This window comes from Verticillium nonalfalfae (genome assembly GCF_003724135.2).
Source record: "Verticillium nonalfalfae strain VnAa140/NRRL 66861 chromosome Unknown scaffold_74, whole genome shotgun sequence".
Classification (NCBI taxonomy): domain Eukaryota; kingdom Fungi; phylum Ascomycota; class Sordariomycetes; order Glomerellales; family Plectosphaerellaceae; genus Verticillium; species Verticillium nonalfalfae.
This window is the reverse complement of record NW_021167299.1, coordinates 8,523-143,897: the sequence shown is the minus strand read 5'-3', so window position 1 is coordinate 143,897 and position 135,375 is coordinate 8,523. Positions and strand designations below refer to the sequence as shown.

The window sequence follows — 135,375 nt, the reverse complement described above, 5'->3', positions numbered from 1 at the left end:
TGGCTGGCTGGCTGGCTGGCTCCGCGAAGATACTCCGCGCTAGAGAGATGCAGTCCGCGAGTGGTGGGGAGGTACTACGGTTTCGGGAGGAAGAGACGCGATCCCTTCCTCCTCCTCCTCGAGGCACGCCCCCTCCCTATCACTCTTTTCTGTCTCCTGACGAACGAACAGTGCCGGGAGCACAGCCAACGAAGCCGATTCGGGTTGGCTCAAAGGAGACAGTCGGCAGAGGAGGGCTTTTGCTTTGGTCTTGGTGGGTGGGTGGGCATCTCTTCTGGCCTATCCTATGCCGCCGCATACGGTGTCGAGAGAAGTGAAGGGGGGGTGTCGAGGTAGCGCGCGGAAGAACGACAGAGGGAGGGGGGCGCATGAGTCGCGATAAAGGGCCTTGCTTGGTAGATTCTCGCCTGTCTTCTTCCTCTGCCTTGATGCGGTTCGCCTGGGACGGTTAAAATCACGCGATAAAACGGCCAGAACTTTGTGGTGTTGGGGTTGGGGACCGGCTAGGCGAGGCACGAGGGATGGGCCGGAAGGATCACGACCCCTGCTACAAGAAGGCCAGGCAGCTCTTGTGAGAGTGCTGCATGGTGTTGAAAAGGGCCCTTGAGGGGGTGTCCGTGGTAGATTCATGGTACAACTGCGATTATTCCGGCGAGGCCATTTTAACAGACACGTTGACCATGTGGAGAAGATCGGTCTGCTCGATAATTGTACTCAGCACATGGTCGACCGTGTTACAGCTCAACAGGCCATTGCTATACCTCCTCGATGTCCCAGAATCATCCGAATATGCAAAACCTTCTGAGCTGGTGATAACTCGTTCGCTGAATGCCGATGGTAGGCAGGGTTTGACACGCCATTCCGCATATCTTTGAAAGACTTAAGCCCCATGCAGTGGTGGATGGATTATTTTTCTCGACGAAGGAGCATCTTGCATGCCCCCAATTTCCTAGAGGCCCCTGGACACAGATACAGACCCTTTGCAGAAACTTTGATGATCAAAAACTGTTCATGGGAGGTCATTGCTCCTTGTTACCTGCGAGCTTCGTCTGTTGCGAATCCTTTTTACCAGAAATAGCAAGCGAGCAAGGTGACCACAAGCTCGTCGGCGACGGCGATGGTCAGGAGAGATTGATAACTCAATCTGGAAAGATCGATATTGCCACCCACCCTACATGCAAGCTGATGCTGGATACAGAGAGGTAGCTAGCTACTGGGTCTGGCCGATAGATGATGGCCTTGCCTGACCGAGAGATGAGATGCCAGTCTTCCCACAGAGCGTTTCCACCACCCAGGGTCTCCCTGGTACCGAGCATGACATGGAGTATCTACAGTCTTCATTCAGTGTAGTATCATAATGGTGCATGGTTTTGCGCCATTCCTTCAGGTCTACCAGACCTCAATGAGGCGACGCGGCGGTGGCATCCGTTGAGTCTCCACTGTGGTCGGATGGAGGCCGATTCAGGGGCCCATCAGGCCGTCGCCCACGAGGCCGGCGCCGTGCGCATGCGCTCCTTGGGTCCTTGTTAAGGCTGCTAGGTTCTGGCTCCTGTTTCTATTCAAAGAAACAACGAGAGCTGAGGAGTAGTGCCAACGCAAGGGCGGCCAAAGCTTACCGGCCCTTCGCTGTGGGCTGAAACATCTGGCAGGCGAGGTGCAGAAGGGAAATTGCGATCAAATCCAGGGGCTGGCGGGTCAACGATTTGCAGGTGATCGGCCGATTTTGACATGGAGCTTTAGCCACGCCGTCGTGCTTTGATCTTCTTCCAGTCACACCAAGAACGTGATTGAAGAGGCAGGATTCGGGGGCCGAGCGACCACCTCGTGCGCACAGGAGAACGCGATAGCAGTCGCCTCACAGGCTGACGTGAGAGTGTAAGGCTGAAGCCGGCATGCAAGTTGATAATCGGGGGCCATTCTTGTCCACTGTTACGCGGGTGGGGTGGTTGGTTTGATGATCTCACTGCGTGCGCACCGAGTGCAAATATCGCCGAGTCGCAAAGCAGGTGCTGTTCTTGCAACCTTCTCTCGCCTTGGGCAGCTCGCTTCCTCTTCCCAGCTCAATGGATGGCGTGTCAATGTGGTTCGCCAGGTCAGGGTGATCAACCTTGAATGCCAGGATCCCAAAGAGCACATCATTTCCGAATTGCATTGTCCTCTGCGCCGCCTGAGTCGAGATGCGGATGAACACTGGACGAACGCTTGGGGGGCCGGGGCCCAGGATCGACGACGAAGAATAAATAGCAACTTTGCGGGGATAAGGTTGCTGTTTGACGGGGTCTAAACCCTCATCCGTCCTACCATCACACCATCCCCTGTTCTCTTGCCCTGACCACTGGTCTTCGCCGGGACGACGGGTTGAAAGAGGATAAACCAAACAGAAGCATTGGCCCAAGGTTTGGGGGCCCGCATCCGCATCTTTGCCACTTCTTGCCCAGTCTGTCGAGATATACCGCAAATCTGCTGGTGCAAATTGGAAGCCGCAGTGACATTTCCACGGCACAGAAGTGAGAGGGGGGGATCGACCAGGCTTCTATTCTAGGCTCGACGTCAGGGACATCCTCCAAGGCCTTGACCGATGCCGCTGAGGTCGCCGCTGGACTAGAACGAAGCGACGTGGGAAGCGGAAATTGCCAACTGACGACTTGGCAAGTTTGTACTGCAGGCTTTGTAAGAAAGACCCTGCATATTTCCATGTCCTACGGTTCGAACGTGCATCGACCGGGTCAACCGTAGAGGAAGAGCCGTCGCCTAGAAATTGCCTTTTTGGGAGAGCCAACCTCTTTGATGGGGCAGCAGTGCTCAGTGGAAATCCAGCATGACTTTCGAAGCGGTGGATGCTTCTCCTGGCTTTTTGTCGCCCTCGTCGCCACCTACCATCTGCAGTACGATGGGCGGTATCACCCTGGCTTGGGCCAGGCAAGCCCAGGCCTGAGTTTTGCAGGGCGGATGGGGCGAAGATCCTCTCTAGTCCATGACGAATCGGGAATCTATTTGAACCTGACAAAAAAGTGATGTAGGCGTATGTCCATCAGAGACGTGGGTAGGTATACCCAGTCAGGAAGGCGAAGAGGGCATTCGTGGTAGTGGCATGCAGCTCGATCCCGTTGGGAACAAGAGCTTCGGGTTTCGTTCAAACGTGTGAAATGACGTTGCGGATGCTATTCGAGGCGACCACGTTGTTGCCGATCGCGTTGCCTGGTGGGCACCGGGTACCGCACTGAGCATCTCGGCGGATGGGTGTGGGACCTCTGTGACCACCACCGACAATCTCGGGTAATTCAGCAGGGAGGCAGACCTGTCGTGGGGCGCTAATGACGTCTTGTGGCCCTGTCGCGTTGTGGCCCCGGTGCCTTGTCACAACGCACCCAAACAATCAGTGGACCAGGGGACGGATTGTCATGTTACCCTGTATCTACATGTAGCTGAGAGTCTCGGTGAAAGACCCAAGAATGGCAGCCAAGCCCGCCTTGCCATCCATATGTAGACTACCGTGATGGAAGTAATGCATGCAAATGTCTGTTGATAGTCAGGCAGCAGATTGACGTACAGATGGCTCATTGAACTACCAGTATGTGCCTCCCTTCGTCTGGTTCTGTGACACATGATTCAACAGCGGGTGGAAATGGTAGCCGGAGCCATGAACAGCCGAGGTGGTGGTAGATTCGCGGCAGAGCATTCGGTCTGCTACCGTAAGCCTTTTCTTCTTCTTTTGGGCTGGAAGCGACCACGATGGGGCTTGCTTGCCTACTGGCCCGGAGAGTTTCCAGGATGCCGAGTCATGAACCATGGGGATGACATGACCAGATAGATTAGCAGATCGATCGCAGCAGTCGGTCAGTGCAACAGTCATGTACTCTGCTGGCCTTCGGTGAGCAGTCGGTGGCACGGAGGCTTCGCAGCTGGGCTTTTGATCCGCGAAGGAGAGACGGCCAGTGACGCAGTATGAGTAAAGAGTCGGTGACCTTGACACGTCTCACGTGTTCGGGGGCCAACTTACGCCTATTATCGTCTCAAGCTGAAAGATCGCGGTCTGCATGTGCCATGAGTCTGCCATCAGAGCCGTACCTCTTGTGCCCGACCTGTCTGTGATGGGAATTGAAGACGCCGAGGGTGCTCAGAGATTTCCTGCACACCCAGACGCATCACAGATTTGCTTTTCGCCTAGCAACCCGGGCAGGGCGACGTAGGGCCCCGAAATCAGGTTAAACCCAACGAGAAGCAGACCCTGATCCCAGAGGCCTCATCCCAAATCGCGAGAGAGTTGCGCTGGTAAATGATCATAGTTCTGATTCAGGGCAGGGTACCCTCGTAGCTTGTGTAGCTGCTTTGGGTGCCGGGGTGGTGTTTACTGGGGTCAGTCTGCGGGATTTGAGCAGACCTCGTGGCCAAACTTCATCTCGCCAAAGCTGGAGGGCGAATTACTCCGTTTGAAATCCGCTCGCTTCGCCTTGTCTAGCGTGAACGATGACCTATTTTGAGAGGAGGAGGTCCTTGAGAAGGGACCGGGCAAGGAAGCTAGGCTTTGGGGAAAACAACATGGTGAGAGCAGATCGAAGGGGGGGCATGTTGAAGAGGTGCGGACAGCATGAGGGCCATGATGGGGTCGGTAGGATGAGGGGCAAAGCCGATTAGCCTCCTCGCATTTGGCGCAGCAAAGAAGCATCATGCGTAACGTACATGTACAACAGGCACCGAGCCCCCTTCTGTCCAGAGACTTCAGCCACGGGGCGAGACGCGCGCTTGTCGCGTTTAATGTACAGCAACCGCCACCACTGCTGCTAGCAAGATGCGTCTGTGCGTCTGTGTCCACCCAAGTCGACTGTGCTGTGCCACTGTGGGATGCGCTGGCCGGGGTGTCGATAATGCCGCACTGCGCCGTTCGGCTACAGACAAGCAGGGGGTCTGACGTGGGAATGGTGCCATTCTCGACCGTTGCGAGAAGCACGCTTGAGCGGCAAAAGCTCTGAATACGTCATGCTTTCTGGCGCGACGGACACCAAAACGTCGACAGAAGCGCCAGGGATCACGGCACTGTGGACAGTCGAGCGGAACGCTTTGCAGGCGTGGTAACGTAACGCAGGACGGTTGCCTGTTCTGGTCCTCATCGCGCCAGAGCTATGGTCGGGTATCGGGCACTGACCGTTGCATGTGCTGATAGCCAAGATAGCAATTGATACCCCCCGTACCTTGCCGAGCTAAGGTGCCTAGTCTGGGTAAGAAGTACGGTGCCACAAACGAGCATTCCGACTCTACCGGCTTTTTTTTGACGGTTGTCCGAATGCAAAGATGCAGCAGGAAAGCTTAAATGAGTTGATCGAGTGAGAACGAAGTCCGGGAGAACAGCTGTCGGAAACACGTCTCGCTGATGCCTGTGCAACGACGGAAGATGAGGACGTGGGTCCCGCGTGGGAGGTCAAAGCCGCAGCGCCGAAGGCACTTGGACATCGTGCGTGACAACCATGCTACCAGCAAAACCATAGCCGATGCTAGACGCAAGGCCGGGTTGGAAGAGTTCAGGTAAATGACGATGAGAAGGAGCGCCGTTCATCTTACGACGGGCGTTGAGACCCAGGGTCAAGGATTACGAAAACAGAGCGCCCGAAGAAAACCAGGTGGACCGGGGGGGGGGGGGGCGGGAGTTTGCATGTGCGACCACGAAATAGTCCTTATCCTAGCTCGATCAAGCTGGAAAGAAGACAGTCCATCAGATGCAAGAACGGCCGAGGCCAAGGCCATGTTCATGGTTCAAGGCAGACGAGAGGAGAGGGAAGGCAATGGACGGAGAAAACAAAACACAGGTGACAGACAGGCAGGGGCGACCAGGTTGGCGCGAAAAGAGTGCCTGATACTCGAGTGTGGTTGTGAGCATGTGCGCAGGAGCATGAGCCACCAGCCAAATGCCAAAGCCTAGCCTCGGGCCCGAAGCAAGTGTAGCCCGCCTGCCTGGCCCCACCGGCCCTTGTCCTGGAAAGTAATAAGGCCAAAAATATCCTAGGTGTCTAGGGTAGGTTCCCCGAGATCTTTTGGTGCCACCAGTTTGTACTGACATGCTGCCCGGGTAACGTATTCAGGCAGCATGGCACCGAGGGTGATGCTCCAACTTTCGATACCATATGTTTCGATAATGGCAGTGAAGTGAGGAGCGGCAGTGAAGTCAGCAGAGTGGACAAACTGGGACGGCGAGTGTGGTGGTCCTTGCCCTGGCTGACACGCAAGACACGGTACCGTTTCTACTGCTGATGCGCGTCGGTGTTGCTTCGCGCATCCAAAGCCCGGCCCCCATTTTTCGTGCGCTCCGCTGCTCTTGCCCAAGGCATGTGTGTCCCTGGTCGGTCGGTGAGCTGGTGTCAATCCTGCCGCAGGCTGCTCCACCGCCCACGACGGCTGACGGTGGCCAGGCTAACGGGCTAAGTCGTCTAACCTTCTGCATCCGGTTAGCCGCCCACTCGGGCTTTTTGCCGCGACCCGGCCCCCTTCGTTGGCAGCAACGCGGGTGGCGGCGACTGGCGGTAAAAGCACGGGACCCGAAAGACGCCAGATGAGGCTTGGCGAATGGGGACGTGCCAAGTCCAGAGTGGCTCCTCCCTGGCTGCTGCTGCCCTGCAGCCCCACCGCGCCTGCCTCCACTTTGAGTTGAGTCAAGGTACCGAGCAGGCAGACAGGCAGAGCAAAAGGACCCAAAGGGACACAAAGGTACTTTGCAGCTTACCACCAGATCAAGTCCCCATCAAAAAATCCCATCGCCCGTCGCCCATCACCAATCCAGCTCAAGCATCATGAACAGGGATCTCGATCCTACTCAATCTCTCCCACTCACTCTTGCTCACTGTCATTCCAAACCATTCAGTCTCCCGCTTCCAACTCCTCCTGGCTCCTGGCACCTACACAGTATCTCCTGCCTGGTGACTTGACCACTCAATTTTGTCCAGTCTAACCCCTCTTTCTTCTTTCTCCCTCTTCCGGGTGCCCCTCGCCCCCCTGCCATATTTCATCGCCCCGCCTACCGGCCTTCACCCCTCCCCTCTGAGATACATGGTACACCCCGCTGAGGTCTGAGGAACACACTCCCTCATCCTTTCGTCTTTTTGCACCGGATGGAGATGTAGGGAGCAACAGAAGGACGGCCATGACGGAAATTCTGTGCTCAATGTCCTCGAGACGGCAGCCAGAGTTGACTTGCTGTCTTTCCTCAGCCATCAGCGACTCTTCGCCATACCACGACCCTCCCGAGACACGCCTCTCCCGCGCACCTTGTTGTTCCTTCTCAGCCCTCTTTGCGATGCTGACAGATGCTATTCCCGGCGCTCTGTCTCGGATCAGCAGCTCTAACGTGCTAGCTCATAGGCCGGCCCCCCAGACCGTTCCATCAGAGAGCAGAGAGTGGAACTCTTCGCGTCTTTTGGCTGCTTGGTAGATCCTGGCACCAGCAGAAGACGTCTCATTGACCACTTTCCGACAGGAGCAGCGATCATAAACTAAACCATGAACCTTGACCATCTCCTCCCGACCCCGCCGGGTCCGCCGCCGGACGCTCGAGCCGGCCTCGTCTGCTGGAACCTCTCCCCCCCCCTCAAGTCCATCATCCGTCCCGCAGCCCTGTCGCTGTGCTCAGACATGGCATGGCACGATGTGAGCCGTGTCCAGTACTACCATTGCCCTACAGCGGACAAGGTCAGATCTGAACAGCCCCAGTACACAATCTACTGTGTTGGTGCTACCTCAAGATTTTGCGAGTTCTGGCTCCTGACCTGAACCTTGCCAAGTGTGCGTGCTGTCGTCCTGGTTCTGTCACAATCCTGGAGTCTTTGCGTGTTACAGACAAGGTGGGCTATGGACGAAGAGACACAGCGCGATGCTCAGCACGATGCTCAGCACGCCGTGTCAGCCTGGCTGCTCAGTCAGGCCGTCAGGCAGGCAGGCAGGCAGTCAGCCTGGTGTACGGTGAACTGCATCCTTTGTTGTGTACATACGGCCTCTCTCCCTCTGTCTAAAAGAGATACACAAGCATACGATACCCCTTCGTTGCACACTGCCCACAGAGGTCAATATGACAACGCGCCATCCAGACGCTGCCATGTCAGAAAGCAGATGACCAGACATGGAAACCTGACCTGGCTGCCATGGTCGTCCCAAGTGGGCTGTCATCCTTAACGGTCCCGCATGCGAACCCTCCCCCTCCCCCTCTTCGAGAAGTTGAACGACCATGGCCGGGACCGGGACCGGGAGGGGCGTGAAGAGCACATCGTTGATCCATGTTCGTCTGCCCTTCTCGTCCTGCTTTGGCCTCCCGGCCTCCCCAAACCCACTCCCCTCACCACACCCCCCCTTGCGGCCGGTACCTTGTCTTTCCCATCCGTTCCTGAGCCCCCTGCCCTCCACCACCAGTACCCTCCCCCCCTACCCTACATACCCTACATTACCCCCCTCCACCACCACCACCTTACCCTACCTTACCGTACCGTACCATACCCTGCCTCGCCTTGCCTTGCCTTGCCTTGCAATCCCGCCCGCCGCTCGCCGTCCTCGACAGGCCTGCCTGCGTCCGTCGGCCCTGTGTGGCTCTTCCTCTCTCCCTCCCTCCCTCCTTGTGCCTACCGAAGCATGTACATGGCTCCTGGTCATCCTCTCTCCCCATGACGCCGCGTCGAGAAGCCCAGTCCTGAGTCTCCACCATCTAATCACTGCCCACTCCCCATTTATAAGCCTGGCCGCTCCTTGACCCTGTTCACTCTTGTGAGGCTGAGATCTTAAACCTCCCATCGATACCAATATAGCATCGTCTTCTACCCACGAAGACTCCGCCCAAGTGATCCTTCAACGTCAAATACCGACGCTACCTTGGTGCCTTGCTTCCAATACCGGCTCTTCTTCTTCTTCTTCTTCTTCTTCACTTATAACCCCAAACGCCAACACCGATATCATCCATCACCTGACGAACACTACTCCGTCACCACAACATCACATTCCCTCCCTCCCCCCACCTGGCTCGGAAACATACATACACGGCACTCTCGTCGCCAGCTATACACTTCGAACCTCCTACTTCATCCAGCCCGTATGTGTCATCCAGCGCTCCTTGACTCCTCCTACTCTTCTTCTATTCCCATGGATTATCCTCCTCACGTCGACCAAGCCTGCGAGAACCCTCACTCACTTGCTCCCAGATCTAGAGCCACGAGCCAAGCATCTGCAACCGCTGCTCACTTCGCCAACGTTCACCTGAGTGACTCGCCTCGTAGCTTTTACGAGCAAAATCCTTTGAGAGCACCCCAGCCACTACACCCAGCTCGGCGCACCAGCTCCGACGTCCCAGACCCGTCGTGTCTCCCGCGACCACATTCGCAGACCTACTCGCCATTTCCTGACCTATCGCCCGCGATACTGAACGGGCAGTGGCCTGAACCGTCCGAGACGAGACCGCTAGTCAGGGTAGAGCCCGCGCCGTACTATTCGCCTCTCACACGACCATCTACCGTTCCAGCTCAAGCAGAAGCCAGGATGACAAGGTACGTTTTCGACTCCCTCTGGTGTGCCAACACACATGTCCGTCTACTAAACCTATGCCAGCGCCGTGGCTGCCATGCACTTCGATCCTTCCTTCAACATGGCAAACCGGTCAACGTTTGCTTGGCCAGGTAAACTCGATGCTGCCTGAACCCGCTGGCCTGACCTTGCTGACCCTGCTTAGTACTCGAGAATAGCGAGCCGAGCCCTTCATTCCTCGGTCACAACCTCGCTCTGGGGCCGATTTCCGACCCCAGCCTTAGCCCACCCATGACATCGAGATCGGTCACCTCCAGCCCGCCACGAGGATCCATGACGCCTGAGCAGCGCGAGCTGAAGAGACAACGGGACCTCGCTCGCCGCGATTCCAAGACGTCCGCGCGCGCACGACGGGCCGGTAGCAGCTCCTACATGAGCTCGCCACCTCTGTCCATGCCCGACGTTTCCACAGCCATGGGTATGCCCATCTACACCACAGCCCCCGCACCGATCTCTCTTCTAGCCGAGCCGACGACAACAATGCCAAACTCTTCCTACCTCTCCGCCTACAGCCCACCTTTGACCGACCAGACCTATTCCTCCAGCTACCAGTCCATATCCTCCAACTACGGTCTAGGTGTTGACTACACAGCTTCCTTCCAGCCTGCGCCACAATATGCGTGAGTAAACGACTGTATGCAAGTACCACGAAACACGCACTAACACGCTTTCGTTTCAGCACCCGCCCGCCGCCCATGTCGTTAGGCACTTCGCCAGACCCGTCGTTGATGTACGGATTGCCATCCACAATGGCCGCTGGAGGCGCAGCAAGCGACCACAGCCATGTCCGTGTGGTACAGAGCAGGCCCAAGCCTCAATGTTGGGAGCACGGCTGCAACGGCCGCCAGTTCTCGACCTTTAGCAACCTCCTTCGCCACCAACGAGAGAAGTCCGGCCAGGCCAGCAAGGCGTCATGCCCCAACTGCGGTGCCGAGTTCACCAGGACGACAGCACGAAACGGACACCTGCTGCACGACAAGTGCAAGCAGCGCCGCAACACGTAGACGACAAGGAAAGCATCCCGCCCCGAGGAAAGGAATACCACAGCCACGGTGTCTATTCCACATGTACATCACAATCTAGACAGGCGTTTTGCCGAAACCCCACGAGGACCACAACTCGAGATGACGACGAGTATGAGCACGGAACGCAATGATTTACACAGCGGCTCCGTTATGCCCCAGAGTGGGGAAAGCGGCGTGTGCGCGGACTGTCGGGGACAGGCAGGGAGAAACGAGAGACAGGCAGAGAACGACGGGTCACAAGGCAAGGGTGACACGGCTGGCGGCCTAGCCAGAGTGTGCGTGACACACAGGAAAGAGGTCCACCAGCTTGTCCACGGAACATGATCAGCAGAGAAAGAAAAAGCAAAGCGGCAACACACGAAGCGCATGCAGGCAAGCAAAGTTCAGGATGAGGGCTGCAAAAATGGGCGGCCCTGGAGTTGTAAAGAGTACCATCGGTTCATTCGCTTCCGGACATACTTTTTTTTTTGCTGGAATTTCGCGTTTTTGCATCTTCGGTTCGGGGTTCGGTTTCGATTCTACATTCGCTTCTACAACATTCGCTTCTTACAGGCTGAAAGACAGGGGGCAGAGACGGACGGGACAAGAGGAAAGAAGGAGTTCAGACAAGATGCAGACGCACAAACAGGGGCTGAGCAGCGCTGGACCTGGATTGGGACATTGGCGCGTGGGTGGACAGGTACTCACGCGCGCAGGGGGGGGGGGGGGGCGGTGTGCGGCCCTCGTCTTACCTTGCCTCGCCTCGCTGGCGGTGGGACCTGGTTGAATTGGAGAGAACTTTCGATATACCCTTTCGTTTATTTGCGCTGCTGCATTATACACGGCGTGCCCAGCAAATTCACTGCGTTTGTTTCTTTTTTTGCTTTGAGATAACGTTTCCTGAACGCATTCGCAACGTGGCTTGTACTCTGGTCAACGAGAAATGAGTCCCCGAACCAACAGACGGCCCATCTGTCCGTCGCGTGCTCCGCCCGTCGCATTCGCAGCGACCAACAGTCAGGTACCAAGGTAAGTAGTGAGGGAGGGACCAATGTGTCGGTAGGCTCCCTGAGCCATCCTTTCCCAGTTTCCAAGCGGCCGGGCGGGCACAGAGCGCAGTTGGTGCCAACAGCTCGTCCTGTCCGTTGGTGGAGGCGGAGAGAGGGTCACGAAACACGATAGACGCGTGGCGTAGCATGGCAGTTGCTTGATGGGAAAGAGGGGGAGGGAAGAGGTTGGGGGGTCTTTGGAAGGGGGGGCAGCAGGGGGGGGGAGGGGATGATGGACCGACAAGAGAGAACCCGAGTGCGATGTGTGATCGCGACCCAAGCAGACGAGCACGGTGGCTGCAGAAAAAAAGGCCACGACGGACGGCCGGGAAACGAGCTAGTCTGTGATGAGGTAGAGGACAAGACTTTCCATGAGAATGGGCAGAGATGAGCATGCCGAAGGGATAGGGTTGACCCTTGCTGCTCCCTCTGGTTCTGGGATCATGTTGTACTTGATGCTTGCTCGAAAGGCTACTACTGCAAAGAGCATTTGCAGTTTTAGGGAAAAGAGCAGCGTGGTCGTGGGATTGACGGCCGAGCCATGTGGCCTACCTAGGAAAAATTCCCAAATGCAACGACGAATCCGACAGACGACCAAGGCAAGGACCCGCCCGCATCTTTCGTGGAGGTCGCGCCGCTTGTTGAACGGGGGAGGACCAACCCCCTGTTGCATAAGCGCCAGCGCCAAGTGGGAGCTTGTGGTCCACTGACCCCAGGGGGGGTGGCTAGCATCGCCAGCGAAGCCCCCCCGGCCAGAGGGTCTCGAAGAGGGTCGGAAGGGAAAGAACACATTGGCCCCCTTCTTAGCGGGATCGGCCGCATGATGTGATGAGGTTTCATTCCCCCCTCTGCACGTTGTTCATCGGGCACGCAGGTAGTCAGGTAGATAGGGCAGAGCGGTACAGGATCGAAGGATTCCCTTCCCGTGTGCCGCATGCCAAACGACAAGATGAACACGGTTGTTGACAAGGTCGAGGCCTCTGCGGCTCTGTGTCTCCTGCTGTACGATTGATGCATGAGGTCTCATGTTGACACTGCTTCTCTTCGTCACTAGAGCAGCCATTGCGCTCTAGTGGACCAGGGTCAGGGCAGGCCAGACAGCAGAAGGAACTTCGGGCGAGCCAACCCGGACTGTGGGTGGAACGAGCACCCGTAGGGCTGCGTCGGGTCTGTACTCTGTAACGTGGGATCGAGCTTGGACGACGCCTGTCTCTTGGTGGCGGCCAAGCTAGCGACGTGACAGGCCTGAAGGTGGACAGAGCTGCGGGCTAGATGGGGCTCTGGGGCTCCCGGGGGGGGAAAGGGAGGGGGCCACTTTGAGTTGACTAGGCTAGCTTGGCTAGTCACTAAAAATGCCGCCAACGGTAGCTCGTCTCTGTCGGAAGATGGGCGAGTTGGTGCGGACTCCGCTCTCCAAGGACAAGCGCCAAAGGCGGGCGGACCAGCGCCGACGCGCTAGGCAAGCTTTCAGCTAGGTCAGGCCAGAGGCAGCAAGGAGGAAACCGTTGCCGACTCTTTGCAATAACCTCCGAGGGCATCGGTTGTGTGACAAGTAGGCCCGTGTGAACAGCAAGTTCTCGTCGTTGGCTGCCTTTTGGCTGTGCATCGCCTTGCCTCAGGTCTCTGTTCCGTCTCTTCGATGCCTGCCCCCCCTCACGCATGAAATCAATTAATTCAAGAGCCCAAGATTGGAGAGAGTGCGATGGGATCGGCAACCACCTGAGAGTTTGATGGTGCAGGTTGCCAGCCTGGGGAGGTGGTAAAGGGGGGGGGGAAGGGGGTGAGTTGACAACCGACTCCTCTCCGACCCCTCCCCCCTCCCCAAAGACTGCAGTGCTTACACAGCCGCGACGGAAATAGGGACCGCTTACCTACTTGCTGTGGCCCAGGGATGCCTGCTTCGATGAGCTCAGAATCATAACCAGATGTCCCGTAAGAATTGCCAATGTAACGAAGAGTCTTGTCAATGTCAGCACTCAACGTCTCAGTTGGTCACCCTACTTGGGCATACCTACTCTCCTCTTCTGCTTCTTCTTCTTCTTCAGTCTTCATACCGAGCGAATGCAGTGTCAGACGGCGCTATCCAATCATCGCGCCTCGCCGCTTTCAAGATCGCGCTGCGTGAAGTGGACAGGGTCAAGTCAATTCTCAGATGTCATGCAGTTCCAGCTGAAGATCATCGTGGAAACAAAGCCCCTCGATTGCAGTGGTGACCTTCGTGATGAACCGTATCGTTGTGCAGTTCGGCAGGCTGCTGCCGGTTGCCAGACTTGACTACGTAGCGCCGTCATGTGTTGCGACCCGTCCGCCCCGCACAGATTTGCCTCTGTGACCTGAGATCGTCGATACCAGGCTTATCCCGACCTTCAGGTGGAGAGGGTGTACCGCCGGAATAACATGTACACGCCCAGAACGTAACGTCTGTCCCCTTCGGAGACCTTTACAGGAAAGAGGGGGACAAAACGCATGACCGCTGCTGTTTGTGCTGTTGCCTGCTCTGATGTGAGATTGAGATTCCACAACATGGAGCACATGTGCAAATTGTTGTTGGTCGGCCACCTGAGAGTCATTTCATGGGTAGTGTGCGATGCGACCTGGAGCTATTCAAAGGTACCTTGGTCAGCGGGTTTGTCAGAATCACCCAAATGCGTCCCAGCAGGACCACTTCACCGCAGGCCTAGCCCGGCCACCCCTGGTGACCCATCACGGTGGGAACCCCTTTCGACAGGCTCGGGCTACCCGACCTATGGGTGTCGATCTTTTGTCCAGTTGCAGAGCTACCCATCCCACCAGATTCAAGCTTCCCGTTGCGGGAGTCGGTGGACAACCGGCTGGTGGAGACGTGGGTTAATTAGGTAGCTTCGACACCCTTTCATCTTTCTTGTTTGTCCGCCTAACCCCGCCGTCCCATCATCAGATGCAAACGCGGGGATCCAAGCCCGAGTTTGTGCCTCGATGTGGAGTCAAGACTGTATCGCTCCATCGCGGAAATCGACCAATTGAATGCTGGTCACTCTCCCCAACGTGCCTTTTGCCTGTTTCTCGTCATCCCATCTCAAGGCATACAGGGGAGCTTCAAGCCAGTCTCATAGTTTCAAGGTTTGCTAGGTCTGCCATTTTCGTGGTGATCTTCCCACCGTGTTTCAAACGCTCGGGACCGTACAAGTAGTTGTATGTCCGGGTCCTCAGGTATTGGGAGCGATCAACAAGTGGCGAATGCTGCGTCTGTACATGTAGGCGTGGGGGCAAATTGTCACTGCACTTGGAGACGTAGCTCATCATCGCCTTGCACGTCTCCGTGGTATCTCGTAGCAGATAGCATTGAGAAGACGAAATGAGGTGGCCGACCAGCAGTTACCGGGTCTCGCTGTAAAGGCTCGACTGCCATCGCGGGCCAGACCACCGTTTAAGACAGGCGAGCCATCACCCATAGGTACTATTGGGGCGGCAACCCAGTGCATCCAGTGTCCCCAGCACATAGGCTCATCGTGGCGAAATCCCGCGCTTCCCGTCAGGAACCGCTGCGGGGACCTGCGGATGTTCGAGCCCGAAGCATCAGTGTCCATATTGTCCGAGACCCGACGAGAGAAGCAAGAGTAGGCGGGCGAAATGACGAGTAGAGGCAAGGTATGGACGAGATTATCCTTCGCATTTCAAAACTGGACCGGATGACCCCCATGGCTGATCGAGCTTGGCACTTCATGTAAGTAGACATGCAGGACCGATGTCCGGATGCTGTTCCATTCGGTCAAGGATGCAACTCACTCTTGGCTGGTGCTTTGATGCGACAGCTCGAGGTCCGGTTTTTGTGCCCACCCCCCCCCCCCCTTTGTGCGGCCGCAGCACTGGAGGACCCTGACATGGTGCCTATTGGCCGCTTCGCTTCCGGAGAGCGAGCAGGGTGGTATCGACTGGGGGGAACCCTTCGAACAGCCACATGGAAGCTCTGAAGAAGGCCTGTCGCCATTATTGCAAGGCTGCAAGGTTGCGTGGGATGCATCACCTCGCTGGTTGACGGTTGTGATTCGTGAGGCATGGCCCCCCGTGTCTCTCGAAGCGTATGAACGCGGGTGAGAAGTGAACGTTGCGACTTGTCGAACAACCTAGCTGAACTAGCTTGTCCAAGCCTAGTGGGTGTGCAGACAGCCGGCCCAACAGCGGTCGAATTACCCATAGGCGAAAACCCCGGTGCTCTCGCCTTGGCTAATGGACTGCCTGTTGATCGTTGACGTCTGAAGTCTGCGAGATACGACGGTTGTAAGTCGCGACAAGACGTCGGGCGCGACCAGAGTCTCCTCAACCCCAGGTATCCATTTGCAGCTCACCAGTTCCCCCATGCGTGCCCCCTCTGTCGGGGATCTGTGCCCTTGTCTCGATTCTCCCGCCTCCCCGTTCATCTTCGATACACCGGGTCATGATGGCTACATGTTCTCACCTCCATGGTCTCGGTCAGAAGAGCGCGCGTATTCGACGAAACGGCGTCCGCGCGATGAAGTCGGTACCCGAGTCGACGTGGCGTCGGCAGATGGTACGCCAACGCACCCATCAGGGTGGTGGAGGGTGGTCGGGCGCTGCGAGCTGTCTTCTTGGGGTCTCACGAAGCGATGGTGCAGACGCTCTCCGACCCCAGCTACTGAGGGCAGCCCTGGGCTCATAGTGCAGGCAGGTCTCATCAACTTGGCCTGGTCAAGCGCGGCGCTGCATGCCAAGAGATTGTCTTCGTCAGACGATGACATGCCGGTCTTGCCAAGGGGAGACTGCCCGTTGCGTGAAGCCAATGGACGATTCTGGCAGGCGTCTGGGAAACCAAGAGTAGTATCTGTAGGCGAGTGTGGCCGTGGATGGCATCGTAGCAAGGCAGGCTGACATGAGGACGCGTGCCTGCCTGAACGATAGTGATCATGATCATGATGATACCTAATTGCAGAGCTGCACGAATGGAGCTATTGCAAGGATCAGGCACCCCCGGGTCTTCCTGCCTGGGCCTCAAGGGGACTGACGGACGGCTTTCGGGAGAAGGAGATGCCGGGAAAGAGTCGGGGAAAGACAGTGTTGATTGGAAGATACCGGACTGTCGAGCTGAGCCAACCGACGCCACCAATACGCGGCTCACAGGCGCCTGGCGGCAAGCGCGACTATGTGATAGGCTCGACCCCACCTTCTCGCTTCGTAGGCGCCCGCGCTTAGGCACGTCGGTTCCAGGCACAAACAAAGTAAACATGCCTCAACGACGACACACCTTCGCCGTCTGAGATCTGAGATCAGGCACTGAACGACAGCCCCGCGACCGGCAAGACGCACGAAGAGCCATCCGGGCTGCAGTCTCTTGGGTTGGATGGGTGTCCACTGAAGATACGCCTTGGATCTGCCGATGAGCCTCTGACGACCGAGGTCCACGATGGCCATGACCGCGTCAAGATGGGCTGCCCAGAGGCAGAAGCTCTTCATGTCCGTCTTTGATACGGAAATCTCACAGCCCACACCCTACTCGACGCCATCATTACGATCAACCGACTCGGGGCAGCCGTTCGGTGGTCCGCCTGCTGCAGCAGCCCAACCGCATATCAACCTCCAATCCCTGGATTCCACAGACACGCCAGCAGCAGCAGCAGCAGCAGCAGCATCCTCCTCCCCCCTTTCCTCCTCCGCCACCCAAATCACCGATCAAGCCCGCTGGGATCGGGCCTGGCACGCAGTGACATCGCGCGTGCAGCTTCCCCCCTCGGTCGCCGCCGAGGACTCCTTCGGCTCCCTCGCCTCGGAGTCCCAGGACCTCACCAACCCCGACTTCTACGCGAGCCTGCAGGTCGTCCTCCAGCCCTCTCAGCGCGCCCCGCACGCCGCCCACACGGAGGACCTCTTCTCGTGGCACACCCACCAGGTCCGCCACCATTTCGTGCAGCACGTCCTGCCCCTGCTCTCCGCCTGCGCCGGCCACGGCGACGCGACGCAGGTGCTGCTGGGCAGCATCCGCACGCTCGAGGCCGCGCACCGCCAGCACGTCTATGGCGTCTCCCTCATGGCGCGCGGCCTAGACGAGTCCGCCGCCGAGCGCGCCGTCGAAGCGTTCCGCCGCGACCTGCACGCCCTCATCAGCAACTCCATGGCCCCGGCGCTTGTGGACGCGCTACGCCGCGTGCTGAGCCGCCTCATGCGCGTGCTGCTGCGCATGCAGCCCGAGTCGGCGACCTCCTCTGCCAATCCAGCGGCGTCGCCGCATGCAGGTCGCGGCGGCGGCGGCAGGAGCGCCAGCGCCAGCAACCAGACGGATGGCGCCAGACGCGAGCTCCGTCAGCTGGTCGAGGCCTTGCATAAGGTCGGCCTGGCCGGAGAGAAGTTCCAGGTCCTCTTTGCCGAGATGATGGACGCCCTCATGGTCGAGCACATCAAGACGTCCTTTGCCGGGGTGTGGACGCAGCAAACGCAGACGGCGGCGGCGTCAGCGGCACCACTACCGCCACCCAGACCGCCACGATCATCCCTGCGCCGCGCGGGCTCGCTGTCGCCGTGCATCGCCTCCCTGCACGACTGGGTCGAGAACCACTACGCGCGTCTGGCGGTTGAGGTATTTGACCGCCTTGGCGCCGAGGTGGTCGCCTGGAAGCATGTCGAGGAGTGGAAGGAGATTGCGGTTGGGCGCTTGGCGGCTACGCGCATCCACGAGCTCTTTGACATTGTGCTTCACTGGCCCGAGAGCAGAGACGCCCTTGACGATCTGCGCGTGGCCGTGACGACGCCGCAGAGGCGACTGCAGCTCACCGACACCTTCTCGGCCGCGCTGCAGAAACGGCTGCTCCACCCCGGGCGGTCCACGCTAGACATCCTGCAGGTGTACATCTCCATGATCCGCACCTTTCACGCCCTCGATCACTCCAAGGTCCTGTTGGAACGCGTTGTCCACTCCCTTCAGCTGTACCTCTGCCAGAGAGATGACGCCATCCGCATTGTCGTCACGGGCCTCCTGTCCGGGCCCGATGAGGCGGCGGCGGCGGGCGGCGGCGGCATGGGCAGGCTGCTAGAGCTGGCCGCGCTGCTGAACGATCCCGCGCAGCAGCGCCGGCAGACGGCCGATGACGAGGAGCTCGACTGGAACGACATGGACTGGATCCCCGATCCTGTCGACGCCGGCGTCAACTACAAGCGGCCCAAGTCGGAGGACGTTATCGGTACGCTGATCAACGCGCTGGGCTCGCAGGACATATTCATCAAAGAGTTCCAGTCTATCATCGCTGAACGGCTCCTGTCCAAGCAGACTGAGTTTCCTCAGGAGGTCAAGGTGCTCAACCTTCTCAAAAAGAAGTTTGGCGAGAATGCACTGCAAAATTGCGATGTCATGCTCAAGGACATTCAAGACTCGACGAGGGTCGACACGGTCATCACGAGACAGATGCAGATGGCCGAGTGGGAGCAGAAAATGCTGCTCTCATATCACACCAAGATTTTGTCACGTCTGTTCTGGCCCACACTCGACCGCGAGCATTTCCTGCTTCCGCAGCCCGTCATTGAGATGCAAAGCCGCTACGACGCTCGTTACGAAAGCCTCAAGAGCTCGCGCAAGCTCACCTGGCTCAACAACCTCGGCACGGCCACCGTGCACCTGGATTTGGAAGACAGGTCCGTTGATAAAGAATGCAAGACGTATGAGGCGGCCGTCATCTACGCCTTCCAAGATGACGGTTCCTCTACGTCTCCCGGGCAGCGTACAGTCAACCAGCTCGAAGATACACTCCAGATGGATGATGACACGATTCGCCTGGCTCTCGTCTTCTGGGCGTCGCAGCGCGTCCTGCGCGAAGTCGCCCCTGACACGTATGTCGTCCTCGAACGCCTCGAAGAAGACACGGCTCCGGCACCCCGTGACTCGTCCCCAGCGCTCGACGACGACGACATCGCGCCGCCGCACAACACGGTGTCGCCCTCCAAGACCGGCAGGGGCGCCATGGATGCGCAGGAAAAGGAGCGACGTCTAGTCTACTGGCAATTCATCTTTGGCATGCTGACCAACTCGGCGCCCACGATGCCGTTGGGTCAGATGGCTATGATGATGAAGATGCTTATCCCAGACGGGTTCCCCTGGAGCAACGAGGAGTTGCAGGAATTCCTGGCTGAGAAAATGGCCGAGGGTGAGCTCGAGCTTGTAGGCGGAAAGTATCGCTTGCCGAAGAAGTGAAGGATGGATGCATGCTTCTTGACCGGTAGCGCCTCCGAGCATTTGGGATCGTGCGCAGAATTAATTTTCACGAGATCACTTCAAGAGATTCAGGCCTACCCACTACCAGTGAAACTTGGGGTGGCTTGCGGACAAGAGAGAGAGACACGGTCGTGATTGATTACTTCAAGGAGCTATCCACGCATGGGGCGATCAAGTCTTGGCTTCTTGCCGAGCACGGAAACCCTCGCAGACAGGGCGGGCTTTTTTGTATTTTATTTCAAGTCCACACAGGATTACGAGTCACGATGGAATGGGCATGGAAGGGATCGGCTACAGCGGCACGCTTACACCTTGCGAGCTAACATCAGTATCGCTGGCGAATGCCGGAGAATAGTCGAGTCATTGGAGACGAGTGGCAGGCGTGGAACGAAAGACCGCTTGATCTCGATGCGAAGCCACTCATCGCTATTGTCCCGGTGTGGCCGCGTAGAATTTTGAGATTCGTGCTGTTGTGTCGCCACGTTATCCCCTCTGCAACTTGTGACCTGTGGTTACCCCCGCTTGGAGGAAGCTGGAAGCCCAATACTGTGGGCGAGACGCGAAGCCATGAGCCTCTGGGCTTACTCTGCCATCGGTTCACGACCTCACCGTGAGTGGGATGGCCAAACTATATGAGTTCTGGTCATCGATGAGCGAATCGACGGATGTCAGAATTGAAGCGGGCGAAACGGCAGTGCCTTGTCACCAAAGTGGTGCGGCAGCGACCCCGCCCACAGCTGTCCGCCCGGCTGAGGTGGGTGTACGCTTGGGTTGGTTGGAAGCCCAATGTCCGAGCTTGGGGGGGTGTCAGTGTCCCGGTTGTGCGGAAAAAAAGGGCTTGTTGTTGTTATCGTGTCCCTGCTCTTGCCCGAACGACCGTCCTGTTTCGTGCCCTTGCAGAGCGACCAGAGATTGACCGCTGTTTGGATGGCGAGGGTGAGTGGATTCTGCCGGGGGGTTGCGAGTCGCGTGGGCGGTGCTGTAGGAGAAGAGGCGGAGGCGTTGGGCAGTCTTCCTTGACGTATGCTGCCGAGAAGAAGCGTCCACCTTGTGCATCTGATCTGGCTGGTGCTGGCTGCCTGGGTGGTGACGAGATGTGTTTCAGTGGCACGGCAGCGTGGGCGACGTGAAAAGTGAGGATGGGAGAGACAGGCTGAGAGTGAAAAGGCAGTCAGAGAGAGACAGCAGAGCAGCAACAGGGCAGGCATGCCAATATGACAGCATGGCACAGCCCTGCAGCCAACCTCGTTCGGGAGAAAGGCGAATGGTGGTAGATTGAAAGCACAGCGAGCGTGAAACGAGACGTGTCGGGTTGGGAGACGGGGTCAGGCGAGCTGGCGAGCTGGCTTGGGGTGTTTTGAAGGTGGAGGGGCAGAAGCGTCGAGGGGGCACAAATCCGGACACGGCGCGCGGAGCGGGAACAGAGGGGGCTTGGGCGGGGTCAGCTTTCTTAAGTGCTTGCAGTTGGAGGTGGAGACGCACCCTGGGGGTGTTGGCACAAAGAGGGGTATCTTCCAGGCGTCTCACCGGCAGGGGTCAGAAGTCGCGTGGGCGAGAACATGGTCGAGAGAGGTCATCTGGTCTGAGCAGCAAAGAAGAAGTGTCATGGAGTTGCGTCGCTTGGGACCATGTGTTGCTGTCGTGCTCCGCTTCCTGGCTGGCAAGGCAGAAAGGCAGAACAAGATTCGACAAGCTGGACCGGGAACCGAGGATCGATGGAGGCAGAAAGTCATGTTTCTCTTTGTGTTCTGCCGTTGTAAAACCTAGTCTACCATAGCGAGGATCCTGGAATGTGGTTGGAGGCGCATTGTTGAGGGTACGCCCCGTAGACGGTGCCGTCTTGGGCAGAGCGGGCGAAGCATTGTTATCCCAAGACGCATCGGCCCAGTTGCCGTGTGGTGTCGGTCGGTGGCGAGAACAAGATTCGTAGTCGGTGAGGCCAGTGAGTGGCGTGCACGTGTTGGCACCGAGATGTGTCTTGTTGGGATAGACCACGGCTGATATGTCGACGTGTATTATGTGCGTGCTGGAGATCCGTCGTCGAGGTCAGTTGGTCGTGCTGTTTTTGTTTCGCCCAACATGTTTGGCTGCCTGCATGTCCATCCAGCGCCCCCATGCTGACCTACAGAACGAGTATATAGGCACGGCCGGCTAACTCCGCGGTTGGCCTCGCACAGGTGACGAACGGCCAAGGTTTTGCGGATCGCCGAAGAGTGGTCGCAAGACAGATTGTTTTGGTTCCTGGTCTCATGATGAGACCGTCTCGTCGTGTCAGCTGGCTGCGTTCGCGGGCGAGTCAGTCGATTGAAGCATGACGACAAGGCAGGGGTCGCAAGTGGTGAGATGATCGGCCCCAGGGATCGAGAAGGTCGAGGCCAAGAAGCCAATGGTAATCCGAGTCAAGACCCGTATCGAATTGCCGTCCAATCAAGGCGAGGGTCGAGAGGCACCATCATGAGCAGGGGGCGTGGGGTGGCCGCGGGAGTGATTGTAGTAGAGCATGGAAGAGATCGTTCTCGAGTGCGTGCCCATCCATTCCTGCATTCCATGGACGTAGCGGACACGCCCTACTTAGCTTGCGGGCGTGGTGGCGAGGCGTGGTCATGAATGAGAAAGTTGGAAGGCTAGCCAGATGGATGGGAAAGCGCAAAACGCCATCATTCTTAAGTCATCCGCTTGTCCAACTTGGTTGGGTCGGTTGCCGATGCGCTGAAAGGCCGGTGCGAATGGATAAGGTCGGAAAGGAGGGGTATGAATGACCATGCTCCGTCGTCGTGCGCCTGTCGCCGTGATGAACCTTGAACACCGTACTCGACTGGGGTGCTCCTGTCCGCCAGGGTGCCCAGGCAGTCCGTGACTCGTCGTTTCTGCAGTATGAGGGCATTGTGATGATGATGCGTGCTGATTTCCTTGCTCGAGGGAGCAGGAAATAGTCGACGCGCACCTTAAATGATGCCGAGAACGTACGGTCGGGACATGAACGAGGAGATCGCAGGTTGGGTCTCGGATCCGGCGGCAGGCAGAGCCTGTTCCTCTGCTTGGTCTCTAGTGCGGCATGTCGTCTCCGTTGGTCTTTTGCAAACGAATCTTGTCTCCCAAATGACGAGGTCAGTCAGACCTAGTAGGATCGAGCACTGTGAAGTACCTGCAATGTCTCGCTTCCTCGCGCAAAGCGAGCCACCTGAAAAGAGGGGTTGTCGCCGGCTGAGTTTTAGTGGGTTGGACGGCCTCTTGGGGAAGCCTGCACGCCTGCCACCCCCCTCTGTGAACGATAGTCGGGTACGTTCGGTAGGTATCTAGGCACCTAGCTAGGTATTTAGCAGCAAGTGTACCATGATGGCCAGGGGACTGACCACGAACAGGCAGGCAGCACGTCTTTTTGTGTTTTCGGCGGCGAGGCAAGAAATCCCCGTCTGTCCCACGCATGGGCCCTGTCCATGTCCTGTTTGCCGTTATGAGCAAGGAAAGCCCGACGGTGAGTGATTATCCTCCCTGCAGCCAACGGCAAGGAAGGTATGAATGTGAACTCGCCTTCCCCTCGCACCTCAGATAAGGTGAGTGCCGAGTGAGTGATGGGGGAGCAAGTGCCTGCATGCTTGCAGTGAGGTGGCCGATCGGCGGAAACGAGACACTGCTATCGCTGGCAGCGTCGGGTCAGGCTGCTGCTAGCTGCCAGTAGTCCGAGAGATGGACGGAACCATGTCCTTGCTCCGTCTCGACGCCTCTTTCTCAAACTGGACCTCTCGACGTGGGCCTTGGGCCAGTCCATGACTGGACAGTACCTACATGTTTGGCACCATGTCGAACCAGACCATAGTAAACCATGCCATGACCGTCTGGGACAACCACCTCGCCATCGGTGTGTCCAGTGTCCGTCCGTATCCATGTTTCTCTGTCCTTGCCGACGGCCCCCCTCCCCAGCCAATACAAACTTGCTGCGGCCTGCACCTCGACCTGTGACCTCTGGTGACTGACTGACTGACTGTCCGTCCACATGTGGCTATCGACCGCCGGCCGCTTTTTTGCCTCCCTCGTCCCTTCCTTTCAGCAGCGTACAGCGTGCATCGTACAGCGTTCAGAGCCAGGTCCGTCTGTACCTCTGCCTCGGTCTCCTGCCAACGCACGGCTAATACACGCTGGGTGTTGCTGACTGTCACCATTCACCAATACGATATCCACCCGTCCACCCCGTCCCGTCAAACCCTCCTCCCATCCAACCACTCGGTCGTCCCCTGACCAAGCGGGAGGCCTGATTAAGCCCGAGGTGAGGTGATCCATCCTACCTCAGACGGGGTTCTTGTGTCGCGTCCACTGCGGCGGCCGTCCTGCGACGGGATACAAATGCAGAAGGGACCGCTCTCCTGCACTTTCCCACCTGCCAATCGCCCGTTCCTTCTCCCTTGTGCCCATCCGTGCTTGCCTCGCCTCACTCTTGTACTTCCTCCTCCTGTTCCATCCAGGAGGTGCTGCTGCCGCCTTTTACTCCTCATCCCAGTTTCTGTCACGCTGGTTGATCTCACTGCTCCTCGTCAGTGATTTTACCTCACCGTCGGTGCTTGGTGCTTCCGTCAGCTTCTGCTCATTCTCCGCTCATCTATCTAATCGCCCCTGCCTGTCTGCCGACTACTACTCAACCCGATATCCACGGGCTCAACACCCACGCCTACCTACCTTATTCAAGGCTGCTCAAGCAAGACGCAAAGCCATCGTCTCAGCGAGCGGCACCCTTCGAAACCAGCGCTTCTGTTACGATTGAACGACGAATCGGCTGACAGCTGCTCACCTGTATCGTTTCGACTTCGGGTCTCCAGGCCGTGTAGCTCAACTTCATCCCTTCAGGCGACGACGTCCCAGTCGGAACTGACCCCAGTCGGAACTGGCCGATCCTGCCTGGGTGCACGCTCAGCTGACAAAATCATCGAAAGAGGGGAAAGTGGGCAAGGGAGCTGGACTTGAGGTGGACAAACGAAAGGAAAATACTAAAGGGTCCGAAACAAAGAGGGTCAAGCAGGCACAGCCTGGACGGCAGACCGACCGACCGACCGACCGACCGACGAGCCATACGCGAGACACTGACCCCCCCCCCCCCCCTTCCTTCCCCCCCTTCTAAAGCTCAGAGGCCCCCAACCCCAGCAAGCAACGAGAGACAGGATTCAGGGAAAAGAACCCTCTCCGGTCCGGCATTTTGGGTCCCGATTCTGCATGCACCCATTCCCAGCGTCAATGACCCAAATATCTCCAGTCGAAGAGCTCTGAAGCTGAAGCTGCAGTGTTCCAGCCGGTCCAGCCCAAGCAAGCCAAGTAAAAGGCTGCCTTACTTGTATTGGTCCTTCGTCGCATTTCAGGCTCGCCTGGATCCCTCTTACCTCACATCACACGTCACACGTCACCTGCACCTTCACTTCCGCCTTCGCCTGCGAAACAGATTAAAAGAACAACAGCGCGCCAGAAGTCAAAATTACAACTACCAACGCTACCCCCCTCATTTCCAGGGACAACGTCACACTCGGGCGCTTACAACTCTTTTTTTGCCCAAGCCACTCCATGATTACCACGCTCGCTGTCTGCGCCCGTCCTCACACCACGACAATCTTCCCATCCTCCTAGACAGAAAACGCCTCCGATAATGGACCATTTGATGGATTGGGAACACGGCTCACCGCGCCGCCCACCACCACAATGTCCAGCCATGAGGGGTTATGGTGGTCGGCCTCCTTCGCAATACTATGATCCCGTCCATCACGCATCGGCGGGTTGGTATCCCCATCAGAGGTCGACCTCTGCCTCGGACCCGTCGTCATGGGCCCCACAAGCTTCCATGAACAACCCCTTCGCCTACCAGCTCGGCCCCGGACCGGCCCCCGGATATCCTATGAGCATGAACATGAATATGAGTGCTCCCTATTCGCCGTTCGGCCCACCTCCGATGGATAACATGCATCGGCATGCACAGATGCAGCAGTCGCAACCACCTCCGCATCATTTGCCGAACCCCGCCAACACGGCTGCGCCGCCAACAATGTACTCAGAAAGATCATTTTCGGTCATGCCAGCCAGCCCACGAGGCATGAACTATCACTACCAAGCATCTGCTGATTCGCCTGCAGAGGGTTCAAACCATGGACCGCAGGAACTGCAAACGCGTGCGCCGAGCTCCAGCCACACAATACAGTTCGGCACCGCACCCGCCTTTTCCTCGCAGCGTCCGCCAGCAACCTTTGTGCCTCTTCGATCCCGGGTTCCCCAAGGTAAGCAAGGACAATACGTAATGCCCTAACTTCTGCCGCCAACCTATATGGAGTGGTCGCTCCCCATCTTTGGCTCTTACTGCGGCAGCTAACACATTCAAAGCCTCCCCGTCTGACATAAGGTCGTCCATCGATTCTGGACCATCCGCGGCGCAATCCGAACGCCAACCCGAAACACGACGTCGTGCAGCCAGTGGCAGACGGGCACGTGGATTCATGTCGTCACGACTTTACCCGCCAGCGTCAGATGGTATTGGTCCAGGGGATGGGCTTTTGGGACACTACCTAGGGCGAGATGATGACGAGGACCTACGGGTGACCCAGCTATTGCGCGGATCGATTCGTACCAAACAGGTCGTTTCTTCTGCCGCAATTCGGTCTCTTCAGAGCGTGCCTCTCTCCGAACTAGATCCCCATGAGATGAGTGAGTTGATTCATACATCGTCAAGTGACACGGATAGACGTGGCCCACGAAACTAACGCGATATCAGCCTGCGTCATCTGCTACAACGACTACGGTGTCGAGACGCCCGAAGGGCTCAAAGAAGCACCGCTCCGGCTGCCCAAGTGCAAGCACGTTTTTGGAGACCACTGCATCAAAAAGTGGTTCGAGGATTCGGACAGCTGCCCGTATTGCCGAGATAAACTGCAATCTGAGCCGCGCGTGACTGCAGGACCACACCAAGAGTACATCCGCGATATGTTGCGTGCCCAAGGACGGATCCCTAGAGGGGTACATACCATGACGGCATCTTCTGTGGCAAGGGCTCTGGTCGCTCAACAGCCAGGCGTTGCCGAGAGGAACCCAGCACATTCGCAGGCACACGGCTCAGGGCCAGAGCGACGATCGCCACCCACGGATGACGAGGAGAGCCACCGACGACAGCGCCCGCGGCACACGTCCTGGGGCTCTGGACTCACAATGCAGCAGCAGCAACAGCAGCAGAGCGCAACAGGGCGGCCTGGAAGCATGACTGATATACCACAAGAAGCAGGCACTGCAGAGGGTCATTGGCTGGCGGGATCACACACACACCGCGCGGTGACGCCGCCGGCGATGCCGAGCCTGGCAGGCGGGCGAGGGTGGGTACAGCAGCCACCGGAACCGAACCAGACAGGCGGCTGGACAGGTGCGCCATTCGAGACAAGCAGACCGTTTTACGGGTCGCTCAACAGCCGGTGAAGAGGACGACAATGGAAGGGGCGAGATTGGATGACGAAATTGTGTTTTCTTTGGGATGGGTTTTGTCTACAGCGGACAGAATGCGGGCGTTAGGGCGTTTGTGACTTCGGGACGAGCCAGACACAGAGCGACAGCAGAAAGAAGGCAGCTCGGAATGGAATCCCTTCTCACAGCAGCGTATTGAGGTGGTCATGAAGGGGCATAGCGACACGAATACGATTTTCGTACATCAACCAAGCGAGCATGGTGCTACGTTTGGATACTGAGTGCTGGGTGCTAGCCTGCAAGGTGCTGACCAGGCTGCGCTCGTCTTGTGCTGTGTGTGTGTGGCAGAATCCTCGACGAATGATGTACGGATGACCTTACTGTAAATGGCAAACCATTCGAAGGTCCAATGCTGTGCCGTGCATTGCCAACAACTGGTGGGGGCTTGGGCTTGACTATGTTCGGCCATGTTTGCTTGTCCCTTCTTGGTCAGGCTCCATCCCCCGTGTCGAGAGTCGGGCGAAAGGTGCTCCGACACCTTGGCCTCCGCGTGTCTTCCTAAAACTACCTAGGTGCTGGAGACATGGTCCATTTCCGCCGGCCCCCCTGGATCCCATCATCAACAAGCGACAGTGGCCAAGTGTCAGACAACAGCAGGGTGGCGTTACAGGGTGCTGCTGTTTCCTCGCGACAAAAGCTGACGACAGCCTTGAGCGATAGGTTGCTTGATCACATTTCTTCCACTTCGCGTCCATATCCTTAGCGGCCGTGTTCTGCCTGGCCGGCGTCCGGAGTGCACTGTTCTCCCGAGTGTCACTTGTCCAGCGGAGAAGGAGCGTTCTCAGTCAGCGCATCATTGAGCAATCGTGCCGTAGGTCGGCAACCACCACCTATCCAAGGCACCTACCCTACCCTGTGCCTTACGGTATTTGGGTGCCTGCGTCTGCACCTACGTTTATATACTTTACGCCTGTGTGCCTGCCTCTTCGTGGCCATAAAGAAAGCACACACTCGGCAGGTCCCCGCCAACGCACCTGCCTGCCTCTATCACTGTCGCCGTCCCTCTCAATTTCTTCCTTCACGACAAGGCCAACCAGAAACACCAGGCCCAACGGCTGGCTGCCTGCGCCATGGGACTCCCCTGGCGCCCCATCTCCTGGGCCTCGCTCGTTATCGCCGTCTCTGTTACTTACCGGCAGCCCGTTTTCTCACGCCAGTTCTTCCTAGGGGCCTTTGCCAGCTCATGGCTGCTGTCGTTCCTAGGGTGGGCCGTCTGGGCCATCTTCCTCTGGCCCAAACTGTTCTCTTCACTGCGAAGCCTGCCTGGACCCAATGATAACCACTGGCTCATGGGTCAATTTCCAAAGATCGGCGCCGAGGCCACAGGCTTGCCCATGATGGAGTGGTGAGTGCCCCCTTGCGAAGCTGTGAGAGCAAGACTGGGGAAGAGCTTACTGACAATAGGCCAGGGTGAACACCATCCCCCATGACGGTATCATTCGGTACCTGGGCTTCCTTAATCAGGAGCGTCTGCTCATTTCATCACCCAAAGCGCTTTCTGAGGTTCTAGTCACACGCAACTACGACTTTGAGAAGCCGAATTCCATCCGTTGGTCTCTTGGTCGTATCCTCGGTGTTGGCGTCCTCCTGGCCGAGGGCGATGAGCATCGCTTCCAGCGCAAGAATCTCATGCCCGCCTTCGCCTTCCGCCACGTCAAGGACCTCTACCCAGTCTTCTGGGACAAGGCCCGCGAGGGAGTGGCCGCCCTCTCCGAGCACGTCTCCAAGGCTGCCGCCGCTCCGGATTCTACAGGCTCCACTGTCGTCGAGATCAGTGGCTGGGCCTCCCGCGTCACACTCGACATCATTGGCGTCGCCGGTCTGGGTCGCGACTTTGGTGCCGTGCGAGACCCCAATAATCCTCTCACTAAGACGTATGAGTACGTGTTCAAACCCAACAAGCAGGCCCAGGTCCTCGCCGTCCTGGGCCTCCTCCTGCCGGGACCGATCGTGAATGCTCTGCCTCTCAAACGCAACGGCGATATTGCTGAGGCCTCGGCCGTCATTCGCGCCACCTGCCGTGAACTCATCGAAGAAAAGAAAGCCAACAAGACTCGCAGCACCGACATACTGTCTGTGGCTCTCGAGAGCGGCGCCTTCACCGACGACAACCTTGTCGACCAGATGATGACCTTCCTCGCCGCCGGCCACGAGACGACCGCGTCGGCCATGACCTGGGCCATCTACCTGCTCTGCCTGCACCCTGACGTTCAGTCTCGCCTCCGCGACGAGGTCCGCCGCAATCTCCCCTCCCCCAACGACACTGGAACTTCCGTCTCGGCCCCCGACATTGACCACCTCCCCTACCTTTCCGCCGTCTGTGCCGAGGTCCTGCGCTACTACGCACCCGTCCCCATGACCCTGCGTGAGGCCGTCCGCGATACCACTGTCGACGGCGTGCCCGTCCCGCGGGGCACACGCATCATGCTCTGCCCGTGGTCCGTCAACAAAGACGCCTCACTCTGGGGCCCCGACGCTTCCTCTTTCCGACCCGAGAGGTGGCTGGGCGCCGGCTCCGGTAGCGGTGGCGCCAGCAGTAACTTTGCGTACATGACGTTCCTGCACGGGCCGCGGAGCTGCATCGGGCAGGGCTTTGCTAAGGCCGAGTTCGCCTGCATACTAGCTGGCTGGATCGGGCGGTTTGAGTTTGGACTCGCGAACCGGGACGAGTACGACGAGAAGAAATTGGAGATTAAGGGTGGTGTCACGGCGCGGCCGGCGAAAGGTTTGCGGGTGCACACGCGTGTCGTTTCGGGATGGTGAGCCATTTTGAGATATAAAGCTCTTCGGATATAGATCAAACATGTGCGAAGGAACGACTTGTACATAGTGTGGCCACGCACAATACATACACACTCTCCAACAAGTCAGATGCCCCCTTGACATGACTCAATGGCACGAAACGAACCGGCCTTTTATTTAACGGCATTTATTGTAGAAATCTATCGTCGGCATGCTCTGCACATGTGACTATCATTAATCGTGACCGTGGCACGTTTGGCCTCCCATAGCCGTGCTGTCCGTCGTCCTCTTCCCAGGGACTACACCCTGAGAATTTTCTTTTCTCTATAACCTATCACATTCTCACACTCATCCGCTGCGCTTCCCGTCCGCTCCCTGTCTTCCCGCTCGATGTTCTTTCCGTTGGGGAGGATGCAATGCCTCCATAGCCGGCGCAGGTTACGCAGCCTGGCACAACACCCGAGCAAAATCAGCAGAGAATGTCTTGTTCTCCCATCTTTCCCATTCCGCGCCAGTTTCGTCCGGAGGGGTGGGGGAGGAGGCAAGTAAGCCTCCGTCCGCGTGGCACTCGTTCGAGAAGAAAATGAAAAAAAAAAAGAATTTGAACCTGGCTCGATCTGGGAGGGAGCACAACCTCCTGCACGCGGCGTGCAATGCTGCTCTGTCGTTCTCTTCCCGGCCCCCCTCGGTACAGTGCGCAACGCTTTTTGAAAGGCAAACGCAGACGAGGAAAAAGAGGTGCAGACGATGAAACCTGAGGGGGACAGAGAGCAGAAAGCGAGAGAGCCGCGCCGGTCGTTCGGCTGAACCGGGGGCGGCAGCGCTCTAGCACATCTTGTAGGCGGCGGCGCCCTGGGCGGTGCGGGTGGCGTCCGAGGTCTGGAGCTTGTAGTCGATGGTGATGTCGAGGTCGCGGCGGTTCTTCTCGTTGGGCTTGACGTCAATGGTCATGTCAATCTCCTCGCCGTGCTGGACGGTGAGCATCTCCTTGAGGTAGAAGACGGTCTGCTTCCAGTGGGTGTACTTTGTGTGGGGTCCCGTGGAGAAGCGGATGGGCTTGTGGGCGGCGGTGAAGTCAATGTCGAACCAGGCGACGACGGCGTGCACAAAGTCGTCGCGGCGCACGGGCAGCTTGAAGGTCGTGTTGAAGGCGAGGTCGGAGACCTGGCACTTGTAGAGATCCAGTGTCAGGATGGGCACGGGCTCCGTCACGACGGCCTTGACCTCGACCGTGTCGACCAGGGGCTCGGACAGCGCCGTGGCCTTGAGGGGGGAGTAGTTGAAGCCGTACACGTTGTCCCAGACTGCGGAGAGAATTCCAAAATCAGCAATGCTCGCACAGGATGAACTTGTAAGCGGAGCGCTACTACTCACAGCCAATCTTCTCGTCCTTGTACTCGCCGTCCTCGATGCCGGCGGCGAAAATGGTGGCCTTGTCGGGGAAGATGAGGCCGTCCTTGTTCAGGTAGGTGTCACGAGCGTAGAGGACCGTGTCGAGCATGCTCTCGTACAGCAGGAAGTAACCCATCCACTCGGAGATGATTATGTCGACCTTGGGGAAGGGGAGCTGGACCTCCTCCATCTTGCCCTGGATGAGGGTAATCTTGTCAGAGAGGCCGTTGACCTCAACGATCTCGCGAGCCTTGTGGATAATGGTCGACATGTCAACACCAATGACGTGCTTGGCGCCGGCCTTGGCGGCGAACCTGGTGGTGAGATTTCTCGTCAGAGCTTTGTCGCAAAAATGTTGCGTGGTGATGGTTTTAATGGGGTGTGGTCAGGGAGCGCGGGGTCGATCGAGTAGGCACAAACTTACATGGACAGAATGGCAGTGCCGCAGCCAACGTCAAGGACGACCTTGTCCTTGAAAAGGTGCTTGTTCTGAACGATAGCGTTCATGTAAGAGCGGGTGCGAACCTCGTCTTTCTGTACAGAGGGTCATCGTCAGTGACATGGCGAAAAGGAGGGGTAAGTCGCATGGGTGCATACCAGCATCTCCTCGTGAATGCCTTTTAGGTAGTAGCCATATTAGTCCATCTGCAACGGTGTGGTCGTGAAGCCTCGATTGACATACCATGGTGGTCGTAACTGGAAAAGGTGTCAGCAGAGTTTCTCTGGCGGCGATGCGGTCGAGAAAAACATACCTCTTGAAGTAGTGCTGCTCAGAGTGCTCCATGCTCTTGAGCTTGGTCTCGGGATCGACCTCCATTCTCTCGGCAGCCATGATGATATGTGTGTTGAGTGCGTGTGCGACAAGAGGGGGACAAAATTTGAACGGACTCGAGAAGGGCGGGCGGGTTGAAAGAAGGGAGGAACAGAGAGTCGCAACGGAAGCGATTTGCAGGTGCAGATAGAGAAGGAAAAGCAGGATCGCGCGAGTCGGTCAAAAGCCCAGGCTGTTTTCCGCTTCTGTCTCGTTTCGTTAGGCAGAAAAAAAATACTGCCAAAGGCCGCGCCCACACCGCCTGGACCCTTTTCCAGCTTGCCACCCCGCTTTCGTACGAGGGAGGAGGGGAGGGGAGGAGTACCAGGTACGTACCTTACTGTCGTTCGTCAGGAACCTCACCCTGATCGCCTTATCGATAAGCCGTATGTCCATCTGGACTCACATGTCCTTCTGTGCTGAGGCAAGGCAATGCCAACACCCCGAGCGGAGTCACAATACAAGCAGCATTCCACACGCTCGAGTTGTGAGGATTGGTGTCTCTTCGTGGTCATTGAGACTGGGATATCGCGATATAAAGTAGGGTCCTCAGCTTAGGAGGCGTCCCAAAGGACAGGTGAGCAATGAGAAACATCCTCAGCACATTGCACTATTGTGAGACCGTGTGGTACTTGGACTACATTAAAAAAACCCAGGTCTTGGAAGCTCGTGACATCCTTCGGATGCCTAAGAAGTGCTTCTTTCTTTTACTGCGACACCAAGAAATATGCGACAGCATCTTCAACTTCTTGAGTGCGATCGTACGTTGAGAATACGACGCCGCTCACGAGCTGTCAGATCCGCAGACGCTGTAGATACTGAGATTCCGCATCTCGAGGATACAACTATTCAAGCCAAATAGGCTAAGAGGAAGCAGCGCGAAGGCGAACTTGCAACTTGCCCAGATGAACGGAGGCACTACTTAACGAAATTGATGATCCATCCTGAGCAGCGTTATTAGAAACCTCTGCAGGTCACCTTCCGCCTGTCGAATGATCCATGAGATGCCATCTTGTGGCTTCGCAACCGTCTGTGCCCCTTCTTGAAGACATCTGACTGGTTGCCGTCGGACCTCTTCACACTCGCAGGCTTCATGCGGGCGAACGGCATCGATGACCGATGAATCAGTCGCGAATGACGAAAAGAAGTAAGCACGTTCATGAATTGCGTTAGAAGACAAAGCGAGGGGCATCCCGAATGCGAGAAACGCCGAATGCGAAAGCTGCCTTGGCAACTCGTCTTCCGCCAAATCGCTTTCATGGCACCTGACTGACTGAGCACAATAGGCTGAATGGCAAACGGCCCAGACTCCGGTGCCGACTGAAAGGGCAGGCCACGAGCCTGACGAAATCCAGCCAGTAGTGCTATGCTACGAAGACAGGCCTTCGTGCTCAGGAACAGGCCCACTGGAACTTTTGTTCGAGCTGGGGGAAGCCCTGCACTCCAGTTCCTACGCTTCACCCGACCGAGCCAGAAGTGCGGGATTCGGCAACCGCTGTGCCTCCGCCATGTGGCGCTGTGCCTCACGATGCTCGCCAGCGCTACGGTAACGGGATCCGAAGGCCTCAAGCTAAGTTCGGCGTTCGCAGGCTGATCGTCAGCTGCCTGGGTCCGAAAATTGACATGCGCGCCGTATATATGTAGCTTGCCACATGCCACATGCCCGAGCTCTGTCTGGAGCAGCAGCAGCATGTTTTCCTGCATCGCATTCCTTCTGCCTTATTGACTCTTGGGAAGCTCGACACGAAAATGGTCAAGCTCAACGCATTTGTGTTCGGTCTCGCCTTGAGACATGCTGTGGCCGCGGAGCCGCCGTCGAAGGCAGGGTCCGCGCGAGGTAGACTCACCATTCTCGCACACAACGACCTGGAGAGTAAGTCTATGCAACGCGGTCCTAGAGATTGAAATCGACGATGCAGGCCTGACATGTCACAGATGAGCCCTCGCCAGGGTCGGGTGCCGTCCTGATCGACCGTGTTCAGGACCAAGCATCTGCTTTGAAGGCATGCGGTCAACTCAGCGAGGCTCTCTGGTCTGGCGAGGGCGAAGAGTTGTCCTTCGCCAGCCTCAAGACATCCCTGGCATATGAAGTCTATCAGAAGAACTACCCTTCGAACGCCAAGTTCTGGATCGCAAGCGGAGACGGCTGCAAATGTCGTGCAATTGGCACCGACGGCTCACTGCACCGTCAAAAGTGCTCTGATCGTCTGCCTGTGCTTTGTAGCCAGAACGCGCCGGTATCGAGTGCCACGGCTGACGATACATCATCGAGCTTCCAAGTCACCCAAAAGGTCGGGGAAGCGCAGTTTACCGGATATCGAGACTTCTACACATGGAAGTTTCGCGGTGTCAGATACGCGCCGATGCCGCAGAGGTTCGATTACTCGACCACGCTTCGCCCGAAGGGTTCCGTCTCGGCCCTGACAGCAGGAGCCGACTGCCTCCAGCATAATGCCCCCGGGTCGAGCGACGACTGCCTTTTCCTGAATATCTGGACTCCATCTCTGCCTGCGTCGACTGGCGGGAGAACCCAGGCCAAGCCGGCGTTGAAGCCCGTGTTGGTCTACATCCATGGAGGAGGTTACGTCGAAGGCTCGGGCAAGAATGGAAACCTCGATCTCACCAACATTGCATCGCGAGGCGATATCGTTGCCGTGTCGATCAACTACAGACTCGGCAACACTGGCATGATTGCGTTCAACGACGGCATTCACAAGGGAAACGTTGCCCTGGGCGACCAGATCAGTGCTCTGAAATGGGTCGCTGAGAACATCGCCGCCTTTGGTGGCGATCCCGATCGGGTGACCATCTCGGGCGAGTCGGCGGGCGCCATGTCCGTCCGCAACCTTCTCACGTCCCCCGAAGCCCGCGGCCTATATGCCGGCGCTCTCTTGCAGTCAGATGGCCAAGGTGGAATTTTCCAGGTTACTGCAAAGTTTGCCACCGTGGACGAATCCTACAAGACCTTCACACAGCCTATCTTGGAAGCCGTCAGCTGCAACGGCACCAAGGACGAGGTGGCCTGCCTCCGCAACGTGCCGGCCCAGCAGCTGGCGAACCTTCCTGTGACGGCGAACGCCCCCGTCATTGACGGCAAGATCCTCCGCGCGCCGTTCCTCGCCCTCGACGGATCCGGCCCCCGCTACGCGAGGGATGTTCCCGTCCTAACCGGCGTCACGCGCGACGAGGCTGCCATCTTCATTCCGCTGCTACAAATTGACTGGTCGACGCTCGACTTCCCAACCTGGACGGGCCTTCTGTACGCCGCCCGCAGCGTCCTTGGCATCGATCCAGACGCCATCCTCGCCAACCTGCCGCTGTGGGGCGTGGACCCCTCCTCGACGGGCGAGCAACTGTTCAACGCCACGACGGAGATCCTGACGCTCAACTGGTTCACGTGCCTCGACCGCGCCACGGCCTACGCGGGCACCAAGAACGGCGCCTTCGCCAAGACGTACGCCTTTAACTTTTACCGCACCTACAGCCCGACGACGTACACAACAAACGAGTGCAGCGCCGCCGTCACGCCGGGGCACCCGCTCGGCGACCCGAGCCAGGAGTACTTCCGCTGCCACGGCGGCTCGCAGCTGACCATGTTTGGCAACTACAGGCGCGTGGGCCTCGGCGACCGCGATGGCCGCGACCAGGACTTCAGCCGCCTTGTGCTGGACTACTGGGCGTCCTTCGTCAGGAGCGGGGACCCGAACCCGGCCGAGTCGTTCCTTGCTGCTAGGGGGTACAACTCGACGCTGGCCGGGGTGAAGAAGAGCGGCGAGTGGAGCGAGGTCGATCCGGACGCGCCCGAGTGGATGATCCTCGAGGCAGACAGCTACATGGCTCCCTTTGGAGAGGCCGACAAGTGCACTGTGCTGGGGCAGCCTTTGGACTACTGGGAGAACACGACGCGTCGGGCCTAGACGCCGCTGCAATTCGTGGAATTGTTCTATCATAAGACGAAATCTTTAATCATAATGTTTGCAATTCTCCTCACAAGAGCGCTTCCTCCCGATACCCGTGATGTCTAGACTCTGCACCTGGGCCAGATCATGCAGTCTCGCACATGAACTTGAGAGCCCCATATATATCGGTTTCACATGAACATGTCGTTTTGATGTACCGCTCTGTTGGTTTCAATACAACGGCCAAGGGTACATGACATAAGATATTGGTGTCACATTTACCCCTCCGTTCAAGTTGCATACATCATTACGCACAAGCAACTGCAATGAACTTGTCTTGGAATTCTTCACGACTCTTTTCTACCTACCCATCGTCATCCACCCACATACGGCCAAGCCCCAGAGCAATTGATCACCGACTGTCGCCCACCCCCCTGGCAGGCTATATAAAGGGCGCTTACATAACGAACAAAAGGTTCGTGTCTGGCGCATAGGGTTAGTATGAAGGAAACGGCAAATGACACTTCGAAATAACGTACCCATAGGGTGACTGCTCGAAAGCTGCGGCAGCTGACTGTACGAGCCCTCTAGGATCTCTCTGATGCTGTTGAGCAGCTCAACGTAGCTTTGCTGCGGGTTGGCTTTGAGGGCGGAAATGAAGGCGTGTGACATGGCGCCAGTGGCCTTGTTGGCGATCGTCGCGTCGGCGCTGTGCTGGTTGTCAGTACAAACCCGGCCCTGAGAAGAGTCTCCTTGGAAGGAGAAGTACACTCACGAAGTCTGATCATCCTTGCTGCCGGACCACATGATGACATCGGCAGGCGATGTGCGAGTCTGCTTTGTTTGCTCGTACGCATCGTCACCATTCATGGCCTTCTTACCAAAGTCCATCAACGAGCTGAACACTCCACTCATGTTGCCGCTAGCATACGCCGTCACAGCGCTCAGCAGGCCCTGTCCTGCTTCCTTGGCCAGATTAGGCTCCTTCAGGACTCCCTTGGTAGAGTACACATAGGGCAGGTCGAGAGCAGTACCGGAGTGGCATGAGTCGAAGATGGCGGTCAGACGCACACCGGGCAAGAGCGGCTTCACCATGATCCGATGCATCTCGTCGTCAACAATGTGGCCGGCCTCCTTATGGTCGACAGGGTAGATAACCTCGTCAACGCCATCATCCTCATCACCGTCCAAATCTTCGGTGTAGCCGCCATGACCTATGCCGCGTTAGCCAGTGTCGGCGGGTTCGTAATCTCCGTGGCGAAGCCCTACCTGAGTAGTGGAAGAACAGGGAATCGTTGGGCTGCGCGCCCTGGACGAGCCAGTGCATAGCCCGCAGTATGTTGTCCTTGGTAGGCTGGCCAACAGGGTTAGTCTGGTCATCTGTGAGGATCACCATATCCTCCTTCTTGTAGCCGTAGCGCTCAGTGAGGAATGCCGAGATGTTCTTCACATCATTGATGCAGCCTCGCAGCTCACCGTCCTGGTTGAAGTAGTTGATGCCGATGAGCAGAGCCTTCCTTTTACCCGTGCAGGTAGAGTACTGGAAGCCATAGCCCTCTGGTGCACCGTGGCCGAACTGCTGGATACCAGACGGCGGAGGTGGCGGGGCTGACCGGTTGCCATGTAGGTATGAGTTGGAGTTGACGGTAGGCATGTCTGGACAAAGTCAGTAGGGACATGATGGGTTGCTGGGAGAACTCGACCTACGAGGCCTGTTGCTGTCGGGCCTGTTCACAGGATAGCCGTAGACATCGAGACCCGAGGGAGGAGGGTAGTTGGGCGGGCTGTACTGGCGAGTGTAGGCGCGGTCTGGGTAGGCATCAGGGGGCGCCTGGCCATATCCGTAATTTCGCCCGCCGGGAGGACCAGAGGGAGGACGGTAGTCCCCGCTCGAGGGTGGCGGCCCGGGAGGAGCAGCATAGTTCGCTTCAGGAGGAGGTGGGCCGGGGGGCGGACGGTGGTAATCGCGTCCGCCATAACTCTGAGGTGGCGGGGGTCCTGGCGGAGCACCATAGTCGTCCCGGCCATAGCTGGGACGGGAAGGCGGTGGCCCCGAAGGAGCGTCGTACTCATCTTGGTGGTAGCGGCGGGGAGGCGGCGGGCCGGGAGGTGCATCATAGCCTCCGCCGCCACCGTAACCGCCGTGGTTGGCGCCGTAGCCTCCCTGGCCAGGATACCCGTAGGACATGATGTAGGTGTGTGAACGAGTGCTGTTGGTGGGACGCCGTTATGTGAGTTCCGAAGGGCTTCACTGCTGTCTCGCGAGATGAGCACTGTAGGTTGAGGGGCCTGCTTTGATGGACGCCGATCTTTGGGATAGGCGTGTCCAGGATCAATCTGGCCAGGTGCTGGATGGGTGGTCGGAACTCACGTGTTGTGATACCAGAGGTGATGTGTCCAGTGTGAGGTGGAGCGGCGGAGACGAGGCGCGCGGCACGAGAAGGAGGGGAGCTAGGTGGCCGAGAGCTAGGTGGCTGAGAGCTTGCTGGCTGGGATGCACAAGTGTCTGCCAAGTCCTAGTCAAACAAGCTTCCTAGACACAAGCAAGGCGGCGTGAGTGAGGGGCAAAGCAGCAGGAAAGGGGGATGTCAAGGTTTGTTCGAGGAGATTGTCCTGGTGATGATAGGAGGGGTCGTAGACGGGAGAGTCGGAGGCCTGGGAGGGGTGGAATGGTGATGAGGCAGGGGGGCTCCCGTCGTCTGACAAGCAACAGCGCAACAGAGCTGTCGTACCCCTCCGTCGAGGATGCGGGGGCCTGGACCTGGAACTGGAACTGGCGCGCGCTGAGCTGGCGTGGGAAAGAGCTGCGACCGGCGTGGGCAAGGGCAACGGAACGTCGGGCAGGGATTCGGGGGCCAGGACCCTTGGAGGGGTCGTCCGCCTGGCTGGCCGTAGGTGCCTAGGTACCTTAGCAAGCTTAGGTAGCTACCAACAAGGCAAAGTACCTTAGAATGGGCGTGGGATGGAAGGAGCGGGCGACTGTGCTGGCAAGGCGCACTTCGGGTCAGTTACACCTGACAAGCCAAACCTAGACGAGGCGTTCCCCCTCCCCCTGGGTTCAAATTTCAGCCCGAACGGAGGTTGGCCGAGGGGGGGTGCTTTCAAGCAAAGTTACTTGCCCCATCTGGTGAGATCAGAGGCAGCCTACCGCTCTCATCAGATTGCGATTCTGTGGCGGGCCGGGAATCATCACGAGGAGGACCGTCTCGAAACTGTCTGGACCTTTGTGGTGGTGAGGCCGCGTATGCCTGCATGCAAGCGCGATCCCACAATTGTCCAGAATGTCTCCATTTGCCAGCCTTTCCTCGGCACGAACACATAGTTTTGAGGATACATGCACCACCACTCCGGTCTGAGAATCGCCGCCGCATCGGACTTATCTGCCCCCATGCCGCCATCCTTCGGCCAGCGGGTTGCACATAGGGCTGGGCTGAGTGGTGAAGGAAGAGTTGGGATTGGGCACCGCCGCCAGCCTGCCTATCACAAGCCTGCAACGACGGGCAAAGCTCGCGCATCGCATTGGAGTGAGGGGCTACGAGAGAAGGGAGCGGCGGGAGGGGCGAGCGGGATGGGACCTCCCCCCAGCATCTCGACGCTAAGCCTACGGAGAAATCGCGCGGCTCAGCTGTCCTCCAACAACAACCAAACCAGGCCACACCCACACCATACCATACCCAATTGATCCTGCACGATTTATCCCTCCCAGGTCGGATCCCGCCAACTCCAGACAATACACTGCACTCTGGAAGCCCGTCTCCATCCTTGTCCCAAGCGCCGCTCGTTGTCATCCACGGGAAATCATGGTTCGTGTCTGCCGCCCGACTGCCGCCTCCGCGCGCGCGCGCGTGCGCCCCTTGCCCCCTCCTTGCCCCGCGCCCAGCTGTCCCAAGCGCCGAAGCTCACCACGTTGCTAACCCCGCTTGTTCATAGCCTTCCACCGCCGTCACTAACCTCACCCAAGAGCAATACACCGACCTCAAAGAGGTCTTCAAGATCTTCGTATGTAGTAGTGCAGATTTCTTGAGTTAGCTTTCCCTCCAAGCTGACATGAGCCCACCCACCTAGGATCGCGATGGCACAGGTATGCCGTCCCACACTAGTCACCATGTCCCAGCCTCGCAACGTTGCAACGGTCCCTGCTTTAGCTGGCGCCAGTCACATGTACAGCAGTATTCATGTACACTAACAAAACATGACGCTTTCAGGCGACATCAGCCCGAGCGAGCTTCAGATTGCGATGAAGTCGCTCGGTCTTAAGCCAAGCCTTGAAGAGGTTAAGGAGATGATCAAGGAGATTGACACGGACGGTGACGGCCGTATCGATTTTGACGGTCAGCTTCCTCATCTTGATCTCGCCATGTCTCATCTAACATGTGCCTCCTGCGCCAGAATTCCTTGAGATCATGGCTGCTCCAGCCCGCCCCGTCGGCAGTACGGAAAACGAACTCGTCGCAGCTTTTGAAGTCTTCGACAAGGATGGAAGCGGTTCTGTCTCCTCCAGCGAGCTGCGCTCCGTGCTCATCTCGCTGGGCCAGAAGCATACCGATGACGAGATCGACGAAATGGTCAAGCATGCCGACCTTGATGGCAACGGCTCCATCGACTGTAAGTTTCGCCATGGCCTTTGCCTTCGAAAGATGGCTGCTGACCCTCCATTCGCAGATCATGAATTTGTTCAGCTCATGGCGCCTAAGAAATGAGGAAACGCTGGAACGGGCAGGAGAAAGCAATTCGTCGTCGGCAACAAATCTCCTTGCCGCACTGACTTCGACAGGTGTCAGCCGGAGCCATGGTCATCCCTTTCATCTTTTGTTCTCACAACAAAACCTTGACCGCACGTGATTATGGTTGATTCGTCCTATATTCTCCGTCTCCCACCGTAGTAGTGGTGGAATTATACGCAAGGAAACTATATTTGACAGAGAGTCGTCGAGTGTCGGTAGTTGTAAGTGATCCGACTTAATGTTGATGCGAAAAAACGCCTCAGTTGCCATGTTTGAACAGTGTTCAGCAGGATATCAGAATCGGAGCAGCAATCGACCAAGTATTGCTTTGCTCCTTCTTGGCCCCAGCGCATTGTGCAGCTCTCCGTCCGTTGTGTCCCGCAACACAAAAAGTTGAAATAAAAAGGGAATTAGTCAGTCTCAGCTGTCCTCACACAGATCGGCCGTCAAAAGTTCGCTGTAGTTTCAATCCTGGGGTTTAACAGCAGTCGCAGCAATCAAGACAGTCTAGACAGCAAGAGCACGTTTCGCCGCAGAGCCAGCAGCAGCAGAGCGTGGCAATACTGAGGCAAGTCAGTGTTTGATCCGGATTGAAACTTCGTTCGGAGGATTACCAGGTGTAGAGGCAGCCGTGGCTCTTCTCCTCCTGCTGGGGAGGAGGTGGCGGGGGAGCGTGGCCCTGAGGGGGGTAATACATCTGCAGGACAGACAAGTGGTCAATGAACTGCCGTGATCGGTATGCAATCAAGAAAACTTACGGGCTGGCCGGGAGGAGGGTAGCCCTGCTGGTAGCCCTCAGGGGGAGGGTAGCCGCCCTGAGGAGGGGGGGCTCCGTAGTAGCCTCTGTGATAAGATCGTCAGCGGCGAGTCTTCCTCTCCATCCGAGCAGAGGAGTATGGCATGACTGTTCGAGGGGGCGTTTGTTGGGAACGAGTTCGAAGCGCATGCGCGAAAGAACGGGGATTGGTGGATCGCCAACTAAGGCAGGAGAAGAAGCTAGGGGTCAGGGAACAAGCACAAACATACTGCTGCTGGTACGACATGGCTGGCTGAAATGCTTGATGTTCTGGATGGGAAGGTATCGGGCAGGGGAGCGTCTCGGTTCAGGATCGTATGCGGTAGAAGGCGTTTGAGAGAGATGTCAACGAGAGGAGAGATGAAAGTCCAAAGATGAGATGGATTGGAACGGACCATGAGGAAGAAAAGCAGAAAAATGCCAGAGAGCGAACCTAACCACCCTACCCGTATCGTATCAGAAGTCGATCAGTGCTCGGGGGGGCCGCCGTTGTGTCTCTCGGGTTTGAGTCGCGTTGCGCGGCATAACTGGGGAAGGGGGGTCAAAATCAATGTTGAAAAGGGTGCTCTTCACACCACTGGCGAGTCACAGGGCCGACATGGATGACTCGGTATGGCGCGTCAGTGGTTACTGTTCGGCCTTGGGGGGTCTTTTTCTCAGGGTCCAGCGGTAGGACCGGTGGAAAGGGTTGCCGGCAGTCGTCTTGGCAGGCGTACGTGTACACTACCAAAAGCGTTAGATTGTCTGCCGCCAGTACACTCGGCAGCCTACGATGCAGGGGTATCGTAGCAAATGGAAAGCTCGCCTGAAGCGATGCCCAGAGCCTCAAGGCTCCACCAGCCGGGGGTTCCAAGCTCCAGGGCCCATTGCAGTGCTCCGTCGCGCCTTGCTGGGCGTTGCTGACAGGCTACCTAGGTTCCTTGGTTGTTTCGTCGTCTGGTGGTCGCTTCACGCTTTGCATTCGGCGGTCGCTTGATCAACGTGTTTGAGAGCAGCACGCGGGAAGACGGGAGGGAGCGATGGGACGGCGGGCGGTTGCTAGTGCCCGCCAGTAGTGTTCATGTGCCAGGTCAGGTTGAGCTGGCAAATGCTTGGGGAGTTTCAATTTCGGCATGTAACTCGGACATTCGGTTCAAAAGCAAGATGTCGTTAGTCAAAGTCTTGGCCCCGGGATGCGACTTGATGGCGGACCATACTCTCATTCCTGCGGTGGATGGAGGTCGCAGGGGGGCTTCGGCGGGAGGCGGCGGGAGGCAGCCAGAGGCAGTCAATCAAGGACGACAAGCCACGTTGCTCATGATGAGATTCGCTTTACCTGCCGGTACGATTCTGATGGCGAATGCGCCTCGAGAGCACACATGATGTGCATACAGTAAGGTACTGGTAGGAAGCAAGATAGGGAAGGATGTCTGAGTGGTACTGGGGTGGGATGAATTGGATGGGTGCCAGTGAATCACACCTGCAGCACAGGGCCAGGCTTGGCGCGGACAGCAACATCCAGCGGCAGCAGCAGCAGTAGCAGCAGCAGCGTGGCATGAGTAAATGGCATGAGCAGCATGTCATGGAGGGCAGTCACGACTACCACCAATATGCAACTCTTACCCGAACATGGGGATCTTTTGCTGCGTGGGTTGAACCCCTCATTTAGAATCTCTGCCTCGCACACCAGTTTTCGCTGCCGCCCCTCGTCATCTGCCCAAAGTAGCAAGAGGGGTCCTGCCACTGCAAATTGCCCGCCCCTTCCTGCCCTCCTACCCTCCCACCTTGTGGCCTCTTGTGCGATCGAATCTCTCGGCTGCCTCCCAATTCTGCTCGCATTGTTTTCTCCTGCTGCTCGGCTACAAAAATCAGAATTCCCTCACCCTTTGTCTGGTCTGAAGCTCGGCATTCCTAAGATTCCAAAGCCGTTTCCCCAGGATTTCTTTCTCGGCTCCCATCGCAACCGAAGCACATCTGCTGTGAGCTCTACGTAAGGCCAGCAAACCCCGCGTTCGTTCGACTGTCTAGTGAGACTTCAGTCGTCACCTCGGGACTTCCCGCATTCAACCAGGTTGCATTCAAGCATACGTACAAGCACCCAAGCCCTCCAAGTCTCTCACCGACACACCCGGACCAAGACTTGACCCTCATCGACAACTTTTGCAACCTAGGCAAAGAGCCAAGATCTTAGACACCAGTCCCAAACATGTCTTTCTTCAAGAAGCTCACCAAGGAGTTTGAGGACCTCAAGACCTCTTTTTCCGATGACAAGAAGGACGAGAAGAAGCCCGAAGAGTCACCCGCTCCTCAGCACCAGTCCAGTGGTACGTGCCTCGCCCCAAGACAAGCATCTCTCATCATTCCCACCTGTGTGCTCCTTAGCCTATCTGCTACTGCCTTGAGCTTGTTTATATTTCTTGAGATTTTACTGTTTCCTCGTCTTTCTTTCCTATCAGTAGAAGCATCCGCCTCGGTCTGTTGGGTCGATGTCCCTCGCGATGGGGCAGACTACTGCTTGGCAGAAGCTGCTCATCATCCCCACACGAGCACCGGGGACGTACACAGGGCACTGAGCGTACTTTTGTCTCGTTTCGATTGATAGACCGCCGTTTGCCGCTCTACCGCCGTATTGTCGTTCGAATAGACTTGCTGACGTCCGCTGGGGGTTCGCCGCATCGTGCGGTGGTCCTCCAATCCGCTTTCACAGATACTCGCAGCTACTACCCCTCTCAGGCTGCACAGCCCCAACATACCGATTCCGGCTACAGCAACGGCCACGGCAGCTACGCCCCGAACCCCGCTTCCGAGTCCCAGCCCTCCCCCGCTCCGGCTCCCGACGGCCCACCTCCCATGGCTGCGCCCTCCGTGCCTCCCGGCTGGGTTGCCCAGTGGAACGCCCAGTACCAGCGTTGGTTTTACGTTGACCACAATACGGGCCGCTCGCAATGGGAGCACCCTGCTCCGCCTCCGCCTTCAGCACCTCCGGTTGGCCCCCGCCCAGGCGAAGAGCATTCCAGCACTAGAGCGTTCGGTTCTCCCGCCCCTGGTGGTCACGGTGGTAGCTACTACGGGCAGCAGCCTACCCCCGGCTCGGGCTACGATTCCCCGGCCCCTGGAGGTTATGGAGCTCCTTCTCCTTACGGCCAACCAGGCGGCTATGGAGCCCCTTCGCCCTATGGTCAGCCCAGTTACGGCCAGCCTGGTTACGGCCAGCCCGGTCACGACCAGTCTCGTGCCTACGGGAGCGACCCCTACAATGGTCACGGCACCGAGCAAAAGAAGAGTAGCAGTGGCATGCTCCTAGGTGCAGCCGGTGGACTCGCTGTCGGCGCCGTCGGCGGTGCTCTGATTGCTAATGCCATGAGTGAGTCAAATTCCCTGCGTTAGATGGAGAGCCTGTTGCTAACTTGCGTGAAGATGACTCGGATGACGAGGCTCAACAGCAGCAGGCTGCTGCGGCCGCCGCGCCCCCTCCGGAGCAAGCCTACTACGCCCCGCCTCCCGAGCAGAACTACTACGCACCGCCCCCTCAGGCTGATGAGCCCGCCTTTGAGGACGGCCCTCCCCCTGTTCTTGGCGCCACGGATGCCGACGGAAACTCTGTCGATTCTAGTGATCGCGAGGAGGTTGCTGATGCCCGTGCCGAGTATGAAGAGGCTCTGGCCGCCGCCGCCGACTCGGACGCCAGTAGCAGCGATCATGAGGCTGCTGAGGAGGCACGTGAGGCTTATGAGGAGGCTTACGAGGAACATTACGGTGGTGATGAAGATGACTGAGCTCGTTGCTCCGATTTTGATATGTTGACTTGGAGACCTTGCTTTTTGACGACAGCGACGCTGAATGATACATGAATGCTGGTTATTGATCGTTTGAGACGAAGATACTGCTCATAACATTATCGAACTAAGACTGAAACGCAAATCCATTCTCTTAAGCGCAGTGATATTAGCTCAAGACTATCTGTGATCCCGACTAATGCGAGACAGTATGAATGTCCGTAATACAACCTAGAGTTATGACCACAATTCTTCCCAAATTGACCCTAGTTTGCCCGTGATCGGTGACTGGATTTAGCAGTCGCAGTCATGATGAGAAGTGGTCATTCTGGATATGTCACTCTCTGTCAATGAGGTCTTTCGAGTATTCGACTCTTACGTGGCCCCGTGCCTGAAGTCGAAAGCCTCGAGCCACCTAATGCCATCCGTGGCTTGACCTTCCCACGATTGACAGTGTCCACGCGTTCGCTCCAGAGGCTTTAGAGCCGAGAGGAGGCACCCGTCCTAACAGCTGTGCCTGCTAAACTAGCACCAGGACGAGAAGCAGTGGACTAGAAAGGTCTTCGAGGTGACAACCCCTAACAAAGGGGATCCTCAGCTCGAAAACTAGTAGCACCAGTCTCTCAAATGCATTCAGGTAGACAGACGATGGAAAGAACTCGGCTGCTAAGCTGTCTGAGATCGCGGGCCCTGAGAGAATTAGATGCCAGGTCCGTCATCAACGTCAAGGAAGAAAGTTATTCCCGGTGGCCCACGGATGGGCCACAGATTCTTGAGCGAGTTCTTGGAATAGCAACGAGAAGGATGGTAGGCACACTGGATCCCCACATCAAATGACAGTTTTCTCGAGAGTATCGAGGCGCAACACACAGATGCAAAACCTACAATGCACTTTCTAGGCATTGATATTCTGGGACCTGATGGGCTGTTACGATATGATTATTTTCAAGACGTTTCCGTTTATTCAAGGTTCGAGGTGGTTGTTTGGTCAGTATTACCGTTGGTGAAAGCATGCAGACGGGGCACCTGAAGCCCAACCAATACGCCGACGACTTAGACATGAAGCAACATACAGTGCGGCATCGGAGAGCTCGTTTCCTACAACAAGTAATCGAAGGATTGGAAAGTTCAGTGACAACGCCGTCCCCGATTGGTGAACGCGGAAAGGCTAGCCACCTCAGCGATTCGCTTGTTGGGTCACTGCCGCCAAGTTGATTGATACGTGACAGCAAGGCATGCCCAAGTGCCGCGTCTTGACAGGAACAAGGTTTGCACCAGTGCCTGTGCTTCAGCGCCCATTCCCATGATGGTGTCTTCCACTGCAATCCCAAAGTCAATGAGCAGAGTTTGCGCCAGAACGGGAGCCAGGCTCAGCCTGGAAAGCCGTCCATGCCAGCTAGCCGGCATATGAGAAAGTGAGCCCTTTCCGAACCCTCTACCCGTCCCCCGCCGCAGGCACGGCCCGAGCGCGCCAAGGGGATGCACCGCCCACTGGACGGTGAGCATTCCAGCGCTCCCCCCCTCCAGGGGACATCCATCCTTTCTTCCCATACGGCACATGGGCAGCGCCGTTCGCGGCCACGTTCTCGCCAGTCCTTCTGGTGTGCAGAATTCTCCTGTTTGTCTCGGGTCTCAGGCACAGAAGGAATGCCAGGTGCGGCACAGTGGGAAGCAGCCGAATCCAGATGCTGGTCTGTTTGAATTGAGGGGCGGCTCACTGCTTGTGCAGACAAGGGCCTTGTGCTGGAATTCTGTGCAGTGGCTGGGTCCGCTGGGGCACCTGGGAGGGGCCTGTGCACCGTTTGGGAGATATCCAGTAAAGAGTTTCTTTCCTCGCGCCCGCCCCCGTTTGCGGAAACGGAAACGAAATCTGTGTCTCAGAACCCCAGCCACTTCGTTTTGTGCAAAGGCCTCGCACAACCGGCCACTGGGTTTTTCCCCCTCCTTGTGCCAGCCTGGACGCTGGGTTTCGGGGTCAGAGGGGGGACCCTGAAAATTCCCGCGACGAGGGACCCCGAGAGAGGGGGGGAAAGGGGGGCATGAGGGTTGTTGACTGGGCGATTATCTAGTGCCTGTCGCAATTGCGTCGCATCGCGTCGATGCTGGCTCATAGAGGTCATCCAGGTGCGACAGACAATTGCTGAGGTTGTCGATCGCAAGGTGAAACCGCGCGTCGTGCTTTGCACATGAAGATGTAAAGAACAGCAATTTAAGTCACAGGTCAGTGAGGCAAGGGCCAATGAGTGATATCAAGTTGATGATTCAATTCGCGTCGCATTGTTCGCGCAACGTTCTGGTTCTCTAGCAGCCTCCCAAAATCAAGCGCATCTGGCGCGATGTCAGACCCAATGCAGGACCAATCCAAGCCTCGAGGGGCCATATATCTCCATGTAAACGCCAAATCCACAGCCATGCTTAAACACACAAAAATGGGCACATGCGCCCGAAGATTATACAATAGATAGAAAGTGCGACAAGTGCGCTCACCACGTTCCATGGAGCTTGCCTCGTCGACTTGCGCGCGTAGGCTTGAGTCCGACATCGCCCTGGGCCATAAGGCTCCGCCACCTGCGCGATAGGCTGTTGCGGTCCTTGCCCAGGCTGCGCGCGCAGTCTTGCCATTCTGTCTTGCTGAGACGAAGCTTCTCGAGGACGAGTTCCACGAGAATGCGATCATCCTCGGTGCTCCAGTGCTCGCCATCACGCTCCACCTCGACGCCGCTGCCTTGCGCCAGGTTCAGGAGGGGCCGGTTTGTATCTGACGCGGCGTGCAGGTTGTGGTAGTCGGTACGGGCGAGGCCGAGGGGGATGACCTCGGGAGCGATGCGCGCGCGCTTCGGCGTAGAGGGAGCGGCAGGCATGGCGGGGACGTCGGCGTCGCTCTCGCTGTCGGCTTCAATTTGGTTATCGCTGTCATCGTCGCTGGTGAGGTCCATGCGACCAAGGTCGTCATCAGCACCGCGACGGCGCTTGTTTGCGCCCCGGGGCGGCGCGCGCTTCACAATCTTCTTGCGAGGGCGGGAGTCGGGGGCAGAGGAGTTGTCGGGCCTTGGCGCGCGAGGGCGCAGACGGAGCTTGATAGGCGATGGCGCGTGAGCCATGGGCGGTGTGGGCAGCTGCGTCAATTGCGCGCGCTCTGGTGGTGGTGGTGTTGTGAGGAGAGACTGCAGCGAGCGGCAGGTGTTGAAGATGTTGCCAATGGCGGGCGCGGAGGCAAGGGTAGGGGGGCTGGCGGGCGGCGAGGCGAAGAGGGCCGACTGCAGGCGAGTGTGAGGATATGACTGGTAGTGCTGCTGCGACGCATCGCACGAGAAGGCTGAGGGCATCAGCATGGTGGGTGGTTCTGGTTGAGTTGGTGGTGGAAGAGGTTGGTGATGGGCGCTCGTGGCGGGATGCGACTGGTTTGCGACTGGTTTGCGACGATGAGATTGAATGCGCCGGGTTCGAATGAAGTAGTGTGCGGTTGGTGAATAGCCTGAAGCAAGACGTTTCGAAGACGATGAAGCGCTCTCTTTAATGGTGCAGTGTTGTTGGAGTTGGTCTCTTTTGTGCCGGATGCGGTGGAATGGGTGATGATTTGAAGTGTTGACGGATGCGGCAGAACTGGCAGGCGTGGGTGGGTTGAAGGAGGGAGAAGTGAGGGTCGGAATGGCAGGTGGGCGGTTACGGGGGCCTGTAGTTAAGGTCTGCCCAGGCCCAAGGTCACAAGTTGGCAGGCAGATCCCGTCGCTCAACCGGCAATGGAAGGTGGGTCGCCTTGGGGTATCTGATTGGTCGGCCCGAAGACCTGGTCTGATCAGGTACAGTGAGCCACAGTGCGTCGCGCCTGCCCTCCCTCATGTCTTTGGTCGCGACTACTCTGAGCGGCATCGTCCTTGCAGCCTGGGGTACCTGACCGCGACGCATGAACTACATCTGGACCTTCCTCGTGGTCTGGACAGGTACAAGTCCGGGCTTCACTGTCTTAGCTCACTCGCGCTTCTTCCCCCCCACCCACAATGCCCTTGCTACAGCTCGATGAAAGGGCCCGAAACAGCCAAACCTCCTTCAGGCGCCCCCGGTTGTCTGTAAGGGAGCGCGATATCGATCTTCGCCAGGGTCGCCAAGTGCTCACCTTGCTTTTGCCGCCCCCGCTTCCCTCAGCACTCTCCCCCTCTGGTCCGTGACTGTTCTGTCTTTGTCCTGGCCATCAGTTCATGCAACAACCACGCAAGCTGAGAGGCACTTTGCTTCTGGCCGAGCAGCAGGTCATCCGAGACAATGTGGAGGGAGACGAAGGGTTGACGATACCTCTTTTCGATGCACCCTTCTCCCTGAGCATCGCCCTCAGCTTCACCCTTTCCCAGTAGTTTGTCTCCCTCTTCACCCCACTCGCACTTGACATCCTCGAGCTGATCTTCTCTCATCCGCTGCCAGATCGCGAGATCGACAGACATGTCAGTCATGTTGTACTGCTCCCCTCCCCCTCTCCTCTACCCCTCCTCCTACGTTGCCCCTCCGAACTAACTGCAGACCATACACCGGTTGATACCGATAACCCCTACACTAGGGGGGCTGCCGCCGCACCGCCCTGTACTAAGGGTACGGCTCGCTCCCTCCCTTCCTTCCACATGCACATGCACCTCACAGTCGCAAGTTCAGATCGGCCTCCACTCATCCGCCGGAACAGGCCATCTGCGCTTGCTCGGTAGCCAGACCATCACGACCTCCTGACAATCTGACTCGTCGCGCAACGACTGTTGCCTCTATTTAGATAGTCCCTTTTTTTTTGTCCACATGTCTAAAAGCTTACGGCCCGTCTAGGCCAGCACTCTGTGACGAGCAACTCAGTGTCCAGCCCTGAAGCGCGAAAGGTTTGCTGCATCTGCGCCATGATGCACGACTAGTGAGGCGCGGCAACGTCGGCAGCATTTCGCACGGCGGATACCCTGATGGAATCGAACAATTGATCGACTTGGAGGGCCTGGTGACACCAAAGCCAGGACTACAATCGTGACTGTCCCTCTCGCTCGTCTCTCGGAGCAACAACCTCAGGTCCCACTCCGCGACGGGCACTATTGGACTGTATCGAACCAGCTTCTGTCTGCCCGCCACGAGGCAGCCAGGGCCAGGGAGACCAAGAGAGGGGCCCGATCGAGCGCCCGATGCAAGCACTTAGACGTAAACGCAATGTGCAGCCGCAGGCCTTTTCTGTCTCAGCCCTCGCTCATTGGTAAGCGCCCCTCGCCTGCCGTCATTATGGAGCTTGCACACCACTTCGCGGCGCCTTGGAGTGTGTAGACCGCGGCGACCACACTCACCACACGACTCACTCTCTCTCCCTTCGAACAACGAACGACACCCACGAACGCCGATCCAGGGCAAATTCCCAGATCTGTTCAACGTCTTTCTGGGGCCGGTCATCTCCCGCGCGACTACCGCCGCGGTCGTGGCGCACATGATCCGGGGCCGGAGGGGCACTACCGCTCGTCCGACGCAGGGCCAGCAGTCGTCTGACGATGAGGGGCCCCAAATCCAATACTGTAGAGGGGCGGTGTAACGATGTTCTCGACTTCTACCTTTGTCGACTTCTGTCTTAGGTGGGGAAATGGGCAGGTTCGCATGAAGTCTGCGGGACACAGGCAACCCCTCTTCACACCTTGCAGCCCTGCGTAGTATTTCGCTCATGCTTGGGTCTACCTGCAGCGCCGTGGTATTCTGCTTCGGACTCGCAGGCTTCTACGCGCCGAAAGTAGCACGCCGACATGTCTCGCCTGCCGGTCATTGCAGTAGTAGATCGCGGGTACCTATCGGCACCATTGACGCGACGAATTTGCACTTGATGCGAAAGAAGCGGACAAAAAGCAATGAGCAGGGCCCTTCAGCGGAGAAGTGCAGCTAGGAAACGTGGTCCAACTCGCTCATAGTACCTTGACGCACTGTCTAGGTCTGTCTTGCGACGCACCTTCTTTCTCTCCCTGGCCACGGGCGCTGTCGGGCATCCGACAAGGTGGATGACGTTGGCGGACGCGCGACGCGGACGCGTCAAACGCGTCTCATCGCGGCCCTGACGCGATTTTGGCGTTAGATTGCCTGCATGAGCCTCTGGCCAATTATCACGCGCTACGAATGCCACGAGAGTTGTGGTTGGTTTGGAGTGATCCACAGTGTCTCGGGTGTTCAAGGCGCTAGAACAGCCGTCTTTAACGTCCATCACAAACGGCTGCTGCTTTGTCCCTGATTTTCAATCGCTCCGTAACGGAGCAGGAAGTGGTACGCCAGCATGTTACTATCTACGGCTGCGTACCCCGCCAATACTTATCGCAGCATTCCAATGCCTTGTTTCACCATCAACCTGACAGATGGCATGTCTCTCATGATTACCTCCAGCTTGACCTGGCTGGGTCGTCCTTTACATTCGCAGCGCAGGCAAGCTTCATTGAGTATGAGTAGTAGGCTCAGCCGGACCGTAGCTCAACAAGGCATAGACCTGCAACGTCCGGTGAACCCGACGGTTCAGTCCAAATCGAAGGAACGCAGGCCCTCAGGTGTGGTCCGCCATTGTTTGACATTGCCAGTGACGTATCCCCAGGCCCCTACAGGGGCCTCATACGGTTGACTTTCTGGGTTCTTGCGAGTGCACAGGGCAAGGCGCTGGTCTACACTGAAAGTCGAGATCGAGATTTCGCAAACCATCGCGATGGAGAGTTCCATCGGCCTTTTTGGGCCATTCATGCAGTCCCTCTACCAAGCTTCGCCGCACTTTGCTCTGTCGGCCATCATCTCCGTGTGAGTAGCACCCAGCGCAGCACGACAGCGACTTCGATCCCCCGATCCTGGCTCGGGCCAAACGATTGATATGACCGCCATCCTTCGGTCATGGTCATGAGGCTTTGAGAAGCATCTGCTCGAGGTGACATCCCGGACTAGGTGTGACGTCAAGTGCTCGCCTGGCCTCCATGCCCACCACTGGCAGCCGCGAGATGCTGTTTTCAGGTTCCTGCACGCTACATCTTGCAACTGCCTTCGCTTTTCCGGGGTCAGTGTACTGTCCCATCGAGCCTGTGGTCCCTGAGTCGAGTTGGCACGGCCTTGGTCATAACCCATGCTGACGATTGCGTAGGTCCAAAGGTGCATCACCTCGATCACATACGAGACACATGTCGATTCGATTGGGCTCTTCCTCCGTATATGTCCAATTCGTTAAACCCATGTAAACCCGCGCGCGCATATCTGGGATCCAGCCCCAGGAACCAGTATTTTGGTCGCCACGAGAGAACAATGCGATGAAAGAAGAGGTGCTCGCCGAGCCCGACATGGCCGATTGCCTGATCGCCTCGTCCTCACTTTCTGAGCATCACATGCATGACGTTGGTCTTGACGCGCCAGCGTCTGCCGGTGGGCAGACCCGCCTTCCCGAAAGTGCACGGCTCCGCGACATGTTCGCGGGAGGCCGACGCCGACGCCAATTCAATTTTTTTTTGTGCTCTCCGGGGCGGAGCATATGACCCAGGGATTTCTTTTCTTTGTTGTTTAACACAAGGCGATGGTACCTTGAGTACATACCCAGCTTGAACGGCCGACAAGTCAATCTCGGATGTCCATGGCGGAACTAAGGTCGGCCGCGACAGGCAACGCTGACCGATCGGACGGCGGACGTATCTCTGCCGCCGAGCTGCTTATAGCGGTAACGCTGAGACACGGAAGCCTGACCGACAGTGCCGAGTACCTGGAATAGCCGCTCGACGTGATAATCCACAGATCTGCTAGAAAGCGCTCGAAGAGGTCCGGCTTCAGCTGCAAGCCGCAGAGTGAAGTCATTGGGGCTGGGTGATCATGTAATCATTTGTCGCTCATGTTCCGGGTGCTGCTATTTCTACCATAAATCTAATGATCTAGTCTGATTTCTTCAAGTGTCTCCCCCCAGAAAAACTCAACCCCCAAAGCCGCTCTGCCACCAATGCCTCCCCTTGATCCAATGCGGGCACGCATCCCAGTCGATTCTCCAGACGGCGTGATCGACCTGCCCGCCCCCGAGCAGCCTGACAAATGACACGGGCGCTGGCTCAAAAAGCCACACACCTGACATGGCAAAATCTTCGGCCACAGGCCAGACGGTGGCGTGGAGCCACAGCACCACGAAAGCCAGATTCCCCGCGCGTCGCACTGAACGAGGCAAGCCCGAGATCCACGGAGCCAGCGCCCTGCATGCGGCGCGCTGCACGGCGACGCCCAGGCCGGCGAGCGCGAAGAAGACCATGGGGTACCAGACCGTCGTGCGGGGCACGGCCGTGAAGCTGCCGCAACCGTGGAGGAGACCGGACTGCACAAAGGCGGCTGCGAGGCCGATGAGCTGAGCGGCGGGCGATTGCGGCGCGAGGTGGCCCATTTTGACGAGGAAGGCACCGGGCCCGGCAAAGTCGATACGGAAGGTCTGGTGCCACCAGGCGGACCAGAAGCCGGCGAGGCCGCGATCGAGGACGGCGACGGGGGACCCGAAGACGGAGCTGTACTGCCAGAGCTCGGCGCGGGCGGGGATGAAGCGCGAGACGACGTGGCGCTGGATGAGGTCGTGCATGGACAGCAGGTAGGCAATGGCGGTGTAAAGGCCGAACAGGATCATGAGGTGGCGCACGACGGGGACGAGCCAGAGCGGCAGCAGGGCTAGGTGGCGCGGCAGGGGCAACGCGGCGGCGGCGGCGGTGGAGCCAAGTACGAAGTAAGGGTCCTTCATCATGGCGACTTTAATGACGTCGAGGGCCAGGTAGGCGACGGCGACGGCGCGGAGCTTGGCGACGTTGAAGGCCCGCTCGGTGGGGTAGGTCGCGTAGCCGGCGTGGGTCACAAGTGGCACCGTGTCCATGCGCACCTTTTCACCGGAAAGGGGTTTCTCGGGCCGCTGCGGCGAAGGGATAGTGGGGATGGCCCAGGACCAGCCGGCGCCGCGGAAGCTGGCGAAGAGCTCGAAGGACCAGTAAAGGCGCTCGGAAAAAGGGGCCGAGGCAGGGAACGCCTGCCAGGTGTAATCGTATTTCTCGACGTCAGCACCGGGAGCCCATGCTCTCACCTGCGAGGATTTCTGGGAATGGGCGGCGTGTCCGTTCGAGACGGTCGATTTTGAAGCTGGCGTCGGGACCTTGGGATGCCGGCGCACTCTCTCGGCGTCAAATTGCGGCCGCATCCACACGAGCATGGTTAGGTTGTGCATGATGCTCCAAACGGCCCACAGCCCCGTGACGTAGGCAATGGCCACGTTGCTGCTCGACGTGGTACGCACCATGTCGAGGTTGAACAGGATAACGACGGCAAGGACGAGCCAGCGGGCGGCGTAGAGCCAAGGGCGCTTCGTGTGCGGCACGGCCATGTACAGGATGGGCAGGACAAAGGCCGGGATGAAGTGGTAAGGGATATTGAGCGGGTTGGCGCGGCCGGCGGCAACGTCTGCCTTGAAAGCGGCGCGGTGTTGAGCGAGGAGGGCGGCTGCCAGGGCCTCAGGCTGGGAGACGGTCATTGTCGATGCCAGGGCTTCCAGTTCTGCCATTGCTGCTGCTGCTGCTGCTGCTGCTGCTGCTGCTGGATGAAGTGCAAAAGGTGCCGGTGCTGTGCTACGTTATGCTGTCATGCTGCGAAATGCACGCTCCAACCACGGATGTATGAAGAGAGAGAAAATGGAAGTAACAGCAATGGCGACAAGCTGGCGCGTGATTTCGAGGTGCGAAAGAAAGTCAAAAAGACATTGTAGCTTCCTGGGCGGGTCAGCCGCGTGGCACGAGACAGCAGAGGCTGGGGTTTCACCTCGAGAAGCCCTCACTGGTGAGACTGGCGAATGTAGGTGCAGGAGGTGGAAAAGAGCTGCATGACGATGTCAGCTGCACCAAGCTGAGAGATGATGGCCGGTCGAGGCTGAGAAGTCGTGAGCACGGTTCGTTGACTTCATGACTCTCACCGACAACAGTTGCCCCTCGGCGCGCCCATCCCATCGTCATTGCCTAGTGCAGTGTTTTTTTTTTCGCGTGTGAGACTTCCCGCGTGACGTCAACACATCACCTGCCTCCTCCCGGGCGGGCCAGCTGTTCACAGCTGGTGTCCATGATGGGGGTGCGAGGCGCCTCCATGAACAACAACCCAACAGGCCAGCAACAATTTCGTCCGAAGGAGACAATCAAAAGTTGAAGATGCCTCGGATAGGGCTCGTTGGTTTACATTGTACCACAGATCGCCTTGGCCGAACGAGCGAGCGAGCACGCGAGCATGCGAACAGGCGATCAGGGTCCGACATTGGGCGCCGCCTCCACCTGAAAGACCCGAACAGGTGGCCAGGTCGATAAACGAGATACGAGGCCCGAGATCCACTCCCGACTGCGAACGATCTGCCTGCTACGAGCTCAGTCCCCCAAGACAAGCCAAGCCTCCACTTGTCTCTCGTACGTCGTTCATCCATCAACACAATCTCACACACTCCATCTCCCATCTCGTTGGTGCGGTTCACCACTGTGCCTCGTTCATCTCGATCTTGCGTTGGACCGAATCTTCAATCCCTCTTCGTATCGAGCCATCTCTGACGTATCTTCATGCCCTCCGTGCCGTCGACCCGTTCTCCTTCGCCCAACGCCTCGGGCATTGCTCCCCTTGTTTCCACGCACCGACGCAAAGCCCACACAAAGTCGAGGACAGGATGTGTCGAGTGCAAGAGACGGCGCGTCAAGGTATGCTGGAGCCCCCCGCCCCCGCTGACCAACACGTGATGCTGATGCCGTACCGCACGCAGTGCAATGAAGAACGTCCAACTTGCAAAGCTTGTCATCGCCATGGCGTCTCCTGTGTATATTTCGGACAGCCGCTTCCTCGGGGCCGAGTGACGGTGGGATCAACGTCACCCACATCCTCCATCATTCCCATCACCAGTACCGATAACGGCCAGCTAGCTCCCTCTCCTGCAGACTCACACCTGAATACCCGTTCTCATGGCCCCAGCCCGGCCGCCGTGTCGCCCTTCTCGACGACCACATCCGCCTCCCAAGGTGACGCCCCGTCCTTCACCCTGCATGACCTCGGCCTGCTTCACCACTGGACCGTGTCGACAAGCAAACTCTTGATCACCCATCCAAAGTTCGCCCACATATGGCAGATCACCGTCCCCGAGATCGCAACCCAGCATGAGTTCCTCATGCACGGCATCTTGTGTTTGTCTGCATTGCACCTTGCCCATGAAAAAAAGCTCACAAAATCGAGCTTCGTGCGCGAAGCCGCCGCCCACCACACCCTCGCCATACAGGGCTTCAACCAAGCGATCAGCGAGATGGACGAAGCGAATAGTGAGGCACTCTTCGCCTTTGCAGCCCTCAACATTATTTGCACCTTTAGCCTCACCAGGCAACTCGGTGAAGAGGCCGCTGGGACCTCGAGACGCAGTATGAAGGATCGCATCCTGGGGCTCGAATGGGTCAACATGATACGCGGCGTCAGCATCGTCCTCGAACCCGTCCACAGAATCATCTGGAGCAGCCCTCTGAGGGTTATGCTCGATGTTGGCAACTGGGAAGAACTGAACCCCGACGCCGCCGCCGGCGACAGCGCCCGTCATCTGAGGGAGATTCGGTCGGCGTGGCGGGGGAGCAGCGATGCCGGTGCCTACGATGACATTCTGCGCTCGCTGATCAAGTGCTTCATGTTTGTCGAACAGTTCGACTCGTTTGATGAGCAAGCGCTCGAGTCGTTTGGCCATAACCAAGTTTCGTCGGGGCCCATCATGTTTATCCTCGTCGCGCCCGACTTTTTCTTCATGCAGCTCCGTCAGCGGCAGCCGCCCGCCCTCATCATGTTCGCGTACTTTGGCGTCATCTTGCACCGTCTCCGCAGCTTCTGGTTCATTGAGGGGTGGGGTAAAGACATTATCGACGTGGTGGATGACCTGCTGGGCGACTACTGGCGGCCGTGGACGTCGTGGCCGCTCGAAATGGTTGAGGCCGGCTGATGAAAGCCACCGATAGTGGCGGCTGAGATTTGTCCAAATTCCGAAGCGAAAGACCAAGACGGATCAGTAGAGATGACTTCATTCGGGTTGGCTCTAGCTCTCTGTCACGGGTCGTATTCGTAGGGTCCGTAGGCCAGGAGCATCCACCTCCTTGACTGCAACTCGATTGAACGTACGTAGTCATTCGCCACCATCATATTCACCTCATTGGGTGTCTTGAGCCCGTGGTGGTAGCAAGGCAACTCACATCATCATGACCTTTGTATTTTCTCCCAACCGCGCGAGACTCGTCAAATGATCATCGGGGACGCACGTATTGTCTGAGGCTCGCCAGGACCTACACTTTGTTCGTATCACACTGATTGATTCATGTCTATGAAGAGGAAACTGAACCTCTTGAATCTAGGCAAGCAACGCGGATCGGGATTCAAACGAGACGTTCCAACTCGACAACTTTTTCTCCTCCCTGGTGTTTCACCTGCGACCCATCTCCATCTCCACATCATGCTGCCCATGACGGCGGCGCCCTTTCTGCTTTTGCTTCCTCTCCAGATGCCCCACGTACCACACGGCAAAGATGAGCATGCAGAGCGCCATGAGGAGCGCGTCGAACATGTACAGGAAGATCTCGTGCGAGATGAGGTAGCCTCCGTTGCCCTGCAGGTACTCGACGACGCGGAAGACGCTGCGCACGAGGATGATGGCGCTCGTGGAATAGAGGACCCAGAGGTAGCGCCGCCAGGGGACCTTGGCGGCCGACGCCCCGGTCGGCGGCTGGGTGTTCATCCTGCGGTGGAAGAGGACGGACGTGACGACGAAGAAGCCGAAGACGACGATCTGCACAAAGAGGCCCGCGATGATGATCTTCTCGCCGAGCTTGTACAGGTCGAGCGTGCCGCCGGACTGGATGCCGCCGCCGGCCGCCTGCAGGGAGAAGGCGACGACGTCGCCGGTCACGAAGATGCGCGTCACCCAGTCCACGGGCAGCAGGGAGAGGTGCTCGGCGCGGAGGGTGCGTATGAGGCGGCCGAGAATCATGTAGATGGAGGCGGCGTAGAGGGCCGGGGCCACGAGGATAGGGATCGCCTGGACGATGAAGCCGGGGATGGACAGCTTGTCAAAGTGGCCCCATATGCGACCGCAGTAGCCTATGACCTGGACTACAGAGGCACGATGGTCAGAATCGCGGCGCTTGGGCTCGACCACTGCAGAGGGGTTGCGGCGCTTGGGAGAGCGGGAACTTACGGATGCCGCCAATGACGAAAGGCGTAAAGTAGAAGGCGCGCGCCCGCGACATTCGCCATACGTGGACAGCCGTGAGGGCGGCGAAGATGGCGACGCTGACGATGGCGGCGGGTAGTGAGGGCGTGTAGCGGTAGAGCTCGAAGTCAAAGCTGTCGGCCGAAGCCGCGCCCGCGTCTAAGGACATGATGGTCCTGGTGTTCAGGTAGAAATTGCCTCTCAACAAGAGAAAAAGCTCAAGTCTTTTGGCGACTTGTCAATGGTAACCACAGAGGTTGAGAAAAGAGCGAGGACGGAAGGCAAAGCCGTGAACCCATGTTTCGCATCGAAAACGTGTGGGCGCCTGCGCGAGTATATGTCTCCAAGCAAGGCCATTTACAACGCTTATCTCCGGAAAATGCCATTTTCATGTCCCCGTTGGTCGGCAACGCCGTTGGGCGGCTTCGCCTCGTTTCGCGAGCCATGTACGAGCAGGCAAGTCAGTTGGTCGCTTCGGTCGCCCGTTCGCGGCGGCACCTTCGTACCGAATCGGCGTGTATACGAAGTACGAGCGCTGTGCGATACCCGATCTGGATTCCCAGGGTCCCGATCCACTTGACCTCGGCCGGGCCTTTCCTGATGGGGGTTGACCTGAGGAGCCGAAGTGGACCTCAAAGCCATTCTGTATTCCAGAATCTGGAATCCAGATTGTTGCTATCGTCTTGCAGTGCATTGGTTGTTTCTTCTCGTCGTATGCGTGCTCGGGCGTTGCCCCTTTCCGGCCTTGACGCCCTTGCTCCGCCTCATGACAAGATGGCCTCTACCGGGTAAGGGTCTCACTGCAGGACCGTCATGGCGGTGCATGATGAGAGAGTTGATGGGACGCGTCATGAGGAAGGCAGAATCTGATCTCGTCGGCTCTGAAGAGCCTCCCTCCATGACCTGCTCACCGAACCGTAGCTCTCCTCACTGGAACCAGGTGAGCAGGAGTACACAGCCTCGCCTGAGGTCTGCTCAATCCAGACCAGTGCTTGCACAGCGCAGTGAAAATCCCCGAACATAGCCGCTGCGGAATGCGAGGCGGTCCGAGCCAGCGCTTGGCGAGAGCGTAAAAACGCGAGATAAACTTTCGTAAACGAGCACAGCACCTAGATATGCGCCAAAGCAGACCCTGAGGCAAGATTGGGGCCTGCGTGATAACTGCAACGAGCATGGCCACACTCAAGCACGCCCGAGGAAGGGAACCCCGGCCTCGTCGCAACAGTTGGGATTTGTGCTGTGACGCGCGAGGACCAACAACAGCTTTCATTGTATAGATGAAATGTACGACGACGAGAAAGACGAGGCCTGACTTGTCGGACCTAGTCCAAGCTTTCGCATCACTTGCCTAGCATCCGATGACTTGAGGCATCCACAGGTAGTCGGCGTTATGCAAGATACGACGTGCTCTATTCGAGTTTCGAATTCTCCCTCTTTTTCTATGGGGTAGATCGGCAGGGGCACCGCGTGCTCCTCGGGAGCCAGCTACTTCTCCTTTTCTGCAAAGGGGCTCGGGTCCGAGACTTTGCAGCACCCATAAAACTACACCCCGATGCTCTCGAACCACTGACTAGCAGGTATCTTGTCCATTTCATTTTACTACAATCCTTCTTTCTCTTCAATCTCAGTCTGTCCCAGAGCCCTTCGACATCCTTCAACCGCTCATCGCCTTCAAACCTCACTTTTCGTTCATTCTTTCTGCTTTCCTTGATCATTACGAACTAGACACATAACGAATCGCCGCTCTCTTTTGTATCCTCATACCCTCATATTTCCTTTTTGCGAAACTCAGGCGTACCTCATCATGGATCTCTTTGCTCGCTTCGCAGCCAATGCCGAAGTATCTGGTGCCTCTTCGGACAACTCCACAGCTCCTGCGGAGGAGCAAATCTTCAAGCTGTACCACTACCACCCTTCAGAAGTCGGTGCTATTATATTTCTGCTGGCATTCTTGGTTACCACTCTTTGGCACTGTTGGCAGCTGGTACGCACCCGCATATGGATCATGATACCCATCATCGCCGGCGGCATATGTACGTCCCGAAAATTCCCAACGAACCCGCTTTCGGGCAGGATGCAGTCAATAACAAGTTCACAGTCGAGATGGTCGGGTACGGTGGGCGATTTGCCTCGGGCAAGGAGACCCCTGACTGGACCTTGACGCCATACATTCTCCAAGCCATCCTGTTGCTCGTTGCTCCCGCCCTTTTTGCCGCGACCATTTACATGGAGCTCGGGAGAATCGTCACCCTCATAGACGGCGAGGGTCATTCTCTTATTCCCCGCAAGTGGATGACCAAGCTGTTTGTTATCGGCGACGTGCTCTCCTTCTTCCTCCAAGGCGGAGGTCAGTCTCGAATCCTTCTATGTAGCCCCTTTCCCCTACCCTTGGTCTGACTTGATCACTAGGTGGCGGCTACCAAGCATCCGGTACCCTTGCGGCTCTGAAGACGGGCGCAAACATTATCATTGTCGGCCTCTTCGTCCAGCTCATCTTCTTCGGCATCTTCCTCGTCGTCGCCGTCAACTTCCACGTCAGAGTCCGTCGCGCCCCGACGGCCCGCTCACGCATCGGCATCCCCTGGGAAAAGCACCTCAAGATTCTCTACGCCGCCGGCATGCTCATCATGGTGCGCTCGCTGTTTCGCGCCGTCGAGTATCTTCAGGGCTTCGACGGGTACCTGCTCAGCCACGAGGTGTACCTGTACATCTTTGACGCGCTGCTGATGTTCATCACCATGGTGCTGTTCAACTTTGTCCATCCGGCGGAGATTTTGGGACAAAAGGGCAGGATTGCGAGTTTTGCGTCGGGCATCGGGCTGCAGCCTCGGTATTGAGGGGCAACACGTGACACCCAACCATGGCGAACGAGCGGAGCATTCAGCACCAGACTGGGAGGATTTGGTGATCGATGCTTACATGTAGACAGCCGGGCGATTGAACTAGGCACCAGCTTAGGGATTCTCGGAGTTATGCCATTCCGCGGCGAGGCGTGCCGCGCGGCTTTGGCGGTATTGCAAGCAATCAATCACGACTGGCCGAGACGGGGTTCTGCCAGCCTTTCCCATGCAAGGAACTGCGGCTGTTTGCATGCGGGAAGGTCTATTTAGGGATAATTCCAGTGGCGTTGTTTGCTAGGGGAATTCCTGCCAATTCCATACAACCATCCTCATCCCTCTTTGTTGGACGACTAATACTACATCTGCCGAGACCCACAAGTTGTCGCTTATGCTGGCGGTCATGGGCATGTGATAAATGATGGATTAAGGACCTTGAAATGCGACTCACGATCAAGGTTTTCGCAGAAGCGAAGATGCCCCGCCAGGCTTGTCGGGGTCCTGTGCAACGTTTAACGAGGTTGGCCTGTTTAGAGGCGGGTAGCGGGTGCAGCCCGCAGGACTGCAGATATGCTTAGAACTGCATTTCCGTGACTTGCATGCAGTCAAGCAAATCGGAGCCTAATTCAAAGATGCAGCGAAAGAACAGTCAGGGTAGATGAGGTGATGGCAAGCCCCAGCCCCTGAGTGCTATGTCGATTTTCAGGGTTGGGGTTAGGGTCGACTAAGCAAGGACGGGCCTAGTATGGGTTATTGGCCACGCCCACGCTACCTGCCACGAGGCCAGACTCGTGGCTCCATCAAAGGGTTGTCAGACGGCATGAAATCCAGAGACAGAGAGTGGCACGTTTCTTCCTACGGCCTTCCAAGTCGCGAGTTCCTCGAGGGGGTTGGTCCCGTCGCGTCTCGACCTGCCCACTCTGTCCAACCGGTAGTAGCCAGCCCTCCCTGTTGGCCCAAATTGGCTCAAGTGGCGCGATGGTCTCCTTTTCATGCCAGGGCACACGGGAACCCGAGCTAAGGAAGTAAGGTAAACCTTGATGGATACGAACCCCTGAATCAAAGCAGGAACCGAACTCAAATACCGACTTCAGGGGCTTTAACCGGGACCTCCGGGCGATTTGAAGATTGAAGAGGAGGCTGGCCCTTGCTTAGGACATGGGACATGGGTCATGGAATCAACGTACCATCATGTCGATCCGATCTGCTTTTGGAAGCGCCCTTGGACGGCGCCATGCTGCTCGACTTTTTGGCCAGCGTGAACGGCTTCTACGCCACTGTTCTCAATCAATAATCTGGGGACGCCAAGAGGGTTTGACAGCTTTCAATCGACGACGACGTCTTGGCACGCGGGATGTGTGCCGTAGCCTTCGTGACGATTGTTTGCGCTTGATGTACTCTGCGGAAAAGAGTGTGATGCTGAAGACTTGTGAACGGGTCTCGTCCTCGCTACACCGCGTATCACGCTGCTGCTACTCCATGACTTGAATTGCACTCCAACGCGAGGCGGCGGTTCGTCATCTAATCCTGCCTCGACGTCACTCTTATTGCTGATCAGCAGATTCCAACGCGAGCAGACGAATAGCATCACCCTATTAAGACCTCATTTCTTGTGAATCGACGCCAGCAAAACCTTAGAAAGACCATGCACTGAATATCGTGACGGCGCTGACTCGCCGTCTGTGCCGGAGGCCGAAGGCGACCGGGGGCCGGTACGTCTGCCCGCTTCACTGGCATTTGAACCAACTCCCTAGAAATGAGACATGGTGCCTCTGGATGACTTGGACTTGATGATAAAAGGCTTGGTGCTATCCTCAACTCAGAGCATGGCTTCTACCTTCATGATGGTCATGACAGTTTCGTCCTGTCTGAACTAGGCTATTGCACCGGACACTCATTTGTTCCCACCCCCGTCAGTCCTTCATTTCCCTTACCTTACTATCATTCACCATCTCTTACATCACTTCCTGCTTCTTAACGTTCCTTTACAACAATGAAGTTCAGCATTCTTCTTTCGGCCCTTGCCGTGACGCCGGCTCTGGCCGTGCCGACTTTCGGAAGCAGATCTCCCTCTAGTTCCAGTTACAGCTACAGCTACAGCTATGGTAGTCGCAACAACAGCCACAGCGATAGTCACAGCGACAGCAGTCACTACGGCAGCAGCAGCAGCAGTAGCAGCAATGATAACAACAGCAACGACTGTGACGACGATAGCAGCAGCAATAACAACGATCAGAGCAGCAAGAGCGGCTTGAACAACGGCTTAAACAACGGTCAAAGCAAGTACCCCACAGACACCTACATTGTGAATCCTGCTGGCAAGTCCGGCACGGGTTATGGCAGCAATTCCGACAACCAGTACAGCAACGGTTACCGAACCAACGGCTATGGGAAGGGCCGTGTCTCAAGCGACGGCAATAGGCCAAGCAGCGGGAGCGGCAACAACCCCTGGAACGGTCCCGGCAGTCTTGGTAGCAAAACTTGGAACGGTCCTGGCAACAACCCCTGGAGCAACCCTGACAAAGGCTTTGGCGGCAAAGGTCTGAGCGACAGTTCCGGCCGCACTCCCGGTAGCGGCTCAGGTAGCACTCCCGGTAGCGGCTCAGGTAGCACCCCTGGCAGCGGCTCAGGTAGCACCCCTGGCAGTGGCTCCGGCCGCACTCCTGGCAGCGGCTCCGGCAGCACTCCCGGCGGCGGGTTTGGCAACAATCCCGGCAGTGGTTCCGGAAACGGGTTTGGCAAAGGTTTCGGCGATCCGGCGAGCCAAGGTCACCGCAACGTTCTCTATGTCACCAACTGGGGTATCTACGGCGCCAACTACCAGCCGGACCAGATTCCCGCGGACAAAATTACTCACATCAACTACGCTTTTGCCAACATCCAGGACGATGGTACTGTGTGAGTTGCAGCATTGTGAGCTCTAGCGTGTTTGACATTCGCTAAACAAAACAGGTTCTCCGCCGATCCTTGGGCTGACACCCAAAAGGGCTTCCCCGGTGACAACACCACCGAGCCAGGTAACAACGCATACGGTCTTGTCAAGCAAATCTACCAAAAGAAGATTGAGAACCGCGGCCTCAAGGTTCTTCTATCCATCGGTGGCTGGACTTGGTCGCCAAAGTTTCCTCCTATCGTTGCTGACGACAAGAAACGTGCCCAATTCGTCGCCTCCGCTGTCAAGCTGATCACGGATTGGGGCATGGACGGCATCGACGTTGACTGGGAATACCCCAACACCCCGGCACTCAATAAGCAGTGTGTCATCCTTTTCCAGGAGCTTCGCCAGGCGCTCGACGAATACTCGGCCAAGCACGCCAACGGGTATCACTTCCTTCTTACCTTTGCCGCTCCCGCTGGCCCTCAGAATTATGGGGCGTTTGACTTTGCGGCCATGGACAAGAACCTCGACTACTGGTCGCTGATGGCTTATGACTTTGCTGGTAGCTGGGACAACACCACCGGCCATGCCTCCAACGTCTTCCCCAACCCTTTCAACCCTACCTCGACAAAGTTCAGCATCAACAAGGCCCTTGATGACTACATCAAGGGCGGTGTCGCCCCCGGCAAGTTCAACCTCGGCATCCCACTGTACGGCCGTGGCTTCAACAACACCGATGGTATGGGAAAGCCGTACCACGGCGTCCCCGTCGACTCGCTCGGAAACCAGGGTACCTTGACGTACAAATACCTTCCTCTGCCCGGCGCTAAGGTCGAGTTTGATCCCATCGCTCAGGGAACGTACAGCTATGACAGCAAGACGAGGCAGCTTTATTCCTTTGATGATATCAAGAGCGCCGGCGTCAAGACAGACTACCTCCAGTTCCGAGGCCTCGGAGGTGCCATGTACTGGGAGGCTTCGGGTGACAAGACGGGCGACGAGAGCATCGTGTCTTACGTCGCCAAGAAGATTGGGCTGGAGAAGTCCCAGAACTTGGTGTGGTACCCCGTGTCTCAGTATGACAACATTCGTGGGAACCTGGGCCAGACAGTTGCAAAGCAGTCGTAGAGCTATGCTGCAGGCACGGAATTTGGAAGAGCAATTCAATTCGTAGATTGACATATCGTAATTTATCATCAGAACCTATCCCGACCAGCCGTAACGTCGCGTATTCAATCATCCTTGCATGTCAAAGTCGAGATTTCTCCTCGCCGTGTGCCCCAGGATGAACACGTGTACGTGCCTTCGCTTTTCTGCCAGATCAGTTCGTATGGACCTTGTCATGGGGACCATGGTATGGTGCGAACGATACTTGCGGCTATGACTTTCTCACCATCAAAACTTCGTGTCGCATGATGCTGCCATTGGAAATTGTGAGAAGGTGCAGTGTTTGGTCTTATTCGTTCACTTGAGCTGCCCAGCTGATGTTGCCTGGAGATGGTTGACAAGTTGCCCAAGTAGTCGTTACAGAAAGCGACGATGCCTCGGGAGCGCGAATAGGTGGTGCTAGATCGACCGGGGCTACAGGGATGTTTATCCGGGTTGAAATCCCCTCATACTCAATCTTGGTGCGACGTGTGCTCATGGAAATCCCCGCTTCAGACTCCCCAGGCTTTATCTGGCTCTCAGTCCACTTTCGATCATCGAGAATCCGCTTGCCAAGCCCCGTGCCTCGTCCCCTTTCACTTATAGGAAACAACAGCGATAATGGCTTCTTCTGCTGAGGCTCTGGCTCCGGCAACGGCTGCCGCAGCTGACTCACCTGCGGCGTCGCCTCCGACCAGCTCGCCCCCTCCAGCTCAAGCCCCAGCCCAAGTTGCCAACATCCAAGTGGTATGCAGCACCGCCGCCACCAACCCGGATACTGTTTGCTTACCAGCTCTCCCCAGGATGCCGCCCACGAGCACGACGATCAGACTGATGATGGGTTCGAGGATGGGTGCGTCTCCACCTCATTTGTCGCTTGAGACTTGAATCGCTCAGTCTGACCTTTCAACCACCATAGCCTGAGCTCCACCGCCTCGGTCACAGACAGCGTCCTGGAGTATCGCAAAATCCATGGTCGAACCTTTCACAACTTCAAGTCCGACACCGAGTACTGGTGCGTCGAAACCCGTCGTAATTGCCTCCAACTGTCGCACCTAACACCAGTCATGCAGGGGTCCCAACGACGATAAGCAGAATGAGCATCTTGACATCAAGTGAGACTCTTTTGCCCCTCTCACTCAATGAATACCCCCTTGACGGTCGTGCTGACAGTTGTTTCCAGTCATGAGATGCTGCTGATGGCTATGGACAACCGGCTTCACGTTGCTCCCATTTCGGGCTCGCCGCAGAGAGTCCTCGACGTCGGTACGGGAACTGGTATCTGGGCCATGTATGATTTCCCCTACAGCGCCCTTTCGACCAGCTGGCTAGGTATTTCTAGTGTTCTGACAAGCTGATCCTGTGCTCTTAGTGACTTTGCGGACCAATATCCCAGCGCTGAGGTCATCGGAACAGACCTGTCGCCCATTCAGCCCGCGTGGGTACCCTCCAACTGCCGCTTCGAGCTCGACGACGCTCAGCTGCCCTGGACCTTCCCCGACAACCACTTTGACTACATCCACATGCGTCTCCTCATGGGTGCCATCAAAGACTGGCCCTTCCTTTACAGCGAGGTCTACCGCTGCCTGAAGCCCGGCGGCTGGTTCGAGCACATGGATTACGACCCGCACATCTACAGCGACGACGGCTCCCTGAGCCCCACCTCGGCTTGGAACGACTACGGCGGTTTTTTTATCAAGGCCGGCGAGAAGCTCGGTCGCACGTTCAACGTCATCATGGACAAGGTCAACCACGGTTGGATGAAGGACGCCGGCTTCAAGAACGTGGACGAACTGCGCCTCAAGCTGCCCATGGGCGCCTGGCCCGCCGACCCCAAGCTGAAGGAGGTCGGCAAGTACAACCTCGTCGCCACCGAGCAGGGACTCGAGGGCTTCATGCTCTACATCCTCACCAACGTTCACGAATGGGACATTGTCCAGGCTCAGACGTACATCGCCTCGGTGCGCAGCGAGCTCAAGAAGCGTTCCAACCATGCGTACTATGTGGCGTATGTCGCGCCCACCCCTCGAATGATCCTTATTTCTGTGGCAAATACTAACTGATATAGGTCTGCCTCGTATGGCCAGAAGCCCGAGTAGCGGCGTGAGTTTGATGGTCCCAGGAGCGCGCACGGTCAAATAGTTGGATTCGACGTCTTTGCTTCGTTGGTACTCATGCCACTTTTCGAAACATGATTCTCGCTAGGACGCAATGTTTAGCTCAATATTGGGAAGCCTCAGTGCTGATTCATCAATATGCTGACTTTACTGGGGCACGTAAATTCATAGCTGTTCATGTTAGCATGCCCTTGACGACGACATGCGACCTGATTCGCTTCAAGTCCAAAGTCTTGAACTCCCTGCGTGCACTTTGCGTGTATTTCACCAGTCGATGGATTTGATGACATGCTAGTATGAACACCAGGAGGCAACAAAGTGGTTCTACATGGGTGGGACACATGTGAGCTCCCCACATTACGAATCCAGTGAACTTCAGTTGCATCAATTCTAAGAGCTCCTGTATCAAGTGAGGCTTATGAACTCTAAGCGACCAGCAAAGACTCAAAGAAGTGATGGTTCATTGACGGAGCTCCGCCGCAACGTCCAGATCTGTTCGGGATCCCCCTGGAATCGACACACCTGCGAAAACCCCGTCAGGCTCCATCTCTGCTGAAGGTCATTCCGAACGACCTCTTGGTCATTAGGCGACTTCATGAAGAGGCCGAGGGTGTACACCGGCCAGTTCCCGATGAAGCACCTGCTCCAGCCTTCTGCGTGTTCGTGCCGTCGCAGGATCCGCATCGCCTTGTCCACCTGCCATGACTCACTCGGCTCCGGTAGCAGCGGCCCAGCTCCGATATGAGGTCGGCAGAGCTGCTCGAAGAGGAGCGAGATGATAATGCCAAACAGGCAGCTCGCGTCTTTGTAGTACATATCCTCCGTAGAACTTTCCTCGCAAGTCGACGATTCGGCGGTTCGAACGCAGAGAAGCAGGGCCTCGCACTCGGCCACCTCGTCCCTGATTCGGCTGAGCATCTCCGAGTCGAGAGCCAACCCGCTTCCGTACTGCTTTCGTAGCATAAAAGACAGCCTGAACAGCGATATTGGGACGCCCAGAACTGGGCTGTTGAGGCTGATCGGTTGTCCGGGGAAGATGGTGGACCGGTCCAAGAAATCCTCGGCTCTGGACCAAAACACGGCGTCGAACTTTTGTTCGGCCTCTGCCTCCTGTGTCCACAGACCTGTTGTTGCAAGGAAAATCTGGTACAAAACGCTCTCGACCGCGAGTCTGTCAAAGAGACGATGGACTGTGTTGTGGCGATCGAGGAGTCTCGTCTTGATGATGCGAATCGCTGCGTTGACGTGCATCGGTATATCGGTATATGTTCCAATGCCCATGCACTATCAAACGGGTTAGCCCTTCTTCTTGTCGGTCGTCTGTGTACAGATCATTGGCTTTTGCCAGACTGGCGACGACACGTGGAGGCTCACCTTACGCCATGTAGATACAGTAGCATAACGGACATGAGCAGCCCATTGTGAAGCTCAGGATGAGCCTCACTCTCAAGCAGACATGACATCGCTCTCGTCGCCTTGGTATAATAAGTCAGAGCGAGGCCCTGAATCTGTGTTGACGTGTCCATCAGGAAGACGTGTGAGGCAGCATAGGCCAGCACCGAGTAATACAGACAGTCTTGGGAGACCATGAGGTCTTTGATTTCGCCCAGCCAGTCTTGAGAAAAACCTGGATGACAGGTAGGTAGGAGAAGCAAGGTGAAGCATTTTTCGACAAAGTGGCGGGACAGAACAGCAGGCATCTCCCGGGATACGGTCAGGTAAGATGCGCGAGACTCGGCCAAGAGGTGCGAAATGTGAATGATGGCTTGTCCAGGCGGCGACGACTCGGTTGGTGCGGAATTGTGGTCGTCTTCAAATGGTGACATCGCTGAATGTGCTCTGTAATGAGAAGCGATGGGCTTTACCCGCTCTTCGGTGGTTACATGATGCCGAGAATTCTCGTGAGAGGCAAATCGACGATCGACCAAGTCTGCCGAGACAGGCCAGTGACATTGGCGACTGCAAGCTCTGCATTCGCTGCAGACGGGAACTTGTTCATTGCACTTCTTGCGTCGCCGGCGGCCTGTCGAAACAGTATGAAGTCAGCGATCGTTCAAGAGGCGAGGCAAATTGTACGCATGGACATACAAGTGAGGCAACCGGTCTTGGTCCGCAGCCTCGCCTTACTTCCGCCTCTCATATCGTTGGTAAATCATGCGAGGCTCGATGTGCGATGCGACGTGAGAAAGATGAGCCATGGTATACGGGGAGATTGGGGGTGGTAGGCGAATCTGGGCTAGTTGGGTGACTAGAGCTCCTGACTCGAGTGTGAGAGCGGCATGGTCCAGTTTCCCCGCTTCCCCACGATAGCTTGGCTATTTTAGTGGTATTTTATACTGCGCTAAGTTATCTCTTGTGGCGGGCCTGACTACCTGAAATAGGCAAGGTTGGTAGGTAGCAGCATCACTATAGGGAAGTCGGTGATAAGAACGAAAAGGTAGGCCTGATGCCAGACATGAAACTCGAAAAAAGACTGCAAAAGCTACAGAACTTATGCCAACAAAGACCCAGCCCTGATCACGATGACAACACTGCCCCGAGGTACTTGACAACTTTTTGAATATTCTCAGTTGCGGTCGCCTTCTTCTTACACACTTTCTGAGTACCTCCGACGAACATTATCCCTCGCCCACAGTAACTCCCCGCAACAAATCGTCATCAGACAACGAGATGTGCAGTATACGCCCCTACCATTTCGACTCTGCGGCATTGACAAGCCTGTGATACTTGCTGGCGCTGCGAATTCGTAATTTTCTACCATACTTGATCATGACGAAGAAAACCGACGAAGTGGCCATGCCGATGAAAGCAGCAGAGATAAAACAATTCTGATAACCAAGGTTCATCAACCAGGGTGTGATTCTGTATGTTTTGTCAGTTGCTTTCGGCTCTCCCTAAAACAAACTCTGCTTAGCCAAGGAAAGAGAGACTGACCCGTAGCTGACGGCAAAGGACATGGTGTTGCGGACCAAGATGATAGTCACAATCGCATCTCCGCTGATATCGTGATAGCTATCGATCAGATAGTTCACACTCAGAGTCACGCCGACCGTAGTCGCGAAGGCCAAGCAACCCATGGCAAAGATCAGACCAAACCAGTGAATGCCATGGGCAGCGCCAACACCCCAGAGTATGAGACCGCCGGGGACCACGACCACGCAAAGAGAAAATGGCCAAAGCCGATACTCGGACTCCATAATTCCGTTGTTCTGACGGGCCAGCTTGATAGTCAGCCAGTCGCTTAGTCGACCAGAGAAGATTGATCCCAGAATGACGCCCACAAAGCAGGAGATATAGCTAAGTCCTACCATGGAAGGAGGAAAGTTATACGGAGGACCAGACAGAATGATTGATGACGTGGCGTTGAGCACATTGAACCAGATGAGATACGATCCGTAGGAGAATCCGGCATAAAAGATGACAGGCCACGAGAGGTAGCTCAGAGAGCGCAACGCTCGACTCAACATGCTCTGGCCCGGAGACGGCTGCCACAGCGACATTTTCTGGACGAAAGTCTTCGGGGCAGGGAATGTTTCCCCCGTTTCAGAAGCTGTAGAAGGGCCTGCAGCAGAAGAAGCGTTCTTCTCGTCTATAAAGACGTCAGCCACCGCAATGGGCGTCTTTCTGTTGGCGCCTGTGGATTTTCTGTTGTAGTTTGTCTCTTCCATGAAGAGGAAAAGGAAGATAAAGACAAAGCCGAGGAAGATGGCAGGCCAGTAAAACACCCATTGCCATCCTTGATATTGGGCGATAAAGCCACAAATAACTGGCGCAAAATAATTGCTACCCGCGAGTGTGAAGGCATAAATGCCCATGTAAGTGCCTCGTTCGTGGGTGAAAGTCTAGCACTCGAGGTTAGAGATGTCCTACTCCCATGGCTTGTCTCGGTAGACAGATTCAGGAATGTGCAGGCGGCTTACTATGTCGGTGACGGAAATTTCTGGGAGAGCCTCGATTGGGGCGATGAAGAAACCCTGGAGGATACATTTGGCCAGCCATTGGCCGTTGCTTGTGACGTATGCACTGGAAACAATTAGATCAATTCTGCCAGGTGTTCAGCGTCCGAAGAATGTTCACCTCCAAATGCTTGTACCCTAGCCATTGTTAGCCACCAAGCAACCACGGCAAAGCGGAAGGAAGAGCAGATGACGCACAATGGCTCCAAGGATGGATATAAGGTAGACCGGTCGTTTGCCGTATCGAAGAGAAAAGGGCTGCCAAAAGAGAAGACTCCAGCCCAGGAGTAGGAACATGTACCCTGTGCCTTCGTTGAGCGTGGCAATGGACACGCCTGAGGCCTGTGACAGCGGGACAAGGACCGAATAGACGGTGGAGACTGCAATGCCACAAAACCAAGTATATCTGAATAGCACCAGCGGTCATTATGGCTTGTTGCATCCATGTATCCGGCGCGGCGACTTACAAGTTCTGACACACCACAGCAAGGAGCTTCCGACGACGGGACCAGTTCAAAGGGTCGCTGGGGTCGCTGGAAGGGACAGGGTCCAACACAATGTCACCGCCATTGGCATGGCGACTTCCGATGTTGTGATCCGTATCCACGAGGTGCACGGTGCCAGGTACGCTTTCTGTATGAGCCATGGCTTCGTGGTTCTCGTTGACAGCCATGGTGAATGATGGGCATAAAATGGATTACCAGAGGGATCTCGGAGAACCCAGAAGAGACATTGAAAAGAAACCTGTACGTCTGGCGAGGACTTCGTTGGACTCTTTAAAGTTCTTGTGATACAGGGTATGCAAAGTCCCGTCTGCTGTCTGGTGATCTGGGGCTAGGTGCCCGACTTGGGCGGTTTGGGCAAGGTGCGATGCTGATTAGCAACCCGTAGGTCAGTCACAACAAGCCTTGCCAGCCACAATCTGAAAGATTCATGGGTTGGACCAGTTGCTCGGAAGCGATTCCGGGGTCTCCAAGAGTAGATCGTATCTCCATTGATCCGAAATCAACCCTTGGACTTGGAGATATGTTTATCTCACAGGTACCGTGTCAGGTCTCGATAGTGCCTTCTTCGTCACCCGTGCGGTGGTGGCTGTCATGTGTGACCATGTTCAAGTGGGTCGCGCAATTATTCTTGATTGGCTGCAACTTATCAGCTTGGCAGCCGGACTCCCTCCCTTCGCCTTTCCTCGCGATACCTATCTATCACTCATGCAATCAAACATCCATCCACACCATCGCTTCTCCTCACCTGATGCTCAATCAAGCACTATATCAGCCCTTCCAGCGGCTGGTCCATGTCGACACGGCGATGTGGTATCCAATGAGCGGCATTTGCGCCCAGAACAAGCGTCGACAAGCAGCAATCCGCGTACTCGCTGAGCTCATGATAGCCATGCCCTGCCGTGGAATTCTGGAGTTCCGAGACAGTTGCACCTTGTGAGGGGTTGGAAGCAGCCGATTTTCCGAGGGCACCTGCACTCATGTCATCAGGCACGCTGCCACCTCCTTTTGACTTCGTCTGCTCTTGGTCCAGTATCGCACGCACCCCAACTGAGTTCCCGGCCAGCTATACACCGACTCAAGGCTGAACGACCAGCATCCGTTTGCCTCCCTGAACTGTCTTCCACATGCACATCAACCAACAATGGACTCGAAACCATTCTGTGTTCTACAAGTCAAGCCGGTTCCTCGGGGAACCGACGTCTTCGAAGCAAAGCGGGCTGGTATCCTTCAAGCCTTCAGCGAAAAGGTCCCTCATGCATACTTCCTTTCCAAGGATATCATCGACAATGCCCCAGCTGACGTTTCCAACATTCCTCTCGTCTGCGGCATCCTGTCGCCTCTAGAGCTCGCCATCACCGAGGACTACGATGCGGTTGGTCTCGCTGCAGCGATTGCTTCCCGCAAATTCACCGCCGTCAGCGTAGCTACAGCATTCTCCAAGCGGGCCATCATCGCCCACCAGCTGACTTGCTGCCTGACCCAGTGGTTCATGGCAGAAGCCATCGAGCAGGCTGCCCACCTCGACGCACATCTCAACGCCACTGGTCAGACTGTTGGTCCCCTGCACGGCGTACCCGTCAGCATCAAAGAACATATCCCCATCGCCGGGAAGCCCTCTTCCGCCGGGTGCCTCGGCAGCATCGCCGTCGACAGCGAGGACTGCCAGATGACCGCCATCCTGCGCAGCATGGGAGCTGTCTTCTACTGCAAGACCAACCAGCCACAGGCCATCATGCATTTGGAAAGCGATTCGCTGTGGGGCCGTGTCCTGAACCCCTACAACACTCGCCTGTCCGCTGGTGGCTCCACTGGCGGGGAGGCCGCGCTCATCGCCATGAAGGGCTCAGTTCTCGGTGTGGGCACCGACATAGGAGGAAGCATAAGAGGGCCTTCGGCATTCTGTGGTATCTATGGGTACAAACCGACATCATACGTGCTGCCTACAGATCGTTTTCTTGCCAATCCGTGCCCAGCAGAGCTCAACGTGTTAGCCGCTCCAGGACCGATGTGCCGAAGCCTTAGAGACATGGACCTGTTTCTTCGAGTAGTTCTCTCGACAGAACCGCACCTCACTGACCCAAAACTTGTTCCTATCCCCTGGACCGGCCTTCGGACGCAGTTGACTAAGGTCCTCAAGATCGGAATCATCGATAATGATGGTTTCGTAGAACCGCAGCCACCGGTCAAACGGGCGACGGCCTGGGCTCGAAAGCTTCTTTCCGATCCCAAGTACGCCGGCGTTATAGAGGTCAGATCGTTCAGTCCCTTCGGTGCCGCCGATGCCTGGTCCAAGATTCGGAGAACCTATTGGCCCGATGGCGGGCAAGGTGCCAGGGACGAAATAGTTTCAACGGGCGAGCCTCTCCATCCCCTTTCAGAATGGATCTGGAAAGACGCCGAGCCCCATGGGATGCTCACGGCGCAGGACGTGGCCCTCATGCGCAAAGAGAGAGATGACTTTCGCATCAAATTCGCCCGGAGCTGGGCGGAGCAGGACGTGGACGTGGTTCTGGGCCCCGCTTATGTCGGCCCAGCGTGCGCACACGACACGGCGTTTACCTGGACGTACACCTCGCTTTACAATTTTGTTGACTACCCTGGCGTCGTATTCCCAACGCCCATCATCACCCAGCGTGGGGAGAAGTATGATGCGAGCTATGTACCCTTGAGCAACGCGTGCAGGGAGGCCAGACGGCTTTGGGATGAGTCTGACTTTGAGGGCGCTCCAATCAATCTGCAGTTGGTTGCTCGCAAGTATCATGACAATCAGCTCTTTGGGGCCTTGGCCGTCGTGCAGAATATCCTAACAGATTCTCATGGTGGTCAGACCCGAGCACGTATGTAGTCAAGTAGCGCATCTCTGTCTCTTTTTAGAATGCATGACTCAATAAGAAGGAAGCACTTGATGCCTACCGCTTCTCACCCGCCTGTGTGTCGACGATCCTACGTGACTCAGGGTGCAGACTTGGTTCCGTATGCGACACCACCTAACGAGACAGCTCAAGTAACATGACAAGTTTGACGTCTAGTACCAGAGCTGATCCTATCAGCGCCGGGTTCTTTCGTGCACCATTTCCGGAGAGCCACGCCCTTGCCGTTCACCACCGCCTGAACGCCGCCGCGACCTCCGCGGCCAGGCCCTGCTCTCCCCTCGTCTGCAGCAGCCATTTCCCCTCCTCATGCCTCGCCTTCGCAATCGCCTTCTTCGTGCCCCCGCGCGTTGCCGATCGAATACTCTTGGCGATGCCGGCGCTCGGATACGCAAATAACCCAAACATGCCGGCGCCGCTCTTGGTCGTCAGTCCCACGATGCCCTTGCCCACGCCCTTGACGGCACCCAAGGCACCCTCGTTTTTCGCGCCTTTGTACGGTTGCACGACGAGATCGCTGAGCCCGTCCGCGAAGCCCCACGCAAACGTCTTGCCCGCGACCGCCGCCCCGGAGACGAAGCCCGTGACCTGGCCGTTGTCGCGCGGCTTGTCTCCGTAGTGGCCCGGCACGGCCCTCAATCCCTCCGTCAGGGCGAGCGGGATGTCGACCACCATGCCCTTCAGCGCCGTGGGTGCGATGCCGCCAATGCTCTTCGCCGAGGCGCCGACCATCTTGCCCGCGAGGGAGGGGGACTTTGTCGCCGACGCGCTGCGGTCCGTTGCTGCCGACTTGACGCTGGCCGTGTCGCTTGCGGCTGCGAGTCTCTTGCGCTCCTGTTCCTTGCGGTACTGGTGCGCCTTGTATTCGTCCACCGGCTTGGTGACCATGCCCGTGATCGAACCAGTCATGTCGACGGCGGTGCCCATGACGGCCGAGGCGCCGCCGCTGATTGGATCCCATCTTGTCACGTCGAGGTGCAGGGTGTTGGACTCGTATCTGCGGGCCCCGTGTCAGTTTGATGCAAATAAAGCGGGCGAGACTGACGTACGGTTTAAGATGCTTGACGTTCATGGAAGAGTCGGAGAGCATCATTTCCGCCGCCAACTTGGAAAGCTTCAGAGGTCTCTTGGTCTTCGTGTAAGACCAGACGGCTGGCTCGGTCGGTATCAGGTCGCATCGGATCTTTTCAAGGGGTAGCTGCTGGTGGAACGACCGAGCAGCCGCTTGCACGCCAACTTCCGCTTGCATTTGCGTGGCGATAGATTCCGCAGCGGCCGCTGCTTGGCTCGAGAGACAGAACCGGATGGCTTCCGCGAGATTGGTGGCCGTCAAGGACTTGTGGTGAATGGGCAACGGGCCTGCGCCTGCTTTCGCAACCATCTGACCCCAAAACGGTTGGCTATGGGTCCAGACTGTCAGCTGGGAAATTCGAATGCCGTTGAATAATGTCTCGAGAGAAGGCCAACTCACTCTCCAAAGAAAGGCACAATAGTAGTGGGCTTGCCATTCTTCAATCCGCAGGCTGTGGTGCCGGCACCACCATGATGGACCACAGCAGCTACGTGCTGAAAGAGCCACTCATGCGGACAGTCTCCTATCCAGTATATGTTCTCGTTTTCGGAGCCTGCCAGATCAGCCCATCCCTTGGAGATGATAGCACGAGCGCCTGTCGATTCGACAGCCTCTAAAATGATTCTTGTGATCTTGTCAGGATCATCAAGAACAATGCTGCCGAATCCAATGTACACCGGCGGTGGACCAGCATTGAGGAAGCGCGCGAGGTCATCCGGCGGTGTGTAGGCAGGTGCGTCTCGGAAAAAGAATCCGCATACATCTAACAGTCTCGTCAGCTTTCCACCCAACAAGTGCTAGAATCTGCGATGGGTGGCTGTACCAATGTGGGGAGGCCAATCAATTGGCTTTGGTACGAGGGCGGGAGACCAGCAGTATGTGTAGGGGATTTTGAGGCGTTCAGTCAATAGCGGACCGTCGAACATGGCGACCTCTTCCAGGTCTATGCTTTTCCGCCACTTGTTGATGACGTCCCCGAGGCTGTTGAATGATCAGCACCGTCTCAACAGAGGAAGAAGGACTAAATGAAAGGAAGACGAATTTGAAGGGAGTATGCTCACCCTTGCCAGGTCATCCACTCGACCACAGAATAGGAAACGTAGTTGGCGACGCCGGGTTTGACATCCACGTTCTTCAGATTGACCAGCGGATGGGGAAAGGCCGTGGTACTGCTCCAAGGCATGGTGAACATGATGTGCACCGGTATCCCGAGGGCCTGCGCGCAGTGCACATGCGCAAAGCTAGGCGGGTTAGCAATGATGGCGTCTGCGACAAACGGGTCGCCCGTCAACCGGTCAGCTTTGATGCAGGACTCCCAAGACTTTTCCAGCATCTCCTCCACCATGTATCGCTTTTTCTGGATCTCCCCTGCGGCGAGGCTCTCCATACTCGGGATGAGACCGGGGTTTTTGACCATGTAGGCCATGAGCTCGGCAGGGTCGCCACCGATAGGATAAAACTCGATGCCAGCTTTCCGCACAAAGTCCTCAAAGACGTCATGGGTCGCGAGGCGCACGCGGTGGCCGTAGCGTTGTAGTTCCGAACCCAACGCGACGAAAGGCTGCACGTCGCCGCGGCTGCCGACTACGTGGATGACGATGTTGAGCTTGGTCGCCCAGGCTGAGGAAGTTTGCAGGTTGATCGTCTCATTCGGCACATTGACGCTTTCTCGCCGTTCCTTTTCTTCTTTGTTGATTGTCTTTTCGGCAAGAACCGAGAGACTATGCACCCATTTCGAGTTGAAATCGATCTCGACACGGGCATCGCCTGCTCATAATCAGTCAACACATCGACAGACAATTCGAGCGGTATAACGTACTTCCAACATTGCCTTGGGCAGCAGCCGGGAAGTCGTTCTCTTGTGAGTTTAGATGTGGTGTACGGAGGTCATGATCGGCAGGTAGCACATCGGCACTGGCAGTCACTGGGTAGTTGATGGAGTAGTGATAATCCTGTTGTGTTGCGTAAGGAGGGGCGCTGTCGCTGTGAATTGACGAAGAAGAAGAAGGTTGATTGTGACGAGCAAATTCATTGGGCGGTGGCGCTTCATCGTCCCAGGTGTGGTGAACATCGTGGTGGCGTCTCTCCGCACTCTGGTCCTTCTCGTTGCCCATAGGTACGGTCTCTTGGTCTTGCCGACGTATCTTGGTTGGTACAGGTGTGGAAACGCGTCTTTCGCTTGTCTCAGAAGAGTCGACTTGAGGATTGGGATTCTTATGTCTCGAGCAAAACCCAAGCAAGGTTGACAGGTCCAGCTGCCATGGGTTCGAGGTTAAAAAGGAAACGCATGATTGTCATGGCCTCGGATGTCGCCGAGGCCTTTGCAACCTGAAGCGGTTAAGCTTAGTGAAACTGCCGAGTCATCTCCATTTAGTCACTGCTTGCGACGCGTTCAAAAGCGCCAGGGCTGAAAGTCTACCAAGGTAGATAGGTAGCTAGGTAGCTAGGGAGATGAAGGTGGACAAGCTGGCAAGTGGACGGGTGGGTGGATGTTTCTATGCGGTGGTGAGACCCTCCACGACGGCCCCACATTGGTGCTTCGCCTCGCCGATCGTCTTGGGCCTGAGTAGCCAGCCGTCCCGCTTCGTACTTCGTACAAGGCTCGTATTTCGTTTATTCCCCTGACTCGCCATCGATTGCGCTTCGTTCTTCGTTCTTCGTTCTTCGTTCCTCCCTGACACGCACAACCAGCCGCAGCAAGGCATCTCACAATCGCGGAACCTACTAGGTACCGTATACTGTCAGAGACACAGTAGTCGGCAACCCCTTTTACCACCATGATTAGAGCTCATGAGCACTGCCCACGTTGACTCCACACGGCCAAGCTCTAGAAATCTTTTCGGGACTCTCGAGCATGCACAAACCTCCTGGTGTTATCAGGACGCGAAGAGCGCAGACTCCGCTTTGCGGGCGCCGTCCTGTTTAAGATCGTTGATCTGGCTGCCTGACTATCCGTTACGGCTCTCTCGCAATGGCTCGTCGTACTCATCAGACACCCGAATTTCTTTTCCAAGAGGTCCGAAACCGAGGCCATGTCCGAAGCCATCGAGTCCTGCAGCTCTGATGCTGGATCCTGCCTGGCTTCACCCAACTCACAGCCGTACGCATCTCCCGTCAGCCAGAAGTCTAAGGCTCCGAAGCCTGCCTTGCGTCGCCGTGAGAAACATACCAAATCAAGGCGTGGCTGCAAGACTTGCAAGAAGCGCAAGGTCAAAGTAGGTGCCTTCTTGCGCGGCATGGCCAGCTCCATAGCGAAGCTCACCAAATCGCAGTGTGACGAGTCTAGGCCCATATGTACACGCTGTGAGCGCATGGGAGTCTCATGCTTGTATCTTCCCGAGATAGGACGCACCCGACGTCAGCATGGCCAGCCTGGTCAGCATACGCAGCCGCCTGCGACCATACTTCGCTCGCAGCCCGACGACAACCAACATCTCGACATGCCTTCTCTTGAGCTCCTGTGCTCCTATACAGAGTACACAAGCTCAACTCTGCCATCAGCATCGATGCTTCGAGGGTTTTGGAAGACGACGGTACCACGGCTCGCATTGAAGCATGACTACCTCATGCACGCCCTGTTTGCCCTCACTGCGCTTCATAAGGCACAGTTTCGATTCGAGGAAAGGGAACACTACCTGTCTATAGCGATGCGACATCATCACCGCGCGTCCAAGTCAGCCAGGATACTTCTCGATAATATCACGCCCGAGAACGGCAACGCCTTGTTTCTATTCTCCATTTTCACCTGCATTGTTGGTATGTGTCAAGCCACAGCCCGCACTGCATCCAGTCGTGTTTTAGAGGATGAACCCTGACATTCGGCAGTGCTGAATCTCCCCGAGCCGCCGTCAGAAGCCGACTCGTCGGAGAACCCATGTTTCTTCCACCAGTGGTACTGGACAATGCACGGAATCCGCTCCATTACAGACTTTTTGGGCTCCGCCATCCAGCAAGGCTACCTCGCACCCCTCACGACGTATTTTGGGGCCCGCTGGTCCCTGCAAGATTCTGGTGTTCTCCTCGCCACAACGCTCCCCACGGTGTCGATCGTTGACATGTTAGACGAGCTTCAACAACGCCTCAACGACACCGTCCTAGACCCTGAAGAATTGGGCTCCTACACTTCATTCCTCGACCGCCTACGGGAGGCTGCTGAAACAATGTCGTCGTGGCAGGAGTTTGACGTTTTTGTGTGGCTATTCCGATCCCTCGACGAATTCGCGCTGCTGCTGCAACTGCCGACGCAAGAGACAATGGTTCTGTGGGCACATGTGGCCGTTGTTGTCAAGGCCTTTGAGGGGCAGTGGTGGCTGAAGGGTTGGGCGGATAACATCATGTCTCTTGTCTATCAGCGACTGGACTGGGAGCACACAACATGGGTGTACAGGGCCGCGGTAGAGATGAACTGGATCATACCTGAAGAGGAGACCATTGATCCGCAGTTTTTGTAACATCACAAGTGATCGGTGGAACGCACTGCCGGCCCCAAATTTGTAAAGTAGAAACCGTTCATCCTGTACTACAATAGCCAGGAGCGTGCCATTCCATGGTAGAGATCCTAGTCCAGGCCTCATGTAGCTCTAACCCTCGTGAGCGCTCTTGAGAGCTGCCTCATTCCCGCGAACCTTCTTGACGTCCCGCTCTGGCACGCTATCAAGGGGGCGATCCAGCCCAAGGCGGTGCGCCGTGCTATATGACTCTATGCCGTTCTGTCCCTCTGCCTCGGTGACGAGCTCCTTGCGGCGCGTATCGACAAGAAGCCGAATGAGATCTGGTCGCATGTAGTGCCCCGCAAAGTCGGCCAGCACTTTCGTCAGGTGCGTCTCGTTGAGGTCAATATCCACAAATAGCAGCCCGTCAAAGTCCTTCTCCGGCTTGACCACCAGGCTACCATCAGGCCTGTAAATGCGCGCGTGCCCGTTGTACACCGAAGGGTCCGTCTCGGGCTCGACGCCCTCGGGCGTGTTCACCTTCAATCCCTCGACCGACAGCCGCTGAAAGGGCGCGAGCACCCACGCGCCCGTCTCAATGGCGTACGCCGGCGTGACGAGGTCCGAGGCCGGGTCCGCGTAGTTTGTCGCCGGGTCGGGCGCGACCTGCCTCTCCTTACCCGGGTACACGGGCCACGCGGCGACGTGGACCTGCTCGCCCATGCTGACGTTGAGGGCCTTGAGGAACGGATTCATGTTCTCCCAGCAGTTGAGCTGGCCGACACGGCCAATCTCCGTCTCAACGACGGACATGAACGTGTCGCCGGCGCCGTCGCCGTAGACGAGCTTCTCCACGTGCGTCGGCTTGATCTTGCGCCGGTGGTTCACAATGTCGCCCGTCGGCGTGATGAGCACCTGCGCCAGGTACAGCGTCGCGTGGTCGAGCTCGGAGAAGCCCATGGAGACGAAGACCTGGTTGTCGCGGGCGGCGCGGCGGATGCGGCGCATCTCCTCCGAGTCGACGCGGAGCGAGTTCTCGCGGTACTTCTTGAGCATGGGCAGGCTCTGGAGGTAGGTCACCTTCCACATCCAATAGGGGTAGCCGGGGATCCCTACAGCGTGTCAGAAATCGACTCGAGACTCTGCGAGTGTGTACGAAGCTAGGGGTACTAACAGACTTCGGGGAAGGCGACAAGCTTGCACCCTGCCTGGCCGGCCTCGTTGATAAAGTTGATCGTCTTCTGCACGCCAGCCTCGAGGTCGAACCACTATCGAGTGTCAGCAAAGCTACCTTTCTACCTTCGTCAGTGATGTGCCCTTACCCTGGGCTCGGAGGTGACCTCGTTGAGCTATTAGCTGGGTTTCTCAAGTGTTAACAAGGAATGCTTCTTACAGCGGCGGCCTTGTATTTAGTGATAGGCATCTTTGCAGTGGTGCTTTCGCATAGAGTGAATAAGATAGTTCAAGAAGAGGCTGGCGATCAAGGTTCAGGTTTGCTGATGACTATATGGGGGAATTCAGGAAACCCCCCTTGCGTATTTATACTTGAGCACTTGCAGTGACCAAGCCTTTCGCGCAGCACTCAAATGACATCGTCTCCGGATGCTGCCAGAGTTTCGAACCTTTGCACCAGAGCCATCGAACCCCGAGCAAGAACAAATTTCATAGCCCGATCCAAGACGCAATCTGCAGTGGCACCCAGACCCCCAGACACGTATGGCAAGAGTTGCAAGAGACCAGTATCGGCCGACAACCTCCACATGCTATGCGGACGTCTGCACTCGGCCGGACGCCGATATCAACGGTAATTCGGGGAGCAGTCACTGACGGGTGTCATTGCTACCCTCGGATCATATCCCTGCCGGCAAACACATGGCCATACGTCAAACTCGTCCCATGCGGAGGTGTCTCGGCATCAGGACCACTTCTGCAGTGCCAGTCATAGCAGGTGGTACATTCGTCGACATGTCATCTGCGTGGGGCCGGTAGGGTCTCATCCGTGCCGCCTGATCGATCAACATCTACCCGCACGGGGCGATCCGAGGGTTCAAACCCCGGACGGGACGACCCCGGGCCTTTGTCCGGCTTGTTGTTCAAAGCCCGATGCACACCTTTGCCTTGTGACGGAGATCCTCGACCCACATTTGCTGCAGTGGTGACCTGATTTTTCCATGGCCACATCCACCAGCACAGAGAGGAAACAATGCAATGTATATCTGGCTTGGCGTGAACCGTTTGATGCACCATTGGATGCGTCAGAGCGCCGAGGTGCGTCCCCGAATGCCGAATGGATCATTGACTGACGAATCATATCATCCGGATGCAACACCACAGTGATTGTTGTGCTAGATGCTTTGCTTGTCCTACGAGCGATCAGGCTAGACTTGAAGGACCGGATTAGAGGCGTCTGCTCGCTGACATGTGAGTTGTCATGGAGCTACATCCTCGAATCTCTTGAGGATTCCGACATCCCGAATCTCCTTCTTGAAGTGTAATTTCCTGATCTCCCGAGCTATCCATTCAAGGACATCTCGATATGCTGACTGCTTTCGCGCCACGGCCTTCCTGACCGCATGAAGTGCTAGCCACGTTACCTGGTGCTTGCTCAACTCACACCTGTAGTCTGGAAACCTTGCTCTGCGAGTCTTGCTTGTCAGAAGCACCCACGCAACATCAATCACTTTCGAAATTGTGCCTAAACATTGTTAGTGGCCACGCCAAACTGTGATCTGACAAAGGCGGCTTACGGATGACCATCCGAGGCGCGGGGTGTTGACTTGGCCCAAGGCATTTGGCGTACGCCAGCATCTTCGTGGCAGTCTCGGTAAAGGAATCAAAAAGGTTGGAATAGACGGTTTGCGGGGAGTTGTGCCCCGTGTCATAGAACATGATGTGGGATTGGATTTTGAAAGCATCTGTGGTGGTCAGTAGCTGGAACCTAGCACCATAGAACCCCCCGTGCTTACTCAGTGTCTTTCTCATGAAGTTGTGCCCAGTTTGATATCCGAACTCGACTGTTAGGCCGTTGGAGGTCACTGCTCCTGTCAGCGTCATCACGCAACAAAAATAAGCAAATGAACACACCTGTATCCTTGATATGGGCACGGTCCTTCCCAATGGCTAGCGTCCTACAGTCAATGAGTGTACCACAGTATGGGAACTTCTCCCCATTGGGTAAACTCGCCACCGAGGCGCCGTCAATCTCCATCTCAAAGTTCACCAACGTCTTAGCTGGGCTGACAGAAACCCCGTAATCAGGGAAGCCCATGTGCATCACCTTGACGAACCTTCGCGCCTTGCGCACATCCGTGGTAACGAGAAGGAAATCATCAATCAGCCTGGACAGCATACAGTCTTGACCGTTCAGAAACGACAAGTGTTGTAGCTCGAGATCGGCGTAAAAGTAGTTGCAGAGCGTAGAGGAAAGTACCGACCCTTGAGGAATGCCGTTCTTTTGTCGGTAGTACTTCTTTCCGAGCTTGACAAGGTTTTGCTCTATATGCGTCGTCATCAAAGACAAGAGCTTTCGTCGATCCTCTGATCGCTGCATGACGTTGTCGACGAAGATTGTATGCCGCTTGGTCGGCGCCAGCTGGCTCTCGACACGATCAAGGAACGGGGTCTTATCGTGCTCGCGTATGGCAACCGCTTGCCACCGCCGTGTGGGCTTGTGGACTCCGCCCACATGACCTGCTTTGATCTCAACGTGCTTCAACAGCTTATACCTGTCCTGGGTTGTCACGTCCTGCATCAACTTGAGGACGGCATCCTGTGGAATGGTGTCAAAAGCAGCCTTGACATCCAACTTGACAAAGTAGAGCTTGCCTGGGGTGTCTCCCAGACTGTTTTTAAACGCATTCAACCGCCGGTAGATATCCGGAACAGAGAACAGTGAGGCGCCCAGCTTGGATGGGTCGAGTTCCTGAGTCGTCAGTCGATGCTTCACCTCGTATCAGGAGCGAAGGCTCACCTTTTCCAATTTCAAGGCCGAGTACACCGGCCCAAGAATTGAGTTGATGCTCAATCCCAGCATCTTTTTGTTGCCTATCGGCGCGGCCCTTCTTCGGAGATTGGTGATGGGGCGCATGGAGATTTGTTTGGGCAGCAGCCTGACTTGGCTGAACCCAAGTCTCCTGTTCTCCAATATCCTCCGTGCATGATCCAGCTTAACCTCCTCAAACATGGTGACTTTGAGCTCCGCCATGGCTGGCTCTGCCACGTAACGCCAGATGTCGTGACGAAAGTAGAACAATTTGTACCGATGAACACTGGACTCGGTGACGTAAAAATTACTACGCAGGAGGGGTATCAAAAGGGAATCAAAAACATAGTAGAGGAATTCGTTCAAAATCTCGAGGCGCTTGTTCTTGTCGGTTAGGCTGGTCTTCTGGGATAGTAAGCCTGGCGGTGCTAACCAACCGATGTCTGTCACCTAGGATTTATTTGTCAGTTGGATACTACAACATGGGTAAGGCCTCACACCTTGAGACCATTTGCAACTTCACCAAGCGATAGCGACTCGAACCTGCGAAGCTTGACAAAATGGTGCACCTTCGTCATGACCAGCTGCTTATTAGACCTCCGAGAAGAGCCCGACCCCCAGAAGTCATCGGGTATAAGTTTTGCAAGAACCGCTTGGCAAAAGGCCGAAACATGGGCGGCGGGAGTTGCCAAGTCTGTGATTGTTTCGAACGTAACGGTGGGCTGTGGTGGCTGTTGTGCGATCTGCGTAGACCTGCGATAGTCTTTGCCACCGGACTTTCGTCGCAGCCCTGACCTTTTCGACATTGTCTGTTGGGTCGCAGAAAGTGATGACCGTTTGCCAACGGCTGCTTTTTTGCTCCCAGGCTGCTCGTGGATGGAACGTCGTTGTCCTGCATTGGCATCCAACGCAGATGGGCAATAATGTCGGAGCAGTTCAGTATACGAGCACCGAGCATGCCGGACCTGTAAACGCTGGATCAAGCGGACGACCTCCCCACGCAGCCTTTTCGGCAGGGATCTAGGTTTTTCAGTTCCGGAACATCCCAAGTGAGGATGAAGAGACTTGATCTCGTCCTCTCGTAGGGTATAATCCTGGAACTTCTGCGTTGTCTGCCGTCTGTCGACTTCGGAAGAAAAGACGTTATGCAGGCCGAACTGTCGTGGGAAAATATACATCAGCAACTTCCGTGTGCTGTCTTCAATCTTGCTCGGAATCCCTGATCCTTTTGTCTCAAGCGTTACCATGCCTGGAAGCGGACATCGATTCAAAACATCTGCAATCGCTGTTAGCAAAGATCAAGCTGTTTTGGGAACGAGAGCCTTACGAATATGACGAAATCCAAAGAGCACGAAACCGCGAGTGTTGAGTGCGGCTCGTGCATACATCATACGGCTTCTGACGAAGGTGATGTCAGACAACGGTCGCTGTGGGACTGCGTCCGTCATCAGAGCTTTGGAAAGTTGGCTCTGCGCTGGGCTCAATTCTGACAAGGGCACACCGCTCAGCTGATACATGTTGCCCAACCCCGTCTGGATGGGCGTGAACATAGCTCCATCAACAAGAAGATCAATCATGATACTCTCGCCTGACTTGCCCAGCAACATGAGTAGCTCCGGCCAGGGACTCTTTTTCAGAGCCTCCACATGGTGATTTGGGTACACGGAGAGCAGCCCAGGAATGGCCGATGTGGCGGCATGCGTGGCATTCCTACGAAAGCCATCACAGAGCAGATGCTTAGGCCAGGTGGCGTTGCTGCCTTTCTGGGAAAAGAGAAGCCAGACAACGAAGTCGACAATCTACGCGGGGCCTATGTCAGCAGGCACTCGGAAAAAGAAGCATGGGAGAAGGCTATGCAGACCTCTGCCTGAGAAAAGAGCGCGTCAGACAGCCCGCCCGATAGCGTCACATAGGACTCATCGCCTCTCTGAGAGAACTTGGTCCATTCCTCTCGTCGAACATTGCCATCTGCTGCCGGCAGTTGACTGTGTTGAAGGCCAACAACAGTAGTGTCCAGCAGATGGCACAGCTGACGTTCAAGGTCGTCTCTAAAATCGGCCGAGGAGCGGGGCTCTTCGGAGCCAATGCTGGCTATCTTCTTGCGACGTAGTCTTGACGCGCTTGGCAACTTAGAGATGAGATAGTGGCGTAATGATACAATTTCAGGGTAATACTGCCGAAGCAGAGCGTGCTTTACGGGATTGGCGGTGGCATGGATTCTGGCTTTCTTTAGCGGGGGAGGTCTTTCATGGCTCGCGCCTTTGTCTTCACCGACCCTCTTCATCCCAGCTCGGACGGCGGTTGCCATCGTGGCATTTGTCGGTGGGCATTGGAGGGTACAGAATTGTTGAGAGTTGTCGAGCGAATCGTCGGTGAGGCCAGGTAAAACAACGCCACGGCGATTGGACCGCCTTCCCACGATTCGACACCAGGCAATTGGTACAGGCGATCAACGCGTTTGGCTGACGTCGCAATTGGCTCACAACGCGTCGGCTCGGCGCGGGTGGTGATGAAGGAGCGCGATGCCTGTCCAGTCGTTGAGTCGATCAAATGGGTGTGGGATGTGGCAGCGCGGACTCGAGACGGAGGCATCCAGTGGCGCGCAGTGTGGCTCACAGTTGGCCCAGGGCCTGAAACGACATTTAGGCCCGTATTCAGACCGGCAAAGCGTGCGCTAGAGAGGAGCTTGGGCTCTCGGCAACCGCCAATCTTGGGGCAGTCCATGCGCTAAAGGGGTTTCCGGTTAGGCACATGAGCGGTGCTCCTGAGCGCAAGGGGAGGCTGACCGGGGGGGGGAAGAGGGGGTCCTGACATCAGTTCGAATGTGATGCTTCTGGTGCTTCTTTCAAGTCTCTTGCTTGTCTTACTGCCATGCCAACATTTCATGTCGTGCCTGTTTCTCGTGCCTGGATGCAATTTTCTAGACAGTTCATGCCGGGCCCTGTGCTCATCGAGGCCTCAGGTGGTTCTTGCGGTTGGGACGCACGTTTGGTGGAAAGCCCTGTCTCTTCTGTGTACCATCAACACAAAGGCTCCCTCACTCTTGCTGTGCCCCCCAGGCACTTCCTCCTCTGACCGTTCCACGGGCGGTTGGACCGACTGACACTGCATGGCTGCAGTGATCTGCACATACTGTACAGCCAGTACCAGTACCTACGTTTGCTGTCACAGTCGCAGGCAGCGGGCGACGAGGGGGTAGGGGGCTTCGGGGGTGGAGCGGGACCATCCGACATGAGTATCGGTTTTGAATCAGCAGAAGCAACGAATATCGAGGCAAAGAAAAATCCTGCACCACCTCACGGTTCTGCCACCTGACCAAGAAGATTTTGACGACAATTTAATTTTTTGCCGGCTTTCCAGTCCACAGAGTATGCGCTTCCGTCAGGTTACGAGTTACGAGGTGAATGACCAGGGAAGGCAAGGCACTGAGTTGGGGCTTGTTCGCGCGCCGGGCCAAGCCTGACCCACCAGTGTTCAGTACAGAAGCCCACCGTTGCCCACCTTCCCTTGTCGTCGATGGGGCCCTCACCGGGCGCCAGTGTGCTAGCGTCTTGATGATTGCTCCTGCTCCCTGCTGTTGTCGCTGCTGCTGCTACTACATGCTCCTGCCGTCGGTGATACTGCTGCTACTGCCTTGCCTCTGTTTACCAATCCCCAAGGTACCCTGACCCTACCTTGGTAGGTGAGTACCTACCTGAGGTACCTACCTGAGGCAAGTACCTACGTAGGTGCCTACCTGCTTCACAATCACGTCGTCTCTTCTTCAATCCTGCCCGCTTTTGCTTCCTTTTAAACCGGTTCTTCTTCATAAACCCTGGGCAGCATCGTTGCACTGCAAGCCCCATTCAACCCCGATTCGTGTCCCTTTGCTGTTGCATCGCGATCTCAGATCACAGATCAGCTCTGCTCTGCCTCCCTCCCTCTCTCACTCAGCCAAAAGTAGAGCTCCCTGTTCAAACTGCCAGACCACACTTCTTGTGTGTCGAGTCAAGTTGCCCTTGTGCGCTTGTACTGTTCTGTTCCTGCCGACCAGACACCCCCCCTGGCAGGGTGCCTTTCGACGTGGCCCTGTGGGCGCGCATCCTTGCCCTCAACTACGTCGTTGATAGGCCCTCTGCCGACCAGGGGGCTGCCAACACCAACGCTTGCCTGTCCCGCCTCGAGCTGCCCGGGGCCATTCTGACCTGCCAGTCGTCCTTCCGCCAAACCTCGCTGCCCATTCATATTGCTGGCCAGCTCATCGATGCTTTCGAGCCCAAACAACCCACCACCTGCAGGAGATGCGCCAAACACTGGCAAGTGAAGACCGACTCCGACAAGCCTGACTGATGTTCAAGCCACAATGGAGGACGGTTTTCGAGAAGAGGAGGACCCTCTGGGTACAGACACCCTCCGCACGGCCTCTGACCGTGGTCGCGCCCATGCCCATCACGCACATCACCACCCAACCCATGCCGTCGACGGCCACCACTCCTACGTCAAACACGACGACGACGACGACGCACGATACCAGGACAGTCTTCACCGCCAACACCAGCACCAGCACCATACACAAGCCCACACCGAGTACACCTACCCTGTTTACGACGAGCCCCCTGAACTCTCTCCGACCGACACCCCGTACACTCCTGGCAGTCGCCCCGTAGCCACACAGACCACTTTCGACATTGACAGCCTTGACCCCTTCGCAGCTTCCGTGGCATTTGACAGTCCGACCGGCGACGGTATTGACGGTGGCATCGGAAGTCATGTCGTCGCGGTCGTGACACCAGACGACTTCTATCGTGACTATCGTAGCGCCTCCTCGACCCACTACCACCACCAGCACAGCCGACAGCCTTCCTCTTCGTCCGAACGCGCCCCAATGGCCACATCCGTGCCTCGACCGAGGGATCCCGCCTCCTTGCGGTCGAATGGCAACGGGACCACAGCCAAACACCCTCCCATGCCAACAGCCCTCAACGGCCTCCGTACAGCGACAAGATCTGTTTCTGCCCCGATTGACCCTTCGAGCACGACGGGCCCCAAGAGGCTGAACAATGCAGCACGCCAGCCAAGCGTCAAGGACCTGACTAAGAAGTTTGACCAAGGCCCTCCGACCGCGATACCCCGGCTTCCCGTACGGACTGGTATCCCGTCACGACCAAACAAGCCTGCGACGAGCAGTGACAAGCCGCTACCCACTGCCCCCGTGGGTCAGCGTCAAACATCATATTCCACCCTCAGGACGTCCGTCGACCGTAACCTGACACCAGACTCCGCCAGGGCAACGCGGAGCACCCAGAGGACAAAGTTTGTCGCCGAAGACCAGACTTCCAACAACTCGCAATCGTTTGCCAGTCGAATAGGAAAACCTCGAACGCCCGTGGCATTGAACGCACAGCCTTCGCAATCCACTCCAACCGTGTCGCAGAAACACTCATTCCAACCGACAACCGCCTCACCGAATGCGTCACCCATGATTCCTCAGTCGCAAACCCTCCTCTTTGGCGAAATCCTACCCGATCAGCGCGATAACCACACCCTTGGTCATGGCATCGAAGGATCGGGTTCTCGGCCGCGAAGGACGTCGGAATCGAATGTGTCGAGCATTAGATCCGCACACCAACGCACTCTTTCCGACCCTGATCTGATTGAACCATCATCTCCAACCGATTGGTACCGCATCGCGAATGACGACACGAACGGCCTACAGCCTCAACAAACACGTCACCTCAAAAGCCACGTGCGGGCGCAGAGCGACACGCCGTCCATCATTCCGCGAAAGCCGCCTCCGCCTGCTGTCGGAGCCACCGAGCGTAGTCGCGCCGTCTCGCCTTCGACACGACTGCCCATTTCTGTCCGAAGACTTGCCAGCCCGAGTCCCAGTCTCTCGACAAGCTCACCCTCCGGCGGGAACTCCAGAGCCAACTCCCCATCCAACCTGCATCGCATCAAACCCCACGGCAGACCCTCCAGGGCGGCAAGCGCTCAAGGCTATCGATCCAAAACACCGACACAGTCGACACGACGAGCGCCCCCTCAAGGGCTCACGACACCGAGCAACAACGGTAGATTGACACCTTACGGCGGAGTACCCGCTCCCAAGCTATCGCCACCATTACGCAGTTCTCGCCCTCGGCAGTCTGTTGCAACCGCCACCACGACGAGTTCACGGATGAAGGCGTTAGAACGGGCTCGGTCGCCGCACTATCATGCGACGCGCAATGCACAAAAGTCCACCGAAGCGCCTACACGGAGGCGCAAGATATCTGTCGGTCCGGTGGACTTCGAGCAGCGGAGAGAGCATATCAGGTTGGCGTACACAAAGTCCATCCGCGACAGCCAGGCACGCGAGGCGAGGCTCCAAGCTGCAGAGAGGCGAAAGAAAGAATTGGAAGTCGCAGCCCGGACGAAAGCCGCGCTGACAGCATCGCAAGCAGCAGCCAATCAAGACGAACGCACAGCACATGACCATGTTGCAGCTTCTGATCTCGACTCGCGATTGCTCTCGCCTCTGAAAATCCCAACAGGTACAGAGTGTAGTGAGCCCAGCCCAGCCACTCTGTCGCCGCAGCCCGATGTCGTCAAAGAGTCCCCGACCCTTGGTATTCCAGGCAGTTTTCCAGCTGGTAGTCCCGCAATCGAGTTCGAAGAAGCGCCGCCGTCAGCTATTTCGATGGCTACCGATGTTACAGAGTTTGACGATGAGCCACAGGTTTTCCCGCTTGTTCAGCCCGATCACGGGGCTACCTCAAGCGGCCTGGGTCTGGCTTTGCCAGACATGCCTGGCAGCTTCACTGTGTCCGAGGCCGATGTCCCGGAGGACGACGAACGCCTCGGTGCTCGCACGCCGCCCTTTGAGGCCCCATCGACAGATGAACACGTCACACACCACGACTCATTCCCTCAGGAAGCCGTCGAGGATGAACAGGTCTCTATCAAGATCGCCGCAACTGATGTGCCTCAACAAACGTCTGAAGAGGCCCCACACTCTACACCCAAGTATGTCGACAGCGAGCAAATGGCCGAGCCACAGCCCGACACCGCATCGAACTTGGAGGCTTACAAGGACGAGTACGAGCCTTTGCCGTATTCGAGCCCGTCACTGGAAACTACCGTTAAGATTCTTCACCGAGAATCCGATCAATTCACGAAGCCTGAGCGTTCTTCGATCGCCGATGAGCCTCATGATGATTCCTACCACATGAGTCTAGACCAGCATGAAGCAAGGGCATTCCGCACCTTTGTTCGACAAGAGCAATCGCAGCGCGAGAGTGACAAAACGCATTCGCCGTCTCGGCAGGGTGAGCATCGACATGACACGCCACTGAGTTACCGAATCAGAGAGGGGCTGGTATCCAGCAGGGTCTCGACATGCGATTCCGATGCTCCTGACGACACGTACCAGACCACTCAAGATAGTCTGCCAACGCTAGATACCTCGCATAGCCTGACGATACCGCCGCTGCTGCCCGTCGCCAGTCGTTACAGTCATCAGTCTGCATGGACAGACTTTTCCGTCGAGAGTAATGGGACGGCCGACTATTCACCGAGGGATTCTGCTCGACACAGCGACGCCCTTCCACTGCCCAACCCGCCCTTCGCGTCGGACGCCCGGTATCGTTCTTCGCCGAGCGGCGCCTCATCTGCCAGGCACAGTGAATTGTACGGTTCAGAGCCGTCGCTACTCGAAATGGCAGACGGACATTCCTCTCCAAGGTCCAAAGAACCGCAATTGCCAGAACTGGACACTGGTGGGGGTTTCTCGATCCCATACTTGTCGGACAGACTAAGTAGAGATTTCTCTTCCGTCCCTCTGCCCGAGTATAGCCCTCCTCCAGTGCCCTTCTCTCATGCAGGATCCATTAAAGAGTCCCGCCGGCCGCCGTCGAGCAACTACCAACCAGAGACACGGCCAGCTAGCACTTTGGTAGGATCATCCAGAAGACCAAGTGAAGATCTGACACGACCTACATCAAACGCACACTCGATCGACCACACATCCCTCTCAACGCGGGACCCATCACTCGGGAGCCAGACGCTCCACGATCAGACGGACACCAAAGTTTCCTTGACCGGCGAGACAGACAAAGACCAAAGCGTACCGATCACGAAAGAGCAACGGCGCCTCCAGCAGCGGCGAAATGTCATCAAGGAACTTGTGGACACAGAGATGGTATTCGTCCGCGATATGAACATCGTCGAGGAGATCTACAAGGGGACGGCAGAGGCGTGCCCGAAACTGGACGGCAAAACGAGCAAAAATATCTTTCGAAATGTGGATGAGATTGTGGCCTTTCACACGGCTTTCCTTGTGCAACTCAAGGATGCCGTTGCTGCTGTTTACATCCCTCAAGGTCGACGATCTTCTGCACCAAAGGAAGCCTCTATCAAGTCCAATTCGACTGGATCAAATTCTGGTGCACAGAGCCAGACGGAGTCAGACGACGCCAAGGATCGCACGACGACGCTGGGTCCGCTGTTCCAGTTGAACGCCGAGAAAATGAAGATTGCACACGAGGGGTTTCTCCGAAACAGCGATCTCGCCGCCAAAAGACTTATCCAGATTCAGCAAGACCCCACTGTCCAGGTGTGGTTGAATGAATGCCACGAGGTTGCCAAGGATTTGACTGCGGCATGGGATTTGGACTCACTCCTCATCAAACCTATGCAGCGACTCACCAAGTACCCGAATTTAATCCTCACAATTTTGCAGCACACACCGCCAGACCACCCAGACCGACCTGCTCTTGTTGCTGCCAAGGATACGCTGGAAGTTGCCATCATTGAGATCAACAAGACGAAGAAGAACTTTGAGCTCGTGGGCCAGATCGTTGGGCGAAAGCGCAAAGAATCAGACGTCAAAGCTGGTTTTGCCCGCGCATTCGGCAAACGTGTTGACCGCCTCCAGGCGACAAGCACGCGCATCCCTGAGGACCCTGAGTACGCGAAACTGCACGAGAAGTTTGGTGACGACTATCTCCGGCTCCAAGTTGTCCTTCGGGATGTAGAATTCTACACCCGTCAAGTAACGAGTTATGTCCACGAATTTCTCCAATACCTTTCGTCGATGGAGCTTGTCATGAGACTTCAGCCAGGCAGCTACCCAGAGATTGAAAGCAAATGGGTACAGTTCAATGTATCCATGAGAGACATAGAGAAGGTTGCTTTGGATCAGCATCTTGCCCAAGTTCGGAAGCAAGTCATTGAGCCCTTTGAACTCGTCATCAAGGCGTACGGAAACCCGTCCTTGGCCATGAAGAAGAGGGAGAAACGCCGGTTGGACTTTGAACGAGCTGAACAGATCAGAAAGGGTGGCAAAACGCTGGATCCGAAGCTGAAAGAACTTGTCGAGCAGTACGATGCGCTGAACGATACGCTGATCAAAGAGCTGCCCCAGTTGTCCGCCCTTACGGAGAAGGTTGGAAAGATCTGTCTGGAGAACCTCGTCAACATACAGGCCAAGTGGTATTCGATCTGGAAGGACAAAGTTAAAGTTGTCCTTGCAGACACTTCGTCGCTGCCAGAGATGCCCGATGTCGTCTCGATATTTCAACATGACTTCAAGTTTGCGCAAGATCAGCTCGACACCATTGGCATTCTTCATCCCGAGTACAAGGGGAGAGCATCTCAGTCGACCATTACGACGAGGGCCAGCACCGAGGACGGGACGCCAAGGAACAGACCCCGCCCCGCGGAGCTCACTCCGCGGAATCGCGGTCGCTCGATGAATAGTGAACAAACCCCGGCCTTGCCCACGCCGGAGTTCAAGCGCAATAGCGGGCAGTTCACACTCTCCCCTACAAGCACAGTCCCGAGCCCTCACCAATACTACTATCGCGATTACTACACCAATGCCAATGCCACCGCCAGCGGCAGCGGCAGCGGCAGCGGGCAGCGACCATCCGTACCACCGTCGCCCCGGACCGAAGATTCGTCGCCAAGCTTGCGCGCTGCGGGCGGTTATCCTCTGGCAAGACCCAGTACTGGGAGGAGCTATGACTCTGGTGGCTTGCCCAGGGAAAGTTCCGACTCGAGCCTGCATAACAGGCGGGACTCGAACTCGACTTACAATTCTGGTTACCCTGCCACAGAACCCAAGCGTTACTCGGGATTATTCCACTCGGCACTACCATTGCCAGACAGTGCCGAAGAGAGCCAGAGGTCGTCCCGGGCGTCCTCAAGAGAACGCTTCCCCGAAAGCAGCAATTACAATGTGCTATGGCTTGCTGCGTCACTGTTTGAGTTCAATATTGAGACGACAAAGAACGAAGCCGGGTATCCTTACCTCACATATCAGGCAGGCGAGGTAAGACTCGTGCAGCCTTGACCTGATTGATGCGTGCTAACTGACCATTGATAGATCTTTGATGTGATCGCCGAAAAGGGTGAATTATGGCTCGCTAAAAACCAGGACGATCCGAGAGAACAAGTGGGTTGGATATGGTCCAAGCACTTTGCCAGGCTGGCAGACTCGTAGCCACAAGTCCAGCTCGGGTATTTGCATCTTCAGACACACAAACTCGCACATGGCCTCGGAATCTAGCGCCGGTCTACATTGCGCATATGAATCGCCTGCACTCATGATTGCTCGCATATCTGCATACCGACAGCATAGCTTGCGAGTGTTGCCAAGTACATAGATCACCAAGAAGGGAGGAAGCAGAGGCGGGTTCGCAAAGACCGGCGTTTTGCTCTTCATGATTCTTACTGTACTATTCGTCACGACAAAAGGGGTTCCTGGCCACGAACAACCAATATTCTGCTTCTTTTTGCTTCTTTGTACAGAAATTTACCCTTCAGCGATGGGTAGGGAAGGGTGTGGGGTCTTGGACGCGGCGTTTGAGGATCTTGCAGCGAAATGATGAAAGGTTTTCAGGGAAGGGAAGGGACTCGGGGGTCGGATGACCATGTTGCTCTGTCACCCCCATGTTGATATCAAAGCCTGTGCGTGTGCGTTGGGCAAGTTCTCGTTTTAGGAAGAGAGGGATCCGGAGAGAGGAATCAGCAATGAAAAAAAGAGCCTGTTTCTTGAGCGGTTTCGTTGTGTCCTTTTCATGTCGGTATTTGTGTTTTATTCTCAGCCTGCACGGTTCGACCGGCAGGTGGATTCGGTCGTTCCGGGTAGGAAAGGGGGCAGTAGACCGACGGCCTATATCATATGTATGTAACAAATGGGGGAGTAGCAACAACGGATGCCAAGCCGGAGTATATATGAAAGGTTTCGTAGCTTGAGCCACGTCGCGACCTCGTATTCTAAGGTGTTGTTTTCGAGCTTTCGACATGTCTTCACTGGCAGTTAACACTACTCCGCGATGGCCTGCGCTATCTCGCCTAGGAAGGCCGCCGCGTCCTCGGGCTGGTAAGGCAGGTTGAGCACCTCGTTGAAGCCGGCAGCGCGGCAGGCCTCGGGCGGCTCCGTGTGGATCGAGCTGGCGGCGGCGGAAGGGTTGCCCAGCGCTATGTCGTCGTTGAGGTCCATGACTGCGCTGAGGCAGCCCGTGAGCGGGGCCGGAGGGAGCAGGAGCTGCGGGAGGGCGGAGGTTGTCCGCAGCAACAGCAGGAGGAGGGAGCAGCGAGACGCAAAAGACGGGATGGCGAGTGCTGAACGTTTCATCATCATTATGGAGAAATTCTTTTTTTTATCTTCTCTCAAGAACTCTTTTGAGCGCTCGGATGATGATGCCTTGTCTTTCGTCGTGGTTGTGAAGAGTTGCGCGTTGTGAGCCCGGGTATCGCGATGATGTCTTTGCTGATGATGAACGAGAAACAAGGCGCCGGCAAAAAAAAAGAAGGCGGATGGGACAGCCCGGGCGTTTAAGCAACGCTGCAAAGAGGACACTGACGTCTCCTGCGATACGGCGCCCGCAAGGCCTTGATGGTTGAAAGCTTAACATCGTGACGCCATGGATTTGCATGGCCCCCGATTCCGGCCGGCTGCCATCTCCCGATCTCGCGGGCGGCCCTCGGTGGGTTTCCGGCCGTTCTCCTGCTGCACCAGGACCTAGCTATTGTATCACAAACAAGGCCACGCTAGATCCATCGGGCTGGCTTGGTACGGACATGGCTGAGACACGGGAACCAAGTTAGGCCCGTTGCGGGGGAAGGGGGAGGCACACGAGAAACTGGCATGTCTCAACACGGGGCTATATCTGGTCCGGAACAGGGGGGGGGTAAATTCATCACGTCTGTGAGGGCTTTTCGCGAGACAATCAAGACCTGGTATCTGTTAAACACCCGCAGAAAAAAAAAGTACAACAACCACACGAGAAGGCATGAAACTGTCGCGTCCTGACCCACGACAAGTCGGCTGTAGACATGCCTGGCCTCGCCAAATCGCTGCGGCCTCACTGACCACCTTTTCTACCCTCCCTCGCCACAAGTGGGAAGTTTGCCATCATCCAAACTTCTCGACTGACGCCTTGAGAGTCCAAGGGTGTCGCACCACCCCAAAACCCCGTCCCCCTTTGCGTGGATGAGGGACCACCAGAACATGGGCAGTTGTATGAGCAGCGCGTCATTTAATAATCGTCATCGTCGTCATCCTTGCCCCGCTTGTTGTCCTGGCCTTCCTTTCTAATCGGGATCTTGATGCCCTGAGAGGCGAAACACTTGCTGAGGCTCGTGCTTTCGCAGACACCTGGGAACTTCTTGGCAGAAAAGACCGTGAAAGGCTCGCTGTAGCAGCATGCCAGGATCGGTGCCTTGCCGGACCTGGTGACGGCTCCTGGGTTAGAGAGGTTCGTGCTCGGCGCCCGGGTGGGTGGTCCGACGTTCACGAAAGAGAACCGCAGGCTGGAATATGACGTTAGTCCATCGTCTGTGATGGAGTCTCAAATTCGATGCACGTACCGGAAGCTGCCTTCGGTTCGGACACTCAGATCCTGGAGAATAAACCAAATGCCAATGTGTTCTGCCACATCAGACAGTCTGAAAGCGCTTGCAGCGAGACTGCCGATGAGATTGCGCGTGTACATCCCCTGAGGCGCACCTGCGCCACCGATGGAGTTGCGTGCCTGGAACTGGTTCTGGCCATATTCTGTGCGGCCATACTCGGGTATCCCGCCATTTGAATAGCCATAAGGCGGGGCGGGGCCGTAACCGTTTGACAGAGGGTATTGAGCTGGGTTATCGTCAGCCGTGATGCTGTGTCCGCACTGACCAGAGAGCACCTACAGGACGGAGGATAGTTTGAGGGCATACCATAAGCTCCGGCATAAGGAGATGCGTTGGGCGGCGCATAGCCCATGTTGTTCGGGCTGTGGAACTGCGGAGGTTCGCGATGAGGTGTGCTGGATGGCAGAATGTGCTGGAAAGCCGTGGCGTTTTCGGTCAAGTTTGTGTAGGAGCATGGTGTCGTTGACGATATAGAGGGTGCGCTGTTGGTGTGGCGGACGAGGTTCACCTCACGCTGGCCGTCCTCGGACCACAAGTCCACATTGAGAACGTACATGGAGTGGTCGATTTCACTGCGGGAAGCCATGTCAGCATGCGGGCGCACAGGTCTTGGGCGGCTGCATCTCGTTTACGCACTTGCAGTCCATCTCCTTGCCCGTATCCGGATCAATGATGATCAAGCGCACGCAAGGCGGCGGGGTAATGGGCCGCCTGTCTTTGTCACCAAAGCCGCACATGCGCGCTCGCTTGGGTTGCTGGACAACGTCGAGCCTACGGGATTGAGAGTCAGCACTGATGGAAGGTCTCGGGCATCTGACTGTGCGAACGTACTTGTATGTTCGACCACCCTCATCTTTCCTGGACACAGGCTCGATGCTGCGCGTGGGCTCAGGAACAAGTTGCGCTTGGTGGGGTGGAGCGCCGCCGGGCATCTCAGGCGGAGGCATCTGCGAAGGGAGCTGCGGTTGCATCTGGGGAGGCATTTGGTGTGTCGAGTATTGAGGCATCGGGGGCAGAGAGTTCTGGGGGTGAGCAGAAGGGTGGCCGGGGTGCTGGTACTGCTGCTGATGGTGCTGCTGCGGGGGCGGATATTGATGCTGTTGCTGGGCGTGCGGGAGATGCTGGGGAGGTCCATGGTGGGAGGGCGCAGGCGGATAGTGGTGGTAGCTCGGAGCCATGTTCTGCGGATGCTGCTGCTGGTGAGGATGCGACTGCAGGTGCTGGTGCTGGTCGTAGCTCATGATGGCGGTAGGTTTCTTGTTGGCTCGCTATCGAGATGGTGCGGGAGGCAATATTGCGAGAGCTTCACGAATGCCCAGGTGATCGAGAGGGCTTCCGGTGGCTCGCCTGTCGGCCTGATGACGGGGACGCAGGATTGTACTATGGCTGGCTGGCTCTCGTTTCTTCAGCAGGCACATCCAGGGGCGAATGGTATGGTGTTGGTCTTTCGAATTGTTGGATGTTGAGGCTCAGCCTGATTTGATCGATCCGCCGTGAACTTCCGACGTTGCGATGGCTAGCCGACTGGCCCGAGAGGCTGCGGAGACTCGAAGATGGAGGCGGGGTTGTGATGCGGAAGGGCATCAGACCAAGGGCGAGGGGGCGCCTGACGAGGGAGAAGGTGAAGCCTTGCGGAAGCGCCAGTTGAAAAAGAGAACAAAAAGGCATGCGGTTTAGGTAGATAAGGTGGTGCAGGTGCAGGTGTAGGTGCAGGTGCCGACACTGACGCAGACGTAGACGCAGACACTGATGGGCATTGGGCACAGCTGTCTCAAAGATGGAGGAGCTGGACTAGATGGAAGGCGGAACTTTGAAGGTTGGGTGGATGACGGGCGCTGCCCGCAGCCTCTGTGGGGGGGCGGCCCTCTCACCCAATTACCATGGCGAGCGCGGGTCATAGCGGCCACAGCGGGCGATCAACCTCCCGTCGCGCATTACACCAGAGCTCCAGAGAGGGGTCTCTCCACTGCAAAATGGCACAGTGCCGGGCTGAGAGCGCCAGGGTATCGTAGCGTAGCGCCTCGAGCGCTCCCTGTCAGCACACCCAGCGACCCTCCATCGTGGTTTACAGGCCCAAGGACCTAACAGGGCCCTGACCTCCCCCCCCTGTTCCCCAGCCATCCGATCAGTGAGCTCCCGTGCCGCGATCCCCGACGCGGTCTTGCCTTCCCGCCCGGCTTCATCTCATCGACTGAATGAGACGGGTTGGGAGCCAGGGCCGTCCGATGGCACCTGCCCTGCCTCGTTGATGTCCTTATCGCCAAACGACCCAAAGGACACCACCAGAAGCAACACATCACCAACTCTCTCCTTCTCTTCGGCACCTTTCCTCCATGCGTACTCGACGCCATGCTCTGCTTCGGTGGCAGCCTTGCCGTCTGTGTGCTGGCAAACCGCTCTCCCCGAATCTGACACACCCTCTTCCCTGAGCGATCCCACATCAGGGACGAGGATTGCGCTCGCTTCCCACACCATGGCCATGGCATTCCCTGTTGGTGTCTCATAGCCCTTCTGTCATCTACCGCGACCATGGTCCATGGCGTCAAAGCTTATTCGCCCATCTTGTCCGCATCGGTCCCAGGCACTCGCCTTCGACAGCCAGAAAGGTCACTGTGTCGGACGAGACCTGTCCGTCCACCTTGCGACCGAGCTGCTCTCACAACGCTTTGCAAGCCGTGCAGCCCGCCACAGCTCTCTCCACCAAGACACATGCCTCTCACCCTCCACCCTCTTACAACATGGCACCACGGCGCCCCGGCTTCCGTCCGCCATGCATCGGTTCGGAGTGTTTTGTTCCTGGTCGCTGGGTCAGGCGCGTCCTCTGACAAGTATGCCGAGCGGACGCAAGACGGGTGGCGTGTCATTTGGTGCACCTGAACGGTTGGCCCCCGATCTGCGACGACGAGCCAGACCCCCAACCATCCTCGGCGTCGGCCACTTCACACAGCGCGTCGCCCAGCCATCATGACGACGGAATCGACACACTTGGGACAAAAGCCTTACCACTCGGCATAAAGTGCCCGACTCCTCACCCCCAAAGACCAGAGAGGGACAATCATGCATTCGGCCACTCGGCCGGGTCGGGTGTCACAGATGGCAAGCATGCTCCTTTATTGGACGCCTTCCCTTTTCAGGACGAGGACCACACAGTCAGACAGCTGTCACTAGAGCTCGGGTGCCAGGGCTCGCCACAGCCGGTCAGACGATCGTCGAATGGGATGGCTGGCGCAAAGCCGTGGCTCATGCAGCCTTCCTGTCGAGGCCACTGGAAGGCTTCTGATTGCTCCTGGCCCACCCTGATATGCTCCGAACAGTGTCTCAACGACCCTATTTTAGCCACCAGTCTGATGCCATGCGCCGGGGGATTCCCACCATCAACGTGTCACCTCGCATTTGATGAGATCATATGGATTTCCTGTCTCCTTCACATTGGAGACTCTTTCCGCTGGAACCAGCTTTGCTCGACTCTCGGTGCTCGGTGAAGTATTGGTAGGGGTCAGTCTACCACCCTACACGCCAGGTGAATGAGGCGCGCATCGTATTGAGGTACCTGCAGGACCAACCTACATATACCTGCTTGCTATGCAGCGGAAGCTGACCTTTGAGGCAACCCTTGGAAAGACTCCTCTCCTTCGATGATCGACGGCCCAATTCGGACACCTATAAGCCCTACACTGAGACCACCATTCTGATCATCGCCAGGGCTCCGTCTAATCGATCTCGGAGCTTTTCAAGACGACCTGCAGTATGTGCCGATGCTACTCGAGTACAAAGAATGTCCATGATGCCAAGGGTTTCGCAATTGGGTTTCGCAATTTTCTGTGACAATGACTCGTCTACTTCATCGCGCACCTCTCTCCCAGCCCAACATATAGCGGAACGCGGTCCAGCCACGGGGCCCGGCCCGTGCTGCCTTGCATGCTCCTTCAATTCACTCTTTTCTAGCCTTTCTCTGAAGACGCTTCTCCAGCTTGCTCCATTCTAAGGCACCGGCTCTTATTGTTTCCAATAGTGATCGCATGGACACCCAACGGGTATGTTGGTCGTTCGACACCTGTCTCATACCCAAAGTGGTTCAGGACGAGGGGCGAGACGGAAAGGGCTCGATTCGGTCACCGTCTCAGGCATTATTGCAGTCTTCTGTACATGCGAATCTCCGTCCCGTGCCTACGAAGGCGACCAGCGTCTTGGCATCAACTGTTTTGAGTCTCCTCTCCTTTCTTCTTTTCTTCTTTTCTTCACCCCCTTCGTTTCGTGTGCACTGGAATTGTTCCTTCTCGGCAGATCGAACGGCCGAGACACATCAACAGCGTTGAGGAAAACTAGCCATCTCCACCAGGCCATTGATCTTAAAGTGGGCACCGGATTTAGCGAAGCTTGTTCCTGGACAGGGAGAATGGCCGAGAAGCCACTGCAAACAGTCTTGGCAGTCCTCCACTGCCAAGCCACGAGCGCAAAGTCAGAGTTTTCGACCCTGTGACGTCCCAGTTGCGGGGTGCTCACCAGAAGAAGTCACTGTCCAGTTCACAAGCTCAGGGGCTTTTGGAACAGATGCAGTCTATCGTGTCTCCTTCGGGTCGGTCGTTACTCGTTCAGCCCTCAGCAGACCAGGCGTCCTTCCAGAAACCATTCGGCGCACTGCAGCCGCCTCAACTGTCCTCGGCTACTGAATTATTGAGCATCCCGCGGAGCAGCTCTCGTGACTTCATTCGCCGGTGCTCGAACGGCAGGGCATCTGCCGCCAGGCATTGCCCCATTGCCACTTCACAACACAGGCAAATTTTGCGCTATTGTGGGCCGCCTGATCAGGCGGCAGGACTCAGCAGGTCACAAGGATTGAAGGGAGATCAACAGTTCTCTTGGCGACCCAGACGCGCTAGACTTTTCTTCCCTGCGACAGTCGAAGCCGCCCAGGATCAAAAATCCGGGGTGCAGGTCTCGTCAATTTTTAGTGTCAGGACGCTGTGGGAACACGCCGGGCCGGGACCACCACCAGACCGGCACACACACCAGGGCTACCTGTCACCGCACAACAACTGCCAGACACTCATTTCGTCACCAGGAGCCAGGCGAATGGCGTGCTGCTGGCGTGCTGCTCATCTCCAAGGTCAACGCAGCATGGCAGAGAGACGTGTTGCATGGTTGCGCCACCAGATGGTCTCACACAACTGGGCAGTGCCGCGGCGCAATGGCGCGTCACAAGGACACACATTCATTGGGAGCGGGATTCGCGAGGGACACGTCGTCTCTACCCCTGAGAGTCATCGGTAATACGCTGCCGTTGGAAGACCACGGCGGAATGCACGATCGGCAGGAGAGGTCACCAGAGCTCTTCCAAGACCACCTGAACTGTTTCGCAGCGCCCGCATCTAAGCTTAATCTGGGCCCTCGTCAGGAGCCGGCCGACACATGGTCACGTTGTCATGCAAACGGCTGGTATTGCTCGCTCGGTCTAGTCTGGCTGTTTTTCTGGTCCAGCCTCATAGGGAATGGGCAAGTTGAATTTTTCTCCCTGTTCACTCATTAGCGGTGGGGAAGACGAGCAGCTGCGATGCGAAGCGCCTAGCGACGGGGCGACGCAGCGGTGCCAAGAGTCACCCAAGCACTCAATTCAGCACGCAACACACAGCAGGTGACCGCAAAGGTGCAGGATTGTTCCCGGGGGGGCCCAAGGCGGCCGCAAGAAAACGAGCACAGCTTGGTTTACATCATGGGCTTGGCCAGGCTCATCATAGCCAGGCGCAGTGTAGGCATTGCCGGTTGTGCAGTGCCAAGCTCGTACCTTCTGGTCAATTTCTGGTACATTCGCCAACTCGGGGGCGAGACAACACAACAGAAACAACGAGGCGATGCACCTTTTGTCTGAGAACGCGATCAAGTGACGCTGGACCATACGGGTGCAAAGGCCACCCCCCAATCAAGGAGCCTGAGGGGAGCCACGACCCATCCATGGGCGACGAAGTACTACGGCAAGCCATCATGGTAGCCATGACGGGGCCGGGTAGGGCGATGGCGCGAGCGTCTAGAGGGTGCGCGTGTGGCCCCGACGGCTGGCTAGCATTGTTTTCATTACGTTTGTCTTAGGCAATGGTTTCCGTTTGGGTCCCAGCGCCTTGGTCTTTGCACACTTCTGACCCCGTTGATGCCATCGGTGGAGACTCGACTGCAGGCTATGCTGAAATCAGAACAGTCAGAGGGCCCAGGGGGTGTACGAGGGGGGAAAGCCAAGGGCAAAAGGGAATGAAAAAAAAAAAACTTTCGGTGTCCTTGTGACCATCCAAAAGCTTGGTCGCGATGTATCCGGGGGAAGGTGAGGGGCAAGCTCAAGCGCCTGGCAGAGCTCTCCAAGGTACGTGCCCAGACCGTTGTCTGACCACGAGGCGAGGTACCCAGAGCTTCGTCCTGGTATATAACCTCTTGTCCCTTTGTTCCCCTCCGACGAACTGCTCTGGCCCATCAAGCTCATAAACAGGAAACATTCGAAACCTACCTCTTCGATTACCCCGCCAAATTAAGCACTACTCGTTGTGAAGCTCAACATCATTGACTCACGATCTTCATCTCGCACACTGCACAACCCCAACCCGCAACACAATACCCACAATCACCAAACCTCAAACAACATGCTCGTCTCTCACGGTCGCGGCGGCGCTGGCAACATTGCCAACAGCTCCAAGTTTGACAAGCTCACCACCAAGGACCTCCAGACCCCTACTCTCAAGTCCTCCGTCGTTACCACTGGCCGTGGTGGCACTGGCAACATGCTCAAGAACGACGACCCCTACGAGACTCGCCTGCGCCAGGACGTCGAGGGTGCCCCCCGCCGCACCTCCTCTGGTGCTGCCCACTACGGCCGTGGCGGTGCCGCCAACATCTTCAAGGAGGACAACGCCGCCCTCCAGAAGGCCGCTGCCATCGAGAACGCCATTGATGACGATGATTCCTCGAGCCACAAGCGCAGGCGCTCGTCTGCCGAGCTCGCTGCCAAGGGCAAGGCGTGGCTCAACAGCATCACTGGCAAGAAGGCATAAGCTTGGTCGCTGTTGGCATCATTGATGCATCATGATCAACTTGTCGACTTTTGTCTTTTTCTGGCTTGTCCATCTCAATACTGCTCAGCGGCTCTCATCTCTCGACTGGCTCATTGGCGTCTCCAACATGGATACATATTCAACAACAAAAATCGGCGCAGCATCATCAACCGGGACACCTTTTGTGGTCCGGTTCTCTCATCAAATCGCGGAGATACCCCCTCTGCTACATGTTATCATCATCACGACTTTCTCTTTTTCCAACATTTTTACTGTCTGTGCGCTGGAGTTTCGGAGGGTTGGATTGGGGACTCTCATGACGAATGATGGGTCATTCCCCGCGTCGGATCCACGAAAACACAAAAGTTCAGATACCACTGTTTTATTTTTATAGCAAACCTCGCCCTGGTCTTGTGATGGAGAGGAAATGAATCAACATGACTTGAATTGAAACCATTCCTCCAACATTGTGCGCTCCTTCTCACATACGGAAATATGCGGTCGTGACAGTTGAACACGTAGTGTCCGCGGGCTTGTCCCTATTGTTTATGGAGTTGCGATTGTGCCCCTCCTTCTCTTCTTTATTCTCGAGGACGGCAACTCTATGATAAGACGAGAATACCCTTAGTTTTCATGCGCCGCTATGTGTGTCTGCCTTTGTTTATTTTGATTGTACCCTGCTACTCCTCGTAGTAATCTACTTCGTCGCTGTGCCTTGAACCCTCTAACGACCGATTTATTGTCCTACTCCCTCTCCCTCCCTCTCTCTCCACATCTACTGCTGCGTCAAGCGGTGGACTTCCGAGAGGAAGAACTTGAGATCATCTGGGTTGACGCCGGGTGTGATGCCTGTACGTCTGTCAGTGATGCGTGGGAGAATAGTGGGGGGGGCGTACCGTGTCCGAGGTTGCAGATCCAGCCCTTCTTCTCCTTCCAGAAGCCGTCGACCATGACCTGGGCGGCGCGCGTCATCTCCTCCTTGGTGCCGTACAGCACGCCGGGGTCGGCATTGCCCTGCAGCGCGACACGGCGGTCGCCGCGGATACGGACGGCCTCGGCGGGGTCCTGCATCCAGTCGATGCCGACGGCGTCGTAGCCGAGGTCGCAGGCGCGGCCGAGGGCGTGCCAGGCGCCCTTGGGGAAGACGGTCATGGGCACGGGGTCGAGGCCGAGGCTGCGCAGCTTGGCGGGCAGGTGGGCGGCAATGTGGGCGAGGTAGGGCTCGCTGAAGCGGGCGAACTCGCGGGGGCCGAGCTCGCCGGCCCAGCTGTCGAAGACCATGACGGCCTGGGCGCCGGCCTGGACCTGCAGCGCCAGATACTCGACGCAGAGGTCGGCGATCTTCTGGAGCAGGGCGCGCGCGGCGTCGGCGTGGCGGTACACCCACTTCTTGGACTGGATGAAGAGCTTGGTGCCGCCGCCCTCGACCATGTAGCAGAGCAGCGTCCAGGGGGCGCCGCAGAAGCCGATGAGGGGCACGCGGCCGGCGAGCTTGTGCCGCGTCATCGTGATGGCCTTGTAGACGTAGTCGAGCTCGGCCGCCGCCGTCGGCAGGTCGACGGCCATGACCGAGGCGTACTGGGGGTCCTCGGGCCCCGTGAGGGGGCTGGGAAAGTGCGGACCCTTCTTGTCGACCATCTCGACCGTCATGCCGAGCGCCTGCGGGATGACGAGGATGTCGCTGAAGATGATGGCCGCATCGAGGAGGCCGTCGAAGCGGTCGATCGGCTGGAGCGTCAGGGTCGAGGCGATCTCGGGAGAGCGACAGCACGCGAAGAAGTCATTGGTGCCCTTCGCTTCGTGGTACTCGGGGAGATAGCGGCCGGCTGGAGAGTCATCCCGTCAGCATGAGAGCCGAGGTGCATTGCTTCTTTGGAGGGGAAAGGATCGGAGAGAAGCTCACCTTGTCGCATGATCCAGCAGGGGGGTCGCTCAACGACCTCACCTGTTCGTTCGTGTTAGTGGGCGGATCGCGGCTTCACATGCGATGCGATTCGCATCGGGACGCCTCGCACATACCGCGTGCTGCCCGCAGCAGCAGGTCATTCTTCAGAGGGGGGAAGTCGTGAGGCATCTTGTCGGTGATCGTGAGCGGGGAGTTGTTGGTGTAGGACAGGTGGCGCGCGGGAGGGGGGGAAATAGAAAAGCATAAGTCTTCCAGAGTGCCCCGCCATCACGACCTGTCGACCTGTCGGCATTGTCCGCTGAGCTGAGCATGACTGAGTGGACGGCCAGGCTGACCGTCTCGTCCGTTCTTTGTTCCCCGCCAAACTCAACGCCGCGGGGCCGACGCAGCTCGGCTGGTCGACAGACGCAAGCCACAACCCTGTTGGCTCATGACGCGTGGCTGGTGCATCGGCAACCAGGAGGGCAAATATGTGGGGATACTGTGGCTTGACCATACCAATAGCAGAGCTCCAATTTGTCGCGTCAGCCTCGTCTCCGACTCTACAGAAATCCACCTCTTGCACACACAATCAACCACACCACCCATCTGTATCCATCGACGCCATCACCTCTCGTCGACTGTCTAATATACCCAATTGGCCATGGAAACGCCGTGACGACACATGGTATCTCAAGCAACCGAAACGTTCTCCACACAACGGCTCCAATGCCGACCCGACCGACAGCGCGATGCTGCCGAGCCGTAAAACACCTCCGCGCCCCCCTCGACAATGTCTGGATCACCGACAGCGTCCTCGCCAGTGCCTTTGAGCGATACTGCCACGCTTCGAGGCTCTCGCGTCGCAATTCGAGCTCTGTGCCTGGGCCCTTGGAGAACCGCAAGAGACTCGGCAAGAGGAGGATCACAGGGCTCTACTCGGCAGACTTCCAGCCCACGCTGCCGCCATGGCTCATCGAGTTTCCTGCCGACCTGACGCAGTGGAAGTGGTCCCCGCCTACGGAGCTTGCGTCTCGGCTGAGAATGGAGGAGTCGCCACCGCCCAAGTCGTGGTCTCTGCTCACGTGGATGGATCAGCTGCTCCCCGCCGAGGAAGCCGTTGACTACCCGAGACAAGAGTACGATGATGTGCTGCAGCCTTCTGATGACTTTTCCGAGAGGCTCGAGGAGACGCGTGAGGCGTTGCTGAAATCATTGGCCAAGCTCGATCCCGATTTCCGTCTCGCAATGGACCGCCTCCAACATGACATCTACCTGGGGCTGCTCACCTTGGAAGCCATACCAAAAGCCCTTTCTTCTTTCACGGCTACCATTGTAGCGGCCCGGCAAGATCCGCAGGTCGCGCGTTCTGCCACCACTGCATTGCTCTCAGCTATCATCAAAGGCATGGCGTACTCGAGAGTTCAGGGTCTCGCCGAGGCCAGCCCCCACCTCTGCAACACACTACTTCGTCGGGTTTCTGAGCTGCCGGCCAGCAGGGCCAGTGCCGAACTAATTTGCACCATCCTTACCGTCGTGCCGGACCAGCACATGAATCGCCTGGGAGAAGGTCTACACGCGGCGTTGCAGACATGGCTCGCCGCTCCTGCGCGGGCATACGAAGCGTCGGCACCGCTGATGGCAAACGCCCTAGCCAGAATATCGCCCCAAGAACACACCGCACTGCTCGCCGGCATGGAATCTGTCGCCATGCGTCATGAAGGGTCACATATCGTTCATGGCCGTCGCCTACGGTGGCTTGACATTCTCGCCAGGATGCCTCAGGTCGACACGACCTTCCTCCTCGAAGCATGCTCTCGCTCCTCCATGTTTGGCCAAGCATCTTCATCAGCACCCGCGCATGACCTCAGCAAACTCCTCCTCCAGCAGTGGCAAAGCCGCGGCTACCTGCGCAACGCGCGACAGGTGCAGAGCGCATGGAAGCGTGAAGCCAGCACCGACCAGGAACTGAGTATGAGCTCCCTCGCCTGGCACATTGGCACCCTCGAACACCCCGGCGACGGCGGCAGCCACCGCATTGGCCTTCTCATGAGCCTCTTCCGCGCGCTGCGCCGCCTCGACATGATCGACGGCTTTCTCGCCTCCTTTGACAAGTACTGCCGCACGCGCCAGAGCAGCAACAGCAACAGCCTCAGCGAAGTGGGCTTCAGAGCCATCGCCCTCGCCAGCAAGGACCACAGAATAGCGACAGCCATGTACGAGCTCATGAAACGCCACCGCGGCACCAACAGGCCGGCGGCACTCCGCACATGGTCCTGGAACGACTGGCACCCGTATATCAAACCCATGATCCTCGACGCGGACGTGGACCCCAACCTCGTCTGGGAAGTCCTCCACTCGGAATCGCCCGCGGAGCGCGCGCGCCGCCATCACCACCAACAAAACACCACCACCACCACCAACATGATGCGCTCGAAGCGCTCGGCCGAGCTCCGCCTCCGCACGAAGCAAAAGCTCGTCGCCGACATGGCCGTCTGGTTCTCGCGCGCGTCGCACCTCTCGGACCGCGCGGCGCTGCGGCACGTCTCGCGCTGCAACGCCTGGCTCGCGGCGCAGGGCCTGACGCTGCCGGCGGCGGGGCTCGAGGCCGTCGTCCGGGTCGCGGTGCGGGACCTCAAGAGGGGCGAGCCCGGGCGGACGGCGAGGCTCAACTGGGCGCTCGACCTGACGCAGCGCAGGCTTGGGGTTGAGCAGGCGGAGAAGACGGGGCGCGTGCTGGAGATGTGGAGGCGGAGAAATGCCGACTTGGGGAGACCTTAGTCGGGGGGGGGGGGGGGTGCCACGGACAGACATGTATGTTGATGTTAGGACCATATACCATATACCCGTGCCGGAACACTACTGGCAGAATATAGACGGTACCGTTCAGCCTCTGTTCGCGTTTCACCGAAGGACCGATTCACATGCTTGGATTCGCATCATGAAAGCCACATCACCGACACCACATCACTGAAATCAGATTTCTAGAACGACAGCCAGAGTGAACAGGTCATGATTCATTAGGCGCAAATCTATCATGCGCATCTTTGTCGACAATGATACAACTTCCAAAAGAGAACTAAACCCCAAGCGATAACACACCACTCAAAACGAGAAGAGAAAGGAAAACACAGAATAGTGTGACCAGGCAGGCATGCCCTGGTAAACAAAAAAACAAGACTCCAAAACGAAGTAGTGAAAGAAATGCGGCAAAAAAGGCATTCATCCAAAAGACACCCGGGATATCATAATACAGAAATCATCGTCATCTCAACGATCTTCTTCCCGTCTCTCCTTTTGTTTGTTTTTTTTTGTGAGGGAAGAGAGGGGGCTCTTCCCTCATCCCGTTCAAGGCATCCATCAGATGCCGCCGGCAAAGTACTCGGCCTCGGGGGTGCGAGCCTGCTGCGGGTTGTAGGTGCCGTCGGTGCGCATGCTGATGTCGCTGCGGTTCGTGTAGGACAGGGCGGCCCCGCCGGCGTCGCTTGAGGGCGTCAGCAGACGGCCGGCGTTGCCCGAGAGGGAGCGGCGCTTGTCGTGGTTGCGGGCGACAAGAACCTGGGCGGGGCAGACGACGATTTCCTCATCGCCGTCGCCCGTGTCGTCGCCCTTCTTGACGACGAGAGGGAACAGAACGACGCGCACGACGGCGGATTGGGACTCGAGGTCCTCGTTGGAGACGGAGCCATCGCTGCTGCGTTCATTCATGAGAGAGGCGTTGAAGGTGACCGTCTCGGCGAGCTCGCCATTCTCGTCGTAGGTGGGCTGCAGTGGGGGCAGCATCATGTACTCGGCGCGTTGGGTGCGCATCTCGATGGAGAGATCGACGGCCTCGCGCATGACGCGGCGCAGCTGGGACTGGATCTGGGCCTCCATGTTGGAGGGCGGGGGCAGGACGGTGGAGAGGGTGTGGATGATGGCCTGGACGACGGCCTCGGTGTCGAGGTCGCGCTGCTCCTTGAAGCTGGCGCGGCGGGCGAGGAGCGTCAGGGTGACGGCGCGCCACTGGCGGACGGCCTGGGGTGGGCCGACGTCGGTGAGGAGCTTCTCGAGCGACTTGAGCTTCTGGCGCTGCTCGCGGTCCATGCCGAAGAGGTAGCGGGTAAAGACAAACTCCCAGATCATGTTCATGGTCATGGACATGAAGATGTCGCGACGCTTGACGCGGTCGGCGAGGTACCTGTCGACGTCGGAGCCGTCGAGGACGGCATTGTCGAGGCGGTCAATGACCTTTTCGTCATTGATCTCGTTGGTCAGGCGGCAGGCGCGCATGTCGGAAAACTTGGAGAAGCGAAGCACCCACTGCTGGGCGTGGGAGCAGAGCTGCTGACAGCGGTGGTCGAAGTGGTCGACGTCTTGGATGCGCAGGAAGTCGCCGCCAGTGGCGCCCTTGGTGGCGAGGATCTGACGCTGCATCTCGCGGACCTGCTCCTTAGCGGCCTCGAGCTCGGCGCGCAGGCGCTCAATCTCGGCATCTTTCTGGTGCAGCGAGTCGCCGTAGTTGTCGTAGGCGGTCCGCGACGTCTCGAGAGCGCGCGACGTCTCGTTGTGCTGAGACGCCAATTGCGAGTTGGCGCTGTTGAGGCCATCGTTGACTTCGGTCAATCGCGCGACCTCTTTTTGCAGAAAGTCGAGCGACTGCTTGAGCTGGTCGATCTGGGCGTCGCGTTCCGCGAGGGCAGCTGGGTTGGCAGAGCGCGTCGTGTTGTGGCCGGCATTGGCGTTGGCCTCGGCGAGCATGCGGTTTTCGGCGGTCAATTGCTCAAGACGGGATTCGAGTTCGAGAACCTGCATGCTCTGGCGACGTCGCATCGAGTGAGGTCTCGTGGGTGATCTAGGTGAGCCGAGACGGCCCTCACCGAAGCCATCCTGTGCGGGGGGAGAAGAAGACAAAGGTTAGTTTAGGTTTTGGGCCCGTGGGGGGCGGCGGGCGGGAATGCGGGAGGAGTGGAATGCGGGAGGAGGGAACAAAGAAAGCAAGAGAGAGAGAGAAAGAAAGAGAGAGAGGCTCAAACTTACATAGACGTCAGGCATGTCCTTGGAACGGACACGGCCCTCGTTGGCCACGGGGGTGTTGGACTTGGTCTTGTCGTGGTCAGGTTTGGGTTTGGCGGTGGAGGAGTTGTTGTTGTTGTTGGGCTGAGAGGAAGAAGAGCTCGAGGCAGCGCCAGCAGCAGCAGCAGCAGCGGCGGCGGCGGCCACACCGGCGACGGCGAGCACAGCTGCGCCAGCACCACCTGCACCACCTGCAGCGGGGCTCGTGCTGGTGCCAGAGCTCCTCGGGCTCCCACTGGCGCTACCGCCGGGAGATGCTGCAGCCAGGTCGAGCTCGCTGCGTTGGCGAAGAGATCGGAGGTCTCCACTCACACGCTTGTCCACCCGCCTCAAGGGCGGTGTGGCTGATGCCTGACGGTTGAAGATGCCTGAGGCAGAGACGACAGAGCCTGGACTGTCTGGCCGGAGCGTGAGCGGCTCGGGCGTGTGCGTTCTGTGACGCGATGTGGAAAGCGAGAGGCTGGTGTTGGACGCTGATCGTCGTGCCAGAGCCCCTCCACCCACAGAGCTGCTGACCATGCTGCTCTCCGGTCCCAGCGCCGGTGATTGAATGCGCGTCACATGGTCAGAGACGCTTCGTCGGCTCACTGCTGTGCCTGTCGGCGTCAAGGCCGACGCACGCGAGAGAGTTGCGCCTGCGTCCGACGTGCCCGCGCTCAGGTCGCGGTATCTCGACCTCTTGTTGTCGTCGCCGCCGACGCCGCGCTCCGGTGACTTGTGGCGCCTCGTCTTGTAAGGCTCGGGCGTGACGTCGCGTGGGCTGGGCTCGCGCAGCACTGGTGTCTTGGTCATGGGATGGTCCCGCTCGCGCAGCTCGCCCTTGGACAGCGGCGACCGTCGGAGTCTCCTGGACGAGCTCTCCTCCGGTACCGTAATGCTACGGTTCTTGGGCGTCGACCAGCCGGGCTCGGGGCTGCGTGCCACATCGCGTGAACCGTCTTCATCCTCTCGTAGATGCACGCCGCTGTCTCGGTTGTCTTGCTCGACGACGACCTTGGTCTTTCGTGAAGAGCGCCGGTGCGAAGAGTCACTCATGAAGCCGCTGTCTCGGTTGACCTCGGGCGTTACTGGTGTCGCTGCCGTGAAGCTCTGTCGCCCGCGCCCGCGCTCTTCGCCCGTCTCCTCCTCGTCGTACGTCTCTTCTTGCACGGGCGGCAGGCCTCGCGAGACCGACCGTCGGAAGTCCGTCGTCGGCTCGAAAGCCGGCATGTAAGTGTCTGTTGGCGTGGCTTCTGAGAAGTCTCTGCGCTGCTCTGCCTCGAACCCCCGGTCGACAGCCTCGTCAATGTCTGTCTCGATGCTCTGTCGAACCAGCTCCGATGCCACAGGCTGGGGTTCGTCCTTGGCCACCGATCTCGTCGTCGCGAGTGCCTCGTCGTGTGAGGGGCCGCGGCCGAGCACAGGGCTCTCGGCATTGTAGTCATTGTCGTCCGCCTCCTTGAGTTGCAGTGCCCGTGATGAAATGCTGACAGGCTCGTTCTCCTTCGTGTCCAGTACCGGGGCAATCGCTACGCCCTCCATAGTGTCCTCCACCACGGCTGCGTGTACAGCTTCCTGCACCATCGGTTTGTCATCCGTCTCCAGTAAACGCTCACCGTCCTCCACTGTCTCCTCGTCTACCACCGCGGCAGGCACATCTTTCGACGCCTCTGGACCGCTGCCCCAGAACTTCTCAACCTCGAAGCTGGCAATCTCACTCACATGCTTCTTATCCGCTCCCTCCCATAAGATGGGGTCGTCAAAGGGGTCATCATCACCACCGCCCGGCTTCTTGTCTTCGTACTTGGACTTTTTGCTCTTGCCCTTCTTCTTCTTACCGACAGCAGACTTGGGCGTACCGACCTTGCTGGCAGTAGGAGAGGCGATCTCGCTCATGGTGATCCCGAAGGTCTCCTCCTTGGCAGCATCCGGAGACGATGTCACTTGGCTCTTGGTAGGAGTGGCCTCCGGCTGGGCCTCCTCCCAGACATCGAACATCTCTTCTGCTGCCTGGTTGTTCCAGTAGCCCGACTGCTCTTCGCCAGTGATTCCTGAAGTGAAACCAAAGCCATCGTCGTCGTCGTCGGCGGCTGCCGCTTCGACCGGTCCCGGGCCTGCATCCAGACCGCCCTCAAGATACGTATCGCCGACATCGCGAGAGCTCTCGACCGGCTCGATGTCGCGTGGGTCGCCTTCTTCTTTGCCAGTGAGGGCGGCCACAGCGGCAGTGGCAGTGGCGCCAACAATCGCAGCCGCACCAAGCTCGCCCCAGTAGGACGACGACGAGGGACTCCGTCGAGGCGCTTCAGTGGGTGTTTGGCTGTCACTGGGGGACGACTCCTCGAAGCCAACCGGCATGCGCTTGTTAGCCTTCTTGCCTTTCTTGTTCTTCTTCGAAGAAGTGGGAGCATCCCATGTGTCTTCTGCCTTGGGTGTGGCTGGCGGTGAAGAAATAGGCTCTTCGGTACGTTCGAGAACGGGCTCCTCGCGGGCAGGCGACAGCTCACGGGACGCTGACAAGCCCTTGCCGCGCTTCTTGTCCTTCTTCGACTTCTTGGAGGGCGTTGCGCCCCAAGTGTCGTCAGCGGGCTCGGGCTGACCAGGAGCTGAGTCAAAGGGTGTGGGCTCGGCCATGACATCGTCGACCTGCACGTCATCTGCAGGGGCAGCCGACATGGGCTCTGGTTGAGGTTCAGCCTCAGCAAGAATTGCAGCAGCCTTGTTCTTCTTGCCCTTCTTGCCCTTCTTGGTCGTTGCGGGAAGCGCCCATTCGTCCTCCGTGGGAGCTGATTCGACGTGTGCGAGAGTCTCGTCGATGGGTGCAGGAGTCTCGGACGAAGCGATCGTTTCCACGTTCCGAGCCTCGGCGTTCTCGAAAGCGTCGGAGCTCGCAGCATGCGTGGGGGACACGGCGCGAGACACAGGCTCCGAAACGTCGAAAACTGCCGCAGCCTTTCCCTTCTTCCCCTTCTTCTTCTTGGATGCCGGCGGCGTCCATTCATCTTCGCCGATGGGCTCAACATCAGCCATCGGGGCCTCGACAATAGGCTCAGGTTCGGCCGCCGGGGTGTTCACAGGTATATCAGTCTCGGATGGAGCTGGCAGGCTGATGTCTTGCACAGGCGACATGGCGCGGGACGTGGGCTGGGGACTGTCAAAGCTGGCAGCGCCTTTGTTTTTCTTGCCCTTCTTCTTCTTCGGCGTCGGCGCCCACTCGTCCTCGACGACAGGCTCGGGCACCAACGCGGGCAAGTCAACAATTGCATCGGTGGCGGGTTCAGTCTGCTCAACCTCAGGCATTGGCGGAATAACAATGTCCTGAACGGGAGACAGAGCACGAGAAGTAGGCTCCGCGTCTTCAAATGCAGCCGTCTTGCCCTTCTTACCCTTCTTCTTTTTCTTGGATGAAGGGGCAGCCCACTCGTCTTCGACCACGGGCTCTGGCTCGCCCGATGGCTCGGCAGGAATGACTTCAACAGGTGCCGGGCTGTCGCAACTGGGCTCGATGGGCTCAACCACGTCAGCTTCTGTAGTGGCAGTCGGAGCGATGGGTTCAACCACGTCAGCTTCTCTAGTGGCAGTCGGAGTTTCGATTGTAGCCACATCGACTGCAGTGACATCGGCCGGCTCAGAAACGTCCGTCTCGGCAGCCTGACCCTTCTTGCCCTTCTTCTTCTTCTTGGATGAAGGCAGAGCCCACTCATCTTCAGCCACGGGCTCAGGTTCACCCGATGGCTCGGCAAGAACTGGCTCAACTGGTACAGGGGCCTGCTCGGTCGCTTCAGTGATGTCGACAACTTCAGGTGCAGTGGATGGTACTTCATCGAGAGCAGGGGACTCGACTGGGAGGCTGGTTTCTCGACTATCCACATCCAAGACTGCGGCTGCTTTGGCTTTCTTGCCCTTCTTTTTCTTCGTAGGCAAGGCCCACTCGTCATCAATGACAGGCTCGGGCTGTGGTGCAGGTTCTTCAAATGCAGGCTCACTGATCTCTGGCACAAATTCGGGCACAGCTTCAGGCCCTTCGATCACAGAAGAAAGGGCGGCAGAGTCCAATTCACGAGAAGGTGACAATGCTCGTGACACAGGCTCTGACGTATCGGCGGAGGCCTTCCCTTTCTTGCCCTTCTTAGACTTCTTGCTGGGGACGGTAAAGACACCCCAGTCAGCGTCGTCGTCGACAGCCTGTACCGGCTCGAGAGGCTGATCGATCGCTTTGTCTTCGACAGCCCCCGGGACGACTGCAGGTAGTTCAAGATCGATGGGCTTAACATCTTTAGCAACAATGGAAGGCTCAGCCTCAGCAGCAGCGGGCGTCTCCGCGATATCGGCCTGCTGCTCCTCGACGATAGGCGTCTCAGCATAGGTCGTTGGTGCTTCTTCGATAGCCATAGGGCTTTCGGCGGGGGTGGCCGGCTCGGAATCCATCATAAGAGAATGCCTCTTGGCCTTCTTCTTATCCTTCTTTGACTTCTTGCTGGAGAACGAGTCGGCGAAGGGTTCTTCGACAACTTCAGGTACGACGGCTGGGTCCTCGCTAATTGCCGTATCAAAGACGGGCTCTTCTTGGGGCGTGGGCACGGCGTCTTCTTGGACGGGCTGTGGCGCATCGTCAAACTGAGCGAGGCTATCACGCTTCTTTTTCTTGTCCTTTTTGGACTTTTTGACAGAGGAGACATTTGCGGGGTCTTCTGCAGGCTCTTCGACAGACTGCGGGGTTTCTTGTGAAGACACAACCTCCTCGATGGTCTTGTCGACGACTTCTTCGACACTAGGTTCGCTGGAAGCAGGGATAGCCTCCTGGACCTCCTTGGTTTGAGCAGCAGGCAGATCGCTGGATGCCGTGACGTGTTCCGCCTCAATGGAGAGGTCGCGAGGAGCGTCAACAACGACTGGCTCTTCTTGATGAGCAGGGCTCTCAGTTGAAGCGGGGGTGCTAGGTTCGGGATCGTCCCAGGCTGCGCTTTGACGCTTCTTCTTCTTGTCCTTCTTGCTTTTCTTGTTGCTGCTCTCAGCCCATTCATCAACGGGGTTGGCAACCTCCGGCTCAGCAGCTGGGACAGGGTCAACCTCAACCGGGGCCTCGACGATGACGTCGGGTGTTGCTTCAACAACAGGTTCGAGAAGCGGCTCGGGTTCATCGAAAGCAGAACCCTTGGCCTTCTTCTTGCCCTTCTTACTTTTCTTAGTGCTGCCAGCAGCCCAGTCGTCCACGGGCGTCGAAGCCTCCGTTTCGTCAGGAATAACAGCAAGAAGCTCTGCAGTGATGTCTTCGGCGACAGTCGACTCAACGGAATCAGGAACGGCTTGAGTGTCAATGGCAGCTTCCGAAGGTGCTTCCAGAGGAGCACTGGTGGCAGGCTCAAGCCCGTCAAGAACACTGCCCTTGCCCTTCTTCTTTTTCTTGCTCTTTTTGGTGCTGCCAAAGTCGTTCCATTCGTCGACAGGTGCGGAAGATGCTTGCTCGGTAAGGGATGCTTGCTCGGTAAGGGATGCTTGCTCGGTAAGGGATGCTTGCTCGGTAGAGACTTCGACCTCTTGCGGCAAAATCGGGGTTTCGATAGGAGTAGGTTCCGAAGGAAGGACAAGCTCATCCTGGGTGACGACAGGCTCGGAAGCGGTTTCGACAGTGGTCTCTGGTTCGTCGAAAGCAACAGAATTGCCCTTCTTCTTCTTCTTCTTGCTGTTCTTGGAGCCGGAATCAGCCAACTCATCATTCGTAGTTGTGGGCACCTCAGCCTCAGTGACGGGCTCAACTTCGGCTTCAGGAATGGCTGTCGCTTCGGCCAAGTTGTCATCCACTGGAAGACCAGGCTCGGCGGAGCCAATATCGCGAGAGGGCTCAGTGACGTCGGTCGTGGGGGGGAGCTCGGCGTCGTCAAAAGTAACGCCTTTGCTCTTCTTGCCCTTCTTGTTCTTCTTGGTGCCAAAGTCAGCCCACTCATCCGCGGCAGCGATCGCATCTTGGTCGAGAGGCATGCTCGACTCAATGACAGGAATATCCTCAAGTACAGTCGCTGGATCTGAAAGGGTAGAAGATGGCTCAATGGCAGTCGAATCGACAGCGTCGTCAGCGGGCTCCGATTGGAGCTCTGCCGTTATCTCGGGCTCTACGGAGACAAGGCTCTTGGCCTTTTTCTTGTTCTTCTTGCTCTTTTTCGAACCAAGATCGGCGAACTCATCAACAACAGGCTCCTGCTCAAGAAGAGGGGTAGGTTCGGCCGCCACGATCGGGTCGGCAGCGGCATCCACAGTGGCTTCCCGAATTTCATCTTGCGCTCTGGGCAGCTCCTCCGCAATAGCAGGTGCGGGCTCATCCGTGGCCTTAGTCTTTTTCTTGTTCTTCTTGCTTTTCTTGGAAGAAGAGAAATCAGCCCAGCCGTCAACGGCAGCAGACGACTGACCCTCGGCGGGTGAGCCCGATTCCGCTGGCAGTGTATCGAGGTTGCGGGAGCCATCATCCAGAGGAGCAACAAGCTCAGTCTCAATAGCCGTTTGCACCTCAGGAGCAGGCTCGGAGACGGCTTCCGGCTCTACGACAGGCGCGGTAACAGGCTCCACGGCGTCTTCGGGCACAGGCTCGACAACGGGCTCCAGAGGGGACTCAACGGTTAAACCTTTGCCCTTCTTCTTGTTCTTCTTGCCCTTTTTTGTTGTCGTGAGCTCAGCCCATTCATCAGCAGGCTCAGCGATGGGCTCCTCGGAAGGAACAGGGACATCGGCGGTCACAAGATCGACTGGCTCAGCAGGAGAATCGGCGGCGGGTTCGGGAGTAGGCTTAGAGAGGACCTCAGGAACAGGCTCCAGGATGATTTCAGGCTCAAGCTTGGGCTCGGTCTCAACAACACCCTTGGCCTTCTTCTTATTCTTTTTGCCCTTCTTTGACGTGGCGGCTTCGGCCCATTCATCAAAAGCCTCCACCAATGGTTCTTCGGTAGCAGCAGGTGCATCTGTAGCAATGGTGCCTACCGGTTCAGACACAGATTCGGTGACAGGCTCAGTTGCGAGCTCGGCGACAGGCTCAGTTATGAGCTCGGCGACAGGCTCAGGTGCAAGCTCGGTGACAGACTGAAGAACAGGTTCAGGCTCAGGCTCGACCTCAACGACGCCCTTGCCTTTCTTCTTATTCTTCTTGTTCTTCTTTGTCGTCGCGGGCTCCGCCCACTCGTCAACTGGCTCAATGGCCGGTTGTTCGGAAGCCACAGGCGCAGCGTCTTGAGCAGGCAGGACATCAGAAGTTATAAGGTCGATGGGCGCGGTGACAGGATCGATGGTAGGCTCAACAGCGGGCTCATGGACGGGCTCGGCAATTGTCTCCGGAGTAAGTTCGGGTTCGGGCTCAGTAATAGCCTTGCCCTTCTTCTTGTTCTTCTTGCTCTTCTTCGACGTTGCCGGCTCAGCCCACTCATCGACAGGCTCCACGACAGCTTCAACAGCAGGATCCACAGGCGTAGCAGGATCCACAGGGGGGACCGCAGAATCGGTGAGATCGGCAACTTGGGGGACAGTCTCAACGAGTGGCTCAGAAGCTGGCGCGACAACAGGCTCGGAAGCGGGCTCGGCAATGACCTCAAGCTCAGGCTCAGGCTCAATGACACCCTTACCCTTCTTGTTCTTTTTCTTGCCCTTCTTGGAGGTCGAAAAGTCGGCCCATTCGTCCGCAGCCCCGGGAGCAGCAGCAGTTTCGACAACGCCATCCTCAACAGGAGCAACGCTCGTCTCAACGGCAACATCGGGTACAGGCAAAACCTCATCAACAGGCGGGCTCGCGCCTGCCGTATCGAGAGGTGATTCCTGGCTACTATCCCGTACCTGAGGACTTTGCTGCAACTCCTGGTCTTCCACTCGATCGGCGCTGAAGGGGGGTTCTGGCTCGATCTGGCTCGCTCGCTTCTTCTTCTTGTCCTTCTTCGACTTCTTTGTCGGCGCTGCGCCCCACTCATCATCTGCGGCGGGCTCTTCGGGGGCGGTGGCGGAATTGTCGGGGGTGAGGGTATGTTCTTCTTGAATCTCGACGGTGGTGGATTCGGGCGGAATGTCGTCGGTAGTAGCCAAGTCGAGAGCCTTGGTATCCTGGCTGACTTCTTCAACAGGCGTCGCAGCACCAGATTCCAGAGCTGAATCGTCCTGAAGCTTATTCTTCTTTGACTTCTTCTTTGACTTCTTGGACACGGAAATTTGCTCTTCCCATTCATCAACTACAGGCGTCTCAGCAACCGGCGTCTCAGCAACCGGCGTCTCTGTAGCCGGTGTCTCGATGACAGCAGGCTCCGAAGTGACAAGATCATCCGTTACGGTAGGAAGATCAACGGCAGGCTCGGCAACGGTTTCTGTTGGTGCGGCGAGTGAATCTGGAGATGGGGTTTCGAGGTCATCCGAAAGAAGGCCCTTCTTTTTCTTCTTGTCTTTCTTGGACTTCTTCTTCGTAGACGTTTCCTCCGCCCACTCATCAGTAGGCGCCGCGTCGGCTAACACAACCGGCGCTGCCTCAGCAGGAGCCGGGTCCTCAGTCACAGGTGGAAGCTCCAGAGATGGTGAGAGGTCTTCGACAGGTGTCGCGACCTCAGATGCAGGCTCCGAGCCAGCGTTGCCTTTGCCCTTCTTCTTCTTGTCCTTCTTAGACTTCTTGCCAACAACAGGAGCAGGCTCCTCCTCCGGCTCAACCGCAGAAGGTTCTGGCTGGGCTTCAGGCTCTTGCGGAGGCTCAGCAGGGATGTCATCCGCCCAACTCAGTGTGGCGAGCTGAGTGGACTCGGATTCGGCCTGGACCTTCGGTTCGAGCTCAGCCTCTGGCTCGGACTTGCCTTTCTTCTTCTTGTCCTTCTTAGGCTTTTTGCTGACGACAGGGAACTCGTCGTCAGCAACAGCGGTCTGGTCCAAGGATTCGGGCACGATATCTGTCGGCTGCGCTTCATCGAAAACTGGGGTGGAAACCTCTTCGACCGCTGGTGGCACATCTGTCGTTGCTTGGGAGTTGTCGGGTACCTCGGCGGGCGCTTGGCGGGAGCTTTCATCGTCGTTGGAAGGCGGGGAGGCTTCAACACTAGAGGCGGCCGCAGCCACTAGACCAGCAGCAGCCAGAAGGCCCTTCTTCTTCTTCTTGTCCTTCTTGCTGGTGCTCGCGAAAAAAGAGTCATCCTCCGGGGGCGGGTGAGTTGGCACAACTTCATCCATGACAGTCGGCTCCTCCAACACAGGTGGTGGCTCTGGTACAGATTCTTCAACGAGATCCTTCTTCTTTTTCTTGTCCTTCTTGGATTTCTTCGTGGTCGTTGGGAACTCCTCTTCTGGGATTGGCGCGGTGACCTCCTCAATGGGTTCATTCGGAGAGGTCGTCAAAGGGGCGCTCGTGTCCAGGTCCCGTGAGAGGGTATCTAGAGGAGTCGTCGATTCACCCAAGGGGATTTCGTCAGAAGCAGGATCAGGGGTAGGAGCATCATCAAGCGCCGGGGGTTCGGCGTCAGCAACCTTGACATCTTCCTGTAGAGCGCTGTCGAGATCATCGAGAGCTGCGGCTTGCTTCTTTTTGCCCTTCTTGCTCTTTTTTGTGGGAGCTTCGAAGCCCCAGCCATCAGCAGTCTGTGCCGGCTCCTGCGCAGTTTCAGTGGGAGTGGCAGTGGGCGACTCAGGTTGTGACTCGGGAACTGCGGGTGTTTCGTCCGGCGTAGCCGCGAGAAGACTCTGCTTTTTCTTGTTTTTCTTCGACTTCTTAGATCCCGAAGTCTCGAAGGCAGAGTCATCAACAGACGGCGCGACTTCGGCATCCTGCGTAATCGCCGGCTCGGCCTCGATGGGAATTTCAATCTTGACAGGCTCTGTCTCAACGGGAGGATCGGCTGCAGCAGCCTCGAACGCCTCGGCGGCAGCCTCTGGCGTCGGATCGTCAGGCTGAAGGGCAGACTGCTTCTTCTTCTTCTTGTCCTTCTTACTCTTCTTACCGGCAGGCTGTGAGGCCCACTCATCCTCGGCAGCCTCTACTAGCTCAGAAGAGGCTGGCGCAGTCGCTACGGGGACAGCTTCGGTCGCAGGCAACGGGCCCTCTACAGTAGACTCGTCGACGGTTTTTTCAGGCGCGGCCGAATCGCTGGCGAGGATGTCGTCAACCACTTCGCTAGCAGCAGGCTCAGCGGTAGGTTCGTCAGAAGCAGATGCGGATTCCTTCTTCTTCTTGTTTTTCTTGCCCTTCTTCCCGACAGGCTGCGACGCCCATTCGTCATCAGCAGCCTCTGGCACAGGTGCACGCTTGACCAGGTCTGAAGAAGGTTCCAATTGAGGAGCAAGAGTTTGCATATCCTCGACTGAGCGCTCAGCTTCGGGTTGGGGAGCGAGCTCAGGTGCAACTGCAGCCTCGGGTTCAGGCTCCTCCACGGCGAGTGTCTTCTTCTTCTTGGACTTCTTCGCCTTCTTCCCAGACGTCGATGCCGCCCACTCGTCCTCGACAGCCTCAGCCGCAAGGACAGGTTCAACATTCTCGAGAGGCTCGGCGAGTTCTGGCGCTGTGGGGGGTTGAGGCTCGACCTGTGGTGAAGATTGGTTGAGCGAAAGCGATTCTTCAGTCGTTTGTGTTGGTGTCTCCGGCTCCGGCACCGGCTCGTCCGAGGTTATGGCGGATCCCTTCTTCTTCTTGTTCTTTTTGCTCTTCTTCCCGGACGCTGGCAGAGCCCACTCATCATCATCAGCTGCTGGTGTGGGAGCAGTGACAGGGTCATCGAGTGCCGGGCCCTCAGGCTCTGCGGGTTGTGGTAATGAGACAGGCTCATCTTGTGAAGGTGTTGACACTGAAAAATCGTCGATGCTCTTGACTTCTTCTGGTTGTTGCTGGGCAGATTCGGACTCATCGCCCCAGGCGGAAGAAGCAGCAGCCGCCTTCTTCTTGCCCTTCTTGGCCTTCTTCTTGGAGGACGGCGTCTCAGCCCACTCGTCGTCGGGCTTCACAATCGTCGGCACGGCCATGTCATCACCTTCTGGAAGGGTAGCTGAATTTTCTGTCACGAAAGTGACTTCTGCCTCGGGAGCAACATGGGAGCTCACGACCTGGGGTTCGTCGGGAGTAGTATTGTCGAGCGCCAAGACCGGCCCCGGGAGCTCCTGTGGGGCACCAACCTCCAGGGTCGAGTCGGTGAGGGCTGGATCCACCGTTTGGGCATCCGTGCCTCGCGTGTCCCCTGTTGATTTGTCGTCATTGGAGGTTGGGCCACTTGCCTCCCCGGACAGCGGCGCGTCATCTGCATGAAGAAGACAATTGTCGTCTGCGAAGGGGCGGGACGGGGCCAGATCTCCCGCCAGGTCCGCCGCCCTGTCAGTGGCTGCGGCCTGGTCCGTGGAGCTGAGCTCTTTACCCGCTGCGCCAGCCTCACCGCCTGAGGTGGCCTCATCAGCAGCAGCTGCTTCAGGCGCTGTTGCTGTCGCTGCATCTGCTGCACCTGTTGCATCTGTTATTGCGTGCAGGGGCAAAACCTCGCGCTGCTGCCGCTCATGTTCACCGCCGTTATCGGCTGAGCCAGAATCGGCGCCCACGCCCGCGGACCACTCGGTACTAGTCTCGGGGAGGGTCGCCTCGGCGATGCCACTAATTCCGCCAACGGCCGGGCCCGAGCTCACATTGTCGTCGCCGCCGCCGCCGCCGCCGCTGGAGGACAGCATATCCTGGTCCTGACCATCTTGGTCGCCTGTCACGACCGGCCCAACGGCATCAGAAGTCTTGCCCGTGTCCAGGTCAAACGTGACCGACTTGCGCGCCTTTTTCTTGTTCTTCTTGGTCTTGTCTGCAGTAGAAACCGTAGGTGTCAATTCAACATGGTCAACTGGTGACTCAGGTACAGGAAGCGGGCTGTCGTCCCCGCCCATAGTGATAGAAGATGCAAGATCCCGCGAGGCGTCGTCTTGGTTGTTGCCCTGGCCCAGCTCCGAAACAGATCCCTTCTTGCCCTTTTTCTTTTGCTTCTTGCTCTGCTTCGTGATCGCCGTGGAGCCCCAGTCTCCTTCGTTGGTCGTTTCATCCGTGGCAACGGGCACGTCTCCAAGTTGGGGCTCATCCGTAAAAGGAGGGTTCTGTTGAAGCGCATCCGCATCAGCCTGGCTCTCTGGCAGTGGCTGGCTACCAAAGGCGGCCAAAGGGGGGTCTTCAACAGGCGGCGCTTCGGTGGAAGCACTCGGCTCGGCCTCGGCTGGGGGGGCGGCCTCGCGGAGGGACGTCTTTTTCTTACCCTTGATCTTGCTCTTCTTTGGGGGTAGAAAAAATGTTTCGTCGGCCCATGGGTCCGGAGCAGGCGGCTTGGCCTCCGGTGTCGTCTCGTTCAGCATGGCCTGGGCATTGAAGTCGGCGTTGGCGGGTGTCGCAGCTCTGGACAGCGCTCTCGCTTCGTCCTCGGCGTCAAAGAAGATGTCGGAAGCGTCGTCGGGGGCAGGATCGTCGGCTTGTCGTAGCTCATTGCCGAGGCCTTGGGCGGCTTGAGGCGGAGATTTGATGGCAGAGTGGTCGTCGAGGGCATCTTCCCAAGCTAGCATCGCCTCGTCTTGCTTGTACGATGCGGAGAGGCCCGTGGGGGTGATTGAGCCGGTAGAAACATTGTCGTCTTGGTTGGCGGGCTCGTCCGCGAGGATAGCCTCGGGAACGGGCTCGGTAAGGACTGCCGAAGTGGCCTCTTCATCCAGAGATGTTGCCTTCTTCCCCTTCTTCTTCTTCTTGCCCTTCTTCGAGCCAGCGTCTGGCTCGTCAAATGCGGTCGTGCTGTCAAGTGGAGTCTCAAGCCCAAGGTCGGGGGTCTCTCCTTCAATCTGCACCACGGGGGCTTCAACATCGGTTGCCGTCGCAGTGCTCTCCTGTGGCGTATCCGCTGTCCAGTCAGATTCCCAAGATTGGTTCTTCTTGGCCTTCTTCTTGTCCTTCTTGGACAGCTTCGCAGGTTCAGGGGGCTCCTCTATGGGCTCAGCAACAGACACCTCGGGCAAGGCAGCCGCAGTGATCGAATCCTCAACCACGGGTTCCTCGGCTTTGACAATAGAGTCGTCTGTTGCTTCCGCCCAGTCTAGATCTGCACCTTGGTTCTTCTTAGCCTTTTTCTTGTCCTTCTTTGACAGCTTCGCTGGAGCGGGGGCGCCTCCAATAGCCTCAACGGCAGGAACTTCGGGTACAACATCGGTGGCAATGGGTGCCTCGGCAGAAATCTCCTCCGCAGGTGCTTTAACGGTGCTCTGTTCCCCTGCGTCGGCAGCCCAGTCATCATCCCAGGTGGGCGTTTTCTTGTCCTTCTTTTTGCTTTTCTTGGATGACTTGGTCTCTTCGAGGGCATCGCCAGCCAAGGGTGTAGATGGCTCAGTCAAGGCATCGTCAGTGAAAGGCTCACCAGCAACAGCATCTTGGGAAGAGGCTTGTGAGATATCCTCCACCGGCTCGACAGGCAAGTCAGCATCCAGCGATAAGCCCTTCTTGCCTTTCTTCTTGCTCTTCTTGGAAGACTTCGGTTCCTCGGGGGCGTCTTCTGGCGCCGGGGTGACTGGCTCCTCGGGTGTCTCGACAATTCCGGCGAGGGGCTCGTCAGGCAAGGCCTTGGAAATCTCCTCCGCGGCTGCGGCTTGCGGCTCATCAACATCCCATGACGAAGACTGTGATTTCTTGCCCTTCTTCTTGCTCTTCTTTGTGGGTTTGGGCTCCTCGAAGCTGTCCTCAGGAGGCGGAGCAGAAGTATCAGGTGCAATCTCCGCAGTAGAAGTTGGCTCAGGCTGCATCTCGAGAACAGGCTGAGCCGTGGACTCAACAAATCCATCAAGTGGGGTCTCATCGGAAACGGCTTTGATGTTGTCTTCGATGGGCTGTTCTGGCTCAGGCTCCAAGATTTGCGCCTTTTTGCCCTTCTTCTTACCCTTCTTGGTGGATTTGGGCTCTTCGAATGTGTCGTCGGCAGTCTGAGGGGCCGCGTCGGGAACGACGTTGGCAGCAAGAGGATCAGCAGCGATGGATTCATCTGGGGTCGGCTCGGGAGCGTCATCAACCACTGCGGTTTCGACAGTGGGCTCCGGTTCTGGTGTCTGCGCCTTCTTCGACTTTTTCTTGCTCTTCTTGGAAGATTTTGGCTCTTCGACAAGTTCCTCGCCAACTGGAATGATGGCTTCAGTGATGGCGGCTTCCGGCACAACTTCGGCAACGGCAGCGTTTCCAAGAGGAGGTTCAGCAGGAATCGTCTCAGCGGCGGGGATCTCTGCTGCAGGGGCGTCGTCCAAGTCCAAGATGGTTCTAGAGCTCTCATCCACGACTTCTGTCGGTGCTTGGAGCTCAGAGTCCAGCGCTTGCGACTTCTTGCCCTTCTTCTTCTTCTTCTTGGCAGATTTGGGCTCGTCGAGGACATTTTCCGCGGCCGGAGCGGCAGCCTCAGCAATTGCGTCCGACACGTCGATCGCAACCACGTCTTCCACAGGAGGTTCAGAATTGGGCAGCTCTTCCGGAACAGCACGGGGGGTCTCCTCTACGGTCTCCAAAGGAGCCGCGCTTTCGGGTTCGGGTTCCGCGGATGCATTCTTCTTGCCCTTCTTCTTCGATTTCTTCGAGGCCTTAGTCTCACCGACGTCATCGGCAGATTGCGCGGGGACGATGTCCGGCTCAGGAACAGGAGCAGAAAGGACCTCCGGGACTGGAGTGGAAAGGTCCTCAGGCACAGGCGTGAACACATCTTCAGCGACCTCCTCCTTTGCTTTCTTGCCCTTCTTGCCCTTCTTCTTCTTTGACGGAGTCGAGGCCCACTCGTCCTGGGCTTCGGCCGTCTCGTCCTTCCTGTCGTCCTCTGTCGCAGGGGTTTCGGCCTTCTTGTCAGAAGAACCGAAGAGCCCCAGCGCGGCAAGTCCGCCGGCGGCAACGCCAGCAGCCGCACCCCAGAGACCAGAACTCCTCTTCTTCTCGCCGTCCTGAACGTCCACCGCGGCATCTCGGCTCGGTGACTGGTCAGGAGATGTCCTCGACCAGTCCCGCTCAGCAATGTCGCGGAGAGACGGGGGCGTCGAGTGAAGGAGATACGAGCTCCGGTCCTTCGACATTGGCTCGACAGGGCCCGGTTCCTGTTCGGAATCTGGACCACTAGGGTGACTGGGTAGAGGAGGGAGGTCGATGAGATCATCCTGAGAGACCATCGAGTCAAGAGATTTTGCTTGCGAAGAAGGGAGGGGCGCGTCATCGAGGGCCAGAGGATAGATGGCGTCGGCATCGAGCTCGCGCCTTGTAGCTTTGGGGGTTGATTCCTGGGATCCTGCGCGGTCCTTGAGCAAAGCTTCAGGGATATCAGTGTCAAGTCGCAGGCCATGCTCCTCGGGATACAACACGTCCCATGCGGCGAGATCGTCATCGGTTTGAGCGAACGGCGAGGGTGATTCGCGCGACGATGCCTCGCTGGGCGGCAGCTCGGGTAGGTCAACCTCAGGGTCCATCTGGCCCTGGCGCGCATGCTCAAGAAGATAGAGTGGCTTAATCTCACGGCTGTTGTCCCACGAAGTCGGCCTCCTGGGTGTAGTAGGCTCAGGCACGGGCGCGGCAATGGGAGAGGCGACGGGCGATGATTTGTGGTATGCCGGAGAAGACGGGTTGGACCGCTGGCCCAGTCGCAGCTGAATAGGAATGGCGGTGCGGCTGGGGCTCTTGCTGGGCGTGTCCACGGCGCTTCTCCTGCGGGTGTGCGACGGCTTTTGACGCAACTTGTTGCGCTCCTCGGGAGGCGTCTCCGGTCGGCTGTCTGGCAGCGCAGGGAGCTCCTCATCTGACTCATCCTTCCTGGGCGAGCCGGGCTCGCTCGGCGGCAGAGGTAGCAGATCGCCGTACTGGGGATCGATGGCAGGCTTGATGGTCCGGTGAACAATCTCGGGATCCACATAGTCAACATCTCTAGATGCAGACCCGGTCGGTCGGTCTTTGGGTTCAACGTCCTCCGAAGAGAAAGCACCGGCAGCATTCCGGCGGGACGCGGCATAAGCCGCCGCGCCCGCCAAGCCGACACCCGCGCCAAGGGTGCCGGCATTATCTAAAAAAGACTGCTCGTCTTTACGACTGTCAGATTTCTTATTCACCTCTGTGCTGCTGCGGTTGAAGAGGCCGAAGAACCCGCTGCTCTTCTTCTCGGGCTCCTTGCGCTTGCCGTCTTTGCTGCTCCGTTTACGGCCGTCGGGCGCTGACGCGAATGAAGCAATCGACCTTGTATCATCGCCATCGTCGTACCGGGTCCCGTTGGATCGCCGTTCGTGGCGATCGTACTTGGAGGCCGGGTCGGACACGACAGAGGTGACGTCGCGATCGTCTATGAATGAACGGCCGCCTCGATCCGGCGGGTCGCCCGGCTTGTCGTCCGCATAATCATCCGCGAGAGAATAGTCTGCGCTCTTGCGCTTGTCCTTCTTGCTCCTGGTACCTCCGACTGAGACCTCAGAGACCGCCGCGGAGGGAGAGTCGTAGAGCGAGTCCTGCCTGGAAGATCGCTTGCTGCGTGTTCCACCGACGGAAACTTCGGACACGGCCCCCGACGGCGAGTCGTAGACCGTAGAGTCGCGCTTGTGGTACTTCTTGGTCCGAGTGCCACCGACAGAGACCTCAGAGACGGCCCCGGAAGGCGAGTCATATATGAGGGAATCCCGCTTCGACTTCTTCTTGGACTTCTTGGGTGTATCAAACTCGTCGAGCACGGGCTCGGCCTCGCGCGTAGTTGATTGCAAGTCCTCAAAGGCGTCAACAGGAACAGCCACGCGCTGGTCCTCCGTCTCGTCTGGCGTATCCGTAGACTTCTTTCCCTTCTTTTTCTTCTTCTTGGATGACGATGACGGCGCAGCCCACTCATCTTCAGCGGCCACGTCGGCAGGCTGGGCGGCCGGCAGGTCGGTCTCGAGAGCTGTTGAGGGGACGTCATCCTGGACAATGACAACTTCCTTAGCCAGAGCCTTCTCGCGCTTCTTCCGTTCTTTCTTGCTGAGCTTGGACAAGTCCTCCTGGTCTGCGACAGGTTCAGAGATGGATTCGGGAACGATGTCACGCGAAAGGTCATCAGCGGGTGCTGGCTCGGCTGCAGGAAGAGGCTCATCAAAGGTGTCCGTGCTCTGTCGCTTGGAAGCCTTGTCACGCTTCTTCTTGTCTTTCTTCGACAGCTTCGAGGGAGTATCCCAACCGTCAACAGCTGGAGCGGTCTCCTGGACAGGGGTCTCGGTGAGTTCACCCAGGACCATGCCAGATTCAGGGAGCGGGCCGCGGGGGATCGCGTCAGCCACGACACCGAGATCAGACACGGTTTCCGCGTAGGGCCTGTGATACAAGCCGGGCTCGTTAGAGCCGGGAGGGCTGTCGCGCCTGCGGTAGGTGGGGTCGTCGATGACGATGTTCGGGTCAAAGCCGGTGTCTTGCAGCCCTGCAGCCAAAACGGACGCAAATTCGACATCGTCGCCATAGCCACCAGAAGCACGAGCCCGTCGCGGACCGGTACTGGAACTACGCGTCTTCTTCGTCTCAGGGACCCAGGAAGCGTCCTTGTCGTCCCAAGAGGATTGGCCCTTGGTTCCGACGTCGGACCTCGGCTTGGATGTATCATCCCAGCTCCTCCTGCTGTAGGCAGGGTTCTGAGTGACAATCTTTGGGTCAAATCCAGAATCTTGAAGACCAGCGGCCATGATGCTGGTGAATTCCGCATCGTCGCCAAAGCCACCCGGCATAGTCGGATTACGCCCGCTAGGACTGGGGCTGCGGGGCTTAGGTCCAGGGATGGGAGGGGCATCGGCATCATCCCAGGAAGGTCGCGCATCGACGACCTCGTACGTTCGTGATCGAGACGGGTCATCCCAGCCGCGGCCTCTGTCGTCGCCGTTCCTCGAGGGTTTTCCGTCGGAACTCGCTGCCACGCTGCCGGCGACAGCCGCGGCAACAACCCCCCAGCCAGTGGTGGTGCTGATGCGGGAGCCCCCTTTTTTCTCAGGCGGCTCAGGGCTCTCAACCTCGAAGCGTTTGGTTTCGTTCTCACCCCAGGTGACAGATTTTGGAGTAGATGGTGTCTGGATGATCTCTCCGCGAGGTCCGATAATGATGTCCGGCGGCGTAGACCTTGTCTCACTAGACTGACTTTGCTGCTTATCAGCCTCTCTCGGGGCGGCCCTACTCTGCGTCTCGGGATTCGGGGTGGGACTTGGCGTGACATGAGGTGTGGGGAGAACGAGGTTGAGCAAGGGGCGATCTCGCTCGCAAGACGGATCGCGGGACTTCCAGACAGTTGCTGTGTCGACGTACAGTTCGTCAGCTGGCACACGGAACCGTGAAAGCTCATTGGGCTTGATGACATGGTCGATGCGGACATCGGCGTTTGGGGCGTCGTAAGGACTCTTGTCGTGAGGGTGGTCCATCTCAGGCGGCGTGACGATGGCAATCTCCTTGGTAGCTGGCTCTTTGTCTTCCTGCCACTTGTCGACGATAGACTTGTCGTGGGGGGATGCGCTGCGCGATCGAAGGTCATCTTCGGCAATCTTGCGGGCTATGACAGATTCGCGGTAGTAGCGGTCAGCCTCCTCCTGAACGACATCTCGGTCGGCCCCCGTCCGCCGGCGCGATCCGTCATCGTCGTAATCGTCACGATGTCGCTCGCGAGAGCGCTGCTGCTCGATGGCGATGGCCGAGGCAAAGGCGGCAACGGCAACAGGCGCCGTCGCATGCTTGGCCTCCTCGTAAATGGACCTAGCGGCATGCTCCTCCTCTTCGTAGGCGTGGCGGCGTCGGGGTTCCGGAGTCCTGGATCGAGAGCGAGATCCCTTGCGATCGAGCTCCATGCGCTGCTCAATCTCGAACGAGTCCTTTCGGCTCAGCCTCGTGTCCTCGGACGGACCGCTCCGGGGCTTGGAGTCGCCAAAATCGGGTTCGCGGTCAATGGTAAAGACCTGGGGTGTCAAGGGCCTTGTGGGTGTCGCGTGCTTGGGCGTCGCGAAGGCATCGTCGGCAACCTGAAACTGGAAAGGGTCAATAGGAGCTCGTGAGGCGGGGGTTTCGGTCAAGGCAGTTCGCTGGTTCTCTGGGGGCAGTTCTACCGGTTGTTGCTCAGGTCTCGACCTGCGTCGCTCCTCCTTGGTGGCAGCCGGAGCCTCTTCACGCCGAGCTCGACGAAGCTCGTCCTGGTGGCGAGGGTCTTTCTCTTGATCAAGCTCAACCCGGATTTCGTCTCCTTTCGGCAGCTTATAGGATTTGTCACGTTGGTCAACGGGGGCGGTGTGTCTTCTCGTGAGCTGTGAGTCGTACGAAGGGTCCTTTTCCCGTCGAGAAGACGTCTGGTCCCGCTCGTCGATTACCTTGACATTGCTGTCCCGGTGGGAACGGCGACGGCTGTCCTTATCGGCGCGAGCGTAATCATCACGCTCCGTCTTTTCCGGGTAGTCGGTCCGGCCTGAGCGACGCTCCTGGTGCCGATCTTCACGCGGATAATCACGATAGTCGCGCGAGTCGCGGGCGCCGCGAGAGTCACGCGAGTCGCGGGCGCCGCGAGAGTCACGCGAGTCTCGATGATCGCGAGGGTCACGAGGGTCTCGGACGTCGCGACTGTCGCGAACATCGCGAGAGTCCTTCCGGCTCGAGGCCACCGCTGCGCCTATAGCCGCAGCCGCAACGCCAGCAACGGCGGCACCGGCGAGGCTGCCACCGTCGGTGTGCCTACGTTCGCCGCGGAGTTCCCTGCGGCGGTCCTCATCCGCGAGCTTCTCGGTTGCATAGACTTTGGACGAGACGGGGGCCACGGGGATGGGCTGCTGCAGCGGCACGGGAGGGGGGCGTGAGGACTGGGATGCTGTGTGCCGAGAGGAGATGATCGATCCGCGGTCAATATCGAAGTTGTTCGGATCCGAGGTTGGGATAGCATAGACATGCTGCATGGGCTGCTTGCCGATCCTTGACGACGACGAAGGGGTATCGGCCTTTGGCTCCTCGGACTGGTGGCGCGGAGAGTTGTAGACATGAGAGGGCTGCGCAAACGGGATCGGCGTCACTGAGCCCCGGAGGGAGTTGTAAGGTCCAAAAAGGCTGGGGTCCACAGCATGGTTCCGGTTCCCATCATGCGCTGCTTGACTGGCTGGTGCCCCCAGTGAGCTAGGCAGGTTGGCGGTCGAGCCGTAGACGAGTCCAGGGTCAGCATCGTCGCTTGACGAGGAGTCATCGTCGTCAGACGCAGACTCCCAGTCAGAGTCCTCGTCGTCACGCCCAGGCCGGGAGCTGCCGATGCCCCGTTTGGAGCTATCCTTGGTCCTCGAACGACTGAAAGCACTCAGAGCGGCGGCGGCGCCGACCAACGTGGAAGGGCGCACCTTGCCGGAAGCACGTAGATCAGCCTCGTTCTGCTTGCGCGCAATATCAGAGAGCTGGCGGCCGATGGCGAGGATCTCCTCGTCTGTCTTGGCCTGTTCGGCTTTGCCACCACGAACAGAGAGAGGAGGGCGGTGCAGCTCGGCGATGGGTGTTCGACGAGTGCTCTGGCTGTACTGGCTTCCCTTTCCGTTGGGGCCAGGGCTCACGCGACGGCTGCCGCTCGCCAGGCTGCCGCCCTCGCGAGGGATGTATCCACGTCCATAGGCGAGGTCCGAGTCGAGGGAAGAGGACGATGAGTTGGCGCCGAAGGACATGAAGCGCGTGTTCTTCTTCTTCTGGCGACGGCGGTGGCGCTGCTCGGAAGGGCTGCGGAAGAAGGTGGTGAAGACGCTGCCTGCCTTGGCGTGCTTTGGGCTCCGGCGTGAGACGTTGAGCAGCGAGGACGATGTGTCGGAGGAGCTGTCCGAGTTTCGGGCACGTCCATTGGGATACGAATGCACGGGTTCGCCATAGTAAGGCGCTTGTGGATGCGCGGGGTATTGAGAAGGCGACTGGTGCTGTTGAGAATACTGATTTTGCGGATACTGCTGGTACTGCTGGGGGTATTGCTGGAACGACGACTGCTGAGGCTGGTAGGTCTGTGGTTGTTGTTGTTGTTGTTGTTGTTGCTGGTACGGAGACTGTTGCGGCAGCGGCTGTTGGTAGGCAGACTGGTACTGAGGCTGTGGTGTCTGGGCCTGGTCGTGATACTGGCGATTGTACTGGTACTGCGACTGCGACTGCGACTGCGACGGCAGCTGTGGGTGGGATCGCGAAGACGACGTCTCGGGCGGCGCGCGCGATGTCTCGGTCACCCGGGGCGCGGGGTCCTCTGGCATGCTACCAGGCATGGGCCCTGGCATCTCCATGCTTCGGGTCGCGCTCTCGCTGGCGCTAGGGGCGGAGACGAGCTCGATCTTGTCGCGCGAGTTGCGACGCTCTTTTCTCCGTCGCCGGGAGCTCTCGGTCGGGCTCCGCCGACGAGAATCTCGCATCATGGTGACAGCGGTGGCGGGTAGCTGTCGAGCATTGGTGTGTGTTGATCTGATCGCGTATTGTTCCTTCTTTCTTCCCGAGTGGATGCGACCAAAATAGAGGGAATCGTGCAAACAAAATGTCGCGTCGCTATCGGGTACAGACACACTCGCTGAAAGAGGGAAGGGGGGGTGGTAATCAATCACACTCTGTGATGATGTTTGGTGGTTTGCGATGTGGCGGTGGGAGGGTGTTGTTTTGTTTGGAGAAATGGCACCTCGACTATCTCTCTACCTCACTCACTTGGCTCGGTGTAAGGCAGGTGGTAGGTGCCTTACTCCTTCTGACTGCTCAGGCCGGCACCAGAGTCTAGGGGGGTGGGCCACGCTGTGTGGGCTCGCTGTGTGGGCGCTTCTTTGCTGCACGAGCAGGCACAAGCGACATTGGACCCCAGTTAGGTGCGCCTTGAGATCAGCTGTACTTTCCTGCTTTGCTGTGCTTTCGATGGACTACTGGCAGGAGCTCTCGACCAAGGTCCTTTTTTATGACTAGGTACTGGCAGGTGCTCTCTAACGGGTTCCTACCATAGACCTTTACCTGCCTTGATTAACAGGAAGGTAGGTAGGTATGTCAGCTTCAGATACCTTATTGTATACCTCCCTTCGGTCGTTGGCAGTCAACACAAAGACACAAAGACGAAGAGAGCGACAGAGGTCGGGTGGTCCAGCGAGCGGGACAGGCCGTCGCTAGGTACCTCCCCTAAGGTAGGGGAGGAGGGGAGCGGCCTCCCTCCCGGCTCTGATGAATTGGCGGTGGCTGGGGACGGGGACGAGGACTCGAGTCCCCACCCATTCTCACGCTTCACCTTGCCCCCTAGCGTCGTCGCCACTCTTGTCCATCCAACCTGTCGTCCACTCAAGCGTACGCACCCTGACCGCCGCCAGCGCATTCAATCTACCCAGGTACCTGCCGGACGTACTCTCCCCACCTCTGCCACTTCGCTCTCTGCCTCGAGGCCAGTGATCATGCACGTAGGTGGCCAGCCGGCCGACCCGACCGATGTCCCCCCCCCCCCCCCTCTGTCCTGTCTCCCCGTCTCGGTTCGAACGTCCTGCCGCCCAACGAAGGAGGCCTTCTCGGAGGCACACCCGGCATGAGCACCCGCTGCATCTGCCCACTCACGATCCCGCTCACCTGCAGCTTGGTCGGCTTGCCGATAGGACCATCGACGACGGACGAGACAGGGTCGTGCGACTGGCACCACACATGCTGGCTGGATCCCTATATGCAGCACCACGTGTTGCCACCCAACTTCACCTTACTGTGTATCCCCCCCGGCCGACACACGGCCAAGATGAGTGGTCGCACGAAATGGAGAGCAAGAAAAAAAACTCCAAAGAGCAAGACCCTCATCACGATACCGGATGCATGAGTCACCTTTGTGTGTCTGACCCGTCTGCCAGTGTATGTTTGTATCTTCCTCATGCTCATCATGGTGGACCATTTTCGCCGTCAACCGATTCAACCGCGAGCTGGGCGCATTGGCCTGCCAAAAATACGTAGCTACCCAACTACCATGTCAGGCCGCATGACTTTCGTCTTGGGACAGTCCACTTGTTGAGTGTGTCTTTTATTTGTGCCGCTGCTTCAGTCCCTTGCGAGAAGACCCCGCAGGTGCTGTGCTACCCCGAGGCAAAGATCCCTCCCCCCTCTCTTTGCAGTGAACGTGATCGAGGTAGGTATGATACAAACACACAAAAAATGGCAAGGAAACCTGCTCTGACCCGTCTCCCGTCTCCGTCCATCGCCGTGGCAAGGCAGCGCCATTTCGTTTCAGAGCACCAGACAGGTAGGAAACACGCGAGACACCATCCAGCTCTAACAACAACACCACGAGAGACTTCCCACAGGATCGCCTCAACGAACCCCTCCGTCCAAAACTTTCGAAACTTTTTGCCCGTGAAGCCGCAACAAGTCGCCCTTTTCTCGAACCCCAGACGGATTCCTTCCCGCTCTCTCGGTCCCTTTGTAAAAACGCCTTGCCCAAATGTAAGAAGAAACGAGAAAGCGTCTGATGCGGTCGAGAAGAGGATATCTGTGAGTGATGTGGAGATAAACAGATGATCCGAATGACAGGAATGAAGAAGAAGAAGAAATTCAAGAACAAGAAAACGAGCGATTAGGAATGAGGATGCATGTAACGAGAGAAAATAAACGCCTGCACGTCGTCGCCCTGCCGGCGCGTGCCAACCATTGCCGTCCTCCTTCCTTGATGCTGCATGCCGTCGTTGTTACATAGTTGGGAGGTGTGCACTTCTCGTTGCTTTATGTGCTTGCACCAATGGGACTTGACGCATCATTCATGCCTTGGGCGTGAGGGCCTCCGTCTCGCGGCCTTGGAGCTGTTTTCGGAATTCGGTCACTTCTGCTGTCAGGAGCCCGATCTGCGCTTGTTTGGCCGCCGCCTCAGATTCTTGAGCCTGGAGTTGCTTCTTGAGCGCTGTCATCTCGGTCGTGAGCAGCCCGATCTGGGCCTGTTTGGCACTGTCCGCCTTTTGCATGGCCGCCACATTTTCCGACAGCTGCTTCACCTGGGCCTCCAGTGTCTGGATATACGTCCAGACACCAGGGTCAGTGGCAAACATGTTGCCGCCGTTCTCCGTGCTTGCGCCGCCGTGCGAACTCCCTGATGCGCGGGCTGGAGGGCCGTTGGCTGATGGCGCGCTGTTTGAGGCGAAGCCTGCGTGACTGGTAAGCAAAACTGCACTTGACTCATCAGTGGGTATGTGACGGTGCGAGACGAACCTGGAGGGGTGTGACGGTCGGACTGCCTGCGCCCGAAATGCTGCT

The 135,375-nt window shown here is 57.4% G+C and overlaps 31 protein-coding genes across 31 annotated transcripts in view; 15 read left to right on the top strand and 16 right to left on the bottom strand.

Annotated features, from left to right (window-relative positions):
* Positions 1-9,501: 9,501 nt before the first annotated feature.
* On the top strand, positions 9,502-10,550 carry D7B24_008390 (uncharacterized protein; the record flags this gene model as incomplete). The annotated part of the gene is made up of 4 exons (XM_028642478.1): positions 9,502-9,509; positions 9,571-9,638; positions 9,692-10,166; positions 10,226-10,550. 4 exons carry the CDS (start codon positions 9,502-9,504, stop codon positions 10,548-10,550), a joined length of 876 nt encoding a protein of 291 aa, XP_028493763.1.
* A 6,447-nt stretch (positions 10,551-16,997) lies between these two features.
* On the top strand, positions 16,998-19,769 carry D7B24_008389 (uncharacterized protein; the record flags this gene model as incomplete). The annotated part of the gene is made up of 1 exon (XM_028642477.1): positions 16,998-19,769. The coding sequence occupies one exon, from the start codon at positions 16,998-17,000 to the stop codon at positions 19,767-19,769; it is 2,772 nt and encodes a 923-aa protein (XP_028493762.1).
* An 8,567-nt stretch (positions 19,770-28,336) lies between these two features.
* D7B24_008388 (uncharacterized protein) lies at positions 28,337-30,029 on the top strand (the record flags this gene model as incomplete). Its single annotated transcript, XM_028642476.1, has 2 exons — positions 28,337-28,611; positions 28,676-30,029. The coding sequence occupies 2 exons, from the start codon at positions 28,337-28,339 to the stop codon at positions 30,027-30,029; spliced, it is 1,629 nt and encodes a 542-aa protein (XP_028493761.1).
* An 804-nt stretch (positions 30,030-30,833) lies between these two features.
* On the bottom strand, positions 30,834-32,232 carry RMT1 (type I protein arginine N-methyltransferase Rmt1; the record flags this gene model as incomplete). Its single annotated transcript, XM_028642475.1, has 6 exons — positions 30,834-31,312; positions 31,383-31,714; positions 31,825-31,934; positions 31,998-32,017; positions 32,083-32,096; positions 32,153-32,232. The coding sequence occupies 6 exons, from the start codon at positions 32,230-32,232 to the stop codon at positions 30,834-30,836; spliced, it is 1,035 nt and encodes a 344-aa protein (XP_028493760.1).
* Positions 32,233-33,870: 1,638 nt separating this feature from the next.
* On the top strand, positions 33,871-36,128 carry D7B24_008386 (uncharacterized protein; the record flags this gene model as incomplete). The annotated part of the gene is made up of 2 exons (XM_028642474.1): positions 33,871-34,084; positions 34,147-36,128. The coding sequence occupies 2 exons, from the start codon at positions 33,871-33,873 to the stop codon at positions 36,126-36,128; spliced, it is 2,196 nt and encodes a 731-aa protein (XP_028493759.1).
* Positions 36,129-36,567: 439 nt separating this feature from the next.
* Positions 36,568-38,298, bottom strand: MCA1_2 (Ca(2+)-dependent cysteine protease; the record flags this gene model as incomplete). Its single annotated transcript, XM_028642473.1, has 5 exons — positions 36,568-36,593; positions 36,650-36,819; positions 36,886-37,324; positions 37,380-37,766; positions 37,818-38,298. The coding sequence occupies 5 exons, from the start codon at positions 38,296-38,298 to the stop codon at positions 36,568-36,570; spliced, it is 1,503 nt and encodes a 500-aa protein (XP_028493758.1).
* A 1,612-nt stretch (positions 38,299-39,910) lies between these two features.
* Positions 39,911-40,810, top strand: D7B24_008384 (uncharacterized protein; the record flags this gene model as incomplete). The annotated part of the gene is made up of 6 exons (XM_028642472.1): positions 39,911-39,913; positions 40,041-40,109; positions 40,176-40,209; positions 40,316-40,441; positions 40,500-40,715; positions 40,773-40,810. The coding sequence occupies 6 exons, from the start codon at positions 39,911-39,913 to the stop codon at positions 40,808-40,810; spliced, it is 486 nt and encodes a 161-aa protein (XP_028493757.1).
* Positions 40,811-41,444: 634 nt separating this feature from the next.
* D7B24_008383 (uncharacterized protein) lies at positions 41,445-41,877 on the bottom strand (the record flags this gene model as incomplete). The annotated part of the gene is made up of 3 exons (XM_028642471.1): positions 41,445-41,531; positions 41,593-41,677; positions 41,861-41,877. 3 exons carry the CDS (start codon positions 41,875-41,877, stop codon positions 41,445-41,447), a joined length of 189 nt encoding a protein of 62 aa, XP_028493756.1.
* Positions 41,878-43,815: 1,938 nt separating this feature from the next.
* On the top strand, positions 43,816-45,385 carry D7B24_008382 (uncharacterized protein; the record flags this gene model as incomplete). The annotated part of the gene is made up of 3 exons (XM_028642470.1): positions 43,816-43,933; positions 44,317-44,973; positions 45,027-45,385. The coding sequence occupies 3 exons, from the start codon at positions 43,816-43,818 to the stop codon at positions 45,383-45,385; spliced, it is 1,134 nt and encodes a 377-aa protein (XP_028493755.1).
* A 2,483-nt stretch (positions 45,386-47,868) lies between these two features.
* D7B24_008381 (uncharacterized protein) lies at positions 47,869-48,717 on the bottom strand (the record flags this gene model as incomplete). Its single annotated transcript, XM_028642469.1, has 1 exon — positions 47,869-48,717. One exon carries the CDS (start codon positions 48,715-48,717, stop codon positions 47,869-47,871), a length of 849 nt encoding a protein of 282 aa, XP_028493754.1.
* A 4,580-nt stretch (positions 48,718-53,297) lies between these two features.
* D7B24_008380 (uncharacterized protein) lies at positions 53,298-54,875 on the bottom strand (the record flags this gene model as incomplete). Its single annotated transcript, XM_028642468.1, has 1 exon — positions 53,298-54,875. The coding sequence occupies one exon, from the start codon at positions 54,873-54,875 to the stop codon at positions 53,298-53,300; it is 1,578 nt and encodes a 525-aa protein (XP_028493753.1).
* Positions 54,876-56,039: 1,164 nt separating this feature from the next.
* D7B24_008379 (uncharacterized protein) lies at positions 56,040-57,338 on the top strand (the record flags this gene model as incomplete). The annotated part of the gene is made up of 1 exon (XM_028642467.1): positions 56,040-57,338. The coding sequence occupies one exon, from the start codon at positions 56,040-56,042 to the stop codon at positions 57,336-57,338; it is 1,299 nt and encodes a 432-aa protein (XP_028493752.1).
* Positions 57,339-57,812: 474 nt separating this feature from the next.
* On the bottom strand, positions 57,813-58,767 carry D7B24_008378 (uncharacterized protein; the record flags this gene model as incomplete). The annotated part of the gene is made up of 2 exons (XM_028642466.1): positions 57,813-58,498; positions 58,584-58,767. The coding sequence occupies 2 exons, from the start codon at positions 58,765-58,767 to the stop codon at positions 57,813-57,815; spliced, it is 870 nt and encodes a 289-aa protein (XP_028493751.1).
* A 1,635-nt stretch (positions 58,768-60,402) lies between these two features.
* Positions 60,403-61,435, top strand: D7B24_008377 (uncharacterized protein; the record flags this gene model as incomplete). Its single annotated transcript, XM_028642465.1, has 3 exons — positions 60,403-60,631; positions 60,697-60,945; positions 61,008-61,435. The coding sequence occupies 3 exons, from the start codon at positions 60,403-60,405 to the stop codon at positions 61,433-61,435; spliced, it is 906 nt and encodes a 301-aa protein (XP_028493750.1).
* Positions 61,436-63,428: 1,993 nt separating this feature from the next.
* On the top strand, positions 63,429-65,441 carry CTS1_2 (Endochitinase 1; the record flags this gene model as incomplete). The annotated part of the gene is made up of 2 exons (XM_028642464.1): positions 63,429-64,333; positions 64,388-65,441. The coding sequence occupies 2 exons, from the start codon at positions 63,429-63,431 to the stop codon at positions 65,439-65,441; spliced, it is 1,959 nt and encodes a 652-aa protein (XP_028493749.1).
* Positions 65,442-66,080: 639 nt separating this feature from the next.
* D7B24_008375 (uncharacterized protein) lies at positions 66,081-67,558 on the top strand (the record flags this gene model as incomplete). Its single annotated transcript, XM_028642463.1, has 6 exons — positions 66,081-66,206; positions 66,263-66,312; positions 66,379-66,474; positions 66,643-66,750; positions 66,832-67,467; positions 67,528-67,558. 6 exons carry the CDS (start codon positions 66,081-66,083, stop codon positions 67,556-67,558), a joined length of 1,047 nt encoding a protein of 348 aa, XP_028493748.1.
* Positions 67,559-68,020: 462 nt separating this feature from the next.
* D7B24_008374 (uncharacterized protein) lies at positions 68,021-69,402 on the bottom strand (the record flags this gene model as incomplete). Its single annotated transcript, XM_028642462.1, has 2 exons — positions 68,021-68,860; positions 68,956-69,402. The coding sequence occupies 2 exons, from the start codon at positions 69,400-69,402 to the stop codon at positions 68,021-68,023; spliced, it is 1,287 nt and encodes a 428-aa protein (XP_028493747.1).
* Positions 69,403-70,263: 861 nt separating this feature from the next.
* Positions 70,264-72,205, bottom strand: D7B24_008373 (uncharacterized protein; the record flags this gene model as incomplete). Its single annotated transcript, XM_028642461.1, has 4 exons — positions 70,264-70,438; positions 70,511-71,418; positions 71,497-71,599; positions 72,000-72,205. The coding sequence occupies 4 exons, from the start codon at positions 72,203-72,205 to the stop codon at positions 70,264-70,266; spliced, it is 1,392 nt and encodes a 463-aa protein (XP_028493746.1).
* A 974-nt stretch (positions 72,206-73,179) lies between these two features.
* Positions 73,180-74,883, top strand: D7B24_008372 (uncharacterized protein; the record flags this gene model as incomplete). The annotated part of the gene is made up of 1 exon (XM_028642460.1): positions 73,180-74,883. The coding sequence occupies one exon, from the start codon at positions 73,180-73,182 to the stop codon at positions 74,881-74,883; it is 1,704 nt and encodes a 567-aa protein (XP_028493745.1).
* Positions 74,884-75,136: 253 nt separating this feature from the next.
* Positions 75,137-78,094, bottom strand: UGT-43 (UDP-Glycosyltransferase; the record flags this gene model as incomplete). The annotated part of the gene is made up of 6 exons (XM_028642459.1): positions 75,137-75,905; positions 75,958-76,308; positions 76,380-76,743; positions 76,804-76,961; positions 77,042-77,747; positions 77,800-78,094. 6 exons carry the CDS (start codon positions 78,092-78,094, stop codon positions 75,137-75,139), a joined length of 2,643 nt encoding a protein of 880 aa, XP_028493744.1.
* A 1,392-nt stretch (positions 78,095-79,486) lies between these two features.
* D7B24_008370 (uncharacterized protein) lies at positions 79,487-80,431 on the top strand (the record flags this gene model as incomplete). The annotated part of the gene is made up of 2 exons (XM_028642458.1): positions 79,487-79,736; positions 79,806-80,431. 2 exons carry the CDS (start codon positions 79,487-79,489, stop codon positions 80,429-80,431), a joined length of 876 nt encoding a protein of 291 aa, XP_028493743.1.
* Positions 80,432-80,560: 129 nt separating this feature from the next.
* D7B24_008369 (uncharacterized protein) lies at positions 80,561-81,833 on the bottom strand (the record flags this gene model as incomplete). Its single annotated transcript, XM_028642457.1, has 4 exons — positions 80,561-81,522; positions 81,585-81,678; positions 81,733-81,750; positions 81,804-81,833. The coding sequence occupies 4 exons, from the start codon at positions 81,831-81,833 to the stop codon at positions 80,561-80,563; spliced, it is 1,104 nt and encodes a 367-aa protein (XP_028493742.1).
* A 1,006-nt stretch (positions 81,834-82,839) lies between these two features.
* D7B24_008368 (uncharacterized protein) lies at positions 82,840-85,198 on the bottom strand (the record flags this gene model as incomplete). Its single annotated transcript, XM_028642456.1, has 7 exons — positions 82,840-83,026; positions 83,078-83,105; positions 83,158-83,325; positions 83,377-83,445; positions 83,495-84,332; positions 84,381-84,842; positions 84,893-85,198. The coding sequence occupies 7 exons, from the start codon at positions 85,196-85,198 to the stop codon at positions 82,840-82,842; spliced, it is 2,058 nt and encodes a 685-aa protein (XP_028493741.1).
* Positions 85,199-88,734: 3,536 nt separating this feature from the next.
* On the top strand, positions 88,735-94,854 carry D7B24_008367 (uncharacterized protein; the record flags this gene model as incomplete). The annotated part of the gene is made up of 3 exons (XM_028642455.1): positions 88,735-91,678; positions 92,462-94,683; positions 94,738-94,854. The coding sequence occupies 3 exons, from the start codon at positions 88,735-88,737 to the stop codon at positions 94,852-94,854; spliced, it is 5,283 nt and encodes a 1,760-aa protein (XP_028493740.1).
* Positions 94,855-95,679: 825 nt separating this feature from the next.
* On the bottom strand, positions 95,680-95,997 carry D7B24_008366 (uncharacterized protein; the record flags this gene model as incomplete). Its single annotated transcript, XM_028642454.1, has 1 exon — positions 95,680-95,997. One exon carries the CDS (start codon positions 95,995-95,997, stop codon positions 95,680-95,682), a length of 318 nt encoding a protein of 105 aa, XP_028493739.1.
* Positions 95,998-96,895: 898 nt separating this feature from the next.
* D7B24_008365 (uncharacterized protein) lies at positions 96,896-98,512 on the bottom strand (the record flags this gene model as incomplete). Its single annotated transcript, XM_028642453.1, has 5 exons — positions 96,896-97,169; positions 97,227-97,497; positions 97,551-97,843; positions 97,908-98,042; positions 98,103-98,512. 5 exons carry the CDS (start codon positions 98,510-98,512, stop codon positions 96,896-96,898), a joined length of 1,383 nt encoding a protein of 460 aa, XP_028493738.1.
* A 5,382-nt stretch (positions 98,513-103,894) lies between these two features.
* Positions 103,895-104,302, top strand: D7B24_008364 (uncharacterized protein; the record flags this gene model as incomplete). The annotated part of the gene is made up of 1 exon (XM_028642452.1): positions 103,895-104,302. The coding sequence occupies one exon, from the start codon at positions 103,895-103,897 to the stop codon at positions 104,300-104,302; it is 408 nt and encodes a 135-aa protein (XP_028493737.1).
* Positions 104,303-105,077: 775 nt separating this feature from the next.
* D7B24_008363 (uncharacterized protein) lies at positions 105,078-106,376 on the bottom strand (the record flags this gene model as incomplete). The annotated part of the gene is made up of 4 exons (XM_028642451.1): positions 105,078-105,151; positions 105,199-106,128; positions 106,206-106,247; positions 106,322-106,376. 4 exons carry the CDS (start codon positions 106,374-106,376, stop codon positions 105,078-105,080), a joined length of 1,101 nt encoding a protein of 366 aa, XP_028493736.1.
* A 540-nt stretch (positions 106,377-106,916) lies between these two features.
* On the top strand, positions 106,917-108,968 carry D7B24_008362 (uncharacterized protein; the record flags this gene model as incomplete). Its single annotated transcript, XM_028642450.1, has 1 exon — positions 106,917-108,968. One exon carries the CDS (start codon positions 106,917-106,919, stop codon positions 108,966-108,968), a length of 2,052 nt encoding a protein of 683 aa, XP_028493735.1.
* Positions 108,969-109,547: 579 nt separating this feature from the next.
* On the bottom strand, positions 109,548-132,548 carry D7B24_008361 (uncharacterized protein; the record flags this gene model as incomplete). The annotated part of the gene is made up of 4 exons (XM_028642449.1): positions 109,548-111,056; positions 111,207-112,780; positions 112,838-122,581; positions 122,645-132,548. The coding sequence occupies 4 exons, from the start codon at positions 132,546-132,548 to the stop codon at positions 109,548-109,550; spliced, it is 22,731 nt and encodes a 7,576-aa protein (XP_028493734.1).
* A 2,337-nt stretch (positions 132,549-134,885) lies between these two features.
* The window catches only part of D7B24_008360 (uncharacterized protein), a gene marked incomplete at both ends in the record, with an annotated part of 2,045 nt that continues 1,555 nt past the window's right edge, over positions 134,886-135,375 (bottom strand). The window contains 2 exons of the mRNA XM_028642448.1: positions 134,886-135,265; positions 135,331-135,375. The exon at positions 135,331-135,375 is cut by the window's right edge and continues 1,555 nt beyond it. Coding sequence (XP_028493733.1) covers positions 134,886-135,265; positions 135,331-135,375 — 425 coding nt within the window. The remainder of the gene's footprint in view (positions 135,266-135,330) is intronic.